Consider the following 133808-nt stretch of genomic DNA (forward strand, 5'->3'; position numbering starts at 1 on the left):
AACAAACCTCTGATGGTTTCTGTCCTTGCCCAGTGCTCACCCGTGCTCACCAGGAGTGACCAAGAGCAGGTGGGAAGACTTGTTTGTCCTGAGATGGCTGAGTCCATACAGCCTGTGCGGAAGGAACCCTAGACTCAGAGACTAGGGAAATTTGAGTGAAGTGGAAGGAATCCTAGGAAATGTGCTCCTGTAAGAGGACACTGAAGAAAACAAGTTTATGAAGACTGGACAGCACGGGAAGTGCTTCTCTCTAGTTTGAAAGGGACGGGCTAGCCAGCTCTACCGGACATCCCGTACCTTCCTGCAAAGTGGCCGGAGCGGTGATCTGATTTAGGCAGCCCAGAAATCTCCAACGATCAAGAAATGAGTTGAGGTGTCCGAAGCAGGACTTGCCGCAGCAGGAGCCTTGGGAAGATGGTGCTTTCCCAGGACAGCCAGACCCCATCTAGGAGGAGTCAGGCCATGGACTTGGGTGGAGACTACCACCTCCCAGAGATGGGATCGTGCTGCCAGGTCCCTGCAGGCAAGGAATCTTCTCTAGGATCTGTGAAATAAGGGTTCCCATGGGTTAGGCAAGAAGGGTGTGGTCCTCAGGGGTGTTCCTTGGTTGCCTTGCAGGTGGTTGTCCCAAGTTAGCCCAGGAGCTCGCTCGATCCATACTGGGCCAAAGTACTGTGAGGCCAAAGTACTGACTATTTGCCATGAAATATGCTTCCAGAGACATCATGCTGAGTTTACAGAAGAGAATGGCAACTCAGGGTCCTCAGCCTACAGCTGCTCCAGGCAGATGTCCTCTTTCACTTGTTACCAGGCCAGCTCTGCAAATATAGTTGGTAGAAAAACATGGAAGACGGGCACCTGAGTGGCTCAGTCTTTAAGCGTCTGCCTTCGGCTCAGGTCATGATCCCAGGGTCCTGGGATTGAGCCCTGCATCGGGCTCCCTGCTCAGCGGAAAGCCTGCTTCTCCCTCTCCCACTCCCCCTGCTTGTGTTCCCTCTCTCGCTGTCTGTCTCTCTCTCTCTCTGTCAAATAAATAAATAAATAAAATCTTTAAAAAAAAAAAAGAAAAACGAAAACCATGGAAGATAAATTGAGACCAGACTAATAAGAAGGTTGGGTATTTGAGGGTATTGGGCACTGGATTTCTGTTGGAGAAGGCAATCTCGCGAACATGACCTTGTGACTTTTGTAGCTCCACTCTCCACAAGGGTTTGTTCAAGGTGATGATGCTTTGAGGCAGGTGCTTCATGATTCGGAATACCAAGCTTATTTATGCTCCATACACACTAACAGTCCACTTTTGCAGACTCGCCTAGAGAGTAAGAAGCATCCCTGGAGCCAGGATGCCTCTCCCTTGTTTCAGGCAGGCCAGCCAGTGGCTGGGGATGGGGCTGAGAGAGGCAGGTAGATTAAGGCTTTTAACCTCTCAAGTGTGTAGTGCTACTCAGTTTCTCATATCTTTGTATGTCACTTGTATCTCCTTTCCTATTATGGATAAGAAATCATTTCTGGCCCTAGCAAAGTAGTAGAAGCAGAAGATACCACAAGAAAAGAAAACTACAAATCAATATTCTTTATAAATATAGATGCAAAAATCAACTAAGTACACAAACTGAATCCAGCAATATATATAAAGGATTATTCATTGTGACCAAACGAGATTCATCCGAGGAATGCAAGGTTGGTCTGAAATCCAAAAATTAATGAAATATCAATAAAACATCATAGAATAAAAAATAAAAACAACATGACCATCTCACCAGATGCAGAAAGAAACACTCGACAAAAAACAATGCACTTTCATGAAAAAACACAAGGAAGTAGGAATAAAGGAGAACTTCTTCAACCTGCTAATGGGCATCTATGAATAACCAATTGCTAATATCTCATTTAATGGTAAAAGTTTGAAAGTTTTTCTCCTAAGATCAGGAATAAGATAGTGAGGCCTACTTTCACTACTTCTATGCAACATCATACTGGAGGTTCTGGACTGAGCAATTTGGCAAAAAACAAAAAACAACAGCAACAACAACAAAAACCCAATAATAAAGGCATCTGATTAGAAAAGAATAAGTAAAACCATCTTTATTTGTAGATGGCATGATCTTATACATAGAAAACCCTAAAGTATAAAAAAAATATAGGAGAGCTAAGAAATGAGTATAAAAGATTACAGAAGATCAATGTACAAAAGTCAGTTGTGTTTCTAAACGCCAACAATGAATAAGCCAAAAATGAAATTAAGATATCAATTCCAATATTCCAGAAAATTAAAAGACTTAGGAATAAATTTAACCAAAGAAGTTCAAGATATGTACACTGAAAACTGTAAAACATTGCTTAAAGAAATTAAAGAAGACCTGGGGTGCCTGGGTGGCTCAGATGGTTAAGCGTCTGCCTTCAGCTCAGGTCATGATCCCAGGGTCCTGGGATCGAGCCCCACATCGGGCTCCTGGCTCAGCCGGGAGTCTGCTTCTCCCTCTCCCTCTGCCTCTCCCACTGCTCATGCTCTCTCTCTCTGTATCTCTGTGTCTCAAATGAATAAATAAAATCTTTAAAAAAAAAAAAAGAAATTAAAGAAGACCTTAATAAATAGAAAGATCCCATGTCCATGGGATCACTGGAACACTTATATTGTTAAGAAGTCAATACTCCTCAAACTTATTTAGAGATTTAACACAATTTCTATCAGAATTCCAGCTGGCTTCTTTGTAGGAATTAATGACCAGATCCTAAAATTCCATGAAAACTCAAGGCAGCCAGAATAGCCATAACAATGTTGCAAGGAGAATGAAGTTGGAGGACTCACGTGACACAATTTCAAAACCTACTATGAAACTACAGTAGTCAAGACAGTGTAGTAGAGTCCTAAAGACAGATGTATAGATCAATGGAATAGAATTGAAAGTCCAGAAATAAACCCATACAGCTATGGACAATTGATTTTTTTTTATTTAAAGATTTATTTATTTTTTTTAAAGATTTATTTATTTATTTGAGAGAGCGAGAATGAGAGAGAGAGAGAGAGTACATGAGTGGGGGAGGGTCAGAGGGAGAAGCAGGCTCCTCGCTGAGCCGGGAGCCCGATGCGGGACTCGATCCCGGGACTCCAAGATCATGACCTGAGCCGAAGGCAGTTGCTCAACCAACTGAGCCACCCAGGCGCCCTAAAGATTTATTTTTTAAAGTAATCTCTATACTTACTGGGGGGCTCAAATTCAGAACCTTGAGATCAAGAGTTGCATGCCCCAGAGACTGAACCAGCCAGGCACCCCCGGTCCATAGATTTTTGACAAAGGTACCAAGATAATGCAATGGGGAAAAAAACAATCTCTTCAACAAATGGTGCTGGAACAACTAGATATCCACATATAAAAGAATGAATTTGAACCACTACCTCATATCATATACAAAAATCAACAATTAATCGAAATGGGTCAAAGGCCTAAATGTAAGGGTTAAAACTATTAAACTCTTAGAAGAAAAACAGTTCTAAATCTTCATGGCCTTCAGTTAGGAAATGATTTTTAAGATACAACACCAAAAGCACAGGCAACAAAAGTGAAATGGATCCAAGGTCATTAGAGTTAAAAACTTTGTGCATCAAAAGACACTATCAAGAAAATGAGGGACACCTCGGCTCAGTTGGTTAAGTGCTCAGGTCATGATCCCGGGGTCCTGGGATGGAACCCCACATCAGGTTCCCTGCTTAGTGGGGAGTCTGCTTCTCCCTCTGCCTGCCGCTCCCCCCTGCTTGTGCTCTCTCTGTCTCTCTCTGAAAAATAAAATCTTAAAAAAAAAAAAAAAAGAAAATGAATGGATACACCACAGAATGGCACAAAATATTTTCAAATAATCTATCTGATGAGAGTTTGGTATCCAGAATATATAAAGTATTCATATAATTTAACAATAAAAAGACAACCCACTTAAAAATAGGTAAAGGATCTGAATAGACATTTCTCCAAAGAAGATACACAAATAGCAAGCAAATGAAAAGATACTCAACATCATTATTCATCAAGAAATGCAAATCAAAATTCTTGAGATCCACTTCACACTTATGAAGATAGTTATAATTTAAAACTGGAAAATAATAAGTGTTGGTGAGGATATAGAGAAATTGAAACCCTCACACATTGGCTGGTGGAAATGTAAAATGTGGAGATCAGTTTGGCTCTTCCTCAAAGGGTTAAAGATAGAGTTACTGTAAGACCCACATTCAGATACCCAAGAATTCAAAACAATGTTTCTACAAAAATTTGTAGATATATGTGTGGATGTTCATCACTGCATTATTCATATTAGCTAAAAGCAGAAACAATCCAAATGCCTACTAATTAATGCATGGATTAATAAGAAAAGTGCTATATCCCTTCAACAGAGTAGTTTTTTTTATTACTCATCAGAGTAAAAATGAATGAAGTAAACATACATGCTACAACATGGATGAATCTTGGAAACATTACACTAAGTGAAAGGTGAGAGGAGAGAGATCTCATTGAGAAAGTCTAATAATTCCACTGTTACCATTCCTTCATTCTTCTGATCCTGGATGAAGAGCTCATGCTGGGAATCTGAGTGATGTACTAGGTCCTATCTGTGAACTACAAATGCCGAGCATTGCCTCAACACCCTTTCTTGGCCCAGTTGGTCCATAGGCTTACGGACGAGTTATGTATCTGCCTACCCCCTTCACTGTAGCTGTCAAGATTGATTGGCCCAGGAATGAAAACCTGGTGTAGGGGAAATGAATCACAGTTTGGGTAGATCCAATCAAGTTCTCCAAACTTCACAACACTGGGGCTTGGAGGAACTCAATCCATCAATTCACGGGAATTGGCTGCATTTATGAAGCTGATTTTTAAGGCACACTCTGATGCAATGGTAGGGTGACCAACTCCTTCTGGTTTGCCTGCCTGAACTTTCCTGGTTTTAACACTGAACGTCTTGCATCACAAGCACCCCCACAGTTCCAGGAAAACTGGGTAGCTTGTCACCCTACAAGGGCGCCACTGTGGAGCAAGTGTACATATTCGTGCAGAAGAAGACAAAGGAAGCAGACATAGGTAAGCAGAGATGCAGAACTACAGAGCCAAACCTAGAATCAGGGGGAGCTGCTGTCTCTTCTGAATATTTTCCAGTTCCTTCCTCTACCCACCTATTCATCCATTTACTGGACCAAAGTTTATTGAACATTCACCTTGCTTTAGGCAATTTGGTAAGGACATAGATGGTCTTGAGGTCTGGGTTTACTTCCCACTCTTGGATTTTCCAAGATCCCCGAAACTCTTTCGATAAATTCCATTTTATATTCCTTGCAACCAAACTATCCTTAAAATACTTGTCCATTAAAATGATGGAGGGCACAGGGAAGAGGGCAGGAAGAGAATGTTTCAGCTTAAAAATTCCACAACTCTTTGCATCAGTGCATAAAGGACTCTCCTGTTTATGGTATATGTCAACTTGCGTCCTCCTGCGGGACCAAGTTTGGGAACAGTGACATCCATAGATCATAATGGCTGGGAACAGGAAGACTAAACAGACATTTTAGACATGTAACTTGGAAGAAGAAAATTTCCAGTGTTATTCTAAAAGGTCTCCAATGAATCCTGGGTGTTCTCACTAGACCAGTGGCTTTCAGGCTTTTTTACTTCTACCCCGAGAAAGATATACAGCAAATATGGTAGATATCACCATGGATTACTCTGTAACAATGAAAGCAATGGACCAGAGTATAGATAGTATCTTTTTAGTTTCATTTTATGTAAATTATAAAAAACATGAACCTAGAGTAAGGAATCTTTTACAAAAACATATATATAACAAAACAAGATAAAACATTTAACACATTATAATGGTTGCCTATGGGGGACAAGGAGGTAAATGAAAGTGGAGGATGGGGGATTAAGGGAAATAAAACAAGAGATGGAACTTCTGTTGACCGAGAAGATACGAAATGAACTAATTAGTGTAATTGTGATTTTTTAAAATGCTTTTTACCCTGCAACCCAGTACAAATATGCATATGTTTAGCTATAACAAGTGTTTCACAAATCACTATTTACCTTCAGTATGTTCAGTATTCTCTAGTTTTGTCTTATTTGATTTTTTTTAAGCATGAGTCACAACCCACTAAACTGTTTTCACATCTTCTAATGTGATAGGACCTGTAGTTGGCGAGCTGTACCAAACCTCAGTGGGAAGTACACGTACTCGGCAGCTCTCAATTTGTGGGACAAAGACTCCAAAACCATTTAAGCCCGGGCGTTTTTGCAAGGAGGGGAAACAGTTTGCCTCTCTTTCATTTTATACAGATACATTTTGGATTCATTTCTGCTTCTGATTGAAGTTCAGAACTACAATGTAGTTGGCACAAAATGGTCCCCCAGAGGTCCATGTCCTAATCTTAGGAAATTTTGAATTTGTTACCTTATATGGCAAAGGAGAATTAAGTTTGCAGGTAGCCTTAAGGTTGTCAGGAGCTGACGTTAAAATTGGGATACGATCCTGGGTTATCTAGTTGGGCCCAATGGAGTGGCAAGGGTCCTTAAACGTGGAAAAGGGAGATAGATCAGAACGATGCAATGTGAGCAGGACTCCACTCACTTTTGCTGCATTTGAAGATGGAGAAAGGGAGCCACCAGCCAAGGAATGTGGGTTGACTCTAGAAGCTGAGAAAAAAGCAAGGGAGTGGATCTTACCCAAAGCCTACAGAAAGGAACTCAGCCTTGCCAATGCTTAGATTTTAGCCTGTGAGACCTCTTTCAGACTTCTGGCCTACAGAACTGTCAGATAATAATTTTGTGTGTTTAAGCCACTGATGTTTGTACTAATTTATTACAGTAGCAAATGCAAAATAATTTATGAGTACAGTTAGAAAAGTTGCATCTTGGGGTGCCTGGGTTGCTCAGTCAGTTGAGTAGCCGACACTTGATTTTGGCTCAGGTCCTGATCTCAGGGTCCCGGGATCAAGCCCTGTGTTCGGCTCCACGCTCAGAGGGAAATCTGCTTGAGACTCTTTCTCTCCTTCTGTCTCTATCCCTCCCCCTGCCTCTCTAAAATAAACAAGCAAATCTTTAAAAAAAATAAGAAAAGTTGGATCTAATCAATTGCTAAGACACTGGTAACTATAAATCCCAGAATTCTGACCTCTGAGGAAGGAGGTCTAAGCTTCAGGACTAGCTTTACAAATGCAAGAAGAGTTACTTGGCAACCAGAAAAACAAACAGTTTCAGGGGCAGCCCGCTGGAGACTGGAATCGCCAACATCTTCCTGACTGTGTCTCTTGGTACAAACTTCTGCTTTTTATCTTTTTTTTTTTTTTTTTAACCAGGCTAACCCATCCCCCCACCCTACTTTTTATTTGTTTTTAACTACTTTTAGAAATCCAGGGAGTGATTCAGAAGACATGTATAAATCATTACTCATGATAACTTTCTCAAATATGGGAATTCATGGGGTGGTAAAAATTGAAGAGACAATGGCCCTTGGAGAGTCCTTGAGTAAAGATTGTAAGTGAAGCAGCAGCTACTAACGTCTTTTGAGTCACAGATTCACTTGAAATCCTTTCTAGAAGAATGTGCATATATACCTAGACACGATTTTGCATTGGGTTTTACTGATGTTACAGCCTCCTTACTGTTTATAAGCGCAAGTTTACAAACAGCTCATCTAAATAGGTACTGTGTTTGATTCTAGTGAGGGAGAAATTTCTTGGAAGACATTCATGGGACCGAGCCCAAATTAGCACACTAGAAGTAACATCTGTGTCCTAGTGAACTGTGAGGAACTAGATTTTCTTCAAAGGATTTATGCTTTTTGTTTTTGTCATCAGTAGGATCTACATCTAATACTTCATTGGGAAAGGATGTGGGCTCTGAAATGCTATAAATGTGAGTGCTGTGGGAGAGATTTTGTCAGCTGCAAGGCTCTGAGATATCACCTTCGACAGAAGCATTTTGGAAAAGTTCACTGCGAAGAATGTGGCCATGAAGTCCTGAGGGAGAGACTGCATGATCACAGTGAGGTACAAGTGGGGAAAACACCCCTGCTTTTTATTTGGTTTTTCATTCCCCTAATGGAGATTTATGGACAGGAGACTAAAAATCAGAACGGACCTCGTGGCCATAGGCCAGGTGGTGGGACGCAGCGGGGAAGCATGTGACTGTGTCTGGGAGCCCGCTAGCAAGGGTCCCCCTCCCGGGGCTGGCATTCCTTGGGAATGCTCGGCAGATTTCACGGGGTGCAAGTGTTGTACCACAGCAGCTGCTGTGGTCATAATCATTATTCCCAAATGCTTGTGACGTGATAGGAGTCTCACGGTCCCAGAATTTTTACTTTCAATGTAACCTTAGAGCTACCTGAATGTACCTCCCTTCCTCCTCCTCCCTCTTTCACACATGAGGGAGCAGAGACCCAATTAGGTGAAATGATTTGCCCAAAGCTTCCAAATAGTAAACGTCAGAAAAAGAGCCAGGATGTCATCCTTCTGATTTTATAAAACAAAACTAGTGCTTTTTATTTATTTATTTATTTTTGATGTAGTGTTCCATGATTCATTGTTTGCGTATAACACCCAGTGCTCCATGCAATACGTGCCCTCTTTAATACCCATCACCGGGCTAACCCATCCCCATTTAAAAAAAAAAAAAATGTGTCTTTTTTCCAGCACCGTGGTTCTCGTGGTTCATTTATTCATCTACCGCAGTGTTCTATCTATATCCAAAGAACGAATGGGCTTTGCTGTGTTTTGGAAACAGAATGAGAATCCCTCTGCTCACGATTGGGAGCATTTAGTGAGAAGCCAAATGAAGATGAGGAGACCTTTCAAATAGCTCTTGTAATTCCTATGTTATATGTTTACTTTTCTCAGTCTGTACAGGAGAGGTCAACCGTGGAGACACACAAGCTCAGCTGGGAAAATCTAGAAGAAAGGAATATTAGGCATATGGCTACAGAAATATCAAAAACCTGTAGGATGTGTTCAAGGCGCTTTGGAACAGTCCTTAGTCGGGAGAACCATGAAATACAAGAGCATCACTTCACAGCCAGTAAGAGAGGTAAAAAAGATGCCTGGCTCTTTCCCTCTGTGTATATTTATGCAACATAGAAACCATATTTTGGTTTTCCCTCAGTGCAAGGCTTTAGGGCTTGCTTCTGGGAACAGGAAATAGAGAATGGAGAGGATGGAACCAGGATGTGGCTCGGAACTACATGCTCTTGGGGTGGCAGGGACGGAGAATAATTTTGCAAAGCCAAATTTGAGGAACAAGCTGGGAAACCAAGGTATCATTCAAAGAGACAATACAACACAATTCTATGGGCTTGTAGTCAAAAGTGGAACCATGTCAGGAATTCAGGTGGGAGGCAGGTTATGGTCTGTCCATGTCAAAAATAACCACAAAACTAAGATCTTAGATCTTTTGCTCTCCTATGTGTGCTCTGTACTCTAACTGGTGACCGCTGTTCTATGAAAGTCTTATAAAAAATAAAAATTTTTCCAGGAAGTAATAATTGATTCTGGATACAGAGATGTCACTGAAAAGTAATCATTTTTTGATGAACTTTCCCTAAAAAGAGTAGTATATAAATTGGATATTATGTTTCAAGCAAAAGAATAAAAATGTCAAAAGAAAAAAAAACCCTGACAATCTGTTAACTTGGCTTAATTGATAAAGCTTACACAAGGGGCTCTGTATCCCTTGAGCGTTGATATAAAGTTTCTTGTTACTGATTAGTTCTCAGTATGTTCTGATTTCCATTATGATTTCTTCTGTGATCGGTGATTTATTTAAAGTCTGTGGTTCTTAAAATTTCTTGAAGTATGGAGTATTTTTAGTTATTTTATTACCGGCTTCTCATTTGATTGCACAGTGGCCAGAGAATGTAATCTGTGGGATATTAGTTCTCTGGCATGTGCTGAGTTTTATCGGTAGCTGAGTATATATATTCAATTCTTGTGAATGTTCCTTACATGCTTGAGGAGGAAGGTCCAGTCGAAAGTTCATTCCCAAAGAGTATTAGTGAATTCCTTAAGGCACTTGAGCTCTCCTCTCGCCAGAAGCTAATCTAAAATTAATTCTCAGTGCTAATATGAATTAGTTGTATAAAACTGAACGAGGGCCACTTTGTGATTGCAGATACTCAGGGATTTTTTTTCCCCTAGTCCATCCAATGCAGAAATTATGAAAGTTTCTTTGCTGTTGAAGGGGCTCAGCATATGCCACCCCAAATTATGCCAATTTGGTGTATTGATTATTTGGAGATGAGGCAGTTGGGACACAGTAAGTGAAACACTCTGCTCTCCCTGCCTAAAAGCAAGCCAGCAATTCTCCCTCTCCCCTGTACTGGGACCGGGAGAGTAGCCTTTATCACTGGAGACCTAGAGATGGCACATGAATCTTTATAAACAAACCTTAATAACCTTTACCCTCCATTAGTTCCTCCTGTATATTTCCTAGTCACTTTCCCACAATTTATTGGCCTTAGAAGCCCCAAACTCCCTTCCCTTTGTCTAGTCACTTGTCCACAATTTATTGTACTTTGTATAAGTGGTATACAAGCCCCCAGGTCTCACTGCTACTTTGAGTTTTCATTTCTTTTCTGTAAAGAACCCTGTGCATATTAAAAAAATGTTAACATCGGTAAAATGTGTATGCTTCTTCTCCTGTGAATCTGTCTATTGTCGGTTTAGTTCACATGCCCCTTTCACTGAACCTAGTTATTCAGTTATTCACTTCCTTCTTGTGAAGGGTGGGATCAGTCTTGTCAGCTCTTCCGGCTCAAAACAAACACACACCTATGATGTCCCTCTTTAAAAATAATGTACTATCTCCTGATTTCTAGATGTTGACTCAGTTTTTCCTTTTTGGAAACACCCTGCAGGCCAAACCAAACATTCTGTGGGCAGAATATGGCCTGTAGGCTGACAATTTCAGACTTTTAATAGATGGTTTAACTTGGAATTCTGTACCCTGGGATCATTATGTTGAAACTTGTTAACATATATGTTTTTCATTTAGAAACTTAAAGTGATTTAGTCAATTGGAGCAAAGATTTCTTTTTCCTCACATAAGAACGGCGGAATATTTTTTCTTAAAAAATTCAGCCATTTCTCTCTAGAGACCTAGGGTTAAATGTCAGCTAAGTCTAGAGGGACTTATCACAACTAGGTAGTCCTGGTGACTAACTAGACGTAATTTGCATATAAAATTAGATTCTTGCCTTAGCCACACATCTATTTCTGTGCAGTGTATATCAAATACTGATTATTTCTCTATGCAGCCCAAATGTCTATAGGATTTTCACCTCATAATATGTTGGAGTGTAAGAGTCCCCAAGAGCTACAGAGATTTGCAGATGAAAATATCCGCCCAGCCTCAGGTCTTCTGAGCTCTGCCTGTGTGGCTGAGATCAGGGCCCTGCTCACGCTGATCCAGGCTTGTTTTCCGGTGCCGGCCACCCGAGTGATCCAGGTAATCTGAGCCCCCGGCCCTATGGCCAGGCCACACAGCCCTACGGAAGCCATTCTTCTCTCATGGAGGTTACGCACATCAACCGGGCAAGGCCACATGTTCAAAGGCCAGCGTTGCCTCCTGCATGGGGTGACACGGCCTGCAAGGAGCCCTTTGAAATGCCAGGGTAGGCTTCAGGCTGATGGAACAGGCCCTCAACCATGCAACAGCTGGAGCCCATTAAGGTTGGCAGGTTTTGCGCAAGGGATGAAAGTGCCTTTACATTGGCAGGGCCAAGGAACTGGCTCACACTTGACCGATATTTGTAAATGCTTAAGGGGCTTTCAGGCAAAGGAGCTGAGCCTGTCCCCCAGAGCCCTCTTTCATGGCTGAGCAGTCTGCCTGTGGAAGTAATTAGGTGCTGCGCTGATGGGCTCCCTGACAACTTAAAGACAACTCCGTGTGTCCAGGAATGGCTGTCCGCAGAGCATGGAAAATTTCCTTGAAGAAAAATGGCTTGAACATAGGAAAGGGATCCCAATAACAAGGATGGTATGGTTTCCTCCCTATTGTTACTATTACTGGTAACATTAACACTATCAGTGCATACTCTCGAATCAGTGTTTAGAGAAAAAATATAGGGCAGTTCTGAGGGCCTTTTATTCATGATAATTTTCTACTCCTTCATTTAAAAATGCACACATAGGGGTGCCTGGCTGGCTCAGTAGTTGGAGTAGGAGCCTCTTAATCTCGGGGTCGTGAGTCTGAGCCCACAAAGGGTGTAGACATTACTTAAAAAAAATAAAAAAGAATTTTAAAAGATGCCCCCAAAATGCACATATAATTGTTATAAAATCATCTTTAAGCCATACATTTATTTAAAAGCAAAAGTGATTTTTTTAATGTAACTCAATAACAAATATGATTTATGAGAGTGATTAAATTCTTCTTTAAGATAGCTATGGCAAAACCCTGACTATGAAACAATGTATATTATTCTGTAGAGATAAGGTGCGGGCACAGAGCTGGAAATCGGGAGCCAGTGTTTGATTCGGGTCCTGCATGGTGCTTGCTCAAAACAAGAGCCGCTGATGGATTAAGTAGCAGAATTGTCGTGCCCTTTATTCCATTCTTGGAGATTGATGGTACACATTAGTGTATTGAGAACTCTCAGGTTAAGGCTGCTAAAAACTCCATTTCTCATATTCCCTTGTCACTGTGATTTCTAATGGGGAACAGGTTTCATAAATGAGTTGCACTAGTGAGAACTGTGTTAAGAATGGAGTTAGGGTGGGGGAGAGACAGTGTGGCACGGGGCACCCCTCTGAGCTAGTCCTCCTGACCAGCAGATACAGAAGGACTTTGGAGCCAAGCTTTGGAATGCTTTCTATCGTCGTGAAAGTGCATTGTCAGTGTGTGTCGCCGTCCACCTTTGACAGATTGCTTTTGCCTTATTTGGGACGTGATATTTCCCAAATCATAGGTAACAGGTTTTTTGTTTGTTTGTTTGTTTGTTTGTTTGTTTTAACTGACAAAGAGATTCTTTCGGGAACTGGCGACCTGAAGTTCTCCTTGAGTGCTAAAGAAGGCAACGATGTGCTGTTGATTACTTAACGTTTTGACTTTTATAAAATTACATTTAGCAAGAGATCTGAAGTAAATTCTCATTAACTCTAATTACAGAACACTTTATGGAAAATCATTCGAGATCTACTTAGAAGCATAGCAAACGACATCCGCCAGGAAGGGTAGTCACTTCTGGTTCGAACTCTCTCGGGTCCGGTGTGTGTTCCAGCACTTAGGCTGGAGCCGCCTGTCTGGGTGTTCACTGAGGACTGCCATTGTGAGCTGTGGGCTGTACAGTGGTGAATTTGATTCCTGCCCCTATAGATTCCTTCCAGGCCAGTGGCTTCTAAGCAGAAGAGTCTGAGAACTTTTGGCTGTAAATCTTCACAAGGATTTTCAGGCTTTTTGTGCAGAGTATACTGTCTTTTTCATAGGCGAGGCTCAGTTCTCAGTAGACCATGATAGATTACTTTCTCTTTCTCCCGTCTTTTTCTTTTTTCTGTCAAGTTGAACCAAGGGGTTCAACTGCACATATTTAAGCTATTCCACAATGTTAATTGACCCTAAAATGCTACGACTTGAAATCCATTCTTCCCTCAAGGTTAGTTTGGTTTCACCCACATTATATCCTTCATCTTCACAGGGTGGTTCTTATGTAAAGGGGACTGATACCCAAGGATGCTCTGAGATTGACATCGTGTTGTTCAGTGATGTGTTTACTAATGTGAACCATTGCAAGAAACAACTGAGAGAAGGGTTGGATGCTCTGAGAGAAAACTTGAAGCAAACTTCGCATGGAAACAGGTCTGGATGAAGGTGTTACTGTGAATTCTTTTATTCCACAGGTGGAAAAGTCAGCTAAGGGAAACTCTGAGCTTGGCACAAAAGGGCATTATTGAGTAATAATTATTTGTGTATGCTAACATTAAATTCTTGGGAGGAAATGGAGAGATTGCCCCAGAGGCATTTTTTTAAAGACTTCTAGCTAAACTTTCAATGAAAGTTCATGAATTTGAGAGCCTATGATTTAAGGACTAATTATGTCTTCTCCAATGCACCTTTATTTAATTTCCATCCCCTTAGCTGAAATCTGACTCTGAGGAATGCAAACAGGAAGGGGTGGGAAAGGTGCCTCCAAGTACCAAGAATCTTTGAGACACATTTGTCTGATAAACATTCCCTTCAGCGGTATCCCGGGGTCTCTTGCTGATGTGGCTTTGCTGACATTATACACAATGTCTCCTCTTTGCTCCAAATGTTGAACTAATCAGGCCTGGGTTGTGTGTGTGTGTGTGTGTGTGTGTGTGTGTGTTTTGGTAAGTTCCAAAAAGAGAAAAAGAAAGAAATGAAAAAGCCTTGACATGTTATTTATTTTTCTATTTCATTTTTACATCTCCTGTTATTTTTTTCAGTCTAGTGAATTGTGGATGAAGAAAAATGCAAATATCTGTGTTGTAAAACAAAGAAAACATTTTTTACTGAGAAAAATAGACCAAGCTAGGTGCCACTTGAATGTGAAAATAAGATCAATGTTTTAAAACAGGGTCCCAGGACTGTTTCTTAATTTAAATAATAGATTCATTACGAAGCCCTTGCTTCAACTGAGGACAGAGAAGTAGCTTGAATGTGTCTTTTATTGAAGAACACTACCTTCAGGAATACCAAACACCTACTAAATTGTGGTAGTTAGCAAAAGACGTCAGATGAATGGCATGATGGTGACTATAATGAAGTCCATTGGGTTGGAAAGGCAGAAAGGAAATGATGGAGTTTCACATTAGATTACACTTTGGATGGAGAAAGACCACCTTTAAGACAAAAGAAAACAAAAAGGAGAAAGGGGAGAATGTGTTTTTCATTTACCCATTACTTCTTCCAAGTTTTCCCCATTAAATTTGTAAACTATAGGGTACATTACACCATTGTTATTATTATTTATCAAAACAGAATGTTAATGTACTCTAAAGACACATTAAAAATAAGAGTTAAGCTATACCCTTCCCATGGTGACCTTATTTGGAATCAAAATATTTGTTTTTCATTGTTAGGTCCTTTTTCTATACTCCTTGCCCACCCAACTTCAAAGAACCTTATGGACGCACTCTCCCTAAAGCTTTTTCCCCTCCTCCATATCTCAGGTGCCCTTCCTCCTGGAGAAAAACAGTCCTTGAAGATCTTTACTTTTTGGATTTCCAGAATGAGTTTTGAAGTAAAACCCATGAAAAATAACAGCCCTGAAAACCTTAGTTCATTTGCTCTAATTGTTCCTGACTAAAACCAAGCAAACTCATTTTCTCATCTGTGTTCCTTCTATTCTTTCAATTCATTAAATAATTTAATTGAAACCCTTTAAAGTTGAACCGAATTCCCAGGTAACCACCGTCTTTCCTTTGCACCTGTTAAGTGCCTATTCATTTTCTCTTCCCCCGAGTGATTTTTCCAGGGACTAATTGTTTTAATTCAGCCCAGGATCTATTTTATCCCACATTTTGTTTTGCTGAATGGTTCCGGTGGCTGAAAAGGAGCATATTTGCTGAGGAATGAGTCTTTGAGGCAAACTGAGGAAGGAATGTGAAGGCAGGGAAGGAGGCAGGCTGTCCAAGGTGTTGTCCTGTGCCCAGATCTGTATGCAGCAGGCATTTTTGGGGGTTCTCTTCTGCACTACTCAGAGCAACCAAGACCATACCACAATTCATTTGAAGGGAAAATTAAATTAAACAGGAAAAGAAGCAGATACGCGGGTCTGACAGTTGGTTTTGACTCCCACCCACTGAGAGAGTTTATTGTTTCAGTTGATGCCTGGTTTTTGGTGATATATTGTTTGTTGCAGTTATTTTTAAAGCTATTCAGTTACTCTATTTTGAGAGATGGGTGTGAGGAAAAAAAAAAAAAACTCTTTTCCTTTGAAACTAGTCTATGCCTTAACCTACTGGTAACAACAACTGTTCTGTGTCAGTCATTTGCTGGGCCCTGCTTGTGAATGAAATCTCAGGAGACTTGCCCAATAAGCCCAAGGTACTGGAAATCATTTACATGCCAGAGGAACTGTACTCCTCTCTTTACACATCAGTGTGTTTATTATTAAAAAACCACAATAGGAAAACATACTCTCAGATTTTAAGGAGACACGGCTATAAAATATGTGTCATGCTTATAATGGTTATGGTTATAATGGGGACTTCTCCTCATTATCTCTTATTGCTTTGATTTAGAGGTCTTGAAAACAAGACTCTCTGTTTCATTTTATTATCCAGGCAGAGCATCTTAAGGCTTTTAGAGCCACATCACAGGACGTGGTAGTTGTCCTGATAAGACATGGACAAGACAAGACGTGTTCAGGGACTGGGCTGACAAGAACAGGAAGTGGCAAATAATATCACCTGAGGGCTCATGAGCAGGCACTGCTATGACCCACGCCTCATTTCTACTAATAATATTAGCAAAAATCTTTTGGGATACTCATTGGACTGTAAGGTGCATGCAGGGTAGCCTAAGATAGTACTGACATCCTCATTAACCTTGACCCATTCCAGAACTCTGAACTCCTCAGTAGATCTAATAATTCATTCAAACTCTCTGGTATTCACACGAGTAAGCTTCACATACCTATGGCCATGTCTCCCATAGCCCTGTCTCTTGGAATTTCTAGTGATTTTTAAAGATTAAAGCCAGGACACTGTGCATAAAAAAATCTTAGATGCTTTAGCCGATGTTATTTTTCCAAAGAGGGTTTACTCTTTCTTTCTTCACCAGATGGATAGAGTGAGAGCTGATTACCCACGTCACTCTTCATACCCATTAAAAAAACATGTGTGAAGGCGCGAGCATTGTTTTTTTTTTAAGGATCCCCAGGTGCTTCTAATGTGTGGCCAAGTTGATGGATCATTGTTACAACCTAGTATGTTCACCAGGGACTTCTCCCTAGTCCTTGTCTCCTCAGCCCTTGAGACTGAACCCTAATCCATGTTGTCTAACCCCGGCAAGGCGAGACTGTCAACAATCCCATTCAATTCTTCAAGAGGTCCTGCTTTGTTTCTTTAACCATACTTGTCTCAAGCATCTTCAGAATTCAGCAGATGTTTGGAGGGAAGAGGTCATATTTCAGGTTCAACTCTCCACCCTTCCCTTTTCATCAGGATTGTGGCCTCCAAGTCTCTTAACATTGTGTCAGCCCCATGAGCTTGGCAGGGTTCTGCTGGTTTCTTTAATCCCAGCAGCTTCTCTTTGCCCAAACAAAATCCATGTTTTCAGCCTCTTGTCTATTCCCCAAGTCAGTGTTATGTCCCCAGAAAGAAAGCAGCAGAGTATCTGTCCACCTCTCCATGATGTGCTGCCCCCACCCTCACGGGACCTCAGCCTCTCCAGCTTCATCAGCTCCCTGGTGCCTCTCAAATATGCTTACACATGTTTTTTAAAATCTAATCTTCTGGTTGTTCTTAATGAGCACCAGTCTTCTATAAACTACTCCATTATATCCAGAAGTAGAAGTCTGATTTCTTTTAAAATATTTTACTTCATCATATTCATGATTAGTAATATCTAGTCCCCCAATCCATATTCAGATGATAATTCATTTAATAGTTACTTGTTAATTACCTACTATGTGTCAGATACTAGGGACAGGGCAGTGAACAAAACATACACAGCTCCTGCCTTTGTTCAATTAACACCCCAGAGTGAGAGAAATAAGCAAGTAATATAATGCCAAGTGGTGACTAAATGCTATGAAGAAACATAAAGCAGGGGAAGGGGGCAGGGAACCGGGAGGGAGCTCTTGTTTTAAAGGGTGGTCAGGAAGGGCCAACTGGTGCAGCAGACACCTGAATAAAGCCAGGACTGGAGCCACAAGGATCATATTCAATGAGGTATACCTTCTAGGTATAGGAACAGCAATTGCAAAGACTCTGAGGAGGGACCATTTCTGGAATGTTCAAGAAATATCCAAGAGAGCAGCAGGGCTAGAGTAAGGGGAAGGATGATTGAACATCATCTTGTGTTTCCTTTCTCTGTTATTTCTCATGACATGTCATGTTCCTTTTTTAAGGATCCTAATGGGAAAGAGAGCACCCTTGTCTTTAAGATTCAATTTTGTATGTACTGAAGGTCTTCACAGGCATTCCTTTGAGATCATGGCCTACTGTGACATCCTGGGGCCTGCCCCCTCCACAGGTAAGATGTATTTTTCTTATTTCACAGGAAGCCTTAAAATGGCTGCTTCTTCAGGTTGTACTTATAGATGACTGACTGTATTTGGACGCAGTATTGAACAAGGCTTAGGGAACCAGATTGCTTGCAGTAGAACTGGAACATGGAGTGTTTTTAGGAGCCCTTTTTCTTTTCTATAGCACGTAAACACCGTGCATCTCTATGCCGCCAGTTTTTAATTTGAAAAGTGTGATCAAGGATTGACTATTTGTCCAGTATAATGGAGTAGAGAAAGAGCGCAGGAATCCCTACTTGAGCCTAAGTTGAGTTTGCACCAGGATTCAGCCACCATCTGGCGGACTCAAGAGGGTAAATGAGTCTCCTCCAGTGGGAAAGATGGGTTAGAAACACAACATGGACCCAAACTCAACAGATCAGTGTTGAAAAGAGAGGTGCTTAATATTCAGCACCAGTGGACGCATAGCCCTGTCTCTTGGAGAAAGATTTCCAAAAAGCGTGAGTGAAAAGCAGAAGAGCTGTTTCCTGGCTGTCTGCTGTGGCAGCCAGAGCTCAGGTCAGCCTGGCTTTGCAGCCTGGGTGGTAGAGTGCGGCTCTGGGGTTACTGTGTGAGCGGGGAAGGCGTCCAGAGGTGCCTGAGCAGCCGAGAAGCACCCTCACTCAGACTGAAGAGGAGGCAAGAACAGGCCTCTCTCCTTGATGCTCTTACTTTCCTGGTACTGGCAGAAGAAGTTGTGCCTTTGGCAAGCATGACCACCCCGATGGCATTACTGTTTTTGGTAGGACCATCAGTGCCTTCGGTAACAGCAGCTGCAGAAGACATGGAACTACACAGAAGATCGGGAGAAGGTGGTGATAGCAAATAGCATGCAGTATAGAAAGAAAGAGTCTGCAAGCACATGTGAGCTAGTCAATGGGCGCATCTTAGATGGGGGAGAAATCTGAGGGAACTCCTTCAAGAAATGGGAAATGAGAAGGGCAGAGTCATAGAGTGACATTGTTATGGCCATTGTGATGTTATTTTTATCCCTAAGATGTGATATCTGGAATGATATATGATGTATAAAATTTAGTCATACATATAAAGAGGGGGGATAAAGTATCTCCATTAGGCAAGAAGATGAAGGACCTGTTGTGGGCCCCTCCAGATTCACATGTCAAAGCCCTAACCCCCAGTGTGATGGTATTATGAGGAAAGGCCTTTGGGAGGTAATCAGATTTCGAAGAGTTCATGGGCTAGGGCCCCCTTGGTGGGATTAGTGCCCTGAGAAGAAGACAAGGAGACCCCAGAACTTCCTCTCTGGGCCATGTGACAGCAAGGAGGCAGCCAACTGCAAGCCACGAAGAGGTCTATCACCAGGAACCAAATCTACCGGCACCTTGACCTTGGACTTCTCAGCCTCCAGAACTGTGAAAAAGTACATTTCTGTTGTTTAAGCCATCTGGTCTATGGTATTTTGTTATAGTAGCCCAAGCAGAGCCCAAATGACTAAGTGATTTATGTAGATGTAAATACATTCTCCAGAGAACTTGGAAGTTGAATCTAGGCTTCTGCTTGACTTGAAACATATATATATATATATATATATTTTCTCTTTGCAGCGATAGGTGGATATGAAACTGCCATGAGCCAATACATGACCAGTGATCTTCCCGTAGCTTAGCAGGACGTATCAAACATTTTAATTGATCTACTCATTTATCTCATTGGACTATTATTTGTGGAATATCTACCATGTAAATACTTAAAATGGATTAGATAGGAGATCAAGCTTTTTGTTCTTTTGGAGCTCACATTTTGTAGAGGAGTTTCATGAGCCCAGTAATCCTGAAGTATCTGTTTTTCCCTAAAGCTCCACGCTCTCTCCTGTCTCTCTTTGCACAGTTTCCACTGATCCACTTTTTTTCTTTTTTTCCAGTTTATTTAAGTAAACTCTCTACCCAATGTTAGGCTCTCAAACTCACGACCCTGAGATCACGAGTCAAGACTCAAGAGCTCCCGACTGAGCCAGCCAGGCGCCCCCAATGATACATTTTTCTTAACCTGCCTCATCCTACACCCTGCCTTGAAGTTTCTGCTTACTTTCAAGACTCAGCTCAGTGTCAGCTCAGCTTCCTTCTCTAATCTTTCCTAGACCTGCCTCTTCTGCTTTTCTCCTTTCTCCTTGTATCACCGCCTCAGCACGATCCTCTTGTATTGTCACTGTGCACGGGTTTGGCTTCCCACAGCGCTTTGAGCTCTTTGAGCATAAGCTTTGTCTTTGTGCCTGGCACTTTATTATTCAATAACTGCTTATGGAATAAAGGGAATAAATAAGCATAACATTGGCCCTACTCTCAGCCAGACTCCAGAGGAACATGTTGACTTTCTTGATGTAGTTCTCTTACTTATCAGTACTGTTGGACAGTGTGCTGCTCATATTAAAATTCTCTTCTGTTGTGCTATAATTTGTTAATACACATATATTGCATGCTTGCCACCTTCTGGGGACTATTAGCACTGGGGACACAAACATGAATAAGCCGTGAGGGGGTTTATAGTCTGGAGGGGAAAACAGACACATAAAACGGTCATTTTAATATAACATCATCTGTAATAAGACAGAAGTATGGGGAACTCTGAAATAAGATAGGGTACTAGGAAAGGGAGTGTGGACTCTTAGGGTATCCTACAGTTCTAGTAAGTCCTCTTGGCTCTGTAATCTTGCTGATCCTGTGAGATTTTTTTTTTTTTTTTGAAATGCTGTGATGTATCCAGCACCCATTATATGCCATACATAATTCTCATTGCCCTAAAGTTAATCTGATTAAATGATCTCATTTGACTTGCAAAAAAAAAAAAAACCTAAAAGAAAGCTACTATCTCCAGTTTGAATATTTAAAAAATTGAGCCTTAGAAAATGTAAGTGATTTACCCACAGTTATGTAGCCAGTCCGTGCAAGGGCTGGGATGTAAGTCCAGGTCCTTCAGACTGTCTAGGACCTGTGTAGTCTGATACAACATCCAAGTTCTATAATGGAGAGAACACCCTGGGCTTGCAGCCAAATACGAGATCTATTTCATATTATCTATGAGACCTTGGGTAAGTCATGTAAAACTCTCAAGTCTCATTCTTTTCATCTATAAAACAGAGATAGTTGCCAGAATTAAAATATGAGATTTAATTTGAAATCATGTAGCAAAATGCTTGGTATAATGAATATTTATTTTTAAAAAAGATAATTCCATCTCCTTAAGTCTTACCATAGGCTCATAAAGCTCTCGTATTTGTGCAAATGCTTTCTTTCTCTTGTGTGCAGACTCCAAAAGCACAGTTGTTAGCCAACAGCAGCTCCTGGGTAATCGTCTTGAGGATTTGAGACTATATCAGTAGTTCTCAAGTGAAAATGTCTCCCAGAGGAGAAGAAGCATATTTTTACATTGGCTTCTAAGTCCCCTAAGTTCTTGAGCACAGCTGTGTGAAATGAACTGAAAAAGCCTGAAATTATTAGGTAGCCCTGCTTCTCTCCACGAGGATGGGGAGTGGGTTTTATAGGACAACAACAGTCCAGCAACTCAGACAAGTCCTAGGATTCCAAGGAATTTTAGTGGGCAACTATATGTTACTAATAATTGTCAGAGCAAGACTCAGATGATCACCTCAAATCTTCACAGGCATCTTGATGTTATTCCCTGCACATCTTACATATGTGCTAAACAAGTAATAGCATGGCCCGTGTGCCACAGTGCAGCCCAGAGCCCTGAGATCTGATAAGACCATGATTGATAACATTCCTGCTCCAGATAGGATTCTCAGATCCGTACTACTAGCGTCACTTGGGAACGTGCTAGAAATACAGAATTTGGGGCTCCATCCCAGACCTACTAAATGAGAAACTGCAAATCGAAAGATTCCCACATGATTCTTGTACTCATTAAAGTCTGAGAACCCCTGAATTAGCCGTTAGTTAGGAAGCATTTGGGCTCAGATCTAACCTGCAATAGAGGGCAGTAAGGTGACAACAGATGGCTTAACTTCCCAGCCATGCTGACTTTGGGCAGCCTACTACCTCTTGGAATCTACTTCCTCATTTGTAAGCTGGAGGGAATAGTAGTTCCTGTATCTCAGGGATGTCAAAGAGTAAATGTGTTAATAATGATAAAGCACTTAGAATAGTATTTGACTCAAAGCAAGGGAGCTAAGTATTCCTGTTTTACAAGTGATGGAGATGATATGATGGCGATAAAATAAAGACTCACCTAAGTCACACAGAGAAGAAACAAAAAATCATAAGCCTCAAAAATAAGTTAGAGACCCCTAACTTGGGTTCCTACCAGTGAAGAACCTGGAAGGAGGGGAAATGTTGATATAGTGGTGGCTTTGAGGAGATAATCCCTGACATTTTATCAGCTAGAGTAGGTCATCAAATACCTGACATACCTATTGGATACCAAAATTTGAGTTAAATTATTGTTTCTTTTATTTTTATCATCATAAATCTGAGTTTCTGTCTGAGTCTGATTGCTAAGAAAGGCAGAGAGCCTCCCAGTAAAACTGAAAGGTCTTTTTTTTTTTTTTTAATAGTTCTAATAACTGTTGCTTGGGAAGTTTGGGACTAGAATATGTTTGTTATAATATTTGCCATATATAACTCTATTCGCTTATGGAATTTGATTTTACTCTCTAATCTGTTGATAATCAACCTATTATATCTCTGATTTGACCCTCAACAGCTGGACCAGTATGAAAAGACTGTACAGATACGTTTGAAATTAGGAATCCAGATCAAGGCATATAAGTTTTATTTTTGTAAAATGTATTTTATAAGTAAAATAAAATTCCTGGCCCAAGTTAACTTTAAAATATGTATTGTAGATTTGAAATTTGCCACAATTAACAAGGGTGTCATTGTGTGACAATTTAGTTGGGCAGAAGGATAGGTAAATATAAGGGCTGTCCAAAATAAATTCATATTAGAACTTCTAATTGTGTTGAATTGGGAAAATTTAAATAGATTACGATCAAAGATACGAAACATTTATATTTCATACAAGTAGAATAAGCACAACCCGAGTTGTAGTATTAAGCTACAGATGATTATTTGATCATTCTTGCCATTTAATTTAGTTTTCCTCCCTCTTTAGTCTATCACTAACTGAAATGGATTATTTGTTTTAAATTTGACCTAAATACATCTTTAAAATCATCTCTACCTTTATAAATATAATAAATTCCCTCAAGAGTCCAGGTAGGAGAATCTCTTCTGCAAGTATGTATACAAATAGGGACAATTTAGATATTAAACAAGGCGGATTATATAGGTTATTGTTGAGAGAGCCTGATGACATTTAGCTTATATGTAGATTATATTTGCATAAGGTAATGAAATATGCTTCTGGGAAGTAAACTTCCTCTGCAAATAGACAGAAAATCTGCCTCATCAGAGTTGCTTGTACCAGAGTTTGCTCATTTGAACTGCTCTGGCATCATGATGTTGAAGCTTTCTCTTTTAATGACTTGGGTAAACCCAAACGACTTTCCTAAAAAGAAAAAAAACTGTTTAGTTTTGAATGACCACGGTCTAATTAATCAGAGTAACATAGCTCATTTGTATCAGGGGAAACCAGGAAAGGAGAGGAGGGAGCAAATACTCACAATGGTCTTTGTTCCTTGGTGTGAACAGGTTTAAAACTTCACCTTTACCGCAAACTGTACCTCTGTGACGACAGGGACGTGGCGCAGCTGTGTGCCTTGGCCCTCTTGCCAGACCAAGTGGATTTTGTCAAGGCGTCTGTGGCAAGGGTGAAGGAGCTCACTCGCTTAATGATACACTGGTTCAAGACATCATTTGCCAGGTCCATGGAGGAAAATAAGTATGTACCAGCACATGGGCACCAAGTGAGCCTTCCTCTTTTCATATCCCTTTCCTTTACACTTCCAGGCCCCACCTCTTTCCTTGGTAGGCAGAGGAGAGGGAATATATGGCGAGAGAGAGAGAGAGAGAGAGAAAGGGCTGTCCAGAATATGGAACATGTGTATTACATTATTCCAAAACAACATAATGGTTTGGTAGGAACCAAAGAACAGAAACAAAAATATTCAGTGGCATAACCAGATGGATTGGTGCAAAGAAGGAAGGCACAGGAAAAAGGAAAGGGAAACTACTAGCACAATTTGAATGGGGTGTTTACTCTTTGAAGCCTCAATTTTTCCTTCCTCTGTAGCTGGTTCTTGATAAGGCAGAGTTGTCTTTCAGAGAACTGGGGTCCTCAAGTTGCGGGTGCATGTTCTTGTATCTTCCCTTGCCTTTGGTAGGAACAGGCTCTAACTTATGATGAAGGGATGTGAGGGAGACTCAGTGACTCCTTTGAGGATTTTAAGATAAACTTTTGGTAAAGAAGTAGAAATGAATTCTCCATTTGGCAGAAATAGCAGAGACGGGATTTACTACAACATATTTATATACGGCACTTTCTACAAGGAATATGTCTTCTTTGTCTTTGCATGAAGTTGCTAATACTCTTGATTTGTTCATCTGAATCATATACTCTATTCTTTGTATATTTTTCTGTTTACCATTGAAAATACTAGTCACTTTGCAAAAACACGTATTACTTCTTTTCTTTTTTTTTTTTTTTTAGATTTTATTTATTTATTTGACAGAGAGAGAAATAGCGAGAGCAGGAACACAAGCAGGGGGAATGGGAGAGGGAGAAGCAGGCTTCCTGCCGAGCAGGGAGCCCCATGTGGGGCTCGATCCCAGGACCCTGGGATCATGACCTGAGCCGAAGGCAGACGCTTAACGACTGAGCCACCCAGGCGCCCAAACACGTATTATTTCTGTATAATTATCTCCTGTATCTAAATATCTCTACACATTCTATATGTTTTTTTCTCATTTGGTTGAGTAAAAATTTATTATTAAAGATAGAAGAACAAAGAAATAAAGCTTCTTGCCTAGGTAGATCCTTGGCAGATGACAGCCCTGGTTTTGAAATCTAACACTTATTATTAATTTTTTTAATGGAGAGCATTTATAGGTCTGGAAAAAGAAACTTATCTATTAATATAGCAGAACAATAATTCTAAGACTTAAAAAAGGGTGGTATTATGGGGAAATTGCATCACATATGTTATGATATGGTAATTGGTTTCCTATTTTGGGAAAGTAATCTGGTAATGTTGTATTAAATATTTATTATGTGTTAAGGATTTTAAAATATTCAAACTATTTGTCAAGGTAATTCCCTTATATTAAAAAAAAAGTGATAGTAAAAAGTAAAAAAAAAATGTTTACTTATTACTTGATTTCAAAAAAAAGAGTTGAGGCCATTTATATTAAAAATGTCATAAAAAAGAGTACTAAAAATAAAGGTGTAAAAAAAATTAAGAAATACCTAGAGAACCAACCTTGGAGAAAATAAATCACATTTAAAAAAAGGAATTCATGTAAATATGGTCAGAATTGTGCTGCCTAAGATAAGGAAAACTAGAAACAACAGAAATGCTCCTGAAGAGCAAACAAACTTGCACACAGATATGCTGAAATATTATTCAAGACAAATTTGGGAGCACGTAACACGTGGAAAGGGTTAAATGAAATGATGTCAAAGGGCTCAAATAGAACACAAGATAGTATGGACACGTGTCAGAGGTATGTAACTACCCATGTAAACATGCCGTAAAATGTCTTTCTCCCCCCTACATTTACTTTCATGGAATATGAAGAGCATCTCCTGCTTGAGTGGTTTTCAACCATGGCTTCTTTTGGCACATGGGAGTATTAGCTCGTTCAATTGGAGATGGATTTGAAGTCTGGTGTTTGTTGTTGTCAACCCCTAAGGGAGTATAGCAAGAACTGAATTATTGATCAGCTGAAATCTGGTTTGCTATTTCATTACCGGGACAAAAAATTTTTTCTACTTTTAGTTTTTCCTATTTCCTTTACTTAAGTAAAAACAAATGACCAATAGTGATAGTACAAAAATATTTTCATTCTGTTAGGGAAAAAACTGCTTGATTTTGCAACATATCCCCAAAGAGATTGCTATGGCTAATGAATGCCGAGGCAACAAAAATACATATTAGATATCAACCAACATGAAATCCTGAAACTATCTGATTTGGTTTATTTTTTCTCCCATGAGTTTGTTTTTAACCCTCAGCTTTAATTTTTATTTTATTTTTCCCTGATGTACATAAACTGCAATTTAAAAGATTAATGTATAAAAATTTTCCTTCTTTACCCCAAATTCCCACCTCCCTAACAATGTTTAGGACATATTTTGCCAAATTTGTTTTTTATGTATGCTTCGTTTTTAAAAAACAAAGAACAAATGGGCTTGCACTTTATGTATCACTATGAAAATTGTTTTTCATTTAATCTATATCTTTTTATATCTGTATCTAGAGGTCTTAGAGATCTACTTTCTTTTAACAACTGTACAGCACAGTGCAATCATTCAAGACAAATATAATGTGAGGTTCAAATACAAACCACATATGCTATTAGATATTCTGGTAGCAATATCTAGAAGGGTAAAATGTAATAGATGAAATTAATTTTAATAATATATTTAGCCCACTATGTCAAAAATGTTATCATTTCAACATGTAATCAATATAAAAATTATTAATGGATATTTTCCCTTTTTTAAAATATAAGTCTTCAAAATTCAGTGTGTGCTCAAGTCAGACTAGCCACATTCTCTACAGAAGGAATAGAAGTGGAAAATGCTGATGAAAGGGAAGGAACATATCAAATTTGTATAGAGTTGACTGTATTAATTTACAAAAAAGACTGTATTAATTTACCTTTTCACCAATAGACTGTGTCTATTTTCTCACAAACTCACCCATGTTGGATATTATAATTCTTTATATTTTGCCAATCTGAGGGGTGGAAAATTATTGTTTGATAAGTAGTAAGATTGAAAATAGAATTTCTTCTTCTGTAAATTGCCTGTTGGGCTGAAATTTTTCTCCTACCTGAATAAATCTGTCTTCATTTTCTGGGTTAAGGAAGTAGACAACACTTCATCCTGTGTGTATAGGTTCCGGAGACTTCCCTCCTCTTACACAGTGGAGCTCCTCACCATTCACATCTGGGAGCTGGCAGGAAAGCCGCTGCTCTTCAGCCTGGTGCAGGGAATGAGGGCAGTCCTCAAGCTTCTGGTTCGATATGCAGAAATCGATGTTGTTTGGCACAGACACTACCATCCCAAGTTCCCCATTTTTGTAAAGGTGAACCAGAAACACACAAGGTAACTATTTATCTTTTCCTATGCTCTTAGGATAGAGGAAGCATGTTTGCCATCCAGAAAGAAAAGTCTGGAGCAAAAACAGCTTGATTGTGATTCACTGTAAATGAGAAGGCCTTAATTAGCATAAAGTCAATTCCCTTTGATTACTTCTCACAGAACTTTAATTCTCAAGTGTGAATTATGAGTAATTTGAGTAGAATGAATCAACTGTGGATACACACGGCAAATGGGGAGGAAACTGAAGACAGGAAAGCAGGGAGAAAATGCCTCCGGAGGTGAAGAGGAAAAATGAGAGGGCATCGGAGTTGGGTTGTGGGGGGCGGGGGCAGAAGCAAGATGCTGTCTCCTGATGGGTATTAGCCTGCAGTGGACTTGCTTCCACCCTTCCAAGAGTCCTTTTCTTAACCACCTTCCTTCTTTAACTCTGACATCCCCTTTTCTCACTATACAACAAATCAAAACTGATTTCAGACGTGGATAGTTTTGTGTTTTGTTTTGTTTTGTTTTGTTTTAGGCCATTCATTTTAGACCCTGCCAATCCTACTGTCAACGTTTGTGACACCTGCAATGCCTGGGACGAAGTTGCCCTTGTGGCGAGACATAGCCTACTGAAGCCTCTTTTCAGCAGAGTGAGAGCTGAGCCCCCTTGGCTTTTCACAGATGACTGGTAAAATGGGCAAGGAGCTACTGTCCTTGGATTTCCATGAAGAAAATAAAAGGGATGCCAAACATATTCCCAGCTAGAGTGCTCTGGATGAAAGGCAGTATGATTGTCTTACTCTAATTCACGACGTTAATGACCTCATCTTAAACATATTGATATGAGTCATCATTGAAAATAAAAGAATCCATTTCAGCCTTTAGAAGAATTGAACTCTCCTCTCCCATTTTTTGGATTTATTTGCTTTGGTGGCGTCGTGGACAAAAAAAAGCCAAAAAACACTTTTAAAAATCTAAGTAGCCACAGTGAATAAATAAATAAGACAAAATTCCCAGGTCATTTGAGAGAAGATTAACTGAAAGGGTAAAATCACTCCCATTTTTTAGTTTTAGTTCATTATGGCTTCAGGTTGACTTTTCAACTCTCCTGGTGGTCTGGTATTTCATTGGGTCACCTGTGTTTTCAAGATTTCCCTACAAAAACCTGCCTGCACTAAGTACAGCCTGTTCACTTCCAGAAATAAACTAACAAATCACTACATGGAAACATGGGAATATCTGGAAGAAACACCATGGATTGCCTCAGAATAAACTGTTTCCAAAATCATTTTATGTCACAACTCATGGGTCAGCGTGGAGCCATTCTTAAGCTTGCAAGGTGCTCAGCCGTAAGTAAGGGCAAATAAAGTACCCAGGCTATGAACTGTCCAGTTTTGCCACAACTGTTTTCAATCGGTGGCATCAACTGTTTTCTGTTAAGTAGTGTTAGCAGCCACTGATAATGAAAGCTAGGGCCCACCAGAAATAGACTAGAGGAAATTTCCTAACTCACTTTCATAGCAACGATTCATCAACGCGGAAGATGTATGAAGTGTGACTGCAGATTAATGTGAGTGATTAGGCTTCTCCACATGACAGAACTCTTACATATAAATGAGCACTGGCCCCTTCAGCCGAGCCCTCAGAGAACTTGTATGCTTAGTCCAGTGACGTGATTGGTCTGGAAACAGTTTTAGACTTCCCCTCAGGGGAGAATGTTCTTTTGAACATCTGTAATGGTGACAAAATTTGTCCTTTGAGGATGGATTTGATTTTTGGAAATGGTACAATGTATTCATAGTGGACATCTGTTATTTTTTGTCTACCCTGATTCCTTTTCCCCAATTAATGGTTGGAGAGACTGCATTTCTTCTATTGTTCATTCTGTCTCTGAAGGCTCTTAAGGACAAATATTTTTTTTTTTAAAGATTTTATTTATTTATTTGAGAGAGAGAGTGAGAGAGAGAAAGAGCACAAGAGGGGGAAGTGGGAGAGGGAGAAGCAGACTCCCTGCTGAGCAGGTAGCCCGATGCGGGACTCGATCCAGGGACTCCAGGATCATGACCTGAGCCGAAGGCAGTCGCTTAACCAACTGAGCCACCCAGGCGCCCAAGGACAAATATTTTTCAAATGTCTTGGGAAATGGCCACATTTCCTCACTTGGGTAACTGAACCCATATTTACCTCAGGTGACTCCTCCTTCTCCACTAAGTCTACATTGTTTAGATGGGATGAATTGACCACTAGTTTTAGGGGGACAGACATGTGACTCAGGAATGGCACAGTGATTGATTGAACTAAAACACCACTATGCTCAGTTCTGGAATTTGGATTTGAACTGCGGGGAAGAGAATTTCTTCTGCTGTTATGAGGGAAGCATGAAACTGCTGGTCACCATCTTGCTGCTCCAAGGAGACAGCCTGCCTAAAAATGGAGCCAACACAAAAGAAAGCTGATTTGAGAAATGAGCAATGATACATATGTATGCACATATGTACACATCAATATCATGAGAGAGATCAAGTCCTGGTTTGTGTTTCTGGATACAAATGTACCTGGAACAAACATTCTTGTGTCACAAGCCAATAAACTCCCCCTTTGCTTAGCAGGCTCGCTTTGGGTTTCTACCTTACAACCATGTAAGTCCTGACTAGTTGAGTAGAACAAAGCCAGGTCTGATGAATGAATTAACTCATCATCAAGGAGTAAGGAAGGTACCAACACACTGATAACAAATTTCTACTGAAGAAACATTCATTGAGCACCTGCTAAGTATTTGATCTAATAGTCCAGATGCTAAGATAAACCAGTTGGTTCAGGATGGCACGGAGCTTTCAGCCAACAAGACACTGCTTTTCTTCTTCCTTTGCTCACATGAATTCAGAGGACCATTTCCAAAGACGAGTTCATGACTGGAATGTTTTTGGCAAAGATTGCATTCTTGAGCATTGTCAAAGCGTGTTATTAGTTACCTGAGGTAACTAATTTTTTAAGAAGACAACAGTTATTTGAGGTTATGAATTCTATCTTTTTAAAAATAGAGTTCTGTTTGCCTTCTGTGGTTATACCTCCAAAGAACATGAGAACACAGGAATTTCCATGTAGGGGAGCAAGGGCAGGATGATTAGCACATAATACATAAATTTATTTCAGAATTGGAAGGATTCCTGAACACTGTGAGAACTGACATTGGAATGGGAGGGGCAGTGAGTGGGGAAAAGTCAACTCTGTCACCAGCTTTAGATCTACTTTTCTCAGCAGCATTTTTATCACTTGAAAGGCTCTTCCTCATGTCGGGTTTTTGTTTTTTTTTCTTTTTTGGGGGGTTCTACTCGGAGGATAAAAAAAATCCAGAATAGGGCGCCTGGGTGGCTCAGTTGGTTAAGCGACTGCCTTCGGCTCAGGTCATGATCCTGGAGTCCCTGGATCGAGTCCCGCATCGGGCTCCCTGCTCGGCGGGGAGCCTGCTTCTCCCTCTCCCGCTCCCCCCTCTTGTGCTCTCTCTCTCTCTCTCACTCTCTCTCTCAAATAAATAAATAAAATCTTTAAAAAAAAAAAAAATCCAGAATAATATAGCGTGATTTTTTTTCCCTGAACGAGTAAGGTCCGATTTCTTTGGTCGCAAGGTATGTGATCCACTCAGATAAAAAATAAGAAAATTTACTGCAGGGCACTTGGGCCAGCAGCTCTTGTCATCCCCTCATGGGCTTCACGCTTTCACCTTCTCCTTGCGTCTCTGCCTCTCTCTGCATCTGCTCTCTGCACTAGTCAGCGTCTCCTCTTTCTACAGAGCAGCATCCTCTACTGACTCATGGTTCCTTCTTCCTCCTTACTTGTGCTTGCACAGACCACAACTCTCGTGAAGGTGACTCTTCCAGCTTCTTCTCCCAACTCAACCTGGCAAATTCCTTCCATGTTTCTTAGTTCACATTCCTGAGGAGAGAGACTGATCAGTCCAGTTTGGAGTTTTGAGCCAGGTTACCCAGAATCACTGGCTAGTTATGGGGCAACTGTGATCAGGATGGGGAAGTGTCACATGGAGCCCAATGAGAACACCAAAGAAGCAGGAAACCTTAGGAGTACGGGTGCATGGGACAGGTTCCGTGGCTACCCTGTTCAGTGTAGTCCTGCTTTGTGTGTCTGTGTCTTTCCTCACCAGCCCTGGTGAAAATAGTCTGCAGAGAAGCTTAGTAGCTGCCATTTGGATGTCACACAAATATTCCTGTTTCTCTAGTGATACCAACTCTTAGAAATTTTCAGAGTTTGTAAGAAGGCAGGAAAAAGTTACCTTTTCTTCAGTAAGTCAGCAAGTGGAAGAAACCTTGATCAGAAGAAGCAACAAGTGATGGCAGTGGGTGGGGTGTTGGCAAGGTAATCTATGGGGGGGGGGCAAAGAGAAAATAAAGAGACTGGAGAACCAGTTTGGGGCTGAGAAATACATCCCAGGAGGTTTTCAATATTATACCGTAGACCCACAGCTAACCTTGTTCTACCTTCCCCTGCCCACCCACAACCTAAGAATGTGTTAGGTTCCATAGATCAATATTTGAGGTGCCCTACTGCTTATGTAGGCTAGCTCAGGAAACTTGCCACCATTTATGACTTTGCTTTTATAGAAAAATGCACCCTCAGGGTTGAACATCTGACTTACAAATGTATTTGTGGTACATAATTGCTGCTACAATTGGGAACTGCTATAAATAGATATTATATATTATATAAATCTATATTATAAATAGATTATATATATATATATATATCGCAATTTTCCCTTGCAAACCACTAGAGAATCAACAGATCAACAGCTCTCAGGAAGAAGCTTCTGCTTGCCTTTCCCACAACTTACTTTGTTCCAAAGTACAAAGTGCTACCAGGGTTTAGTCAGGCTTAAAGAAGCGACTTTAACAGGAGCTAAAAAGAGATTTCCATGGTCTCTGGTAAAGGGATTAAAAGTAATAACAAATGTTAAGGCCAAAGTGATAAAAGAGTGGGAGCTGCTCTTTCAGTAGAAAAAAGGCAGCCATCTCTCTTTGCCCCTTCTGTTTTTCTCCAGCTTCCAGAAAGTGTAGAGGGGGCAACATTCCCTTCTCTCCTTTATTCCTTTCTGCACTTTACCCCAGGAGGCTGGTTACATCCAAAGGGGCAGAGCTGTGCTGCCCACTAAAGAACATGTTAGGTTGCTTTAGGCCAAAAGAGCTCAAATTTAAGTTTGATCAGAAACACCTGGTAAAGTGGTACGGTTTATCCAGACCTTCTCCAGTAATTTGGTCAGCAGGTCTGGGTGTGACCCAGGAACTTTTATTTTTAAATGAGTACCCCAGATGATTCTGGTATGGATATTTTATGTATCATATGTGAGAAAGAAAGCCTGAACCCTGGGGCAGAATCTGGCTGTACTGCTAAGATACAGTGTGTGTGTGTGTGTGTGTGTGTGTGTGTGTGTGTGCATGTGCTTGCCCTGCTTTAGTTCTGGGGTGCAGGAAAGCCTGTTGCTCAAACAGGTCCTACCTAGCTCAGAGGAGCTCAACATTTGAATTGGGGCCAAGGCCAAGTGGAGTAGTAGCTCCCACTAGTTAGGCCAAGGACCTTTGGGCCAGACCTTCCTGGATAGAGCAGTCATTCTCAAACCTTGTTGCACGTTGAAACGACCTGGGGAGTTTTAAAAAATACTGATGCCAGGGCCCCACTTCCAGAGAGTTTGATTTCATTGGTCTGGGTATAGTCTAGACATTTAGGATTTTTTAAAGCTCCTTAATTATTTCTAATGTGCAGCCAAAGTTGAGAACCACTGTGGTAGAGAAAATGATTTTCATGTTCCTAAGAGCCCTGGCTAAAAACGGTATTCACTCTTTAACACCATAGACGCCATAGAAGAAAACTTAATATTTGCATTTCTGCAAGGCAAAACAAAAAAGTATCAACAATATGTAAGTGATAATATCTTGAATAGTGTTTACCTGTAAACATAGTCAAGGATAATGAAAATATTCTTTGGCTTCTTTTGTCCTTTGGCGAGAAAGAAAGGCATGGCATGATATAACTCAGAATTCTCTAAAGCATTTCAGAGATAAAGTCAACTACACCAATACTGCTAGCTTCAAAAGTCTCCCCCAAAGAAACAGGGAAGTGTTAATCTTTATATGCTTTTTTCCTCTTTTCCCTGAGACATAAGTGATCAGATTCAAAGTTGATGTGGGTACAGCATTTCAAGAATATTTGTGATTTTATTCTTCTCCTTTTGCAGAGGTAAGTGAATGAATTTAACAGAAAACATATTAGTAGACTATAGCTTTTGAACAAATGGACAACCAAATTCTGATCATTAGAGGAACAATGACTTCATTAAATCGGTAATATTCTGATAGGTTCACACACATTTAGTGACTTGCTTTCAGCTGCTTTTTCATAACAATTTGGTATATTTGGATTTTGTGAAAATTAAACTATCTCTTGTCAAGATACAGTACAATTCTGTATGTAAGGAAAATGACATTTATCTTAGAAATAGGCTACATGGGGCTATGTCTGAACTAGCTTGGATCCCTGCTGAAAAGTTTAAGAGACAGTAAGTCTGTGCTCAAAATTAAGAGTTCTAAACTGGAGGTTCTTGGACAGAGCAATCCATGGACTTTGGAAAAGTCCACAAACTCTCTGAAACTGTGCAAATTTGAATGTATCTACCACACTCTGTTTTCCTACGAAGAGGTCCATGACTTTCATCCGATTCTCAAAGGGTTATAACCACAAAAGTTTAGGACCCAGAGCTCCATATATTTAAATAGAGAATCCTCCACTGCAATCCTCTTTAACACAGTATGTCACTGAGAACAAGATACAGAAAAGGAAAAATAGTAATAATCTACTTTGCTTTTCAACCTGGCTTTTATTGGGTCCAGAATTATAAATGTTTAAGTGATGTACTGACAAGTATTGACTGATGTACCTTATGTCTTAGCTGACATTGATTTGCTATAAATGAGCATCAAAGGGCTCAGCAACGGCAAAGATTCTGATTTTTGTTGCTTTTGCTGTAGGTTCCATGCCATTCCAGGAAGAGTGGGCAGTTTTGACCGGCTGGGGAAAAACTGCCTTTGGCCAAGGGAGAATCTCTGCTTTTAGTTTACAGAATGGTGCAATTTTCTGATTGTAAGGTGGAAAATAAGTTTACTATTTTCCCAGCTGATTCCAGTTCCTGCATCTAATTAGATGATGTCAACTTGAGGTGCACATTGTCAAAGTCTGCAAATGCTAGCAAAGATATACCTACCTTTAAATACACCCAACATGGGAAATTATGGCTCTTTGAAATGATAAAGACTAATGACTTTATGAAAAAATTACTTTAAATAGAATTTTCCTTAATTTTAAAATTTATTCAACTTACAAATATTAATTCTAATTCCTTTTTGGGATTATAAGGGAATACAGTTTTATTCTAGGTGACATTTAGCCTCACTATGGGGAGGAATATGACATTTGTTAAAATAATATTTTAAAATTAAATTTATCTAATATTATATAGTATTACCTTTCCACATTAGAGTAGGGCAGATATGAAGCTAAATTCTCCCCTGGTATGAGAAATATGACATATGAAATTAATTTTTTATTATCAAGGCTACTTCCAAAATACATGATCAATATACATAGTTTTCACAGAGACTTAAGGAGTGACAATTACGTCCGTACATATTTAGATATGAAGTTAAACTATCACACTTCTGTAAATTTTAATGTAAAAGTAGTGGTTTTAGCCTTCAGGAAACTTAGTTTGCATTTGCCTAAACATGAAGAAAAAGAAACCTTGTTTAACATTGAAAAAACTGTGTTCTTTATTTTGAAATTTTGGACTAAATGCAAGATAATCCTTTTCATGTTATAAATATGGGAATTCCTACAAATGTTTAAAATTGATACCACTGCCATTCTTAAACTTGAGCAACCAGAAACTATCCAAAAATTGGTCTGTATTTGCTTTTGGTTTTCTAATCAAGCCATTTTCAAAGAGAGATGCCTAATTAAAACCTAAAAATGACACTACGTTTGAGCTACTCATGGCTCATATTCTTGAACAACAACAAAAAGACAGCTAAAGACTCCTCTCTAATGCATGAGAAACTAATCAAACACAAGCACTGTTAAAAGCTAATGATTTTTCAAAATGCTTTAACCTTTAGAATGCCAGTAATTTTCTCCATTATAGATATATGACTCTGGTGGCAAAAATAAAAACAAATCAATTCAAGTAATCTATTTGAAAATTATAAATGAACATGACTGACTCCAGGACTCATAAAAATTAGATATTAATTCTTCTTGAGGAATACAAGTAAAGGTACTACTCTAGGTGACATCCCCAGATGGAAGAGTGTAGATTTAAAAAAATGATTATTACTGGCATTTTAAGGCAAATTAAATTTATCAAGTTATTTTCATACTATTATCACTTTATGATCTTTGATAGTAGGATGTCCAGATAAAATCCCCACTGTAATTTTGGATTATACCCAGTAGAGTATAAGTACCTCTTAGCTTATAAAGCTTAGGAAGAAACTCTGACCCATGGTATTTTTTATATCATTTATTTAACCCCAAGTATTTTTAAAAATTGCTATCATGCTGCTTTCACCAGTCTTGGCTGATGTTCTTTTGGGGGATGCTACACTGGCCCATTGTTTAAAACAACACATATAATCTAGCAAGGCACATGTCAACAGGGCTTTAAGTTGAAGCCAAACCTGGAAAATATTTTTCCAACAATCTTGTCTCCATCCTTTCAGTAAGAGGTGGAACTCTTGAAAACATGATGGGAAAATTGCATCGAGTGGAATGCTGGGTCCTGTAAAGGTCCTACTACTCTCAGATTCTGTGAATGGAATGGATGGGAAAAATTAGTACAGCCTTCAGGTAGTAGCTGTAGGTGCTAAAGCCTCTGATGACCTCCTTCACTGAGCTTCCTATAGAGTCCAGCCTCTGCCAACCTCGGAGCAGCCGGGACCTGGCCTTGCTAGTGGTAGCCACAGAGAGCTGTTAGGCTCAGCTGATCATCACTGGGTGAGGAGGTGTCAGGATCACTGTAGATCTGAGTCAGGGCTAAACTCAGGATTTCTTTCTTTTCTTTGTAAAACCGCAGTTCTTGTCCCGCTTTCCTGGCTTCCTCCAACTCCCTCAGGGCCATCCGTAGCTCTTGAGAGAGGATTCCTGGTGACTCCTTCTCCTTCATGATCCAGTCCAGGGCCATGTGACTGCGCATCTTTTCATCTAGAGAATACTGGGAATAGTAGGAGATGACTTCCTGGGAGCCAAGAGACAAAGTCCAGAGTGTCAGTGAAGAGCAACAAAGGCACCTGTGTTCATGGCCTTCCAAAACCTCATTTCCTCTGTCTCTGACACCCCCCACACCCACATCCACAGGGGTTTTGCCAACAACTGAACCTCTCTGATGTTCACAAATGGAAGCCAAATTTCAAGATACACTTCTTAAAGCAAATGAAGGACTAAGCTGGTCGGGCAAAGCAGGGTCACTTCAGGTTGTGTCAAAACACTACCACCAAGAATGACTCAATAATGTTCACAAACAGAACTCTGACCTTGCGAGAAAATGTCTTCCTTTGAAAATGCATCCCTTTATCCATGAATATTACTGCCTCCTTGATTCCTTGAACTCTTCTGCCCAGCATTATCTCCTTCAGCAAGGTTGAGAGACACAGACAATTATATGGAAGGATTAAGGCAGAATTGGGTTTGGTCACACCCATTGCAGAGAGCAGGAGGCTTAGAAACCAGGAGAGTCAACTTCCTAACTGCTGTGTTGTTAGCATAAGGAAGATAGATGGCAGTCCAAATGGCTCACAGAAACTACAGAAAGAACTTTAAGATTGTACTGTGGATTGTAGGCATTATCATTATTGATATCATAATGGTACCTTCATTCATGTACATCGTCTCTTCTGTAAATAATTCGAAATTAATCACTGTCAATTCTCATGTGAAAAATTTGCCAATACATTGTAACATCATGTATAGGTTTGATGGATACACTTTAAGAAGATCTTGTAGAGTGGATGCATTGCTTATTTTTATTTTCAAGAACATATGGTATTTATTTATGACCTTAACAAATTAAAAACAACCATGGAAAAGTGTTTATAACCAACCCAGTGAATTTCAAAGGCCTTTTATAAAATCAAAGGAAAAGAAAAAAATAGCCATAGCCATTGTCAACTACTCATTTCTTTTCCATCTTTGACATTTTGAAAGCCAGACTTTCTAACCAAAGAACAACTAAAAACTCCTGGGCTGCAGTGCATGGAAAACTCTTACATCCACCCACATCTAGCTGACTGGTAGAAGCTTTATTCCTCATACAAATTCCTGTTAGCAAATTCTCAAAAATAAACGGCCATCTTTCAAAGTCTACTCGTGCAAAAAGGAAGGATGACTCTTGGAGGATAGAAGGTGAAAACTGTTAAAGACACTGGAGGGAATCTGCTTTTGCTATTAAAAAAAGGGGGAACGGTGCTTCTCATAGGTAACAAAGAAATAGTGAGACCTCATTTCCAAAAAATAAAGAGGAAACTTCCAACCCCCAAAATTGAGGTGATTGAATACCAGCTTGCCCAAATTTATAATCATTTCTGTTGTCCTCTGGGGACTTTTGGTGGGGGTGAGAAAAATCCTCCTGCTACAACCAACTTTACCACTCTTCAGTGAGGAGGTTCAGAAGCAGTGCATTCTCAAATTTCTTTCTGCACTGGAGAGTAGAAGAGGGCACAAATTCTAAGGCAGGGCAGGTACATAGGGAGATTCAGCATTTGACTTAGAAACCAAGTCTGTTTTAATGATCCCTCCATTTTGGCATTTAGTACAGGTATCTAAATCAGTCCTATATGCAGGCAATGTTCTCCTTAGTGTGCATATTTGATCAGTCCCTGACTCAAGTGGACTGTTACATATATTTTTTCATATATCCTCTGCTCTTAATAGATAAAGTACCAGATTTAAACAGAGAAAAATCCAAATAAAGGAAATCTAGGAAGATGACAAGCCATCTGTTCAGTTCATACGACACAAACCCATTATTGACTGGAAAATCTCACCTGTCGGGAACACTTTGTTTCACGTAGGGCTTTTAGGCTTCCATTCCAGTGCAATAGTTGGAAAATGGTCATCAGCTCCTACAAAACCCAAACATCTGTCATTACTCTCAGAGCAGAAGTGTGAAAGAAAGTGTGAAAGCTGGGTAGGGCATAGCTCTGATCCCCAACTATCTCAGGGAAATAGAATATACAATATCATCGGAACACTTTGAGACTTTTCAAACACCAGAGTCCCCAAGCTTCTGGAGCATTCTTCCTTCCCTCCTCTGTTAATACATATTTGCACAATAAAATGACTAAGTAGTTGACAAATATCTTTCAACATTAAAAGTACATATGCTTGGGGTGCCTGGGTGGCTCAGTTAGTTAAGTGTCGTACTCTTGATTTTGGCTCAGGTCTTGATCTCAGGGTTGTGAGATTGAGCTCTGCGTTGGGCTTGCACTGGGCATGGATCCTGCTTAAGATTCTCTCTCTTCCTTCTTTTCCTCTAACTCCCCTCACCACTGTCCAAAAAAAAATTAATAAATAAATAAAAAGTAAAATAATACCAATACATATGCTCTAACAATTCTACACCCAAGAAGTTATCTAAAAATATCAGCACATCTCAGAATAATGTATAGGTAAAGTTATTCATTGTACTGTTTTTTTTTTTTTAATTGCCTGAGGCTGGAAATATTTTAAATGCTTATTTTTATTTTTTAAGGATTTATTTATTTAAATAGAAAATCCTCCACTGTAATCCTCTTTAACACAGTATGTCACTGAGAACAAGATACAGAAAAGGAAGAATAGTAATAATCTACTTTGCTTTTCAACCTGGCTTTTATTGGGTCTGGAATTATAAATGTTTAAGTGATGTACTGACAGGTATTGACTGATGTAACTTATGTCTTAGCTGACATTGATTTGCTATAAATGAGCATCAAAGGGCTCAGCAACAGCAAAGATTCTGATTTTTGTTGCTTTTGCTGTAGGTTCCATGCCATTCCAGGAAGAGTGGGCAGTTTTGACCGGCTGGGGAAAAACTGCCTTTGGCCAAAGGAGAATCTCTGCTTTTAGTTTACAGAATGGTGCAATTTCTGATTGTAGGGTGGAAAATAAATTTACTATTTTCCCAGCTGACTCCAGTTTCTGCATCTAATTAGATGGTGTCAACTTGAGGTAGACATTGTTAAAAAATTTTTTTAGGGGCACCTGGGTGGCTCAGTTGGTTAAGCATCTGCCTTTATTCATTAGAGAGTGTGTGTGAGTGGGGGGAGGGGCAGAGGGAGAGAATCTTCAAGCTGACTCCCCAGGGAGCACGGAGCCCAATGTAAGGCTCCACCTCACCACCCATGAGATCATGAACTGGGCCAAAAACTGAGTCAGATGCTTAGCTGACAGAGCTCACCCAGGCACTCCTTAAATGCTCATTTTTAAAGAAATAGTTTAAAAAAGGATGATACTGAAGAGTAGTAGAATTTGCTGTTTTTCCTTCCATTTGCTGTTTTCCAAGTGCTTACAGCTTAAAATAATTAATATACCAAAGTGGCATGTTTTTAGGGTGGCATGTCCTGAACTCATATTTTGGAGGCAGCAAATTCTATTTCTCTGAACTCCCCTTATCTGCCTAAAGACACATCTTCCAAAAGGAACCCAATTATGATAAATCCTTTCCTGAGGCATTTCATCAACTAGGGAAGATTGACTCTCATCACAGAAGAAGACACAGACTAACATACCTCCCATCTATTCTTCTAAGGGCCCATTCATCTTTCTTAAGAATCATTTCTATCCCCTAAGAGGCTTTCCCCCTCCCTCTTTCCCTATTATGAGGGTATTTGATCCTAAATTCCAAGCCACCTCAGAAAGATAATATTTTCCCCTGAGTCTCTCTCATGTATACCTGAGGTATATGTGTTAATAAAGTTCTGTTTTTCTCTTATTAATCTGTCTTTCATTACAGGGGTCTCAGCTAAGAACTCAGAAGCATAGAGGGAAAATTATTTTTCCTCCCCTACAATACATTCATACCACTGAATACTTTCATTCACAGAGAAGTATGAAAAGAGAAAGCTCTCTAGGTTCTTTTTTTTTTTTTTTTTAAGATTTTGTTTATTTGACAGAGAGATACACAGCGAGAGAGGGGAACACAAGCAGGGGGAGAGGGAGAGGGAGAAGCAGGCTTCCCACTGAACAGGGAGCCCGATGTGGGGCCCGATCCCAGGACCCTAGGATCATCACCTGAGCTGAAGGTAGATGCTTAACCATCTGAGCCACCCAGGCGTCCCCCTCTAGGTTCTAATATAAAGAATCTCTATGATGTGGTGTTAAAAGAAAAGCAAGGTGCACAACATATATACTGTGTGCTAGTATTTGATTAAAAAGGAAAAGAAAATCCCTCTAAATATTTGCTTGTAAATGCCTATGAGAGTTCTGGCAAGATACAAAAGAACTGGGTAACAAAGTTGTCCCTGGGGTTGGGAACAGGAATGCCTGTGGGGCAGGAGTGCGAGGGAGACCACCCACTGATATTCCTTTGTACCTTTGGAGTTTTGAATCATGTGACAATATTATATATTAAAGAAAACCATTTAAATTTTTAAAAATTTCAGCCAAAAAGTAAATATAGGTAACATATAATGGACAAACTACAGAAACTGTAAAATACTCCTATGTTTATAAATTCAGTCAGGAAAATGCCTGAAAATATGGATAATCAGGTTGAATTGACATTGAAACCAATCCCTAGTTTCCACATCCAATAGCCAGGGCTGAGCACGGCATTAAGCTTCTATCAGCATCCTTTCCCTTCATGATATCAAGGCAAGCTAAACTGTATAAATTCTGAAGACTATTTTCCTAATGTGATTAGAAGTGGCAGTCTTCCATTGAAGCTACCTGCATTTTTTTTTTTCTTTTTTCGTCAGAGAAACACCTATCGTGGCTTAACAGTACAAACCACATAGACACAATACAATTAAGGAAATTAAGGAAATTTTTGGTCATGACACTAGTTACGAAAACTAAACATTTAGACAGTTGTCCTACTGACCATTCAAAAAAACTGATTTTTATTGCCTTTCCCTCTGCTTGCTCAGGAAAAAGTTTAAATTATGAAAATGAGGAGACCTAAGGCATTCTGATATTTCAGACATCTTAAAATTATTAGGTAAATTTTAAAGCTATAAGATGATCAGAAGAGCAAATATCACCATTCTTATGTCTGAAATTGCCAGTAGAATGTAATGGGTTTTTTTTTTCTTCTTTTCAGTAGGGGATTTTGTCTATTTTCTACTGTACAGTAAGCACTTGAGAGCCCATAGAGACCTCAGTAAAAGCAAAACATGTGTTTCCATTAATTAAAATATGACATGGATACCAGGGGAATTACTCCTCCTGCCCCAAACTGAGATGCCACCATCTGCTTTGGGTCCTGAGCCCACTGCCCAGGGAAGCCGTCCCTCTCATGCCCTCTGTCCTCCACTTCTCTCTGCCCTGTCCAGATTTGCACTCTGTCACATCACTATGATAATCTGGAAAAGTGAGAGTGGTTAGTTCTATGGCCCAATCTTAAGTAATCTGCTTCTCACCCCTGTGCTTCTCATCAAAGTAACCCCAGTGACTGAGGAGGGTAAATCTGTGCTGCCTTTTTCACTGTACCTTTAACCTACTCACTAAAGACTTTTTAGCCAGAAAAATGAAAAGGAACACTTTTTATGTCCTGGATAGGGAACAGTCTGTGGTGTTACAGAATGGCCACTATTTCCAAATAAGACATTTCTTTTCGTTTAATGTTTTAAGACTCCACTTGAATTTTGCATTCGATTGTATATGTCCATTTTTAAAAATAATAAATACCACCTCCAGGCCTCCACCTTCCCCCAACCCAAGTTTATAATGGTTAAACTCGGTATAACCCAGAAAGATATACTGAGTTCTTGTGTGACTTTCAAAAGCCCTCTTGGTATTGTCCTTGTATCCTTGTGGCGCAGTTAGAGAAACAGCCTATAGGGCTCTTAATTCCCTCCTCTGACAATTAGTGCCTTGGTAACATATTCTTCCTCCAGTGTCTTCTAAGCTCTCATTCTTATTTATATACTAACCATTGCCCCCCTTCCAGATAAACTCCCATCATTCTACCCAGCAATCTTCCTAAGACTTTAGAACCCACAATTCTGCTGTGAACAGAGCCAGAAACCATTCCCGTGTCCCTTGGCAACCTACATCTCTCAAAAACTTCCCCACAGAGACTTGAACTGTTTTTGACTGCCTGAGAGTCGTCCCCCACACCTCTTCTGGTTTGCCTAAATTTCTATTCCATCCCCAAGGAGTTTTTGCTGTAACACAACTGCCTCTTCCTCAGTGTTGTTCTTGTTCCTAAAATCCCACAGGGAAAATGACCTTCTTTCTGCCTTCATACATTATGTCCCAATCTAGTTCTTGCCCTCCTCTGTAGAGATACTAATCTTACCATCACTATGTAACGTATATTGAAATATTTCCACATTCTTCCTGTCCCACTTCTTTATTTCCCGTCATAAGACCAAATTCAGTATCCTCAGATCTTCCCGAAGCTGTATGAGCCCATGAAATCCTTGTATGGCTCTCATTGATTCCATCGGAAATCCTTGCATTATTGTAGACTGGCAAGGAGAGGGTTGTGGACTTCAGTAAGGATTTCCTAGTTTCACCAAGATTCCTTGCTGCCTGGTTTTCACAGTTCTGTTTTCTGTCTGTCAAAGCTTATCACTTTAAAGGAAATCTGTTTGGTGAGCTATCTGTCCTGCTCCTCATTCAAGTCTTTGTGCTGTGTTATTTGTTATGTGGCTGATGTAGAACCCCAGGGAATTTTGGTAGGCTTGACAGATAAACAAGAAGCTGGCCTATAGGTTGGGTTGGGACTAGGGTGAGGTGCGTGAAGCAAGATTTAAGGTGAGTCATGAAAGTTCAGGTACTTTTATTTAAAATTCTGTCTTTAGGGGCGCCTGGCTGGCTCAGTCAGTTAGGCGTCTGCCTTCAGCTCAGGTCATGATCCCAGGGTCCTGGGATCGAGCCCCATGTCAGGCTCCCTGCTCAGTGGGGACCCTGCTTCTCCCTCTGCCCCTACACCCCACTTGTGCTCTGTCTCTCAAATAAATAAAATCTTTAAAAAAATTCTGTCTTTATTTAAAATTTTGATATTTTGTTTGTTACCAATTTTTTCACATTCATTTTGAGTTTTTAAAATAGTGCATTATAATATGTCTTGATCACTGAGTTTTTTAACACTCCTTTAAATTTTGTGCCTGAGGTTAAGGCCTAACTCTCCTTACCCTAGTCTGGTCCCTTCTGGTGAGTCTGTCTCAGGGACAATGCCGGCCTCATGAACTTGTGATGTGTGCAGTCACACAGGACCCCAAGCTTGATTTCATACTCCGCTGACTTGAAATTCTTAGTAATTTTTTCACAAAAGGCCCTGCATTTTCATTTTGTATGGGCCCCAAGAATTATGTGGCCAGTCCTGATCATAAAATAAATTTGAAATCAAATGGAGAAGCAAGCCCTGTGATTTCTGCAAGTTGTAGCTTTCATCCTACAGCTTTCCTGGTTCAATTTGTCATTCATTCAGTTTAAACCACCAACAGCTGGGCTCTGTCCTCACAGTGCTTCCTGGTGTTGCCTCCTATTAGGAATAATGTTTGCCCTTTCAGCTACTTCGTGGGGAGAAAATGCACTCTGCTTCTCTCTGGAACTTTGTCTGGGAGACTTGCTTGGTTCTGTGATTCATCAGAAATAAGAAAAACAAACACTGTAAATGGAGAACTTGAAAAACAGGTGGGCACCATCTCCCTACCCAAGAGAATGGATTTAAGAGGAAATCTGTTTATGGGATGAGGTTTTAAAAGGCGACCTGGAGAATTTAGCAAAGATGTAAATAAACAACTCGTCCTTGGACTGCATTAGTCTTCAGAATAAATATATTAACCAGCTTCAGTCAAAGTCCGTCTCAGATCTGACCTTGACAAGACCCAGTGGCTAGTGCTGTCGCCATCCCTCCCCCCCAAACATCAGGCAGTTTTCTGTATGGCAAGGCTACTCTGCTTCCCTCCCACGAAGTAAACGTAAGCAGAAGCCTATCATGTTTCCTCTGAGTGCTGCCTCCTTGACAGCCCCCCTGGAAAGCCTGCAGGCAGTCAGGAGACACCAGCCTTGTTTTTATATGGTATAGTCATCCGTAGCTAGATACAGACACAATCTATTACCCACCAGGGGTACTGAATTGCTGTGTCGGCTGCAAACAGCCCGGGTCTGTGGTCAATTCCCATTACATGCAGAAAAAAGCTGATGCTTTTAACCCTGGCCACCAAGGAATGTGCTGGGACCCAGCAGGCAACCTTGAACTGGCAGAAGGAAAAGGGATGTGCTCCATGGCCCTCCTCCTGGGTTGCCAGCATCCCTACTGGGGGAGTGAGTTTGGATTTTTCCTGCCCTCACATCTTCCTCTTTCTGTGTCCCTCATCCTGCTCCCAGCCTCTTTTATGAGAATTTATGAAGCATTTCCACAGTTTGATTCAAGTTATTATTTCACATATTTAAATACGACAGACCACACAGAAAACATACAGCCCATCACAAGGTAATTAAGAATTACTAAAAGATGGTTGAGTACAGCCATTCATAGTACTTGGACAAAATTTTAAGAATTGTTTTTTAATCTTGCCTTCCCCATCTTTGGCAGACTAACTCAATTGAATTCAAAATCATTCTTAATTTTCTGAAAATAGCTACTAAATCACATACAAGCTGCTATGTACCATGGCAGGCAACATTCATTTTATAATAAGAAAAGTACAATATTCTTTTGTTGGGGTTGAGAGGGGAGGAATTAAAATAAATGGGGTTCTTCCTTGGGGAAATTACTATACTAGATACTTTATAAATGTCATGTTATGTAAATTCCACAAAAATCCTACCCAATGGGCATTATGATTCTTATTTTACAGATGAGAAGACTGAGTCTCAGATAATTACATGCCCAGGCAGGAAGTGGTAGAGCAGGTTTCACACATAGTTCTGTTCAGTTTTTAAAAACTGGTCTTCTTTCCTTGTGTTATGCTCCTCCCTTTTGTTTTTTTCTGTTTGACTTTAGATCACTATGGGGGAAAAGCATGGACCCTTTATAGTTCCACTTTTTTATTCTACAGCAAGACCCCTGAAATGTTTGCAGGGAGTTGCCTTGCTCTCATTTGAAAACTTTAAGTTAGATAAAGTTGTCAAAGGAATCCATGCGGTAGTCTTTGGCATTTCAAGCGAAGCTGTCCTTCTGCAGAAGTATGTATAATAACAGCTGTCAGTCGTCAGTGAGTATTTACCATATGCCAGGAGCTGTTCTGGACTCTTTCAGTTACTGTCCCGTTTAATGCTCACACTGGCACTGGGAGGTGGCACCAGTGCTATTAGTCTCCCTAGTTTACATATCACGAGGAAACAGATGTAGAGGTGAAAAGTAGAGCCAAGCTAACCTGGACCAGCCCACTTCAGAGTCTGGGCTCAGAATCACTGAACTCATGCATGTCTCTGTTTATTCCAGAGGGTAGGCTTTAGGGATACCTGGTCTCTTCAAACCCAAGGCAATCAACATCAGAAGTCAGTGAGACCTGCCACTTAAAAGAAAACTCAATGACCAAATGAAGAGAGAGTATTTTTCTTTCAGTCAAACAAGGGACTAATGATTTGGGAAAATACTGATTTTTTAAAAAATGGACAGGAGGGATGTATCCACCTGCAAAGTGGCTGTATGCCATTGCAGTCCAGAAAACAGTTGGAAAGGTAGTTGAAAGCTGGTGGCTTCAGGGCTCAGATGAAAACAGTGTTGTAAATACACCGTGATGAACACTTTGGTCCATAAAACTATATCTCTGATGGCTTCTGGGAATTTAACCTAAAGCAATAGAAATACTGGGGGCAGAGTCTCTTCATTATAACACTGTGTATTGATTCCTACTAGCATTGTATAAATATGGATATTCAACATTCAAGGTTAGTTTTTTTAGAGGGCACACATTTCATGCCCAATCACTACTGAACTTTCATCTGCCCAGCCCATAAAAGATAACAGTTGGGGGTGTGAGCTCAGAAATCAGACTGTGTGGGTCTTGCTCTGCAACTGACTAAGCTATATGGCACACTTCCTACATGATGACGTGGGGATAGTAAACACTCATGTTTATCATGAGTGTTAAGCTATGATATTTGTTAAATGCTTAGCACAGCAAGCACAGTGTCAGCATCCAATCAGTGTCGGCTATTATTATTCTTATTGTTAATGTTATTAAGGTAGTTATTTAATTTGCAAATAATAGGTAGTGTAGTTCCTCAGCTCTATTAATATCGCTTGTCCGCAGTGGATGAAACTGGGTTACAGTTTGCTGAATGTTCTGATCTAGTTAACAATGGGTGGTGGCAGATCTTGTTTAATGGAAATACCAGAACTGCGGGGGGGGCATTGTTTAATATACATTACAGATAACTTCTTCTATGACTTTGGATAATTAAGAACCAAATGGTCACAACCAACACTTCAAACTGTTTAATTTGACTTAAAAGGGAACTTTGTACTGAAAAGCTGGTGAAATGTTACAGGTCTTCAGATGGTGGTGTTCCCCAGCTGTTTCTTAGACTTAAGCGTTTTACTCCACTTTAAGAAAGCAAAGACTGCCTTGTTTGTTTGTTTGTTTTAGTCTCCTGAGGTATGGCTTAGACAGAGCTATCATGCTGGATTCGAAGAGAGTTAAATTAAAATGACCAAAACAAAAAAAGACTAGATTATTGGGACAGGAGATGTTAATGATAAGAGTGGCATTCTCCCGGGTTTCTGAATTGTGTACCAAAATAAACACGTAGCAAGAAGTCAGGTACCTGAAATTCCAGCATGGTCTTCCCCATGTTTGACTCCAACATGTAGTGGTAGGCTCCAATGCTGGTGCTGGGGTCATCTGCATCATCCAAAGTGCCCTTGGGAAGAAAGCAGAAAAGGAAAATATGGATTTTTCCTTCTCCTTCTTTTGTGGCCACGAATTAATGCTGTGGCCCTACAGTAAAACTTCTATTATATTGAGCCTTCGGGTGTGCATTCTACAACCAAGGCTCCAGTTGGTTTGGGATAAAATTCTTAATCTCACCATGACTCAGAATAAAGAGGATTTTTGTAATCAATTTGAACATTCATTCAAATGTTAACTGATTATATATTTGCTAAAAGAATAATTTTCCCAAAGTAGAAATTTCTGTATCTTTGCACAAAGTTTTTGCTGTTAGATGGTGGTAATGTTTGAGTGGTTGCCCTCTGGAAGGTTGCCTTCAACTGTCATTTGAAATCCTAAAATGCTGACCTTGTTCTGATTTGATGGTAACCAGGCCAGATTATATCATTGACAGGGAAAGAATTCTCTGGTTGTTTGGGCCATTCATATTTTACTGCCCTGATTCTTTTTTTGTTTATTTTAATTTTTTTTATTATGATGTTATGTTAATCATACATTACATCATTAGTTTTTGATGTCGTGTTCCATGATTCATTGTTTGCGTATAACACCCAGTGCTCCATGCAGAACGTGCCCTCTTTAATACCCATCACCAGGCTAACCCATCCCCCCACCCCCCTCCCCTACTGCCCTGATTCTTAATGGGAGCTTTTTATAATATGCTGGTGTTTGACCTGGAGACATAGATCTTGGTGTGTGTTTTTTTCACTTCCAGACTACTTAATCTTTAGGAAACAAGGTGTGTGGGGTGATGAATAGAAATGAAATTGACCTTCAATTTGGTTAGGGGTAGTGGCAGTAAAAAAAAGCTAACACAAGTGCTGGACTGGCACTGGGGCCTACCCTGCAGGATCCCAGGGCCTCGGATTTCTGGGAAGGTGGGCAATGCCTTTGTGAGGCTGAACAAACAACTGCCAGCATCCGATAGCAGCCAATTTATAGCTTCTGAATGCAATAACATTAACATGCTGCTGCTGAAATATTTATGTTGCCTTTTTAAATATCCCAGAGGAAATCCATCCAGAAGCCTGCAAACCTTATATATTCTCTTTCCTTAGAAAGTTCCATGAAAAAATGATAAATTACATTTACACTGAGGGCCCCTCCTTGCTCCTGAGTAAATTCCACACATATAAATCAGGCATCATTTTCCTAACTTCTCTTCCTCAAAGGCCCTTGAAATTTACAAGTCACGAAAATAAAAGCTTCCTTTCATCCTGACAGCAGATACAGAACAGAGCTCCCCAATGTCTCCTCCCAGGTCAGCCTCTCTCTGTCCCCTGCCCCTTCTCTTAACTCTTCTGTGGGTGACAAGAAAAGGAACAAAAGGGTCACACTAGTGTGATAATGTGTCCTTCATTTTCAGCAGCTTCTCTAAAATGACAGAACCTTTATAATCAGATTAAGGTGATGAGAGAATGCAAATCTCAGATGGGGTTTATCTGTGCTAAAAGCAAAGCCAGGAGGTGGCTAATGCCCTCAATAATGCCAAGTTTCTGCCTTTGGAGGACACACAGGGAGATACCTGCCCCAGTGGGAAACCAAGGCTTCCTCCATCGTTTGTAGTCGGTATCAAGTATCAGATGTTCTAAATAATTCACGAGGCAAATTATCTACTCCTAGATTGCTGAGAAAATATTCTACCTAAATTTCTAAGACAAGAGTTTTTGCTCTTAAAGCACTTTGCATTAATTGTGTCCATTAACAGAAATTTTCTCTGAAAAAAAATTTTCAGCTCTCTGAAAGAATTAAAATTAAGTATGATAATTCTAAGAGCTAACAGATTTTGGGCATATGGCTTTTCCATGTCTAAGCAGTCACCCTTTCCTTAAAAATACAGACTGCTGGACCCCCACACTGGTTGGGGAATTGGCACTTGTAATAAGCACTTAGGATAATTTTTATGACTAGTCAAGTTTGGGGAAAAAATGAGCTAGTTTATCTCTAGATTAAAGCAGTATTCAATTACATGCATTCCCAGGCCCTAAAAGTATCAATACTTTTCAAACAGCAAACATTCAAATAAACAAATCAGGATGGATCAAATTATCTACTTTGATTTAAAATTTGATTAATGGTCATCCAGGGCAGCTAAAAAATATTTCTGAGATGTGGCATAGGGAACCAGCTCCAGTTTCTTGATTTCCAATCCAAGTGTTCATTTTGTTGAAAATCAATGATTTCATGGGTAAAAATTAAACCTGCACAATTCTTTTTTTTTTTTTTTAAAGTGAACTCTCTGCCCAGTGTGAGGCTGAAACTCACGACCAAGCCAGCCAGTCTTCCCAAACTTGCACAATCCTCAAAGAATTTGCTCACTCTAGTATTTCCCCAGATTCAACTGCCTTGGTGTCTCAGTGCATCCAGCTTTCTACCCTAGTGGGTACTCACACTGGTGGAGGCAACTGCTTCCTGCACACTCTCCATAATGAATTCCTTAGTGATCCTTCGAGAGGGCAGCTCATTGAAGAGGGAGTTGATTAGGGCCACTTTAGCTGCATCCCGTCTGGCTTCAGCTCTACTTAAGCAGCACTTGAGAAAGGAAGGAGAAAAGGAATCATTAGAGGATTCAGCATCTCACCATTTTTGTCACTGCCTCAATGGATTTCTGGACATTTTCATTCATACATTTACTCTGGACCTATTCTTTCTTACCCATTGCTAATCCCCTGAAGATCATGCAGATTTTCCTTCTGCCCTAGAGTTCATGCAAATGTCTTGGTTGGTTTTCAAATGATTTTTGTCTTATTTTATAGTCTTTGAATGTCTCCTCTGAACCAGAGACTTTGCATACTGTTAATAACTAATAATAAAAATAATAATAGCTACTATTATGAACTTGGTGAGTACATTCATTTTTAGGGCCTTCCTCAAATTCTTATCTCAGAGGGAAAAAATGTAAGGAAAGAAGGAAAATGGGAGATATCTTTAACACAGTAATTAAGAACACAGGTTCTGGAGTCAGACTGCTTAGATTCAGATCCCAGCTATGGTACTTGTTAGCTAAAAGACTGGGCAAGTTAACCTTTCTGTGTCTCAGTTTCCTCCTCTGTAAATGGGAATAATAGTAATGTTTATGTCATCGAGCTGAGGATAGACACAATTATTTAATATACATGAAGCACTGAGAATACCTGGCACATGGTAATACTCTATGGGACTATCCCACTCTTATATGTACTCACATGTCCAGGTCAGGACAAGGGAGCTGCTGTCAAAATCTACTGTTTTGGCTTTTCCAGCATTTATCTCCCCACTTTCCCTCTAATAACAGTTCCCTGATTTTCTTTTTCTTTTTTTTAATTTTACTTTATTACGTTATGTTAGTCACCATACAGTAGTACATCATTAGTTTTTGATGTAGTGTTCCATGATTCATTGTTTGCATATAACACCCAGTGCTCCATTCAATACATGCCCTCTTTAATACCCATCACCAGGCTAACCCAACCCCCCACTCCCTCCCCTCTAGAACCCTCAGTTTGTTTCTCAGAGTCCATAGTCTCTCATGGTTCATCCCCCCCTCTGATTTCCCCCTCTTCATTTTCCCCTTCTTGCTATCTTCTTCTTCTTTTTTTTTTAACATATAATGTATTATTTGTTTCAGGGGTACAGGTCTGTGATTCATCAGTCTTACACAATTCACAGTGCTCACCATAGCACATACCCTCCCTAATGTCCATCACCCAGCTACCCCATCCCCCCCAACCCCCACTACTCCAGCAACTGGAGGACCGCCATGTCCACCTTACACTCAGTCCACACAGTGGGTGGGACATGCTCCATTTGGCCTTTCTGAAGTTAGGAACCATAGGCAGACTATGATTAGCAACTCATTAAAAAAAATTCTCCTAAAAGTAATATTGCTCTCTATTCTACTAACCTGGATTTCCTGTGGCTCATATGGGTCTGCTCAATGTATCCTGATTCTTTTCTATCCTCTCTCTTTTATTACCAACTACAGCTCCTCTTATTCAAATTCTGGCTTGGTGTGGACTCCTGGGGGTCCAGATAGAGGGATGAAGCCCTATGAGAACTGCACTGTCCTTGGAGCCCACTCCTACTGGAGGGTGAGATGCTATTTCTCCTACAGGTTCCTGTGAACTATCAAGGGTCCCAGACCCTACTCGAAAACTACTGGTGGGAAACAAGCCCCAGGAAGAGAAGCTCAGGCTCAGGTCCTGGTCAACAGGGTGGACCAACACCCCTGGCTCTGCTACTTAGTGATTGTGAGACACAGGCCTCCTCAATTTCGGGACTTATTTCCTCACTGGACAAATGGGAAGGCCAGGCTCTCTGATCTCTAGGACTCCTACCACCTAAAATGCATGATTCTCAGAATCAGTAGTGTTTGGTGACTGATGTGAAAGAACAGGGCAGGTATCAAAGATCCCACTTTATTTTCACACTGGACTCAGTAACTCCACTGGGAAAAAGCCAAACCCCCTCAGTTTGCTTTCCACACATCCTCGCCTCTACCTCATCTGCCCCATACTGACCATCCCTGCACTGACCGAGGAATGCTCCAAACTCATGTTCTTGTATCCTCTAGAGGCTGGCCTCTCCTCTCCATCTCCACGAACCCTGTATGAGTCCCCTGAGGTCAGACCCCAGCCCCCTCTGATTTTCCTGCTTCGACCTCCCTCTTTGGACAGTGTGACTACTACTGTAATGATCCCTTCTTGACTACAGGTTACTTCTTCCTGCTCCTCTCCCACCTTCAGGCCTGGGAAGGGCCACTTATGTATTTCTTGAGCATCCTCCAGAGTGCCTACTCCCAGGGTCAGCCCTTGGAAATGCTCACATATGGTTAGTATTCAGATGAAGTAATGACAAGACTTCTAAAATAGGAACAGGACACCAAAAAGGATGGAAAAAGACACGTGTCGGTAGACTAACAAAAATAGCAATATACACAGCTATTTTAGTTTACAACACAAAGAGAGTTCCAATATCTCCTTTTAAATAAAGAATGGTGCAAAGGTTTTAAAAGTGGTTTGGGATTTTCCTCCTTAGAGTTGAATGACAAGTAAGAAGGCTTTGGGGTTGCTTCAGGCAGCAAAAGTCATCGAATATTTAGACCTCTCCTAAGGTTTAGGACACTTGTATTAAATTAGGTGGGTCTGGACAGATAGGTCGACTTTGCCTTATGGACTTGACTGGGAATTTATGGGACATTGAGTTCTGAGTTGGCAGGCTTGCAATGAAACTCAGGTGCCACGTCTTCCAGAAAGTTTTCCATGACCACTCCCAAGGCCAGGGTGGGAGAATCGCTGTCCAGGAGAGGCATTCACCACACTGCCATGAAATTATCTGCTAGTGCTCTGCCCCACAGCCCTAGGCTGTGAGCAACCTAAAGGCAGAGTCTGTGACTAAGTCATCTTTGTGTCTCTGTACTTGAAATATAGTTTGTTGGATGAATAACTGAATGAGGCCTGGAAAATTAAAACACAAGTCATTAAGGCACCTGACAAAATGTTCAAGAAATCCTCGTAAAGAAGAGAATTAAATATATATACTCATTATTTAAAAAAAAAAATCCCATTTCAATATACCCTATGTGGTATGTAAAATGCAGTAATATAAAAATATATTAATGTGTGAATTTCAGAGGGATAATTGGCCATTAAGTTCAGACAGTCTGAAATGACCATTTTTGCCTGAGTGTAGGATATGCTTATTATTCTTTGGAAAATCAGTTTCCTATCAAAAAGCAAACAAAGTTTTTGCAAATATTACCTGACATCTGTAGGAGTAGCCCATTTTAATAGGAATTTGCTTTATAAAATCTATAATAGAGCCATTGGGCTTTTAGAGTGTAGAGAACTACACTCAGATCTGGGCAATCCTAAGGAACTTTATATAACTTTCTATCTAAATAATGGCAATTTAAGCCATCTTTCATAGAGAGAGACCTAGTAAACACTACTTAGATGAAAGAAGGTATCTATTTTAAGTAAGACCAGCTAAGTAGTAGATCAAAGGCGCCACATACATTTACAACCAAATGGCACTGCTTCTGAGATCAAAGTACTGCTGGGCTGAGAACAGAAGAGCCTTTTCCCAGAAAGCATGAAAAAGGACTACGGAGACTTAACCAATATCAAGATTTTAAAGCAGACACATGTCTTTACTTATTGTTTCAATGTACAGAATCTTTGGTTAAAATGGGGGAGAAAGTGTACCAATTAATAAGTACATAAAATAAAATAAATTCTGAACCATCAAAAGGCTTTTCTTGCTATTGTTCTTTGCATTTCTGGAAGACAAGTACTTCAAAATGTCTGTAATGTTAACCAGCCGCTTTCTTCTAAAATTTGGAGCTACAAATCCAAGCCAGTAAAGGCTGCATATTTTTCTTTAGGGATCTTTAAATGAGATCTCTCAAACCATAAGGGCCTGCACTTGGGCAAGAAATTTAGCCAAAACCAATCTGCTTGGCAAATCTAAATCAGAGTGTGGATTCTGCTGTGAGAACAGGCACCATTAGAATTTCCATCAGTAGGAAATGCTGTAAGAAAATAAAATATGGTAAGTGACAGGACATTTTATTGATGTGTCCAAACTGGTCATCAAAGAAAAATCAGTTGGGGAGTGAATGAAGTATGATGTTATTTCAAAGCAATTTCCGGCTAGAATTAGACTTCCCAGGTTGTATGGTTTATTCTCGCTGTTTTTCAGCCAGACCCCAATCATAAACACAGATTTGTAAACCGTGCCTTATCCGCTAACCATTCTTACTTGTTAATATAGAGAGACAACTTCTGTCCTTTGCACTTTGTTAAAGTGCAGAGCTGCAATATTTAATAGTTGAGATTTTACTGAAGTCAGCTGTGCATTTCTTAGGCATATGGAGCCACATGCTTTTCAAGTGGCTAGTAGACCCCACTCAGACATTTATCTTGATGCTCAGATGCCTTTCATTTGCTGGTACATTATAAACCACTATGATCATTTCAAAGCCTCCTGGCTCTCATCTAAAATTAAAGCAAAAAAAATAAAAATAAAAATAAATAAAAAAGTGTCTGTGGCATTGCTGAGGAAAACTATTTGAAGGCAGAGGTACCCAGCCCTGAGACAGCTCCCTGTGATCTCTGCTCCTGGCATTCACGCCCTTATGCAGTCCCCTCCTACACTATACCATGGTTGGTCTATGTAACCAATAGAATATGACAGAAGTTATGGTATGTCACTTTCAATATAAGGTTATAAAAGACACTGTGGCATCTGTCTTGGTAACCCTTGCTTTCTCTCTTAGATAGCTTGCTCTGGGAAAGGTCTGCCATGTTGGAAGCAGTCCTACAGAAAAACACACATGGCAGGCAGATAATGCCTTCTGCCAACAGACATCTGAGTGAGATTGAAGCTGATCCTCTGGAACCGATCAAGACTTCATATGACTTCAGCTTCAACCAACAGCTTGACTACAAACTCCAGGAGACCCTGTGCCAGAACTACCCAGCTAAGCTGCTTCCAGATTCCTGATCCCCATAAACAATATGAGACAATGAATGTAAGTTTTGAGGTAATTTGTTATCAGGCCCAAAATCACTAATATAAAGGCATTTCTCTTTGTTGTTATCCTTATTTTGCAGATGAGGAAACAAGTCAGATCCCAAGGTCATACAACTTAAAAAGTAATGAAAAAAAGGCTCCTGGGTGGCTCTATCAGTTAAGACTTTGACTCTTGATTTCAGATCAGGTCATTATCTCAGGGTTGTGAGATCGAGCCCCACATTGGGCTCTGTGCTGAGCATGGAGCCTGCTTAAGATTCTCTCTCTCTCTTCCTCTGCCCCTCACCCCTAAAAAAAAAAGGTGACGAAAAAATAATTCATCCCCAGGTCTGCCTGACTTGAGAGCCCAATTTTTTAACTACTACACTATTCTGCTTATCACAGAAATGATCACTCACCTTGGAATAGGAGAATATATAATTTGGCTAAAATCTCACAGCACTTCCCTAATCAATATAGTTTTTTAGCCAAAGCTCCTACTTTGATATTCTGTGGCTCATTTTGACAAAAGACTTCAAGATTATCTCCCCCATCCCTGCATGTCAAACTCAACTTCATTCAGAACGAAAGGCCAAAGTGGAAGCAGCACACTGTGACAAGCAACTGTGCTCAATGAGGAAGGCAGTGTGCTGACAATTATTTTAATATCTGCTTCCCTTCTACTGTCCTTTCAATGCTTTCCTCTACCTGGACTGTAGGGAGGAGGAAAATGGAGAGAGGTGTCAGCTATGATTAGATAAGAAGATCAAATGCCCTGTAGGAAGTTTCTCATGCTGGCTCAAAGTGACCCCCTTTTTAAAAAAAAAATTAAATTCAACTAATTAACATATAATGTATTATTTGTTTCAGAGCTAGAGGTCTGTGATTCATCAGTCTTATATAACACCCAGTGCTCATTACATCACAGGCCCTCCTTAATGTCCATCACCCAGTTACCCCATCCCTCCACCCCTCCTCCCCTCCAGCAACCCATAGTTTGTTTCCTATGAGACTCTTGTCTCTTATGGTTTGTCTCCCTCTCTGGTTTCGTCTTGTTTTATTTTTTCCTCTCTTCCCCTATGGTTCTGTTTTGTTTCTTAAATTCCACATATGAGTGAGATCATATAATTGTCTTTCTCTGATTGACTTATTTCACTTAGCATAATACCCTCTATTTCCATCCATGTCATTGCAAATGGCAAGATTTCATTTTTTTTTTTGATGGCTGAGTAATATTCCATTGTATATATATACCACATCTTCTTTATCCATTCATCTGTTGATGGACATCTGGGCTCTTTCCATAGTTTGGCTATTGTGGACATTGCTGCTATAAATATTGGGGTGCAGGTGACCCTCTGGATCACTACATTTGTATCTTTGGGGTAAATACCCAGTAGTGCAATTGCTGCAGCATAGGATAGCTTAATTTTCAACTTTTTGAGGAACCTCCATACTGTTTTTCAGAGTGGCTGCACCAGCTTGCATTCCCACCAACAGTGTAGGAGGGTTCTCCTGAAAGTGACCCCTTGATTAAGTATGGGGCCAAGAGAATTTGGAATTTTACCACATAAGATTGCTCAATAATTTTAGGAAGTGTTTGCTAACTCTTCAAGAGCAAAAATCATTTAAATTAAACTTTCCCAGCTCCACTGGATAAGAAATTATCCCAAGACCAGCTCATTCTTATCTTATATTTTATTTTGCATTTTAGATCACCAACAAGCCACTAGGAGCCCATAGGGTATACTATGAAGATCATTGATAAGCCTAGGCCAGGAATTTGAACCAAGAGTTCAAAAACTTTAGTGTTCATAGTAAGATCACCTGGGGGAAATTGTTAAACAAGCACATTCCCAGGCCCCAATCTGACCTACTTAATCAGTTTCTTTAGATGGATTGCAGTGGCAGGGTGAGAGGGTAGTCTGCATTTTATCAAGCTTTCCAGGTGATTCTTAGGCAGGTGAACCCAGGACTATTTTCAGAGAAATACTGCTCTAGCTTCTGTCCCTTCTGTGTCCCATTTCTAAATGTCAGTGGCAGAACCAGGTTTTGTGGGGCCTGAAGTTTACATAATTTGGGGGACCCTGTTTAAGAAGAACAATATGAAATTTAAAAAACTGACATTGTGATTTGGAAGGAGCCTGAGCAGAAGCTTCACTGGCTTCATGGTTGAAAATGGTTAAGTCTCCCCTCTACTATACTATAACATTCTACACTTCTATACTCTGTTTACCAACACAACTAATTGCCTCACAAAAACTAATTCTATGACATCAGCTAGGTGTCCTACAATTTAACATAATTCTTAAACTAGCTACCTAGAGATAGCATCACATCCCACAGATTTATGGCTCTGTCCTACAAGACTGCCCCCACTTCAGACATCAATAGGAATTCCAGGTTGTCACTTGGGTTTCTGATCAACCAGTTAAAAATGAGTAATTCCCATGACCCCCTCCTCTGGTTCTATCGTTTGCTAGAAACTCACAGAACTCAGGAAAATGGTTCACTTATGAGCTTATTGGTTTATTCTAAAGGGATAGAATTCAGGAACAGCCAGAGGAAAAGATGGATAAGGCACAAGTGTGGGAAGGGGCTTGGAGCACCATGCCCTTCCCAGGTGCACCACCCTCTCAGAACTTCAATATGTACACCAACCTAGAAGCTCTCCGAGTTCCAACACAGGATTTTTATGGAGGTTTCATACATAGACATGATTGATTAAATCTTTGGCCATCAGCAATTAAGTCAATCTTTAGTCCCTCTCCTTTCCTAGGAGGTCAGATGCTAGGGCTGAAACTTTCAACCTTCTAATCATGTGATTGGTTCCCTTGGCAACCAGCCACCATCATTAGGGGCTTTTCAGAAACCACCTCATTAACATAAACTTAAGTGCGGTAGAAAGGGTTTTGTTATGAATAATAAAAGATACCTTTTTCATTCTTACCACTAGGAAATTCTAAGGGTTTTAGGAGCTCTGTGCCAGGGACCAGGATAAAGACCAAATATGTATTTCTTACTATAAATCACAATATCACAATGGTAAATCTACCTCTGCTAACATCAAAATGTTAATTTCTCACTAGTGAAATTGCCTCTACCCAAGAATCAAGGAAAGCAGTGTTCAGGTTGAAAAAAAATGTTCTTTATGACAGTTCTGAAATTAGGCCCTTAGGAAGTATATAAGCACTGCTGACTTAAGTAAGTGAGGTCTCAATTTTCCTTTTCTGCTCAGCAGTTTTTATTTCTTCCATGATAATTTTCCAAAGTGTGACACTGTACAATGGTAAATTAATCAACCAAGATTAATTCATGGGCCAAGTAGATTGTCTTGAAATAAAATAGTGACTTATCAACTTTTTAGGATGTACAGAAGTTCTTAAGTAAAATAAAATTTTGGTAGTCATGTATGTGTTATAAAAATAGAGATACCTACTAAGAAACTAGTTTTATTGTTATTTGTTAAATATTTTAAAATTATTGACAGTGTGTTACTTGTCCATAGAAACAGTTTCTAGCTAGGCTGACACAATTTATACTCTGAACGGTTACTTTCCTGGTAGCCTTCATTTGATTAATAATTTTCCCCATGTTTAGTATTAGAAAATAGGCAGGATACACGTGTTGAAACCTGTTTCTGGATGCCAAGATTCATTTAAGTAACTTTTCTCCATCTTAAAAGACTTCTAAAGATTTTTCATATTTGTATTTTAAGACATCAAAAAAAAAGTTTGTAGATCCAAAAATGTATAAAACCAAGTTAGGCACACTTTACTCAGTCACTACCAATGGTAGCCAAGGAGTTGAAAAATAGTCTATAAGGAATGTTCTTATTTTTGAATAAGAACAACAATAAAGTAGCAAATGTGACAGATTGAATGTACATATGAACTCAAAGCTGATGATGTTGTCCCCACTCCCCCAACCCCCGGCGGTCAAGGGCAGGTCAGTGTTATTTAGGTGGCATTCGCTCAATAGCACATTTACCCAAGGGATCTCCTGAGCTGGGACTTTGCAGGCGGCAAAACCAAATAAACTGACTCTGTGAGAGGTGAGAATTCTTGCCCACATCTTTTAGGCTGTCAAGTCTGTCATTCAAGTTGGTTGGGAACGTTTTGCTTTTGTGAGTCGGAGTTCAAGTCTCAGCAAGTGTCTTGCAGAGTTTGTGTGCATGGTCTGCCGGCTCTGGTCAGTGTCACCAACACCTCTGCTTCATCCTGATAGCAAGGCATCAGCACAAAGAATGCCGTAAGCCAGGCCTTGCAGCTAATCATCCCCTTCTCAGTTCCTCAAGACCTTGACTGCCCTAGTCTAAGCATGAACATTTGCATGTGTTCCAATTTATCTAATTGTGGATATATTAGCATTTCCCCCCTTCCAGATGGTGATGTGAAAAAGGGCAACCGTTGAAACTCAGTCACCCAAGTTAATATTATGTCTCTTTCTCCATAGGTCAGGCTGGCTGCAAATATGTTGGGAACAATTTGGAGCTCTGTGTGTGCTGGGAATGGGGGTCTTTGCTAGGTGTGGGGGAGGGGAGTGGTATGGGAGTCCAATTTTCAGAGAAAACTCACTAGTTTCTGTTAACTGAAAGAAACGTTTCATGCACATGGTAGGTCAGAATGTTATTTTTATAATATAAACCACCTGGCTTCCTCCTCGTTTACCTCTGCCACAAATGCTATTCTACACACATACCCTCTTAGAGCAAGGTCCCTGGTAACTAATACAAAACCATGTTGTGTTTTGCTCCTTGAGGTTTTTGCTTTTCCCTTTTTTTCTTTTCTTCTTATTCTTTTTTCAAGTTAAGGTGAAGACAAGATGAATTGATCAGGGCTCAAAGTTTTGGTTTATTTTTATAGTTGCTTTGATGTAAAAGGACTTGGCTCTGATTGCAATGAGAGGGATGGAGGAGGGGGTTGGGGAAAGATGGAGTCAGCTTTTCTTCCTCACTCAGCAACTCCTGGGATAGTTAGCATCTTCCTAAAGCTCATCAACTAGTTGTGATAGCTTCACAACTATCTTGTGAAGATAGTCCCAAGTCTATTTACCACGTGGATTCTCTTCCTAAGCATTCCTTTCACTGCACTCTGCTGTTCTCTTTGGAGGCCAAGCATCTCTATTCATTTTACTTGCTAAGAAAAGACACAGATTAAAGTTAGGGAATGGGACTGGGGAATAAATACAATGTCTCATTAAAACAATATGCACTCCCAGTTTCATGAGCAAGTCATTAAAGTCTTGACATATGACTTTGAAATGGGAAGGGGTTATAACTAACTTTCCTATCTTTGGGTCTCATTAGTTGCAAAACAGGATGCTTTCCCGTGGAGATTTCAACCAGGAAATGCCTCCTTTAGAAGTTAAGTTACATTGCATAGTGTGTTGTGCATTTGAGTCAAGGTATACAAGTCTAGAGACAGAGAAGAGGTCATGGATGATTTCAAATAGAAATACTTGGCATTAAAACAGCTTTAGTGCAGGGCAATAGTCTCAATTTTATGGCAGGAACCAAATCTCTATTTGAGACATAGAATGTTAAGGCTAGGCCTCATTTAATAAGCAGTGAAAAGAGCCTTATGATTCTAATTAGCCAAGTCTATGAATTAATAAAAATTTCTTTTAGTCCTTCTCTCCTGGTAAAAACTTAATTTTATAAACTAGTTTATTGTGATTTAAATATACTTTTAATTCCCTGGACTTTGAGAGGAATCATTCAATGCATGGAAGTATAAAACATATGTTTTATATCTGCTATTACAGGTGAAATGTGCTTACTGCCTCAAGTAACTAAACACAACAAAATCAAACAGTCCTATCTTTTAGACAGTACTCATCTTGGAAAAGTAATTTTTCTAGGTATCTTCATAGGCAAAGGTTTTGGTCTGAAAATTAAGAGGCATAAAAATGAAAAGGCCTTTTAGAGATAGAGCTTTGCTAGGAGCTCATCTGCTCTGAGTGTTCCTCTTATGTCTCCCAACTGTGCAGCTGTGTTTTGTAGCACAGAGCATTGGTTGAAAAAGAAAAAAAAAAAAAGATCGGGCGCCTGGGTGGCTCAGTTGGTTAAGCGATTGCCTTCGGCTCAGGTCATGATCCTGGAGTCCCAGGATCGAGTCCCACATCGGGCTCCCTGCTCGGCGGGGAGTCTGCTTCTCCCTCTGACCCTCTCATGCTCTATCTCATTCTCTGTCTCAAATAAATAAATAAAATCTTTAAAAAAAAAAAAAGATCAATAACAGCTTGCCTATGGTAATATTAAATGTCTCAGATCCATGGGTTGCTTGGCGATATTGGCAATATACAAACAGCCTAAATACCCAAACCGTATTTAACACCTATATTTATTTTCCATGAAGAAATTTTAACAACAAAAAATATTTACATGAAAAAGATATGATACCCAAATGAATTAGTATCCTACACTTCAAATAAATCGAGCTATCACATCGATGTTTTATCCAGAGGATACATTTTTTATTCAATCCTAACTTATGCACATAAATAATCGCGTGGTCTAGTACTACACTCAAAGGAATTTTTGGTTTTTATTCCAAATAAGAATGAAATTCATTAATCCAAATCACTCTAGCAGATGACATGGAAGGCCACATCACTGGCTGGAAAACAAAACTTGAATCACAAACCTTTTAATCAAAATATAAAATAAGATAAAATACTCAAGTTCTCCTTTTGCACTTGAAAACAAAAACAGCTGCTGAAGCAGTGAGTGGCTTTCCTTCTGAGTTCATCAAGAGGGGAGCCAGACGTTGATCTGATGGCCCTTGTGTTGCTTTTATTGTAAAAAATGGAAATTACTGCAAGCTTTCATGGTCATGATATGTGGCTAGGGAAGGATTAACTGCATAGATGAGAATGGCATAAAGAAAATAAGTCGAAAATGCATGAATTCCTACTGAATGCCTATAATATTAGAGGATGGTTTCTTTTAGAAAAGACACAATAAGAACTAATGTGTTTCAATATAATTTTCTAAAAGAAAAACAATATCAATAGATCATTTTATTTATTGTTTTGAAATTCAAAAATGCATCATATTTTCACTTCTCTTTTTCTAATACTGTAGTAACTTATGAAGACATACTTTAAACAAGATTATGACTGCTTTCTTTCCCTCTGGCTCTCTGTTTTTTGTGGGTTGTGGTGTCAAGACTAACTGAAAATTCTTTAATTAGTCTTCTTGGACAAACGCCTCCCATTTACTTCAGTGGGAGGTTTCTTTGCATAAAACCAGTGGTTTGTGTCTATCAGAGCCTTTGAATGCTTTCCTTTGATTAATCAGAAAACTAAAGCTCAGTCTGAATACCATTTTTCTAAAGAATGAATGGGCATAATCTCTTACAGCTTTCATGAAACCAGAAGGATTAATCCTTCAATCCAGTACCATACTCCACTTCAAGTATTTTCAATTACTTGGCACCATTGGAGGTGACGTCCATGGCTCAGTAAGAAGGCTACTGCTGGCATAATGGTTTCTCCACGTCTCAGCACATGGTCTTGGCATTAATAATCCATCGTGAAATGATTTGCAATGCACAAGGGTGACATTTGATTATGTGAAAGGCACTGCAGGAATGAGCATGTAGGCTCTTACTGGCCAACTGCTGGCAAAAACATGATGAAATGTTATATGGTGAAAATAGCATTTAAGATGGTTTCTGAACAAAGAAAAGTGTAAGGACATTGCTTTAGGAGAAATTTTCTCTCCTTTTTTAACTTCCTGATTTTCCTTTCTCAAATCATATTTTGGAGGGTCAAAGGGGTTAAGGGGCCAGATTTGTCAGCCAATCACCCAAACACATTTTCAAAACATTTGATTCAGGAAATTCTGCATCTTTTAAAGCAAGGATGTTAACAATCCTCCTGAGAACTTGAAAATATAATGATTTAAACATAAGGTAAAGGAGACCCTGAAATGATTAGAGAAATCACCAAGAGGCCTCCCTGGTGAAGAGTTCAGTTTTTTCATTTTGTCTTCTATTTTTCAAAGACCACAATGAGGATGTTGAATGTACTATCAAGGGGAAGTCCTATCATTTTGAGTAGAAATTTATGAGATGATTGGGAAATTCATAATTCTCAAGGTAGTGAAAGCAAAAACAAAAACAAGGAAATTTGAATTTCTTAAATTTATATCCTCTAGATCCATTCACTGCTCTGTCAAATATGTTACATTCTAGGAGATTATAATGAGTGCATTTATTACATATAGACAAACATAATGCACACTTGGGTGAGGGAATGGCCAAATCTTGCTTATTCTTGGTCATGGATATTGGGTAGAAGGAAAGTTACTATGCACAAATTAAATTCAGAGAGAATTAGATGTTTTTTTACATCAATATTTTTAAGTTAATCCACCTTTAAAACTTTAAACCACAGATATGAACATAATAATATTACCTGATTTTAATGTTCCTAACTTTTCTTTGCCAGCCCACCATCTTACAGTTAGGTAAAATATCTTATTTGATGTATTGTATATAATAGTACATACTATTTTGTACATCAATCAATAGTGATTATATACAATAATGGACAAATATAAACTCCATTGATTTTTGAGATTTGTTATTCATTCATTTAGCTATTCATTCAACAAAATTTATTGGGCACTTACTATATGCAAAGCACAGTGTTTGGAGTCATAGGTATATAAGGATATAGACCCTATCCTTGAGACATTTATGTTTTATTATAGAGACAGAACATGCACATAAGTAGCAGCTAGAAGAAGTAAAGGCATGAATGAGGAACAGTTAGGATGAAGCACTGAGTGTCAGAAGAGGAATTCAGGGAGATAAAGCTGAAAGAGTAAGGAATTTAGACTTTAATAAGAAGGTAATAGGGAGCCATTGAAGATTTTTTTTTAACTTTTAATTTTGAAATAATTTTAGACTTATGGAAGAGTTTCATAGATAAACACAAAGACTTCCCAAAAAGTAGTCAATTTCATCTCTGTTGTTTAATATAATTGTTTATGTAGTATTCTTTTTTTTTTTTTTTTTTTAATGAGAGACAGAGAGCATGAGAGGGAGGAGGGTCAGAGGGAGAAGCAGACTCCCCGCCGAGCAGGGAGCCCGATGCGGGACTCGATCCCGGGACTCCAGGATCATGACCTGAGCCGAAGGCAGTCGCTTAACCAACTGAGCCACCCAGGCGCCCCTGTTTATGTAGTATTCTTATAGCATACACCTATAACTGCATTCCTTTTATCATGATTAGTGTAGTATATGCTTTGCATTTTTTTCTTACTCAGAAATGCCAAAGATTTTTCTTTCTTATCTTTTCAAAAAAATAGTTTGGTTTTCTTGACTGGGTTTGCCAGTTTTCGCCCTATTACATCAGGTCCTCCAAAGCTATCTTACATAAAAATTCAATCTACATTAAAATAAAATTAAAAACTAAAAACCAAACCAGAGATCAATTATAAATCTAGTATCAAAAAAAGCACCTTCATCCATCTTTTAAGCAGAATGTTGTCCCTAAGTCCCATACAGCCATGGAGCTCTGTGATTCTTTCGTCATGATCCTGTTTGGAATACGGTAGCCATTTCAATATGAAAATTTATGCTTTTCTTTAACTCAAGAAAATTGTTTCTGTTGGGCTACCCGGGTGGCTCAGTTGGTTAATCATCCAACTCTTGGTTTCAGCTCAGGTCATGATCTCCGGGTTGTGAGACTGAGCCCCACCTGGGGCTCCGAGCTCAGTGGGGAGTCTGCTTGAGATTCTCTTCCTCACTCTCTGGCCCTCCCCTGCCGACTCATGCTCTCCTTTCCCCACCCCCTTAAATAAATAAATAAATAAATAAATAAATAAATAAATAAATAAATAAATATCTGGGGGGAGGGGGGGAAGAAAATTGCTCCTGCGATTTATTTCCTCCCCTCTGTTTCCTTTGTCTCTTTCTAGAACTCTTATTAATGTTTACCTCCAGGATTTATCTCCATGTCTCCTGTATTATTTTTTTTCCCATCTCTTTGTCTTTTTGCTCTTTGTTCTAAAAGATTTACTTTACTATTTATTTTTTATTTTGTCATCTCCACTAATTTGGCTGTGACCTATGTCCACTCATCTATTTGCTCTTCTTTTATTTATTTTTATTGTTCTAATTTGGCAGTCGTATTTTACATTTCTTGTTCCCTGCTTTCTCCTTTTTTCATAGCTGCTTTCGATAAATATCCTCCCCCAATTTTCTGAGGATACTCACTGGAATCCTCTCTTATGTCATCTGTGGCTTGAATTATTTATATTCTTTTGTTTGTTTGACTTGGCCTTTCTCTTTTGTTTTTGGTTTTCCTCAAATGTTTGGTGGTCTTTAGTCCATTGACATTCATGCACAAAGAGAGTCATTCAGTTGGCTGGCAAGACCTTGCTCTGTGGCTGAGTAGGTCTGTTTCCCCAGAGGGCCCCCCCCTGAATGGGAAGCCTGATGGCAGCTCTGTATGAGTAGGCCAGCTTCACCTTACAGTGCTTGATGATGGACCTGCAGGCTCACGTGGACTAGGAAACCCCTTCCTCGGTTGCTGCCTTTCTTCCCCGTCTCCTGCCCCTCATCCTTGTCTGTCTGTGGTTATATTAAGCTCAGTGGTTTTGTTTTCGTTTTTTGGCTTTTTTAAAAAAGGTTTTATTTATTTATTTATTTATTTATTTATTTGTTTGTTTGTTTATTTGAGAAAGAGACAAGTCATGAGCAGGGGAAGGGGCAGAAGGAGAGAGAGAGAATCTCAAGCAGACTCCCCATTGAGTGTAGAGCTGGATGCAGGGCTTGATCTCACAGTCCTGAGGTCATGACCTGAGCCAAAACCGAGTTGGCCACGCTTAACCAACTGAACCACCCAGGAGCCTGTATTAAGCTCTGTTTTGAGGCTTCTAGACCCACTTTCAAATCACCCTCATCAGGCAATTCACTGTTGTTAGTCAGAGGTCAAACAGAGGTCCATTGTTGATCAATGTTCAGAGTAGGAGAAAGCAAGACCTCAGTGGCTGGCTGGGCCAGAAGTTTTGAAAATAGTTCTTTAATTAGCCTTAAAATTAGCCCCATGCTACTGCTAGAATAATCTTTCTGAAACATATTTGAATACATCAGTCTCCTGCTCAGAATCCTTCAGGGGTTCTGATTTTATATAGAATAAAACCTATTCTCCTTTGCAGAGCATAAAGACCCATTATGGTTTGATATGTGGGCCTAACCCGTCATCTCCTACCACTTCCCTGCCATAGACGTACTCAGGCTTCCCAAATTCTGAAAGTGCTGGTGGTTTTCTCTTTCTGAGGCAGGCCTTTTCACATGCTGTTCCCTACGCTATAGGAAGGTCATGTCCCCTATACTGACTAGCAAAGATACCCTCAACTGCATATTTCAGCTTGTGCTTGCATTCCCCATAAATCCTTTGACTTATCTGAGTCAGACATAGGTTTGTAGGTCCATTTATTAAACTATATTCTCCCCTGACTTCATAAAGGTTTGAAATAACATGTAATAGATACACAGTAACAGGATAAAATAAATGAGTGAGGCACACTAGGTTCAAAGGGAGAGTAAAGGTAGAAATATAAATAATATCAAGTATGACATTAGTCCAAAAAATTACATGACATGAAGTTTTGTAGACTTACACTACCAAGACAACATAACTGAAAATTTGCTTCTGTTATCAAATCTATGAGGGACACTTGAATGCTTGTTGAGCATATTGTCCATAAAATATAAATAAGACATTTTTGCCAGTTATTGAAAATTGAGAGATAGCTTACTGCACTAAAGGACTACTTATAAACTGAGAAGTTTCTTCTTTATGCTTTCATTGACCCTCAAATATAACTCTATTTGATTACTCTAATTTTTTTGCACACTGATTTCCTCAAGATATGGACTATATTCTCATTACTTGGCCCAATGCTTGATATTTCCTAGTCACTGAATGAATATATGTCATATACACTGGACAATCAGATGTTGATGGTTAATATAGGCAATGTTTTTGTGTGAGTTGGTATACAACTAGAAATGTATCATCATTACCCTTATCATAGACATAATAAAGATTTAACCAACTAGAAGAGTCTTTATAATAATTATCAAAAAAAAATAATTGGAATACCTAGTACGTGCCAGATAAATACACTGCATATATATCTCATGACTTTCAACTAACACCATGGATATTATTCCCCATTTCAAAGTCAGGGAAATCAAGAAGTTAAATAAGTGTCCCAAGGATATACAGTTATTCAGAGATAGAACTTGGGCTTAGCATGGGTGCCTGAACCCAAAACCTGTGAGTCTCAACCTTTGCTGTTGGTTCATGCTTTGGTGTATAGTAGATTGATTAGGATTTGATTCAAAATTCAAGGAAGTGGAGACTTTCTACTGATGGAAGGGCCCTGATGGAAGACTTTATAGAAGTTTCCTTGTTCTTTATGGTTTATTTCAAAATATTTTGAGGGAAGGCAGCAACTATCAGGCAAATAAAGTGATATAAAATTAATTTTCCATAAAGAAATATCAGGGGACACTCTAATATAAAAACTTCCATTTTAATGGAATGCAACATAACTTTCTTTTCATTACAACCAAGAAAGCTTATAATGTTACCATTTTATAAAAAGACTTACTCTATTTTAACCCAGTTAACTTTTACTGACCAATTTATGGTTGTTTCTTACCTGAAAGTTGCCAAAACAGCTTCCCCCTGGGAGGGTCACATAACTCACAAAGGGAGGTCCTGGAGATGGCAGCGACTCATAGACCACCACGCCTTCACTTGGGAATGCAGCTCTCTGCTGCTGCTTGCTTTCCCAAAATTCCTGTAGCATTGACACAACATTCACTGAAAAACATAAAAAAACATAATCAGTTATTAAGGATGGATGTACTCTGGCAAAAACAAAATTTTATTTGCAGGCTGGATTGTGTAACATGTCATTTCTAGATTAAGCAGAACAGAGTATATATGTATATGGTGGGAGGGAGTGCTTTCAGTTGTGAAAGAAGCAAATCCTGTTTAACACAAATGTGTTTATTTCTTCATGAGTATGGTTCAAGTGGTTTGGTACCCTAATTCTAACAATATTGCAATATATTAAACTTACTTTATAAATTAATTTTTAATATCAAAAATTCAAAAATCTCACTCTTTCTTCTTTGAAAATTTGCCTCAGTAAAGTTTAGAGCTATGGTTTTCCATGGCCCCTGCTCCTGTTTCTCATATTCTTGAACCTGCCAAGTGAAAGCCAAATTTGGAGGTAAAAATATAAAGTGTAATTTTAATTGGGACCCACCTATTATAAGATTTAAGAAGAGAAAGGCAGAAAGAAGAAAACTCTTTCATGCTCTTCTCCATGTCAATCTAAAGGAGAATGAAAAGCAATTGTGTAATAAGCAGGAGGCTGGAAAAAGCCATAAGTGAAACTAATAACATGGAGATCTTGTTAAGGACCACGTCTGTTAGATGACTTCAGAAAACAGAGTAATGGCTACAGCCATGTGGTTTAGATTAAATGACCTATGATAGCCTGCAGAAGTTTCAGATCAAATTTGGTTGGTTTGTTTATCTTGTACTGCAAATTGAATTGTGGAAATTAACAAGGATAATAGAATTGTAGCGTCAAAAGAGACCTTTCAGATCATGCAGGCAAAGCTCTGCCTAATGTAGGAATTCTTTATACAACACTATTGACAGCTGCCTATATGGTTTATGCCTGAACAAATGGAAGGACCTGGTACTTGGCACACTTTGAGGCAGCCCATTTCAACTCCTAATGGTTCTACCTGTTGTGAAAAGATCCTTCTTGGGAGTAAGCTGAAATCTGCTTTCCTGTGAGGTTCATTCAAATGGTCTATTTCTCATTTCTGGGGCCTCACAGAAGTTTATACCCTTATCCACATGAGAGTCCACCGCGTGCACAAAGGCAATATAGGACATCTGCTGTTTTTGCCTGCCTGGGAACAGCACAAAGGTTTTCCTTAAACAATCATCTTTCCTTCAACCATGTCTTCTCCAGGGTTGAGGGATGGGGGTTTGACCAAAGCCAAGTCATTTAGAACCAATGAATGCATCCAGGACTTTTGTTGGAAATGTTTGAAGATGAGATTCTCCTTTTTCCCTAGGGTTGCTGGGGTAATAGGAGGTAAGTGTGGCACAGTCGAAGCAAGGGGGAAACTTGGCTGAGAAGAAATCCAACAGAGAGAAGGGTAGAACCAAGAGATGCAGAAAGAAAGACTAAGTTCTGATGGCATACTTTGAGCCCCTGAGCCAACACATCTGCTTTTTCCTTTAATCATTTTAACTGGTGTCTCTCACATGTATCTGAGAGTACACTAAAACAGACAACTCTCAGCCTTCCTCAAGTTCTAGATTGTTTTTGTTCTTCCAGTCTTTGCATAACATGGTGTCTATGCCCTTTGGCATCCTCCTAAAAACATTCCTAACTGTTCTTCAAAATGTTGGGCTTTAATATTTTTCAGGGTGTCAGGAAAGTCACAAGTTTGACCTGGAGGCAAAAACAATGCATAACCACTTTCTAAGCTGTTTACTAGAGCACCTGTCTCCTTTACCTCATTCCTAGGTCACGGATCAGCTTCACAGTGTATAGTTCAGGCAAATTCTCAAGACGCCTAAGGAATTAGATGCCTGTGTATATTTTAAAACTGTAGTGTTCAGTATTTAAGAAGTGTTTTGGAAAAAAAAAAAACTGGGAAAAGGTAAGACTATCAGGATAATTGAATTAACTAAAAAGTACATGTTGAAGTGGTCAAGGTGACATTGGTCATTACAGAGTTTTTCATTCATTCAAAAATATTTAATATTTTCTATCAGTTGACACATTTCAAAATAGAATTTTTATATCCTAAACTGTATTTCTGCTTCCCATCTTCCCCTGCTGCCCAACTCCAAGAAAACAAGGATTTTTGAGCTGGTTGACTTGCATTTCTACTTGGAGGTGATCTCCAGAATTCAGCAGGATGTCCTAAAGATTGAAACCTAAAACCAAAGCCGGCCTTTGCTCTGATAGTCAACAAGGTATATTAGCCTGCTATTTTAAGTTAGTTCATTGTTGAATGAATTTTAGCTGAGAACTGGCGTAGGGAGATGAAGACTCATGATTGTCTAGGTGAAATGAACATGAGATTTTTGACATATAAAGCTATGTGGATTAAAGAGTTCAAAGGTATGTACTAAGTAGACTTCTACATGAATAAAAGTAGCAGTTTTCAAATTTTTCATTCTGCAACCTTGGAAGACTTCTTTGATAGTCCTATGCATGTCATCACCTCTAAAGAGTACAATGTATGTACATGCACACACACAATCCATCTTTCTATCTCTATCTCCTCTTGTCGACTGGAAAACCAGATGAATGGAGTGCAGAGGGAAGAGGGCCAGCTTGCTATTTGGAATTCCAAAGATCAGTATATCAGAGGATGCTCTATTTAAAAAACACATGCTCCTTTATATTTTTGAAGTAGCAACAACAAGGTTCATGGACAATATCAAAGAAAATGCAAGCAGAAGCTCAAGTTCTGCTGAAGAAAAACACAAGTTTGAAGAGACGCCTCATTACACAATTTAGTCCTTAGGAGCAGTTGCACTTCAGTGCTCAGCCAGTGATCCTGCCTTCCTTATTTCAGAACAGATTTGGGCTACCAAGCATATGATATCCATCCCCACACCTAGTGACCCATCAGCACAAGTGCCCAGCTCCATATTATTTTTTCCAGTCTCAAATGGCATTGTTCTAGTAGTAATTCTCTTCATCTCCTATTTTATTCACACCTTCTCAGCAGCCAAAAGTATGCTTTAGATAAGGAATAAATGAATCAATCAATCCATCAATTAAATGAAATACCCACCCTTGGGACTATATTGGACTACTAGTTATTAATATTATCTTATTGTAGAGAAGCTGCTAGAAAAAATATTTTATATCACTATCTCTGCTTCCTTATCTTCCATTCGTTTTTAGCCCTCCACAATCTGACTTTCTTCTACACTTTATTCCACAGAAACTGCTCTGGCAAATATCACCAATTCCTAATTTTCAGTCTTTATGTATTTGACCTCTAACTGCATTTTTACACAGCTGATCAGTTTCTTCTAGAAACTCTCATATCCCTAGGCTTTTCTGACAGTATTTGTCCTGATTCTGCTTTTCTATTTCTAATTGTTTCCCCTCAAATTCTTGTGTGGGTTTCTCTTCCTCTGCTCACCGCTCATGTTGACTTGAATAAGAATTTTATCCTTGTTTTTTCTTGCTCTCTTTCTACCATTCTCCTTAAATGACGTAACTTATCTCCATTACTCCATCCACCATAATATAAGCTGACAGTTTCCACACCCTTCTCCTATAACTCCAACTTTGTTAATAGATACTTCGTTAGATGTGACACAAATTCAACATTTCCCAAGCTCAACTCATTTTCTTTCCCATAAACTCTTCTCTTCCTCCTGAATTACTTAGAAAGTAATATTATCACCTCCCAGTCACCTAAATCAGAAACCTGGCAGAAACCTTAAACTTCATGTCCTCTTTCCTTCCTAATAATTAATGCCCAAGTTTTATCAATTCTATATCTTGATGCCTCTCATAGTTCTCACTTCCTTTCAATTCATACTGCCATTGCTGCAGTGGTTCATATCTCACCAAATATACAACAATATCCTCCTGAATTCCATTATTCTCCTATCCAACCCAACCTCCAATTGTTTCCCAGGTAATCTAAATCTCGTAGCTCATCAAATCACTCATAAAATCCTTCTGTGAGTTCTTCATTACCTACAAGATAAATAACTCCTTGGCAACGCATAGAAGATCCTATGTCTTGATGCGCTTTCTCATTCCATATTTCTCTCCTCAGGTCACCTTCCAGGCTTCATATACTTCCATGATTTCTATGCTACTGGCAAGCCCTTTACTTCCATTCCTACACATAGAATGCCCTTTTCTCCACTGACTATTGTCTTCCTAGATGGCCTACTCATCTTTTAAGATTAACCTCCAGCATCAGCTACTTAAAAATAAAAACAGAAACAAAATAATCACTAAACCCTTGATACAGAAACTGCAGTGCTCGAAGAAGCAGCCTGGATATCAGCAGGGGACTTGTTAGAAATGTAGAATTTCAGGTCCCACCCCAGGCCTATTGAACCAGAATCTGCATTTTTAACAAGATTCTCAGGCAATCCGATGTGCATTGAAGTTTGAGAAGCCTTGTTGTAGGAACAAGTTGTTATTCTCATCTCCTTTATTATGTATCTATTATATTCCAGGCACTATGCATTTTCTCATTTAATTTTTACAATATCCCCTAGAAATGGGTATTATCATCCACAACTTACAGATTAGAAATTAAATATGCTCAAGGTATAATCACACAGCTACAAAGTCTTAGACCTGGGATTTTTAACCTACTGCTGTCTGAATGCACAGTCCATGCTCTTTGTTCATTCCAAGACATTCTCTAATTATGACAGAATTTAAGTTGTTTTCATGTGTGTCTACCTCTACTGGAGATGGTGCTCTTTAGAGGAAGAATTATATCATTTTTCCCACAGTATCTGGAACATGGTAGGAGCATAATAAATATTAGCGGAGTGTTTGAATATCATCAAAGTATAAGAAATGTGCTGCACTTGTGAGGCTGTTGGCAATATGAGGCTCTCCACAAGAATTACTTCACCTGTTTTCCCAGGGGCCATTTTTTTTTTGACACTTGTTCTTGACAAAGTCAAATAAAGCAAAGGTCAATATTTGTATATTTTCATACAAGTGATATGACATGTTTCCAGCTTGGAACTATCCCATTGAATGAGTGGTCTCTGTCCATGTGAACAGGTATACTGATAACCAATCTTCAGCCAACACTTTGCTCTGGTTTAAAGCAATGGTGTAAATGCCCACTGATTGTGTGCCTCAGAGAGGGCTGTGACTAGGCCTCCCACTCTGGTCCCTCTTTTAAAGTAAAGATGACTAGAGGAGAGAAATGAGAGGAACAAGAGGAACAAGAGGGAATGACAAAAGACTGAAGAGGGGCTTGGACTGGCTTTCTGGGCAGAGGGCCATAAGCAAAAGTAAAGGTCAAGTCTGTCTGCTTGATTGTGCCTTCCACCTTAATGTCAAGGAGCTATAGTCTGGAACATATCCTTTTTGGTTATGCATTAGTTCTCTCAAAGTTTAGTAAAGTTCTTTTTAAAAAAGTTTCTATTTTGTCTCAATGGACACTAAAGTAAAAGGGATTTATCCACAGCCAGGACAAGATAAATTGGTCATCCATAGTGAACCTGGACAAAACATGAGGGAGGTAATGCATCTGAAGCTGGAAACTGGGAGAAAGCAGGTGGCTAACAATTTGTCTGATGCTGGAGTTAGGACAAGCTGAACAGCCCTCCTAGTTCAAGGTTTAACACCCACAGGTGTTAACACCCACAGTTACCTTTATCAAGGTAACTGATGTTAAACTGGTAAAATTACTATAAAGAAGCAGAATATCAAATGTCTGAGACTAGGGATGTGGGAGGAAGTAGAAAGAGAATTGTTGGGGAGATCCTAAGAATAACAGCATGAAATCCAGTTCATTTTTGTGACTTCTATCAGTTTATAACATCTGGAGTAAAGAAAACAATTTAACCTCTGAATTTACTTTGCCCATCAAGCTTCTTAATCCATTGCATTGCCCCAAATTGCTTTCTCAGACACAAGTGATTGACTCTGATATGGACTAAATTTTTGTGCCTCCTACCTCTCCCCTCCGTCCCCTACCCCTCAATTCGTATGTTGAAGCCCTAACCCATAGGATGATGGTACTAGAAGGTGGGGTCTTTGGGAGGGAATTAGGTTTAGATGAGGTCATGGGGCTGGGGCTCCCATGATGGGATTAGTGCCCTTATAAGAACAGACAGAGACATCAGAGCTGCCTCTCTTGGCCATGTGAATATATAGCAAGAAGGCAGCCATTTGCAAGCCAGGAAGAGGTCTATCACCAGGAAGCTAATATGCTGACAACTTGAACTGGGACTTCCCTGCCTTCAGAACTGTGAGAAAATAAATTTCTGTTGTTTAAGCCACCCAGTCTACGGTATTTTGTTGCAGTAGCCTGAGCTGACTCACACAAACCTCTTTAGCAGTTTTGAATATTTTGTGTATCAACATGACAATTGCAAAGTAGTTTATAGGCATTAATGTAGTTACTTTCTTTGTCACTGTGTTTTGAAATTTCAATGTGAGAGAGTTTTGAGAGTGGTAATTCAATCCCCAAACAAATCTCTCCTGGATGAGGTTTTTGTTTTTCCCTATCTCAAGTTTTCTTTTTGATTATAAAAAGGTGAGCATTAAGGCTTTCACAAAAGGCAGTTGACCAGTGAAGACATCCAACAATGTGGAATACCTTGACCATCCAACCTTTGACCTTCTCAGAAATCCTCCATCAGCTTCAGCAAAGCAGTATCTTTACTTGTCCCTGAATATATACTTTTTTTTTTTTTTTTTAACCTGTACCTTGGTTCAAGTTCTCCCAGGAGTGTTATTTCTGCCCCTCCCCTCTATCCATCCAATTTACTCCCAAACTTCAGAGGAAATACCATCTATTCCATCATGCCTTACTCACTGGTTTGAGCCCACATGAATCTCCTTTTCTGAGCTCTCATTCCATTAGTGGTCCTGGGTCTTAGCACTTAATCTCCTCTAAACCATGCTAATGAAATGGATGTGGTGTTCCAGGCTAAACTGATCAAGTCAGACTTGGCTGGACTTCTTTCTGGCCAGAGGAAAGAAATGCCTTGTGATAACGACTCATCTTACAACATACAGTTTTCTATTACTTAACTCACAGCAGACTGTGAGAATCTGGAGGGCAGGGACTCTGGTTCTTTCTTCTCTCTAGCCTCCTTGGTACCCAGCACAGGGCCATTCACCTACAAGCAACTGTTGAATTCACTTGGAATATAAGAAAACCACATTTCTGAACCATTTGAGTGCAAATGAATGAATGTGTAGTAAGTGAAGTCATTATGATTCCTCCTATTGAGAGTTCCTTCTCGAATAGGAGGTTTCATGTATGAACTACTATGGTGCTCACACAACATGGGTGTGGTGGCGGCAGCCATGCCTCAGCTGGAGATGGAGTAGGTGCAGAAAGATCAAGCCTGGTCAGAGTAGACATGATTGTTTGTCACTTTCTAGCTAGGTCTTTATTTTCATAATACCTAGGGTTTAGGAAAATCCTGAATGGAGATGGTGAGTAATTTTATCTTGGAGTGCCAACCCTAATCCATTTATGTTGACTGCCAGGAACAGCATGTTGAAAAGGATGTGAAAGTAGCTTCTGGAATTAATGGAACAGAACACCATAATTAACCAGCATTGTGGCACTGGCATGGTTTATCTGTTGACCCTGACCTTGATGATATGAAGTAAAAAAAAAAAAACAAGTTCAAAACAGGCTTCTTCCCATAAACATTTACTGATTGCAGACATAATATATGCACAATATAATTAGTGAAGAAAATATTAGAGTGCTACATTATAGAACAGAGATGATTTTAAAGTAATATATAAAACCTAAAAATTTATGGCACAGTACTTAAATCAATACAGGGGGGAAAGCAAATGAATGTGGGCTGAAAAATTCAGGAAATATCTGCCCTGGAGGAAGGCCTAAGCTGAGCCACTTCAGAAGAATGATATCTAGACCATGATAAGAGAGAAGTTGTGCTCTCAAAAGGAGTAAGCATGGCTTGACAAAAAGAGTAAGAATACTAATAATGCAGGGGCATAGGAAAGGGGTATGATTTGACAGGAGACAGGATAAGGGGAGTTAGCCTCTTCTAGTAACTGGAAACCAAGCCCACTGTCCTAGTGCCCTAGCTTTACCTGAGTGGGTAAGAATGGCAGGAGCACAGAGTCCCTTGCCCTTTGTCTTTGCCTAAGGTGCTGTGCTGCTTGTGGTGGCTCCATCCAAGAGGCAGGGCCCAGACACTGGGAGAGAATGTATGGCTGCTCTTGTAGATCTGGGTGATCCCAAGTAGAAAGTTTCTGGGAGGAGTTTGGGCATAAAAATCTATGAAAAGTGGGTAGGGGGTGAGACAAGCAAGAGAAGGCTCACTTTGCAGCCTGGAAGGAGCACAAAGTCCCTTCAGACAAAATCATCAATATCTGGACACTCAGAGGGCTTTTATACTACAAATTCAGAGCTTGGCATTTTCATGGACTGGATGCGATAAAGATGCCAATAGGGACACATGATTTATGTTTTCATATGGGCATTCTGAGATGTATAGAATGTAAATGCCCCATGGATTATTGAGTATGTTATAGAAGAGTCCTCAAATAGAGTCACTGGTTCAAACACAGTAACATGTGAACCGCATCTTGTCTCTCTACCTTTTATCAACCAGCAGGCAATTTACTTAGTAGTTAAAAGCAAGGAATCTGGAGCCAGAATGCCTGGGTTTGAATCCTGTCTTTACCACTGAAAGATACCTACCTAACTGCTCCAGTTCTATCTGTAAAATGCAGTGCTTCCTATACAGAATTTCTGTAAGGCTTAAATGGAAAATGCTCAGAATAGAGCTTCACACATAGTAAGCATGAGAGTGTTAGCTATTATTTGTGGTTAAAGAAGGTGAAGGAAGAAAGGAAATGGCATGATTATATGCTTGCATATTGCATCTTTGAAACTGACTGTTCCTGGATTGGAAACCGTATCATTAAACATTCTAAAAAAGTCTACACATGTGAAAATTCTCTAATTTTACACATTGTGCTATTTACTTCCAAAATATGTAGAGTTCAGAGATGGAAAAGAGAAGGCTCTTTTGATATTATTCACTAATAAAGTCAAAGCTTCATAATAGCCAGAAAGTAAATGAATGAAATGCTACATCTCAAAATCTGGAAATAGGGATGTTTGTCCAAATTATTCACTTTCTAATGGATGCTAAAGGCAATAGAACTGCTCTTAGCAGAAACAATGAAAGGAACTAACTTTTATTTAAAATTAATGTTTAATGACTGCTTATGCTTCAGGAAAATAGAAACATAGTTCCTTGCCCAGTTCAATTACTTAATATGAGATTAGTCCTACATGAGAGAGTCATGCAAAAAGGGCTCTTAAAAGTATGTTATAAATCTATCCAGAAAAAAAGAACCACTTTGTTTTTGCCTTACAGAGAAAAAATTCTAGCTGTGTAAAATACCCCTTGCCAAAACAGTTAAAGACAAATTGGAAAGGTTACCATTTAAGGATAAATCATTAAAAGGCTTTCAAGATGATTAACATATTTTCACATTGATTCTCTGCCTCCAAACAGATGGATTTATGTTACGGAATATTTTAATATAATCTTTAATTAAATCAGCCTTAGCAGGTGATATTTTAAAAAAGTTAATTAGTATTTTCTATTCTAGCAATTCGATCATGTACAACTTATTCTTGTCAAATGTGATTTCCTATTTTTTTTTTTTTTGAGGAAAAATAGAAAAAGGACCCCCAAATAATTTAAGGGGCAAGCTAAAGGTGTCATGCCAATTTATGATTTGTGCCAAATGGGTTGTAAAATAGGGTATCTTTGGGTCTTGTGTTTGGCTTGGTAAACTCCAGGACACTGACCAAGACCTAGTTGTCTAATCATTTATAACCATCTTCGGGCCCTGCGAGGTTTTGATCAGGCTAATGGAATCTTGCTGACATGGCTTGCGTGTCAGGTCAGGTACAACTTGTAGGAATCTTGGGTCCCTTTTTCTTATGCGTAGATACTCTTTCAAAGATAGTTACAGCTACACTGCAGGACTGAGACAGCTTGGAGTCTTACTTTGTTCCCAGGAGAGGAACTTTCTTTTAGTAAAATGTTCCAGAGTCAGCACCTAGCTCTTCCAGCAGCTGGAAAGCTGGTTTTGTTTCTCCTTTCATTTGCTTTTTCTTTTCTTCTGCTCTGGTCCCACGCGCTTCCCTGAATACTTTTCTTGAGGGAATTATGATCCTTTGGGTTGTTTTACAAAGTTAACCTCCTGGGAGATTGTCCAAAATGTGCAAAAAGTATCTCATTCTTTTTGGTTTAATTTTCACCTTCAAAATTTAAAATTGCTGAACTGTAAATGATTTGGGGGGAAACTTAAGTGACATTTTTTAAGATTTTATTTATTTATTTGACAAAGAGAGACACAGTGAGAGAGGGAACACAAGCAGGGGGAGTGGGAGAAGGAGAAGCAGGCTTCCCGCCGAGCAGCGAGCCCGATGTGGGGCTCAAGCCCAGGACCCTGGGATCATGACCTGAGCCGAAGGCAGACGCTTAACAACTGAGCCACCCAGGCGCCCCAGTGACATTTCCTTTTTATATCTTTGGAAGTACTGGGTAATTTTTTTTTTTTTAGGAAGATAAAGGGGAGAGAATATGAAGGAGCAAGAAGGGATCACAACGACAAATTAAAATAAAAGATCATTAAGTGTACCAGAATTAAACAGCATCAACATGCCTCAGTTTTCATGTGTGGTTTATACATGCACCATGGTCAGATGATGTCATCCAATCACAAAAGCTACATGAAATAAAAACAGGATGTAATCTGTTTAACCAATCAGGAAGTATATATCTTTCCCATGTTCCATCAGGCACTGACATTACACTGTATTTAGGAGACTTTGTAGGACTGTTGATTTTAGATAACTAATCAAAGATTAAAAAAATAAAAGCAAACACTGGTTGCTTTGCTGACCAATTCTGTTTAGTTAAAATGATCAATCTGTGCAAATGTGCCTTTAGGCTTACAATGTACTCTCCCTAGGAAAAGTCATTATAAGAAAGCCCTTCACGACTCTGAAATAGCTATCTAACTAGGGTTTATGTACAAGTTCAAGGCATAGAGTTTTGCCCTAAAGAGCATGGTGCACGGCCTTTGGTGACCCACAGTTGAGGTTAGACCCTGAAGATGAATATAAGGACTGGCAATCTAAATTACTGTGCCAATGTGGTGTATAGAATGATTTAGCGTGCTCTACCATGGCCAACCCAAGACAGTGCTCTGGGCAAGTTGTCTGAGGTGGCTGTGTTAATTTCCGGAGCCCCTTCTTCCTCCACACTGTTTCATCTGGCTGTCAGTTTTACCTTGCATGCAATTAAGCTGTGATTAAGGTGTCAGTGGATTTTGTTTTAGAAGGTACAGTTTATTTTATAGTAAAGGAGAACACCTGACAATAGGAGAAATCTTCCTCCCTTCTTGAGAGGGAGAAAACCAACCAATCAGCAACCAAAAAATGTCTTTTGTGCACCTGCTAAGGAGGGCACATGGAAGAGCAAGATATGGCTTTGCCCTCCTGGGACTTCCAACTTAGGTGTGGACAAAAACATGCCAGCAAAGCTATAACTCATAATGCACAAGAGAAATGTAAACTACATAGTATAGGCTATGAGCGCCAAAGGAGTGGTGACTCAATGACCGGTTCCCACAGCTGCCTAACGGGATGAGATCAAAATAGGGATCAACTGATTATCATTGCAGTAGGAAAAAAAAAAAAAAGCAAAACCATAATTCAGACAGCATTCCATGGACAGCAGAGAAAGAATACAGAGAACTACGGGGAGTGTAATAATTGACTATTTTGTCAATATTAAACTTTCAATAAGAATTGGTTTTTTTTTTCCTTTTTCTTTTAAAATAAGACTGTTTTAACTACCTTGACAGACTAAACTTACATGAGCATTTGAACATAGACGAAAAGAAGTGAGAGCCTTTGGGGTTAAAACTTCAATATGAAATGTATTAAATACAGAAGATTCTTTTATGAAGGTCTTCTAAAGTTGTCTTACATTTCTTAAATCAATCTGTAGCACATAATCAGTAAAACCGTATCATTTAAACAGAAAAATCATGACTTAGAAACTCACCCTTGTGCAGCTGTATCCTATTATGGCTGTAACTTAACACATGAGTTTCAGAAGTTGTTAAAGTTGAGATCAGGCTAACAAATCTTAACTGTTAAAAAAAAAAGCCTACAGTGAGATGCAACAGCAGACCATGAAGGAGGACTAGATTTGATCACAGGTTGAATGTCGATCATAGTTTATTTTGATTTGTTAAATCTTACTTATATATTAAAAAATAAATGTATCAGGACAGATGGCCATTAAGTGATCAAGAGGCCACTTATTATTTTTTTTTTCCATTTCGAAAAATTTTCCTCTGGGGCTGAGACTTTCAGTATTTAAATCTATCAAATGTATATATACTGAAAAAAGGATTAGAGAACAGTGCTTTATGCCACTAATAGCTGAACTGAAATCTGCATTTGTCTCTTAGTATAATTAAAATAAAACTAATTGTATCCTGTAATAAAGTAAAACTAGCATTTGAATAGGCTTCAGTTCACAGTTTAGATGCTAAAATTATCAAAATTCAAATTATTGTAATTAAGATGCAGTTGTTAATCCAAAAAAAGCTAGTGAGCAGTGGAGGGTTTGTTTTATTTTTCCTTAACCATATATTTTTAGGCGCACTTTATGTGGTGGAATGCAATGCAATATGTGAAGAGATTTTACTGCACAAGTACCTTCAACCCTTACATCCTACTCCATTCCTTTCTGTGAAATGCAAAAACCATAAATGTATCATCAAATTTATAGATTTCAGATAACTACACTAAAAAGCATGGGATGGAGAAAATACTTTACTCCTGAGGATTTTTGCTCTCTTGGGTTGCATACAGCCAGATTCATGATTACTAAGATGTTTTTAACAGCTCTATAGTCTAGTCCAATTTTTCCAAAGGGTAAAAATATACTTTTTGAAGTAGTCACCTATCTGATATAAATAAAAACTTTCATGCAGAAAAATGTTTCCTAAATGGAAATTAATGCACCTCAAATACGTGAGAAATTTGCTTCTAATTGTACAATGTTTAGTAACGGTTTCTTCTCACTTTTTCATTATGAAATTTGGGCAAACATATTAATGAAATCCAACATCACTTTATCAAGTCAATGCTGGAAACCAACAGATTCTCAAGGCTTCAATGACAATGAAGATCATTTTTTTTAACAATCTGTTTTAGGAAAATTTGCCTTGATTTTGGCTTTCAGTTAGTCAAAGTGATTTCTCACTACAGGCATGTTTACATTCGCAAATTTTGCATCTTGTGTGAATGGGCAGGAGGACAAGAGGATTTCTGCTGTTGAAAAAGCTGCAATTCTTCCTAACTTAGTATCAGGAAGTGTACCTCCAACACATGTCAATATAATATTTTTCCCAATGCAACATAACTCCATAAACTTGCAGAAATAATCTAGCATCACTGTTAACGCCGATGGCTCCCTGTTGCCTGCACTTCTGCGTGATTCCACCTGCCTTTACAGCCTTGTCTCCACCTTCCCCAATGCACTGTTTTTGTATTGCCTGATAGGTCTTTGGACAAGCTCTTTTCTCCTCAAAAATGCCCGTCCCCTCCGACTCTCCTGTCACTGCTTTTAGGATAGTTCATCTTTGGTTGTGACACATGACAAATGAAAAGAAACTGGATGTTGAACAAAGCCAGGAATGGAAGGCAACATGGAGCTATGCCTTAATTTCCCTGCAAAGAGATTCTGTCTGGTGGTTTGGAGACTCCTAGAGCTTCTTGCTACAAATTTGAGACATTTAGGCAGTGGAGAAAAACAGTCCAGCGTCAGTTTAGATGAGCAAATTTCAAACTGAGAGCCCACCTTATTTAAAATGTCTTTCCATTATTTTTCATTTGAAATGTGAAATAGTTCTGGAAAAAAGCAAAAAATTGTTATAGAATTCATTTCCTTCCAGGAAAGAAAATAAAAAAACAAAGCGCAACTACTGCCAGATGAACACCTTGTCTAAAACAAATGAGAGATTTAATGCATTGCAAAATGCCACCTGGAGGGCCTCCTTGGCAGAGAAAAGCATCTAAATAACATCTCCTTAAATGAATGTAACTATCCCCATGTGTATCGGTCTCAGACTAGAAAACTCTCTGGGTGCTTTCCTTGACCAACTTGAAGAGAAAATTCAATTTACAATTGCTTGTTTTTAAATAAATCAAAAGCCACTGAAGGCAAAAAAAGTTAATCAAATGATCATTTACATCCCTTGTATCATGTGTTTCCAAAGAATGAAAAGAGAAAAAAACCTGCCCTTGCATTTATAGAAATTAAGAAAAGCATTTTGAGAGAGAGAGAGAGATTGAGAGAGAGAGAGAGAGAGAGAGAGAGTGTGTGTGTGTGTGTGTTAATGCTCCTTTGTTCAACTGTCCTGGGTTTTAAAAATTCTTGGATTGGCTTTTCAACTTGCAGGAAAGCAAGGTAGCAATTTTTCTTAAGGATTTGGTAGTGATGTACTCAAGTGCTTAGCTCTGTCCTCCTGGCAGGGAGACTGGATTGGGGTGGGGGAAAAGGGGCCACGAGTAACTAGGAGGAGAGGAGGCTGCTCAGAACCTGCTGTTCAGGGCTGATGGCAGCTTTTTACAAGCTGTGTAAAAGATGAGTGTGGTGGCAGCAGCTTATGGGTGTGCAAAGAAAATGAGTCCGTGTGCTAAACTCTGGCACATACACGACAGGCTGCCGAGGCATGGCATAACCCCCAGGCAGACTTTTGATGTCCTGCCCCAGAAAGTGAGTAAGCCTGTTACCATTTATTCCATGAGGATGGTGAGTGGTTGGATGTTTCAATGTTATAAAAAGTGCTGGTACAGAAATTTGCCATTTGGCTTACTTTCATTTAGTCATTTTTCATATTAGAAACACCTGAGTGGAGAGGATCAGCTGTTTAATACCTACACCTATTAAGCCAGGTAAGCAGTTGCAGAGTACAGCCCATTCCAGGGTAAGCACACAATGCTATCTGATCAAATTTAGGTTCTATGTTAATGAATGAAATATATGAAATAGGACACTTCCTTATCTTTCCATATAAAAGAGTTCCTGCAAAGGTCTGGATGACAGAACATAATGTATGTTTTATTTTAATCCCTTTTCTATTTTATTCTCTCTCCTAAACTGTAAACAATTGCTGGGGTTTAGTTAAGCTTAAAAAGTGGACCATATAATTTCAGATTAAACTTCTTAAATTCACAAGAAACTCAGTGAAAAATTGCTCCTTTATTTCTTTTTACTGCTTCTACTCTCCAAACCCGCAGCATAAGACCCCTGGTTCTATACAATTTATCCAAAGGTTTGAGCAGGTCAAGAGCCCTTTTACCCTTCACTAGTGAATTCAGTGCTATTGTAGGAGAAAGACATTCTTTTCTTCCCTTTTCACTTAAAGAAACACACTAAACCTGAATAGACTCCAGGCTAGTTTGGGAGAGGAGTGATTTTTATTTGTCTAGCATAGATATTGACATATGCTTGAAGACAATTTTCAAAAAGACAGAAAGAAGAAAGGAAGATAGCAAGGAAGAAAGGAAGGAAATAAAGTGCTTTAATATGCCATTAAAGGGCACATTGGTAACAATTTCTAAGAAGAAAATTTTATAGAATAAAATGGCCTAACATTTTTTTCTTCATCACACATATGAGAAATATAAACTAAAAGGACATCTGGAAACTAACATTATTCAGCAATCAGAGAGCAAAAATCCAAGCATTGATGTTTTGATGGAGACAAACATAACAAGATTCACAAAGAAAGCTGTAACTTATTGAAGAAAAAAAAATTCCATATGCATTTTACCTTTTGGGCAGTTCCATAGCAAAATTCTATTTCAGAAGCCCTTTGTAATATGAAACTCACTGTAGATAAGATACAACATGAAGATAGTCTGTTTTGCAGCAGCAGGAAATCAAATTGGTTCCAGAAACTAAGTTACATGACAAATGGTTTAATAGTATTGCTAGAACTGGAGAGCTTGACTGAATTATTTTTCATAATCATTAAAAAAAAGGATTTTGAAATAACTTTGCCATAGCTGTTTGGATTTTTTTTGCGGGGGTATGTTGCAGAGGTGGGAAGACTCTAATTTTATTGGCCTTTTAACTAAAATGTTATAATTTGTTACCAAAATTTAAGAGCTCACTGGTGATTTGTTGTTTGCTTGCAACAAAAATTTTCAGACACAACACTTGATTTAACACAGTTAATATACGTTATTGAGGATTAAACAGGTTAACAAATACAGAATATTTATTATCATATCTAAGTTATTTTTAGTTTTAATCTCAGTAGCAATCAGCCCTGCTTTATTTAAAAAAGCATCTGGAAGAGTTCATTAAGTCTTAGGGCAGTCTTGTATTTTAGGAAAGACTTCCAGTTAGTAAGATGTATCACTGACAAAATAACCCAGCGACTAATACCCGTAGGTGAAATGAAATCATTCTCCTGACTGAAGTCAGGAACAAGTTAAATTTCACTTAGACCACAGTTCACGACTAAAGAGATTTAGGAGAAATCACACTTAAATAGGATGTGACTAGACGTTTAGGACTATTTTCAGAAAACTTTTTCCCCTTCAGTACTTACAGTCTTTGAAGACGAGAGCCGGGTCTCTGTGAGGCAAGACTTGGGCAATGATGTGTCTCAGGGATTCCAAGGTTCTGTCCATCTTGGGTTTGCCTGTGTGAGCCTACTGCACAGTGTCCTCATGCCTGAATTCTTGCAGTCCTGGACTGAATTTGTGCAGCTCATTGATGCACAGGATTACCAAAGAATCCCTTTTAACATCTGCCAATCAGACATTTCCCAGAATCTAAAGACCCCTCAGGGGGCCCTCCTCCCAGGCTCACTTATCTTTGTTGTATGCTGAGCTAATTAGCTCTAAAGGCTGGCTGACAGGCGGGTTCCCATTGCTTCCTTCTGTTAAACACACCCACCTACAGGCCAGCTGGGGAAGCTCGCTAATCATGGGACCAGCTTTCCTCTCCAACCACATTTTGCCTGAATGGTGTACAGCTTTCTTTCTTTCTTTCTTTTTTTTTAAAGATTTTATTTATTTATTTGAGACAGAGAGAATGAGAGAGAGAGAGCACATGAGAGGGGTGAGGGTCAGAGGGAGAAGCAGGCTCCTGCTGAGCAGGGAGCCTGATGCGGGACTCGATCCCGGACTCCAGGATCATGACCTGAGCTGAAGGCAGTCGCTTAACCAACTGAGCCACCCAGGCGCCCGGTGTACAGCTTTCTGACTTGGGTATTTCTTTTGGTCCTCCACCTTCAAATGCACTGTCCCCAGTATAAAATCAAGAAGGTTATTTCTCAAGGAAATTACTTAGTAACAAAGGAATTTCCAGTTAAGAATTAGTACAATCTAAATTCTTCTTTGGTAAAGAAGTGCTATAAAGATTATGGGTTATGCTGAGTGAAGTAAGTCAATCAGAGAAAGACATGTATCATATGACCTCACTGATATGAGGAATTCTTAATCTCAGGAAACAAACTGAGGGTTGCTGGAGTGGTGGGGGTGGGAGGGATGGGGTGGCTGGGTGATAGACATTGGGAGGGTATGTGCAATGGTGAGTGCTGTGAATTGTGCAAGACTGTTGAATCACAGATCTGTACCTCTGAAACAAATAATACAATATATGTTAAAAAAAAAAAAGAAAAAGAAGATAGCAGGAGGGGAAGAATGAGGGGGGGAAATCGGAGGGGGAGATGAACCATGAGAGACGATGGACTCCGAGAAACAAACTGAGGGTTCTAGAGGGGAGGGGGTGGGAGGATGGGTTAGCCTGGTGATGGGTATTAAAGAGGGCACGTTCTGCATCGAGCACCGGGCAATGAATCATGGAATACTACATCAAAAACTAATGGTGTAATGCATGGTGATTAACATAACAATAAAAAAAAAGATTATGGATATCATCAGGGACCAGATTACACTTTCTACTTGAATTCAGGAGCATCTTTTTGGGAACCAAGTTTAAATTTTTTCCCTCTCACCCAAGTTATAGTAACTTCTGATGGGTAGTGGCAAGTAAAACTTTGTGCACTGTCTTTTGGCTTGCTTGGGAATGTTGGTTTTCCTATTTATCCTTCAAGGCAATCATTCTCAGGATTGAGTTTAGTGAAATCTGATACCACTCACTTCCTTTCAGTTCATGGTAACTCTTTCTATTAAAATTTTCAGGAGAAGCAAAAATATATTTTTCAAAAGAATATAGTTACTAAAATATCTTAACAGATTTTAATAGATTTCTCTATTTCCCATACCACTCACAAGATTAAATAGTTTTTCCACAGGAGACATAAATATAAGTCATGGGATTCCATTGTAGTAATTAAGATTTATACCAGATATAAAAGAACAGATCTTAATGGCTGTGATCTATGTTAGTTATTGAAGACTTATTGAGGACTACTCTACTTTTACTTATTTTTCCAGAGTAGGCACAAGAGAGTGCTCTCCAATGTTCTTTCCAATTTTGATTCCATAATTATGTTATATTACATGATTTACTGAAAACAGTTCTTTAGAGACAATATAAAAGTAAAATGTTTTGCATATGATAGGCTTCTTCAGCTAGTTGGTAGAAGGGTGGGCTTAATAAAAGGAAACAGAAGAAATGGGGCTGTAATAATTCTTATCATAATGACTATTACTTAGTAAATGCCCACAGGGAGTGTATGTTACACACAACAGAGACATGGGGCTGCCCCACTGTGCAAAGATACTATTAAAAAAAAAGAACTTGAAAGAAGTAGCACTTTATGTTAAGACACTTATTTAGGGTCCCAAAGTGTACTTTACATGGGCTGAGCCAAATAAGAGATCATCAGTATCCTTGCCATCCATGAGTTAAAAGAGAAACTAGATGGTTTGTAGACAAAAAGCCTATTACTATACAGTGATTGGACACAATGTATAAATGAATGCAAGTACTTTCAGTGTGATACTAAATTGGAAACCAGGATATTTAAGGTTCCCATTAGAGGAACAGGAATTCTCAAAGGAATGAGACTGATAATATAAAAATTGGTTGATGCTCAGATTTCAATCAATAAATGGACTTTTTATGGGCATAAATTTAATTCTAGCAGTACATAAAAATATTTTGGTTGTTTTGTGTGGTGGAACACTGAATTGAATATTAGTAAGATCTAGGATTTGATTTTTGTTACCTGTATAACTTTGAAGAAGTCACTCATCTCTGGTCTAACAGTTCTCATCTAGAAAATCTGGGGGCTGAGTAGGATGCTTTCTTTCAGATCTAACATCTATGATTCTGTGGCTATATTACAAATGACCACAAATATTATCACACATTTTCTAGCCTTTTAAAAAGTCATACACTTATTTCCTAAAAGCTGGACTGGTCTTCAAATAGATCACTTCTAATTCCACAGTAAACCTCATATCCTTTCAACAATATGAGAGACACAAATTATAGGGTGAATTCAAAGATACTCATCACTAATGCTAACTCAGAGTTTGTTAAGAAAATTAATCTCAAACTTCCCCAAGATTTTTCTAAAGAAGGCAAACTATAAGAGTCTGCTTAGAGAACCCCAAAACAGCTTTGCAAAGATAATTCTATAAAAGTATCACGATCTTTACTGAGTTATATTTTAAGAAATGAAAAAAGAATTCTAGAAAGGGGACTGTACAACATTCCAATTGGATAGTATAGTTTCTTCTTTCGGATCAGGTCCAAAGCTTCAGCAGAAATTTTCCAAATCCTCTGCTAAACGTTTCTTCCCCTTGTCCACCCATAAAGACTTCTCACCCTAGAGTTCTGATGTAAGACATAAAAAAACAACTCAGTGGTTTCTCACTATTCTCTTTGATGCAGAAAGTACCTGAAGGAGATAGAAAAGCTTAAGAAACCCCTATGCAATATGTCTATTTCATACAGATTCTATGGTTCACATGCTAGATTTCACTGTCAACCTCAACCATCTGTAGGCCCATGCCAAAAGAAAAATTCAAGTATTAAAACAAGGGTAGATGACTACAGTGAAAACCAAAATGTTGCTTTATACATCCTGTTAGAGTACTACCCAGAAGTGTGAGAAATGGCATCCAACTGACATATCTAGTATTCAAAACTTATTACCCAATGGTAAAAGAGGAAGGCTCAGGGCAACAGCACACTTACTAAGCTTCCAGGGAGTACAGAACTCCGAAAATGTAAGAAATCAAGGTGGTAGGGCGCCTGGGTGGCTCAGTCGTTCAGCGTCTGCCTTCGGCTCGGGTCATGATCCCAGGATCCTGGGATCGAGTCCCACATCGGGCTCCCTGCTCGGCGGGAAGCCTGCTTCTCCCTCCCCCACTCCCCGTGCTTATGTTCCTTCTCTCACTGTGTCTCTCTCTGTCAAATAAATAAAAAAAAAAAAAAAAAAGAAAGAAATCAAGGTGGTATATTTTGCACCATTTCATGAACAATGCAACAAAAAATCTATGGAAACAATAATTTTGCTGGCAAGGAAAAGAAAATTCATTCCTATCACTCCAGTAACATTTTTGTTATTAAGTGGCTCATTACAGGCACAAAAAGGGTAAGGAAGTGGGGGTCACCAATTGAAATAACATGCAGCATGTTAAAACACATAATAAATGCATCAAAGAATCATCTTTAGTTAAAAACAGGAGAGAACCTCCACTCTTCTCCTTGCCTCCCCACTTCATGATCTGCTCTGTCCCGGAGGAGGAGGCTGGAATAGGTAAACCAGGAGAATGGGCCTATAGGTGAGGCTGTAGTGAAGAGGATGAAATTCCAGGCATGCAGGCATGCAGACTCCCCAAAGAAGAGGCCTGCAGTAACTGAGCCTAAGCCAAGTCATGGCTACTCATCTCTAGGAACCAAGTGACTAAGGGATGGAGAAAACAGATTGAAATTTAGGAAGATTATCTTCCCTGAAACTATTTCTTCACTTACTTGCTAATGTTTTTTTAAAAATATACAATTTGAGATAAAATAAATAAAATGAAAAAGAATTAAAGTCATGTAGTTAAGTAGAGAGAGTTTACAAAACAAAACAAAAACAATGGGAAACGACTGATAGCAGCTCCTTCCAGATTTCAATGGGAGATAGGTGAAGGGAGCTAGAAGGGCCTAAGAGCTGGATTGGCAAAAGAGGGTCAGGGCTGTGAGCAGGACTGTTTCTAGGGGTATGTCGGAGGGTGAAGAAGGGCAAGGCCAGGAAGAAACTGACTTTGCAGAGGTGATGACTAGTGACTGTTTAGTGTCAGCTAAACAAAGCTGAAGAGATCAGTAGGAAGAATGAACGGCTGGTTAGCATCAACTCTGTTAACTCTCAACTGGGAAAGGACCAATGAGATGTTTGAATCAAGGTATTTATGAGAAGGTCAGTTAGAAAGGCAACTTCAGACAAATTAAATTCAAAAGACACAGGTAACATAAGATAACTTTATCTCAGACATTTTTACTTTGATATTTCACTACATTTAGGAAATCATCAACAAGTACTAATCTGTTTAACTACAGGAACAGATAATTAGAAAATTGATTAATATCCAATTTATAGGTTAAAAGAATGTACATCTCCTCATTTTCATACAATATTACAAAAAATGCTTTCTTAAAATAACATCCCTCCCCACCGGATAAAACTGCTAGTGAACTGCTCTTTATCCTTGTCAGGGTAGTCAGAATCATCACTCTTAACCAGAAAGCACAATGGAAGTATACCTGTTTATCTGAACCTTCTGTTATTATATATTATATATATTTGGGGGCCTGAATGAGCCCATGCCATCTTGACTGTTTTAAGTAAGCAATTACGCAGCCCTGTCTTGGTATTTGGTCTTGAAGAAAAGTAAAAATTGATTCTTTAAGAAATACTACAGAGGCCAAAGATCTCACCAGAGGAGGTTTTACTAGTTGACAGGTTAAATTTTCAGGATAAACTCAGAGATATTTAAAGGTAAGGGAATTTGAATGTTCATTTATAAGATTGGAGATAATGCCAAGCCCTTGGGTCATTAGATAGGTGTTCTGTGAAAACTGAACAGATTGCCTTAACTGTGGCTGGCTGACATCCAGCATAATATATATTTTGAAAAGAATAGTTTAACATGTTGGGGCGCCTGGGTGGCTCAGTCGTTAAGTGTCTGCCTTCGGCTCAGGTTATGATCCCAGGGTCCTGGGATCAAGCCCCACATCAGGCTCCCTGCTCCGCAGGAAGCCTGCTTCTCCCTCTCCCATTCTCCCTGTTTGTGTTCCCTCTCTCGCTGTGTCTCTCTCTGTCAAATAAATAAATAAAAATCTTAAAAAAAAAAAAAAAGAATAGTTTAACATGTTTTGTTTTTGGAGTGAATTTTTCCAGTGGCCTTTATAACAATATTTTCTTTCATATAAGTTTATCTAATTATTGGTTCCTCTCCTTCTCCTTGCATTTTCTCACAGGAACCATCCCCCTACGCCACCCCACCCTCACCTTCTGCTGTCTGGGACAGGAGTTTATTTTCCTGGGTGTTCAAGAAAAAACTTTATACAAGTTGTGGCTATAAAGTGATCAGACTGATCCTAAAAGAGGTGTCTGAAACTCCAGCTGAGTCTTTGAGCCTCTCCTCAAATGAAAAGAGTTGAGGTCTTGTATAAAGGAAGGGCATGCTGGGGGATGAGACACACGTTTACACAGGCCAACTGAAGCTACATGTTTCTGGAGGTATGAGTTCTTTCAGTGTTTAAATCTTTGCAACAGGGATGAGCAAAATAAAATGAAAACCTAGACTATGAAAAAAATTAATACTATTAGATTAAAACAAACCCAGGAAGAATGTTTATTGGTTGTAAATAAACGACTTAAACCTGAGATTAGTTGATGGATATGTTAGGTTCAAGCACAAGCTGGTAATTTCCTAGCTCCATATATTTTAGATGAAGGTTCCTGTAAAGATTGCATCATTAGGATACTCTTTTTTTTTTTTTTAAGATTTTATTTATTTATTTGACAGAGAGAGACACAGCGAGAGAGGGAACACAAGCAGGGGGAGCAGGAGAGGGAGAAGCAGGCTTCCCGCCAAGCAGGGAGCCCGATGCGGGGCTCGATCCCAGGACGCTGGGATCACGACCTGAGCCGAAGGCAGACGCTTAACGACTGAGCCACCCAGGCGCCCCTCATTAGGATACTCTTAATTCAATTCAGGCTATATTTATGGATATGCTTACATTAAGATAAAAGCCTTGTGTCCATCCATTTCACACTGTAAACTATAATTTCCATTTCACTTCCCATGCAGTAACTACCAGAGTACTGCACTTAGCATGCATCCTGTTGACACAGAAGAAATATTTCTTTTCAAAATTTGTTTAAAGGAAACAGAAAACTGTATAGAAAGGGGGCCTATTTTTCCACAAAATGAAAACTAGGGGAAGACCAAGTTAGAGAATATAATATATTCTTCTCATCCTCTCTAGGTACCTCAGTATTGTTGAGCTCAAGGAAAAAGTACTGCCCCCCACCCTAGCACCCTACTCCCCTCCCACCTCCCCATGAAAAACCAGAAGTGTTCCACTCAGGGCTTCAGTCTATTGACAAGGGTTTTCTTGGGCCTGTGAGAAAATGAAAGGTTTATCATGGAAAAAACAAACAAACAAACAACAACAAAAAACCTGTTTTCTAAAAAGGGAAGAAATTTTGTGGCGGATAGGACTCAAAACCTGGACCTGGTTGTAAGGACTGTCTCCTCTCATACCTCCACACCAGGAAGACAAGTCAAAGTTTTTGGACCTCGGTGACTTTGCAGAAGAAATCCCTGGGCTAGATACAAAGTTCCAAACCACTTGAGTACTCTGGTTTTTCTACCTTTTTGCCTTTCTGGTATGTATCAAAAATTCCATCTTTCTTCCCACTCACTCCCAATCCTATTTACTCCATGTGACTTTGGGCAAGTAATTTTACGTCTGAAAATACTTTCTCATCTCTAAAATAAAAATAAGGTAATCAAGAATCTCTATACCTCTAGTATAATAGGATTCTATCCCAGACTGTCTTAACCTTAATACCTAAAATGACTGTGCAACATTTTAGCTTCTGTTCAATTTCTTCCAAAAAATTGTCTAACGTTGACAAAGTTCCCTTAGCTCTCCCTCCCACCCCCTTTATTATTTTTAAATTTAAAAAAATTTTTAATTTTTAAAATAATGTCTACCCCCAACATGAGGCTTGAATTCATGAGTCCAAGATCAAGAGTCACATGATTGGGGCACCTGGGTAGCTCATTTAAATGTCTGCCTTTGGCTCAAGTCATGATGCCAGGGTCCTGGGATAGATCCAGGCCCTTGAAAGGTTCCCTGCTCAGTGAGGAGCCTGCTTCTCCCTCTCCCTCTGGCTCCCCCAACCCCGCCCCGCCTGCTCACACATGTGCGCATGTGTGTGTGTGCGCTCGCTCTCTCTCAAATAAATAAATATGTTAAAAAGTAAAAGTTGCATGATCTACCAAATGAGCCAGCCAGGCACCCTCCCAACACCTTTAAAATCAAATCACTATAGTGCTCAAAATCTACAATTGCTCCTTTTGCAATACATCGTTAATTCCAAAAAAATTTTCAAAATCATTTTAAGTTTGTTCCTTTGCTGCATAACACCCTTTTCCCAACTCTAGCATATTACATCCATCTTCTACATGATTTCCTCTTTGCAAGGTCATTTTCAGTCTCCTTATTCAACTAAATCCCTCTTCCCCACAACTCACCAAATTACTCTGGCCTTTCACTTAACCCACTGTCCTTGGAAGTTCCTCAGCATGAGATCAATGGTACCAGGCTCTTTAGTAGTCTACTTTGTACTATCATGTAATTGTTGCATGTTTATTCTTCTCTCCAAACATAGTGGAGGCTTTCAGTCAACAAAAATTTTATCTTAAAAATCTGTATGTTCCCCCAATATCTTTAGACAACATCAAGCATTTGCAAAACTTATCTGAACATTGTATTTTTTCCCTAATGTAAGCCAAACCTCTATCAACAGCAGTTAGAGTAAGCATTTTGTTTTTTGATTCATTCAAGTGGTTACTTTTTTTTAATGGAAGCATGTTATATTGTGACAAATATTCCAAGTAAAGTATTTTGTTATGAGGCACTCTTATTTATGAATTAAGCTATAATAATCTGATTCTAAATGTTATAAAAATGCTAATTTTAATATCATTATTTATAATATATATTATGTATATATATTATAAAAATATAATATGAAAATATTTAAAATATAACAGTATTAGTCACTCACTGCAAGTGGTGTAGATTTTGGAGTTATTCCCACACTCCCAGTTATTACACAACTGTGGAAGTCATGGTTATTCTGAACTTTACCTCATTCCCAGCCTTCTACAGTTGCATAGGATGGTTGAGACCTTCATACAGCAAATCAAGGTCAAACTAAGATATGGTCTGATGCTCTCTAGGGAGATGTTCTGAAGAGAGATGAAGAACAATGGAGATGGTGAGCCTTAGTCACTCAGAATATTGAATGTGACTTGAAAAAACCTACACCTCAGGGTAGTGCTTTCCCTGGGAACCTAATGAACGCATCCCACCACCTTGTGGAAGTGGCTGGTAAGATTCTAGGGCAGCAGGTTTACGTGGTAAGTTCTTTAATTAGGTAACTCTTTTTTTCTTAAAATTTGCTGAGTACGTGACTAAAAGAGTGATTATCTTCTGGTTAGTACCCTGTAAAGATCTATAGCATTCTGGAGAAAGCTCAAAGACAGCCAGCTATGCACCAAAGAACAGACCGATGGTTACCAATTATCACAGTTATTTAGCACAAGTATAAACTACATTATCTTGTAGGAAAAAGTTATTTAATAGGAGCAACAAGTAGAGGATGCAAGCCTACAAGCAAAGCATTTGTATGTCTAGATAAAAACGACAGTGAAAGGATCATGGTCAAAATATGAGTGACCTTGGAAATAGGAAAGATTCCTCATGAATCCTCCTTTTGGTAACCTGAAATCATTTGAGCAATACTTCCTAACACATAGCACATATCAGGCACTGTGCTAAGCTCCTTATAGGTGTTAATTTTTACAGTAACTCTAAGACAGGCACTGTTAAATGTCCTTATTTCACAAATCAAAAAAATGATGTTAGACAAGCTACAGAAAGCAACTGACGTTTGGGAAGTGATAGAACCAGGATTTACATTTGGAACTCCCAGACTCAAGTGTTTTATTAGCAATCAAAGTACACGCTTTGACTACATTAGTAGTACACTTATATTTTGTTTTTGCTCATTATTCACTATGGATGTTTTAAAATGCGAGGGTTACATGCTGTCTGATAGGGCAAACTGACTTCTAATTGATGGCTACTCAAAAACATGTTTTAGAAATTGCTGTGATTAGACACTGAGTAATTTGTTTAGATTTGTGCATTTGACTAATTTGTTCTGAAAACCACAGGAAATCTATTAAGAATAAGAACTATGTTTATTTGCCTTCAAAGTTCCTTAAGTAGCAGCATGTTTTTTATGTAGTAGGTACCAAAAGTAGACTCATCAACTCAGTAAAATTGAGGATGAAGTCATATAGTTTTATTCCCAGTTTACCTTTGACATTCCAAATATGTATTATAAGATACATATTCTGTGGTTCTATTAAGCTGTCTCCAATACCATTTTATGCTATTAAAATGCTTTAAAGTAGATTTATTTAGTAAATGCTTTAAAGACACATCTAAAATTCAAAGCTAGGTAAACACTTCCCAAATTAGTATAAGTTTATTTTCAGGGGAATTGAATTAGATATTTTCTTGCATCTCCATTATTAAAGGTAATTTATTAGATGATAGGTCTTGCAAACAGTAGAATGAATTTTACAAAGGTGAGAGGGAATCTGCGGTCTTTATCATTCTTGGAAATAAATCTGGTTTTTTTTTGGTAGATCATTATCACGGATGCAAGTAATTTTAGGACATTCTGTCTGGTGACCGTGGAGTGACTGCCATCTAGTGGCCATTTTCCACCATAGGCGATGCCCCTTTTGGCCCATTGGGCAATGCCGAGGGGACGAATTCATCATCAGGTACATACACTTTGGCACCCATCTTCACATCTCACTGGATTACACATGTGTCTTTGAGGGAGGAACCATGTCTTACATATTTTCTTTCTTTCCTGTACTAAAGTATTTGTTACTATCGAAGTGAAAACATGTTCTGGACCCACCCAGCTAAGAGAATTAAGAGATAAGTTTTCATTCCTCATCAATTCTACCTCCTCACACCCCTAACTCTTCTACTTCTGCTCAGGCCTGCATAAAAACTGGCAAATGTGGAAACTGTGGTGAGACCATAGCAACTCTCTGTTCCCATGACCGCATTACCAATTTAAAAAGCAGAAAATAAAATTATGCATTAGTGGCTGACCCTTAATACTGGAAACTAAAAAAACAGATGACAGTAGATTCTTTCAGTGGTTAAATAGAATGCAACCAAATCGTTAGAAAAGCAGAAAGATAAACATTACAATTATCATTCTAATAGCTACACTTTAAGGAATGTTTATGAAGTGCTGGGCGTTGTTCTAAGTGCTTTCTGTGCATTAACTTATGTAGTCCTCAAAACAACCCTACAATGTAGTTAGAACAAAAAGCAAAAAAACAGTGGTATTTTTTTTTAAATACCCAAATATTTCTAAAAAAGATTATTTTGAAAAACAGATTTTAGCGGATTCACCAGTCACCTAAAATACTTGGGAGAATTAGATTGCTTTAGCAGAATACTATAATTATTCTTTGGAAGACATGTACCAAATGAGTCAAATTAACAGATGAAAGAGAGTTTATTTATCTATTTATATATCTGTCTTGGTCTAGAAAAGACTAGGGGTGGCTTAAAAAGGGATTATAGTAACTTTTTGGAAAATGTTCAAGATCTTAAATATATTACTCTCCCCAAAAGTTGGCTGCTTCCAAGCTTGATTTAATATTTTGCATGTTCTCTCTCCGTTGTTTCGTAAATATATTTGCTTCTCCTTTTTGCAATCGACGTCTGACAGCTGATTTTTGCTGTTTTGTCAACTGACGTTTCACCTTCTGCTTCACCATTTCCTGGAAAGATTTCATGAATCAGTATTACTGATAATTGACCATTTTGATAAGGAGTAAATATTCAATAAAACAAAGATTTACATTGCTAATATTTTTTCAAATTTGTTAAGAGCATGAATTTCTTAAATTAAAAACACTGACAGTACTATGTGAACCAGCAATAAAATAAACAACAAACTAATGGTTACAAAATAGGAGAAAATAAATTCCTAACAGAAATATAGATTTTATAGCAAAAAGTACTACACAATTCTTTGAATAACAAATCGCCATAGTGCCACCTAGTGTCCATCAGGAAAACTGAAAACAAAAACCCCAAACCAAAAACCCAAGATAAAAACTGCTTGTTGCTCTGCTTTCGAGATAAAGTAGACATGGCTTTGTAGTAGAAAATTATGTTTAAAAGCATTCACAACTGGTCAAAATGTATCCAAGAGTGGGGCGCCTAGGTGGCTCAGCCGGTTAAGCATCTGCCTTCGGCTCAGGTCATGATCTTAGGGTCTTTGCATCGAGCCCCACATGGGGTTGCCTGCTCATCAGGGAGCCTGCTCCTCCCTCCCACTGTGCTCTCACTCACTATCTTTCTCTCTCTCAAATAAATAAATAAAATCTTTACAAAAAAATGTATCCAAGAGTGCCTTCATAACTTCAGGTGTAGAGATGATCTGATGGCAGCAGTTACATGGAAAAGTCTTTATACAATTTCTGGGAGATGTAGAATGCTTTCTCAGTATAAATTCAAATTATTCTTATTAAGAGCCAGGCTGCCAATGTCACTTACAAGATGAATAAAAAGTTTGAATATTCTGTTCCTAATAACCTTTTCTTCATCTGAAGCACTACAGCCTGATATTTAATTGTATATAACGTTGTATCATCCAACTTATTTCCTAAAAACAAGGTAAACACTGCAAAGGTTGAACCAAGGGTCTCTTTTTTTTTCAAGATTTTATTTATTTGACAGAGACACAGCGAGAGAGGGAACACAAGCAGAGGGAGTGGGAGAGGGAGAAGCAGGCTGCCTGCCGAGCAGGGAGCCCGATGTGGGGCTCGATCCCAGGACCCTGGGATCATGACCTGAGCCGAAGGCAGATGCCTAACGACTGAGCCACCCAGGCGCCCCGAACCAAGGGTCTCTTGTTAATATGCCCCACCCTATGCTAGGCACAAAGAAGCATTTATTAAAAACCTGTCAAGTTAAAAAATTAAAGAATAACGGATCTGAGGTAAAAAGGGGCTAGAAGAATTAGTCTGCCTAACACACTGTTTCTTGGGTTGTATATGTGTACTATAAAACTTTGGTCCAGGTAAGTTAAATGGAGACTTTGCATCATTTAACACAGTTAAGGAAACTACATTCAATTAACAGGTTTTAAAAAGTTTTCCTTCTTAATTTTAGTCTTAATGATTCTCAATGGGAAAAAAGGTAAGAGAACAGAGAGTGGAAACAGATGGAAGAATCAGAATTCAAGTCCCTGCAGAGGCTGATACCCCATGAGATGTAGTCACCCAAACCCAGTAAAGGCAGGAGACTTAGAAGGAACTGGTATCCCAGAAGTTTCAGAACTGAAAGCTCTAGGATTGGCTGAAAGTTTAGAATAAATGTAATTGGCCCCCAGGACTCTTCCCTACCCTAGGAAGACCAGCAAAACTATCATAGCCTCCTCACCCCAACGGGAGACCAAAATTCTGAATTAGAAAAGCACATCTTCTTAACTACAACAAAGACAAAAGAGCAATACTTTCAGAATTCTGAAGGAAAATTATTTCCAAACCACAACTCGAACACTTAAACTCCCAATCAAGTGTGAGAACAGGTTAAGACATTTTTAGAAATAAATAAGTACCGACCCTCCCATTCACTCATATAATTACTGGAATCTGTATGGCGAAGTAAAGATGTAAACTAGGTAAGAGAAAGAGATGGAACTAGGAAAGAAGGCAACAATAAACAGGAGAGGAAAAGTCCCAGGAAGACAACAGTAGAACGTGCACCATAGAGGCCTCTAGAATGCTGCCAAGAAAAAAATTAATTATTTTCTAAATGTTCTGCTTGATAATCATACCAAGAAGCTGGAGAAAATAAGGAGACAACAGATTACTATGCATGCACCTCCTCCTAATCCAGAACAATTTATGAATCCTACAAGGTTAATTTTTTCATGTTAAAATAAGAGGGAGAAAAATTTCGTTTAGTATATATTTCTTAAAATGATGAAACACGAAATAAAATACTTGTGATTATTACAGTACATAAAAAAATTAACAAAAATCATGCATTTTGTTGATTCCATTGTTGTTTTTGTTGACATGTACATTTATTAAAAAGCAATATACCTTAAGTTTAATTAGAATTTGTTACATTTTACATATTAGGAAGAACAGGGTTGGTAAGTGGCAACTTTGCTAATAGAGAACTATAAAAGCATTTACATGAAGAAAACAGATGTTACAATTACAGTTCCAAAGAACACAGAGAAAATCTTTTACCAGACAGTAAAACAATAATCAAATTAAGAGGTTAACAAAATAGTTTTCTCCTAACCTTTTAACAAAATAATGTGACCTCAAGGAAAACAGTGTGACCAAATTTCCAAAAGAATGTAGAATTAAGATGATCAATTTGTTTCCAATGATTACAGGGAAACCTTTTTGATCAAGCGAGGCGTAAGAGATCTTTTTTTCTCTTTAGAAGGCAAATTTGTATTTTTTTTAATTTTATTTATTTTTTATTTATTTTTTAAAGATTTTATTTATTTAGTTGAGAGAGAATGAGAAAGAGAGAGCACATGAGAGGGGGGAGAGTCAGAGGGAGAAGCAGACTCCCTGCTGAGCAGGGAGCCTGATGCAGGACTCGATCCTGGGACTCCAGGATCATGATCTGAGCCGAAGGCAGTCACCCAACCAACTGAGCCACCCAGGTGCCTGCAAATTTGTATTTTATAATGCAGTTCATTATAGGTTTGACCCCATTTTAAACTTTAAGTTCCTGTTAGCTATAAAGGAAATGGGATAAAGTCAAGAGCTAAAGACAATGTCAGTGTCATCATCTTTATATACAGAAGACAGCATAACTTAGAATTTAAGGAAGTAGCATTAATTAGTAATCTAAACTTTATATTCAAGTGCCGATTTTACACCACTGTAATTACATAAAAGCACTTACGTTTTGAATCTAAGAAGTAAAAAAAAAAAAAAAATGGGTAAATAAAACTCATTAAGTATAGAAAATATAAAAGCCAAGGGTGGACAGGCAATTAAAGAGCAGGAGAAATTCTTTTTTATTTTTTTAGATTTATTTATTTATTTGAGAGAAAGACAGAGAGAGGGGAGGGGCAGAGGGAGTGGGAGAGTCTTAAGCATGAGACTGAGCAAGAGCCTGACACGGGGCCTGGGGCTTGATCACAGGACTCTGAGATCAAGACCTGAGCCAAAAACAAGGGTCAGACACTCAACTGACTGCACCACCTAGGCACCCCTAAAAAGTGTGAGAAATTCTTAATAAAAACAGGTTGATAATACTTAAAGGGAGACTTTTATCTTTTAATATATTAGATGTTTCAAAAATCCCATAGATTTAAATTTTACATCCAGAAAATCAGATAAATTATAAGGCCAACAGTAAAAAGTATAAAAAAAAATTTATACATTTACAGAATTTCACACTTTTATTTTGGTCTGACAAACTCTAAATATTTCTATTATCAAGTAAAGTTCCTAGAACCATTAAAAGTGTGCTATATTATAAAATACAGTATGTTATTTTTAGCTTGTCTTTGATAATTCTGATTTAATTTTGTAAATATCCCATATTATATCCATAGAACATATATTTTAGCTTACTGACAATACATATGAACTTGGAAATCAGAAGTTCAGTAAAAACAAAGTTCTTTTCTTTAGTTTGAATTCACATTCCACATAATTTTATTTCCTCCTTTCTAACTTCTAAATTGATTTTCTTTTGTTCATTTTAAGTGAAGTTACCACTAAAAACTGGTTTCAGTGGTATTTAACTTAATGCCTTTAAGCAGAAGGAAAACACCCAATACACCAATGATGTAATTTTATCCTTTCCCTTAAAAATTTACAAAGGAAATAAACTGATTATTTCTATTGGGTACTCTGCAGAGAAGGATGGCAGGCAGTAAAGCTCCTCAGGAGCTGCCTTATTTGTGTTCACTATCCTGCACAGAAAATGTTCCTTAAGAAATTCTTTTGAACATTGCTGCTACATGTCTAACAAAAACTTAAGATACCCAAATTTTTAAATCACCTATTTTTCTCCCTCAAAATTAAAGAACTAGCTAGTGAAACTGGTACACCTTTGCACTTCAGCTGCAGTGCTGTCACTGGGTAACCTTGAGCAAAGTCACATAACCTATCTGGGCCTCAATTTCTTCATTGTTAAACGTCAGGGACTAGACCATATATGAGCGTCTATAATCTGTCCATGGTAATGACCTAATCAACATTTGGAAAATGCTGAATAGTTACCGGAGGAATTGTTGAACAGCTTAAAACACTGCCCGCAGAAGTAACACTCAGAGTTCTTGTTCTGTACTGTTTAATATCTTCTGTATTTTCTTCATCTCTAAAGGTAAAAGAAAATCACAAATTATCCAGTTAATTTTAGTTAATTATGTGTGATTAATTTATATTATTCCTACATGATAGTAAAACTTAAAAAACATAACATACAGGCCGGAAAGATCATTATATTTAAAATTTCTGTGAAGGCAAAACTACCCACAATTCAGCCCAATATATTAACACTTTTCATTTTACAGCATTCGAATAATCACTATCAAAATTGCAAAATGGTAGAATGTTTCAGCCACCAAATTTGTTATCACATCCCCACAATTCATATCTTTCCCACTAATCCTCTCCTTTTCTTTCACTGAACTTTACACATCTGCCTCTTACAATATAAATCCTTGGAACACTTCCCTGCCATCTCCCAAACAACAACAGATGCAAGAGAGAGTACTCTTACTCTATACAATCTGCTCTGCGAAGGCAGAAAAAATGATGGAAACTAATTTGTTTTACACATTGCTCAAATTTTTAATGTATACAAGGTATAAGAAACTCAGACCATATTAACCCTTTACAGTCAATATTTTTCATCAAAATGTTATCATTGTTTCTACTCTGAATAATAAAAAATTTTGCCCAACATGTGTTCAAAGAGAACAAATCATTCCATGCTAAAACTATTTAGCCTATGTATATTTTCTTCTATTACTTACTGAAACTCCTCAGCCACTGCCACCCTTGATTTTAATTTAACTTTATAAGCTTATTATTTGAGTGGTAATAGCCCTGAGACTTCAGATATGGTTATACAAAAAAGGCACAACAGGGCGCCTGGGTGGCTCAGTTGGTTAAGCGACTGCCTTCGGCTCAGGTCATGATCCTGGAGTCCCGGGATCGAGTCCCGCATCGGGCTCCCTGCTCGGCAGGGAGTCTGCTTCTCCCTCTGACCCTCCTCCCTCTCATGCTCTCTGTCTCTCATTCTCTCTTTTTCAAAAAAAAAAAAAAAATCTTTAAAAAAAAAAAAAAAAAAAAAGGCACAACATTTCTGTGTTTTGCTTCATAATAAAACTCTAAAGATTAAGATAGCCCTAGGATATAAGCCTGAACATGTACTGAGGAATGCCTAATAAATGTACTATTGATTTAATTTTGTCATATTACTATTTTGAATAAAACTCCATTAAACTATAATTGATTCTGGCTAAACTATCCCAAATCTAAAAATTAAATTTTTTATATCTTTTGCTAATATTAATATTTGCAAGAAAGAAACTCTTACAAGAAAAATAACATAGTAACATTACATAGATAGAGGGTTCAAAGTACCAGAGAAAATTCACTATAAATAGATATTTTACGAAGAGAGCACATTTACTGCATGTTTATTGGACTACGTATAAATCAAACATACATTAGATGTAAAATTACAAAAATATATGAACATTCATCCATCTACAACTTGGTCAATTTATCAAGATCAATTTATCAATTATTTGTAAATAATTCTTTTAAAGTAACTGGTTTGCATTTTTAAGGCAGAACTGCTTAAAACTAACAAAATGGTTTGTAAAGGGTAATGTGAATTTTAACACAAAAGGTTATTTGCTTTCATTTTTTACACATAATGGGGCAGAATATAGCTCTGTTATATCATTTGGGAAAAAACAAACAAACACACTCATTCACCAGACTTGAAGAAAGTATAGGTCTCCACATTAAAGTAAAAAAATCAATCAACAGACATCTATACCTGAAAGGCCTGGTTTCTTTGTTTAACGATGACAAGGCAATCAGATGAGGGCATGCATCTTCATACTCTTCAGAGCCCATGGGGATTCCTCCTTGACCTGCTTTACCATCTTGCCTGGTGTCATTTTCAGTTTTGTTTTTCTCCTCAGAACACTCAGTTACAGAACTGTTGTCAACATCCTGCCCTTCTATTTCTTCTAAAGCTCGAATGAATTCAGGTATTTCAAAATTGTGTGCATCAGCACTCTCCTCTGACAAATCATCTTCCTTTATTTGCTCAAGATCTCCAGATGATATGCAACAGCAGTCAGCTGTTTCATCTGTAGAGTTTCGATCACTCTGATTTTCTAAACTACAAACCTTTGCTTTCTCTGACATCTCTTCATCAGAATGTGAGAATTCAGACCTGTCTTCTGTTTCAATATTTTTATCATCTGGACCTACTGGATGAAGCAGTTCACCATCTGCCTCCATTTCCTTTGTGTAGCCACTGGCAGAAACCTCTACATCAAGAGAGTCCTCCCTCCTAGGAAAAAAGAATGATAAACAAATACTTACCTGACATGGGTTAAGTGTTTATTATTCTGATAAATTACAATCCTCAAATGAGTTTGGTAGTTTATATATTTTAAAGATTTTTCTTTGCCTAAAATCTAATAGTTAAGTATAAAATGTAAAAGATATAGGCTTGTTGTCACTTAAGAATAAAGTGACTATGAAAAGCAACAAATCCTAGTAAAAGGTTAAACTTCAGCTGATATTGATTTAATAAATTCACTTTCTTTTTTTTTTTTTTTTTTAAAGATTTTATTTATTTATTTGAGAGAGAGAATGAGAGACAGAGAGCATGAGAGGGAGGAGGGTCAGAGGGAGAAGCAGACTCCCTGCCGAGCAGGGAGCCCGATGCGGGACTCGATCCCGGGACTCCAGGATCATGACCTGAGCCGAAGGCAGTCGCTTACTTAACCAACTGAGCCACCCAGGCGCCCCAATAAATTCACTTTCAAAGGGGGCTAAAGATTTCTTCTTTTAAGTTATGTCAATCATCCCAAATCAGAAAACAGTATCTTAACTAAGTATATAAAATAAATGGGAAATTTTTGCTTTGAGGATTTATATTTAATTATGTTCCATGAATCAATTAAACATAGCTTCTCTTATGAACGAAGGAAAACATAAATTCCAATGAACCCTTGACTTGCTTCCTTAAAAAAATGGGTTATTCACATATTAAACTGCACTTTGCAGTAAAAGTTTGTGAATTTATAAGAAACTATGTATGTTCCTCCCCTAAATTCAGTAACATTGCCTTAACAGACCAAAGGCAGGAATTTTCTAGTTTTTAAGTTTCATTTATACATTAGACAGCAATGATACTCAACAATGATTTAATGTGCTGAAGGTCACTATTTGGAAATTTTTAAGATGAAACTAACTGTTAAAACTCTTAGAATTAAATAAATCAGGTTATTTAAACAGTTTTATCATTTTAAACAAAGCAGAGTACAAACCTGATATCACTAAAAGTTGGATAAAGCTCACTTTCATAGCCGAAACGTTTCATGAAGAAATCTCTAATGCATTTAACATCCCTGTCAAAATACCTGTAAAAGCAAGAATCATTTTTGATATAGCCTGTGTTGCTTACATTTTTCCTTCTTAGTCAATGACAATATCCTTATTAATGACACTCCTAATCACTGTATGAAAAAGGATGTTACTCATAAGAAAAAAATACAAGAAACAAATCAGTTGCCAGTGTGTCTGAAAAACTAAAACTAAAAGCAGAGAAACTAAGAGGAAATATAAGCTGTAAAAGGCATAGTCCCTACAGTTAGAAAACTTGAGGTCTTCCCATACTGTAACAGACATACTAAGAGAAGATAAGATGTATATGAATCTCAGAAAAGAAGACTGGATTTGCGGTGTGGGGCAGGTTTCCACTTTTCCTCTTTTGTTTCCAGTCTGGCTGGTTATACTCATCAGCTATACCCACTAGAACCCAGTCAACGGCAAAAGCTAAAGATAAAATAGGTTAGTGATGCCTAAGAAAAAGTTTGGGGACTATTAAATTATGTTATTATCCATTAGTTAATTTGCAAGAACAGCCAAAAGAGATAAACAATGCTGTGGCTTATAAATAATGATCTGAAGACATGTTAATCTGGACCAGGGTAGAAGGACCTGTGAATATCAGGTTGCTTTTTCGGCCACCATAAAGCAGTGAGAACAGATTAAATTCTCTAGGTTTCTAGACAAAGGAGAATTAAGAAACAGGGTGATGTGGAATTGACTACCTGCTTGAATATTAATATTTTAGAGAAATATAAAGTCTGGAAACAAAGATAATGCCACTCTTCTTTCCTTTTAGGGCACCCTGGGAAAAACCTCAATAAATTATTTTAAAATTATCTTTTTACATATGTCTATGTTTCATCTAACTAGATAAAATCTCAAAATCTTCAAAAGCAGAGATAGGTCTTATTTATAATTATTAATTTATATCTTAATTTCTGGTGCTTAGCACAACTCCTTTACCCCAGTACCTGCCCATTAAATATCAAGTTAAATCACACTGTTTCCCTACAGAATAATGCAGCCTACACTTCAAATGTCATGATTTGTCATCGTTTCCTTCTCTAACTCTGGTGGTTCCCGGATGTTCCTTCATTGTGTGACTATGTTACCTCATATAATAAAAATGGTGATTAGTTACCATCCAAAGATATATTAACCACCCAAGCACCTAATAATCTATTAATAATTGTTTGGTTGGAAATATTCTTAAATATATTTAACGGACATTTCTTTTTCTAGAGTAAGTATAGACATTTTCTAATGAGAATCAGGAGGAAGAAAATCTTGACTGAACACAAACTGGTTTGAGCTCCCACTTTCGAAGAATTCATTATTTCTATTATGTAAGTGATAGCGGTTGTTATCTTCAGGAAAAAAGAGAAGTTTCTCATATTGTAACTTGGAACAGGAGGAGAAAAAATATTCAACTTTAATTTGATTACAATCAGTTGCATCATGAAATACAAGGGAAAATATTCTGTCATATTTCACAGCTTGGCTAGCTTACATGGTTAAGTAATGTGAGGAATGAGCTTATCATTCCCTGCCCTGCATGAGGGATGAGGTTTTATATGAATTCTTTTCTAATAATAAAATAAAAGCTAAAAATGACAGGAGAGATATTCTTGATCTGGCAACTGAGTCCCCTCCAAAATTACAATTTTTATTAAGGCCATCACAATTATCAAATTATGCTTTGGTGTAACACTCTTGGAGGCAACCATGGAGCAAAGAGAAAGGGGAAAGGCAGAGAGGATGGGGTTCTAGGGTCTCCTTCTCTTTGTCCCTACTTTTTCTTAGCAGGCTTTTGTTTTAAAAACTGGGCTTTTACGTAAAAGTTTGAATAAAGGGTCGTTTGGCTAAGAAAGGTTGACTTTCGAAAGTCTGTCAGATTACACAAGTAACTCAAATTCTTTTCATGGTTTATAAAGCAGGCAGTTTCTTCAGATTTCCCATATACAGCATAAACTTAATGACTATTGGTTTTAAAAACTGGATCAAAGTGCATTTTCCCCCCCCTTTAAAACACTGAAGAATAAGAAAGAATTCTCTTACAGGGGATTATCCTAGTTTGACATCCTTTAATAAAAAACAAATTTCAGAGGCACCTGGGTGGTTCAGTCAATTAAGCATCCGACTCCTGATTTTGGCTCAAGTCATGATCTCAGGGTCCTGGGATTGAGCCCCATGTCAGGCTCCATGCTCATTGGGGAATCTGCTCAAGGATTCTCCCCCTCTCCTATTGCCCCTCCTTCTGCGCACGCTCTCTCAAATAAATCTTTAAAAAACCCACCAAATTTTTAGACCATTAACATCAGCCACTTCAAACCAGTTATTGACCCAAATGACAGTATGACAAAGTTGAAAAATTAAGAAAAAAATTATTACATCACACATAAACACACCCATAACCAGAAACACTTTTAGCATATACCATTCAGCATTGTGATGAGAAGTTGAAACCATCTGTGGAAAGTCAATCATGGTGATGTGGTCATCTTTATCCAAAATGAGATTAAATTCATTAAAATCTCCATGAATCAGTCCATGATTTGCAAGTTTGACAATTAGTTCCATAGCTTCATCATACACTGATGCAGGATCTTCAACATGGTGTATCTGACATCTGAAAATATGAAAATAGGTTATTTGTATTCATTTGTAATTTTCATGAAAGCAAACGTGTCTGTATTATTATTTCCATTCCTTAATTCCCTAACAACTTTCTCATTTCTATCAGCATACAGACATGATATAACAGCTCCTACCTATTTAAAAAAAAAAGAAGCCATGACCTGTCTCAATTCTGTATCCTCTTTCTACTATAGACTTTCTGTGATAATTACAGCTAAACTCCTCTACATGCACTTTCTTCATTTTTTCTCACCCATTCTAATGAACGCATTTCAAACATTTTCATCCACCTTGTTCCAAAGAAATAGGTCTGGTCAAAGCTACCAATGACTTCCATGTTGTTAAATCCAGTAGTCATTATTTGTTCTGTCAGTTAACCTCTTCACCATTGTTGAAACATTCCTTCACTTTACTCTTGGTACACAAACTCTTAAGGCTGTCCTCTTTCCATATTTATCATTCCTTCTTAGTCTTTTTTTTACTAGTTCTTCATCTTTCCTTGACTTTTAGATTTTGGAGCTCCTCAAAGGTTATTGCTAGGAGCCTTTATTTACAGTTATTCTTGGTGATCTCATTCAGGCTCATGGCTTTAAACACTATATATACACTGACCTCAATTTAGACTTCTCTGAACTCTAAGGCATCTCAAACTTAACCGTGTCCCACACTGAACCTCTGATTCTATTTCACCCTCTAACTCCAAGCTGCTCTTTCTATAGTCTTTCCCATTTCTGTAGAAACACCTTTGTACCTCCACTTAATTTGTTATTCAGGCCCAAAACCTTGGTGTTATCCTTGACATTCCTCTTACTTCATATCAATATCCAATCCCAAACAAATCATGTTGGCTCTACCTAAAAAATATATCCAGAATCTGACCACTTTTTATCACCTTCAAATCTACAACTCTGATCTAAACAACCATCATCTCTTGTCTGGATTATTACAATAATCGCCTAATTTGTCTTCCTAATTCTGTCCTTGTCTCCTTTCAGTCTATTCTCAAAACAACAGCCACAGTAATCCTATTAAAACAGTCACATCACATCTCTTCTCCAAAATCCTCCATAGCTTCCTATCCCAATCAAAATAAAAAAGCCCTTGTGCTAACTATTGCTACATTGGCAATGACATTGCAATACATAAATGTATGAAATCAACATGTTGCACACTTTAAATTTATATATCAAATGTATTAAAAAAATTAAAAATTCCTTGCAATGACCTATAAAGCCTAAATGATCTAGTTCCCTGCTGCCTCTCTGATGTTATCACTTATAATCTTTGCCCTCACTCACTCAACTCCAAGTACACCAGCGTCCTCATTGGTCCCTGAACATTTAGGCATGTTCCCATCTCTGGACTTATGTACTTGCTGCTCCCTCTGTCTGGATCTCTTAGATAGCTGCATGGTTTTCTCTCTCATTTCTTTTAGGACTGTGCTCAAAAAATACCTTATCAGTGAGACTCGGTTCCCGACCATTTATGTAAAAACAGCAGCTTCTTCCACCTACCTCAGTACTTCCTCTCCCCTTACCTGTTTTATTTTTATCCACTGCATTTTCTACCATCTGATAATCATACATTTCTTTCTTTAGCTATTTATTGCATGTCTCCTTCCAACAGAATGTAAGCTCTATGAAGGGAGAGATTTTGTTTTGTTCACTGCTGAGCTTTGGTATATACTAGAACAGTGCTTGGTATATACTAGATTGTTAATAAATCACAGAGATTACAAAATCCATACTGTCAGAATGAAACTGAATTTTTAGTTTGCATGAGACTACAGCCTTCTATTAATTTATCTCCTTGAAGCAATATTCTATTTAATCAAAAAATTTTTTTTGAAAACTAAACCTCACATTTATTTATTAGGATCCATAGTTTCAAGAATAACAAATACTTACAGAGGATAGCCATTTATGAGTTCCATGACCACTGCATGGCGATTATAATCAATTGGTTTTGGTACTGGGAATTTCCTCTCATACAATGCCTAAAACATAGCAAAACAGGTATAAACTAATAAAGAGGTCATTAATTTTTAGGGAAAAATAAAGCAAATGTACCTGCCCACAACCAGAAGAAAAAACATACAAGCCTTTACAAAATTACAGTTAACACATGCTTATTTATGTATGGCTATTCACAGCACAAAATAAGGTATACATAAAACAAAATTTTAAACCAGTTTACTTAATTCACCTTTTCACCAAGCCTTAATTTACTGAACATTTACTAAATATTATACATGGTGCTAGGGTTATAGAAATGAATGCTAAAAAGTCTGTCCCCAAGAAGCTTATAGTCTCTTGGATATATCTTCTTCTTATTTTGTTAAGTTTCTGCCATTAATTGGGAGTGTGCTTAAAAATTCACATGGAGGGCGCCTGGGTGGCTCAGTCGGTTAAGCATCTGCCTCTGGCTCAGTTTGTGATCTCAGGTTCCTGGGATGGAGTCCCACATCAAGCTCTTGGCTCGGCAGGGAGTCTGCTTCTCCCTTTCACTCTCCCTTTGTGCTCTCTTTCTCTCAAATAAATAAAATCTTTAAAAAAAATTCACATGGAAATAAGTTGTGATTTGGGAAATACTCTTGTCTTCTGGCAGATTAGGAAATAAAATACCCAGTAGATCAGGCATTTTAGTTTATAGAGCACTGACCACAATATAAAATATAAATAAATTGATTATGTGACAAATATATACACAGTAGTGGTCTGAGTCAGATGTTACTTCAGATCAACCATAAATCCATTCTTTCCCCATATGCTTTACTTTTCCTATCCTATTGCTTACAAAGTCCAAATCTCTTAGATTTATGCCCTCTACAATTTAGAATGCTACCATTTCAAAGTAGGCCTTTGTTATTTATACCTGTTTGCTCCAACAGTGGTTCTAGCTCTTGCCACCATATCTAACCTTTATTCTGTGTACCAATACCCAACTAAAATACTTACGTCAATGCTCCATTTTAAAAAAAAGCTACAATGTTTCTAAGTATTGATCTCAGTCTGGAAAACTTTTCCTAGTTTTTAAAACTCTCTTTAATCTACTTATCCAGTCCTAATTTTCCCAATACTCTTTTTAATAAGCACTCTGGAGTACACACAGGGCTTACATTCATATTCATGTCTTTGCCCACAGTGGCTCCTCTGCAAAGTACAGTACACTGTCTGACTATCTTCTCCTTAGAGACAAATTACATGCATGCTTCATGACTCTACTCAACTCCTACTCATTTTATGAAACGTCCTTCATCAACTATTCTAGTCTACAGAAGTTTCCCTAAATGTAACAAATAATTTAATTTTTAAACTATTCTTTGTATATATTTGTGTTGTATTCCCAACTTTAAGACATTGACTGCATTACTTATTCCTTTGGTATCCACACCTTCACCCCACTGTATGCCAGGTACTTAATACAGTGGTAGGCATACAAATAATATTCAGCATGTATCTATTAACAGGGTCAGTTTTATAAAGCTGTTTACTTCCTACCTTCTTTGTTAGAGGAACTGAATTACCTTCCATTCCCCAAAGGTTTTTGTTTGTTTGGCTTTAAAGATTTTTTTTTTTTCAGTGCAAGTACTTTTGAACATGCCTTGGCAGCTCAACAGCATATAATAACCTTAAATATTGTCATAGTGGTCTAGCCCTTGCAATATGGCTTAATTCTTAAGCTATTGCCTAATCTTATTTTACTCTCTAGGAAAAAAGAGAAAAATTTAAGCAGCATATTTATGCACAACCAGGTTCTATCCTAGTACCGTCATATAAACATCTGAGAAAACACCTAATGCAGTTTTGGGAAAATGTGTAACAATCCCTACCAAACCGCCTACTTACTGATTATCTATCATAGGTTACAAATCGTTAGTATAAGACAAGAAACATCATGTTATGGTATCAACATCACTTACATTGTTTGAGAATTCTTTCCCCATCATTACTAAAAATTTAAGCACATGAATTAAAATAACCTACTCAAAAAACACCAAACTGAAACTCCTAAGAGTTTCATATACTGGCCATATACTAGAGTGACTTCTTTTTTTTTAAATGTATGTATGTATTTTTAGTAATCTCTATACCTAACGTGGGAGTCAAACTCACAACCCCCAGATCAAGAGTTGCATGCTCTTTCAACTGAGCCAGCCCGGTGCCCCTAGTGTGACTTTTAATAAATCAAAATTTTAAAAAGTGATGATAAGTAGTAACAAACACTATTATTATTGGAGAATAGTAATAACACAATACTATTTTCTGTTTAATTAAATGTTATTGAAAATATTTAATTTGGTTATTAAAGATATTTAACAAATCTTGGGGCATCTGGGTGGCTCAGCCAGTTAAGCATCTGACTTCAGCTAAGGTCATGATCCCAGGGTCCTGGGATTGGGCCCCATGTCAGGCTCTCTGCTTGGCGGGAGCCTGCTTCTCCCTCTCCGTCTGACACTCCCCCTGCTTGTGCTCTCTCACTCTCCCAAATAAATAAAATCTTAAAAAAAAAAAAAAAAAGATACTTAACCAATCTACCCTGAACTTAATTTTGAAGTTGAAAGGTTAAAGGCTAAAGATTTTTACCATTCCTAATTTGCATGCTGTAAATCAACATTTCTTCTCCATTACATGAAGGAAAAATACTAGTCAACTTATCTGAGACACTAAGGTTTCTACAGATAACTACTATAGGTAACTCCCTGGGGTTTTCAATTAGAGACAAACATATGCGTATTTATGTATATTGAATACATACACACTCACACATTTGTGAGGCAATTACATCATTATTTAAGGCTACTTGTTAATATTGCAGAATATTACCTCATATTATAAAATAGTATCTTATTAACACTGTAGAACACATGTTGCCTTAATTTGCATTAGTAACAATGAAAAATGCCTTCACATAGAAAAAAAGTCACCAGAAAAGCAAATAACAGAAACAATCATTAGTTAAAAGTAAGTGAAAGAATTAGGACTGGGGTAGAGAGATGTGGGGGCAAAAGACTGATAACTGTCACTATATCTTTTCAACTACATGTACTATTTTGTTAAGAAATACAAAATTATTTACCAAATACCTTCATATAGGCAAATTCTTTCATGGCAGAGAGACGAGATAAATAAAGCCAAGACATGTTATGCCTGTGTTTATGATAATCACGTTTGTTTTTCAGATTTCGAAAGGAGGTTCTTCCCAATCTGTGAAGCTTTAATGCAAATTGCTGCCCTTCTTCATTTGCAACAATGTAAATATCTAGAGCCAAGATTTAGAAAAGATCATTATTATACTATCATTCCAAAAAGTTCAATTGTAATTTCTGAATTTTGATTTTATTTGTATCAAATTTTCTTTACTAATAACCAGGAATATTTATTACTCAGCAAAATTCTTTATTTTAAATACAATCCAAAATAAGATAACATGTATTAATATCTACTACAAAAGAAAACAGGGATGTAGCGTGTCAAAGGTTATTGCTCCCAAAGGTGCTCAATACTCAGTTCAATTTAGTGGCAAATTGTCTTACATGTCCTACATGTATGAGAAGTGATTTAATATCTTCTTTTTCAACAATATGAAGTTCAATTCTTCAACTGCTTCAATAAATAATATTCAGCTGTTAGGGGCTATAGGGGTGCCTAGGTGGCTCAGTCGATTAGGTGTCTGCCTTTGGCTCGGGTCGTGATCCCCAGGGTCCTGGGATTGATCCCTGCATTGGGCTCCCTGCTCAGTGGAGCCTGCTTCTCCCTCTCCCTCTCCTGCTCCCCCTGCTTGTGCTCTCTGTTAAATAAATAAATAAAATCTTTAAAAAAAAAAGAATATAATCCTATAGTAAACAGAATGGAGATCTTCCCCTAAGTATTCCAATGATCAAAAAAAGTTGCTATTTGAAATACTGACATTTAAAACATGTCCTAATTATTCATGAGAAATTTTAATTATTACACATCAAGAAACTCACATTGGTGGAATTACAAATTAGTGTAAACTTTTGAAAGGAAATTTGGTACTACCAAATTTTAAATGTACATAACTTTTGCACTAATAATTCCTAAGGCTGTATTTACGAATTTATTTGCACATTTGCACAGAGATATGTGCACAAGGATGTCTACCATGTCATTACTTACAAAAGAAAAGATGAAGTAACATAAATGCCCCTAACAACTGGGACTGGTAAATCAATTACTGAGCACTAATACTATGTAAAACTCTGCAACTATGAAAAAGACCTATCTGTTAACATGAAATGATATCAGAAATGCATCAAGAGGCACCTGGCTGGCACCTAGCGCATGGGACTCTTGATCATGGGGTTGTAAGTTGGAGCCCCAGGTTGGGTGTAGAGATTACTTAAAAATAAAATCTTAAAAAAAAAAAAAAAAAGCATCAGGTGGAAAAAATCAAGGTGTAAAATAGTTAAGTAATGTTTACTTTCACCTGTGATTAAAAAGATGTGAATGCATATACATACATTTTTGGTACATTATATACTAGTATTAACATAAAATATTTCTAAAAGGATATATAAGATACCAATCAACAGTAACAATTTTGGGAAGTAATAACAGCAGATTGAGACCTGGGTTAGAAGTAAGATTTATTTTTATTGTACTTTCTTTTGTACTATTTATCAATTCCATGCAGTGAAGTTCTTAAAAAAAAGCCATTATTTTTTTAAGTAAAAAAAAATCAGACATAAAAAAGTTAAGAGGCACATATCTAAAAGAAAAGGTGTTTCATTACCTCATTTTATACATTTCTCACACACACACACACACACACACACACACAGTGCTATATTTAGCACTCCCGCAATACTTATTTGCTCAATGCTATTTTAGAAAGCTTCTTTCTGTGTTCTACACATACCTAACTTTGTCCTATTTCTATGATGGAAAAGTGTGTTTGTGGCTTTTCGATATTCACTGTCTTCTAATAATCCCTTGTGCATATTTTAACTATTACAAATATCCATTTACCATACATAAAATAAGAGTAAATAAAATATTTGCCAAAGATGTCAGTTATTAGAAGAAAATTAATTCTTGCTATAATTGAATTGTCAGTGAGACTTACAAAAAACAATAACCTACTAAATTAAGGGTAATTTCATCATCTATATTGTTTCCAACCAACTTTTCAATTTACTGCTCAGTTGGAAAAAATGGAAAAATTAAAAGATAATGCTTTCGCAGGGAGAAATATAAATAGAAACTAGAGCGAAGAAAATGAGTTCAGTAGTACTGTTAGCACTTACCAGATTCTTTGCCAACACCCATCTGGTTTCCAACAGACTCAACCACCTGTCTAGAAGAAAGTGTTTTCAAAGCTAGGTAATCATAGCCTGCATTTGTCAGCCGGTAGCCCTGGACAGCTAGACAAAATAAAACGAAAAAGACTGTATTTTACTTACATTGTACAATCAAGTCACATTAGTTCAAGTCATGAGAAGAGTTCAAACATAAGAAATCTTAGTTGGAATGATTAGCTTACCCAGTCTTAGGAGTCTGGCATTTCTTCCTATAATTTGTATTTTTTTCTCTAGAGCAGTGTTACTCAAAGTGTGACTCTCAGACTCACACCAGTCTCTAAATATTTGTTACCAGTCTGAAACGAAGTGGTTACCTTAAGAAATTTTTATATCACTTTGACAAATTTATTTTATGTCTTCAATTCTAATAAGGAATTTGTGCCTGTATTTTATCAATTTTTAAATTTCATTTTTCTAGCAATTACTTTTTTATTGTTATTTTATAAAAGCATGGATCCATAATAGGTGGAGAAAAAGAAACTCATCCCTCACCACAGATGGTTTGAGAATTAATGCTTTAGAGTAGTGCAGTAGAACATTATTTGTCAAAGATAGTGGCAATAATTATCCCTATCCTACTTGCTCTTCTGCCATCTGGAACTTGTTAATCCCCTCTCAGGAGATGGAGGCTATTTCTCTCCTCTCTTTGATCTGGGTGGGCCCTGTGAAAGCTCTAATAGAACATGGTAAATGTATGCAGTTTTCAGGTCTAGAAAGAGTACTTTGCTGGTCTGGCAACTTTCATTTTCCACCTTTCGAAATGCCTGCTCTGGGGGAAGCCAGTTACATGAAAAATCACAAATGGTGCCATAAATACTTACTTTTGGTACGCTCCCAAGCTATGAGTTTATGTTTCACTAAATCTCTTAAAACTTTATTACAGCCACCATGTTTAAGGCTGGCTATAGAAGCAACTAAACTGCAGGGAACTATTTCATGGTTCTTCATGCCCATTTCAACCTGAAATTAAAGGAATCATATGTAATCATAATCAACAGAGCTGTTGTCTATCAAAATCTTGCTAAGAAATTAACTTCTTCAAATTTCTCTGACCATGCAGTTCCCCAGCCAATTCTGAGATGTAAGTACTACCTTCTCTGGACATATTTCTAATCATAATTTGATTATATAATCACAGATACTCATATTCTGCCTCTCTACTAAACTCTAAAGGTAAAAATTGCAAATAATTAACACTTACTGACATGTGGCAAATACTAAGATATTTATTGACATCTAAATATTTATCTTTAAAAACTATAGGTATTTCAGGGGTGCCTTAGTGGCTCAGTCATTAAGCAACTGCCTTCTCTCAGGTCATGATCCCAGGGTCCTGGGATCAAGCCCTGTATCGGGCTCCTTGCTGAGCGGGGAGCCTGCTTCTCCCTCTCCCTCTCCCCCTGCTTATGTTCCCTCTCTTGCTATCTGTCAAATAAATAAAATCTTAAAAAAAAAAAAAAAACCTATAGTTATTTCAGATATTCATTAAGAAGGTATTTAATATGAAAGTATCATATGCAGGCATGATGGAAGATTAAAAAATATATAGAAATACTCTACCCCTCAAGAATTTATTATCTAATTGTGGAAATAAGAACCTACACATCTAACTTTATTAGAAGACAAGAAATGGTAAGTGCTAAAGAAGAAGTGCTCAGGGCTGAACAAAAATAATTCTAGCTGAGGGATCAGTTTCAAAGAAGTGGCACCTGAGGTGTACTTTGAGATGAAGGAAAACCGAAAAAAACACACAAGGGAATATCAGAGAAAGCAAAAGATTTGGACATGGCACATACGCAAGCAAATACAGAGCACAGCAACAGCTAGTACAGTGGTAGCTCAGGTGCGATGGCAAATAGAATTCATGAAAAGGTGGATGGAAAACGCTTTTGAGAAAGGTATGGAAGGCCTTGAAATGTAGACCAAGGAGTTTAGATTTCTTGTTGAGGAAAACTGAAAACCCTTGAAGGTGTTTACACACGGTAGATACATGAACAGAGATGTTTTAAGGACATTAATCACAACTCAAAGTTCTGGAAGGTCTTTCAAATGAAGCTGTTTAAGGTAATTTGGAAAGATGTATCTATACTCAGGAATGAAGTCATAATTAAAGGGTAAAACTGTCAGTTATTTGACAGAGGTAACAGATAAAGCCGTGAAGTGGATGTGATCATCAAACAAGAGATAATGGAAGACAAAGGAGGGTTGAGGGACAGAATTTTGGGGGAAGTTCACATTAAAAGGTAAGGGCAGCCAGTCAAAGTATGATTACTGATGTAGGAGGGGTCTGAGAAGTAAAGGAAAGAGAGTCAAGGAAAGGTGGCTGCTGATACCAAGGATGGTTAAGACTCAACAGAGACTGAAATATTATATTTAACAAGTAGGTCATTTGTTGGTGAGCTTCAGAAAAGAACTTAAATATTGCAGAGATGAAGTTCTGGAAGATAAAACTGGCAATGTTTTGATATCCCAACCAAAATCTCACACCTTAACTCATTTCCCTTGTTAGCCTCTAACATTCTTTCTTGACTCCCTTGTTTCTGTTGGGCATTAAGGAATAAATCAATGTGCTGAGGAAGCAGAGAAGGAAGGTATCTTTCAGAAGTGACAGTAGGTGTTTAGACAAAGTGCAGATGAATTAAGTGCCTTCCAAATTTCATACTGAATTTGCATTTGATACTTTAATCTTTAAGTATTGCCTATTTAAGCAAAAGATAATAGCTTCTAAAAAATTTATTGTTTTATTCTGGAAATGCCTAACCTATGTGTTGTTGATCTTTGTGCTGTAAGACTACTACCATTGAAATCAGTTTTTGTCACTTCCCTGCTTAAAACAGTGGCGGTGCCTCTATATCTAGAATATATTCCAAATTCTTTACCAAGCCTGCACATGATCTGTCTCACCTTGTCCAATTACATCTCCAACCAGTCAACCAAACTTGCTCACTATGCTCCAGCCACACTGGCCTTTCTTCAAAAACTTTCTAGTTCAGAAGCTTTTTACTTAGCACAGCTGTTTCCCCCGGTCTCCAGCTCTTTCCAAGAAGTTCACTGGACCACCTCCTTCTCATTTAGCTCCTATTATTTCCCCCTCTCCCCTGCCAGTCTTTCTTTTACTTGGCAAATATTTATTCAGTACCTACCAAACGCCAGGAACATTTTCAAAAGGCCTTAACACTTCGGTTACAACAGTAAACAGACAAGATTCTTTCACTCGGCAGTCTTCTCTGACTACACAATTTAAAGATGGCATTCATGCTCCCCACCCCAAACGTGCAGTTTCTATTCTATTATCCTCTTTATCATCTTCACAGCACTTATTATCTGATAGTCTTCCTTTATCTACTGGTTTACTCAATGATCTGTCATCCTTGTCTTGTACCCCTCTGAATTCCCTAGATTTGTCACTAAAAACCAGACAAATAAGTGTTGATTGAATGAAACTGAATAAATGCTATGTAAGTGCATCTGTGAGTGAGGAATTCAGTGCTAACAATTCTCAAGAGTCTTAAACCCTTCTCCGGGGGTCGGAAGCCCAGGGTCAGAGAAGCTTTCCAGGCCACAGAGATGCAAGTATAGCTCTGGAACATAATAAGTAGGGGAGCAGAAAGGAAGGAAATGATTAGAAGAGGGGACTTTGCTCTGTTTCGGGGGAAGACAAAAGCTTCCGAACAAAGGCTTTTGAAAAATCTGACTGTCGGGTCTTCTCTTCCTCATTCGGAGCCTGGGTCTCTTAAGAGGGCCTACAGTACGCTCAGCTCTCAGCCGAGTCTCCGGAACAGGAAAACGCGCGGTGGGAAAGGACTGCGGGCAGGGAGAAACGGCGAACTTCTTACCGCGGTCAGGACCCTGAAGTCATCTCGGCTCATGTAACGTAACTTGGCCACATTCACTTTCCCCATGGCGGCTCAGGATCAAGCCAGGATACTCCTTCACAACAGCTGAAGAGCACAAGGTAAACCTGTACACTAACCTCTCCGGCGCCTCACAGCCGTCGGGTGGCTTGCGCGTGCGCGGCTCCTCACTGCAGGTCCTTGTTGATAAATAGAAGAACGATTCTGTCCGGCGTGGGAAAATGAAACGTCTTCTGGGTTTTATGATGCGCGTAGCATGGAACAACGCAGACTTTTTTTTGTAAGGGGATTTTTGTCATGTAAGTTAACGGACTTTGAGTGTCTACAATATGTCATTTTGTTTTTCATATCTGTCAGGACTGGCTGCCCAAAGGACGTGAGCTGCCTGTGAGAGCAGAATGGTAACAGAACCCGAGGAGCAAATTTCATCCCCGACCAGCAACTCCTACTTTAGGCAAAGTGAATTCCAACAAGAGAAGGGGGTGAAATGAACCCAAGAGCGTCCAGACACACAAAGCAGTTAAAAATAAAAACAATAGTAAACAGCGCCTGCTTAGAAAAGAGGAAGGCGTGGCTAAAGATTGCTCTCTTGCGCTTGCTCAGTATTGGCTTTGGGTTGGTTCGCGAGACTCGGGAGTGCGCCTGCGCCTGCGCCTGGTGGGGGTGGGGTTTAGGCTGTGTGGAAGGCGTACTGTCGTGATTGCATCTCCCGCTCATTTCCAGAGAAAGTGGGCGATTTTTGACGAGTTGGAACGAAGCTATGGGCATTGTTTGTCAAAGGCCAAGACGTGATTTCAGGGCTTTAGGAGAGCTACCCACACTGAACCTGGAACTCCTCTCTACGTCAACAAAAATGGTAACGAGCAAGACCTTAAACAACTTGCTCCTCAGAGGGTGGCTACTCTACCTTCCCTACAAAAGCAACAAGGGTAACAAAACTTGTGTGATAATGTTTGTGTTTCTCTCTTGTTTCATGAACTACGTTTTAAACCTTTAAAAGACAATTACCTATTTTGGTACACCCTCACACCTTAGGTGTGGATACTACATATGGTCACGGACTTCAGCTTTGACTTCATTTCCAGCCACTGCTCTCTAGCCTGTCTCTGGGTTGAGTCTCAAAACTTTGAAGTGTAAACTTTGGAGTTCATTATTTACAGAGTCCATTTGTTTCCTACTGGGGTTCTACTGGCCGATGTGCCCATTTTCCAACTCTCCAGGGCCTTACTGAGTATGTTGCTTTGTCCAAACACAGAGTTAGTTTTTTCATAAAACCTGGCTGCAGTTCCAAGGCAAGCAATTAGATATGCCCTTTCTTTCCAAGTCAGAATAGTTAATACTCTGAAACCATAGACTACAGGTAGCAGAACAATCTTCTGTCACTTCTACACTATAACCTTTGGCTTCATTTTTTACACTTGAATGCAGTAAGCCTTTGATTAACCATGTTCAACTTTTGGAAACCTCTACTGAAATGGACTTTTTCTTTCTATACTTCACATAAGAAATAAAAATGAAAAGCTTTTATGGAGCAAGAATGAGATGGGAAACAAGTCATTTGGCTGTTTCCTAATCCAACATTCTAGCAGACATTGCTAATCTGTTAAAGCACAAACCTTATGTTACTTCTAAGCTCTGCTCCAGACAACCACTACTAATTGATTGGATTTGGCTACAGTTGTCCTGTTTCTGGAGCATTCCAGAATCCAGAATCACACTGAGCCCAAATCTCTTCTACTTTTAATATTTATATATATTTTTAATACAATCATCTTAATCAGACCTTTGAAGAGTAAAAGTGATTCAGTTATTGTTCAATATTCTGATTTACTTTTCCTACCATGCTTAGTAATGACAAAAAATACACAGTATTTTTTATTCACTCATTTACTATTTATCAAACATATATGCCAGATTTTTTGCTTGGTCCTGGGGAAAGAATCCTAACCCTTAAGTCTTGAGGTGGAAGGAGATGAATAGAAAATAAGAGAATAATATGACAGAGGTGTGCAAAGGATTTAGCACATCATTATTACCTACTCCCAGACCCCCATCTCACACACACACACACACAGACACACACACACACAGTTTGTCCTCACAAGTTGCAGAGGATCTTGACTGTCTATAGATGAAAGTTCAAACTTTTCTTAGGTTAAATTAAACTTCTTAGGCTGGCATTCAGGATCTTCAATAATCTGTATCATTGCTTACTTTCAAGTAACATATGCTCTTGCTTAATTGAACTACAATTCAATCAAATACAGTTCCCTTGATTTCCTGTATTACTGCCATTTCCCTTCATCTGTAATGCTTACCTTCCCACCTCCTTTTTTCCCCTTCTTTCTAGTCACCACATATGTTAAGTCTTACCTACCACTCATAAAACACTATGCATCCCATAAAACTTTTCTTTATTATCCCTATGTTATTTTCCTAGGGTTGCTGTAACAAATATCCACAAACTTGGTGGTTTAAAACCATAGAAATTTAGTCTTTTACAGTTATGGACCATGCTCCCTCCAGAGGCTCTAAGGGACAATCTGTTTCTTTCCTCTTTCAGCTTCTGTGAGCATTTGGTGACTACTGGCATTTCTTGGCTTGTGGTTGTATCCTGCCTCTGTAGTCACATTGCCTTCTCCATTTTGTGTGTGTCTCCCTCTGTTTCTGTCTTATAAAAATACATGTTATTGCATTTAGTAGCACAAGAATTGGACTATAGTGGACACTGTGATGTACCACCAGCTGTCCCCCTCCAGGAATGAAGGACTTACTCCCCCCAGCTCCTGGAAGTGCTGCCAGCAGAAAATGCTCAGTAGTCAGCCTCCACTTGGATTGCCTAGGTTGAAGGAGCTACCTCACTGAAGGTCATACTTCCTTTCCGGGTTTGCCTGGATCCAGTGACTGATTGACATAGACGTCAAAGGCTCAGATTCTTTGCACCAGCTCAGCATAACTCAACATAACTCCAAAGGGTCATGCAATCTTTAGAACTCCTTGTAGAGTCAACTGCAGCCTCCCTTGGTACTGCATCATAGTTCAACCTCTTCCTTTGCTTACTCCTGCTCTTTCCCCGTTCTCTTCCAGGGGTTGATCATAAGAGCACTTCTTATTAATACCGTAATACAGTACAGGTCTATTCCTGAGGAACTTAACCTTTACCATCGTTTTTCTGGGCCCTCAGCTTAGTGTTAATAGGACACTGCTATAAAAATGGGATAGGCAGGATAAGACCCCCAACTGAGGCTTAATTCTGCCACTAACTAGCTTTTTGAGCTTGGCTACACTCTAAATTCTCTTATTCATACAAGTTTTTATTTTGAATGTTTATTATATGACATATTTTGGTAAACAAAACTCAGTTCCTTTCCTCAAGGAGCTTAAAGGTCTAATGATTCTTAGGTTGTTTATATTATGAAAGGACTGAACTTGAATTGTATTTCTAAACTTTTTGTTAATTTAAGTCCCCATCTCAAGCTACATAGTCTCCATTCCATTCAGGTTGAGAATCACTCTAGGAACCAAGAATATTTGGTTAAGATTTATTTTATGAAAATAAGATTCTTTCATTTTGCAAACAGAAAATTATATAATGTGATAATAGATATGCCTTTTCAAACTGTACCTCTCAAGCCTTAGTGATTTTGATAGCACCCGAGGAACTACTGGACAGTCTCTTTGAGTTCAGTCAGGACAGAAACCATATTAGTTATTTAAACATAGAAGTTAATATTAAGAATCATGAATTTGGCATAAAGCTAAATAGAAAACTGAAAATGGGAAAGGAGAATACTAAGGCACTACAACTGCCACTACTAAGGCTCGAGCAACTAAAATAAAATTGAAGTGACTTAGAAGCTTAGGGAAGAGGTCCCATGGACCTGAGACCCAGACTTCTGAGGAGGGGTACTGCCAGGTTGGTGATAATAGTTCTGGAGCAGGAAGACTTCATAAGACTGGTTTGGCAAGTTTGGAACAACTGCAAACTAGATTCAGATGTTGCTATGGAAAGATGCTGCTGGGCTGAGTAAGTATTAGGACAATGCTAACAAAAATGGCATACCTAGGAAGCGTGGAGGAAGCAAACAGGAAGCAGAGGAACAAATTAATTCTTCTTCCCTTAGGATTACTTTTCAGCAGAGTCCAATGTGGAGCCACCTGGCAACGCAGAAATGTGGTTTACAAGGTTCCAACCTTAGCATCAGAAAGTGGGGTTAGAAGTCTTGGTTTTGGGGGTGCCTGGGTGGCTCAGTCGTTAAGCATCGGCCTTCGGCTCAGGTCATGATCCCAGGGTCCTGGTATGGAGCCCCGCATCAGGCTCCCTGCTCTGTGGGAAGCCTGCTTCTCCTTCCCCCACTCCCCCTGCTTGTGTTTCCTCTCTCGCTGTGTCTCTCTCTGTCAAATAAATAAAATCTTAAAAAAAATAGAAGTCTGGGTTTTGGAGCTTAGAGACAATAGCTTGATAACTGGCACAATCTCTAAAAGATTTTTGAGATTTAATATTCTACTTGTGTGCTTGTAGACCTGCAAAGACCTGTAGACCTGTAATTATCAAGTAAGAATCTTTATGGTTTGTCTTTTTTTTTTGGTGTGTTTTCTTTTTATGTACCTTGATTCAGAGAATAAATAACTTGTTTCAGATTTTTGGTCTTCTACTTTATTGCTTTACTTGAATTGATGGATGTACCAATTTTAGTCCTGTTGTTGTGTTGTTGTGATTTTGTTGCTTATAAGAATTAAAAATAATCCCATTATTCTGTTAGATATTTTTAATAAATAAGGGCTCCTGGGTTCCCTAAAATAGTGTAATTGTTTTGATTACAAGTTAGAGCACTTGGCCTATTATTCCAAGTTACTCTTCCAAATTTTAAGTGTTTCCACACACTAAATTTTATTTAGTTTTATGATTTTTTTCTTTGTATAGTGAATCTGGGTTTTAAAAACATTTTTCACACTATGGAGCATTTAACTGGTCTTCTGTTAGAATAGCTTTTTTAAGGCTAAGCTACTGCTTGAATTCCAAACTTGGTTAAACATTCTTATTATTCCCGTTTTAACATGGTTTAATATACTACTCTTTAATGTGAAAACATTATTTCTCACAAGGAGTTCTCATGAAAGTAGACTTTATATAAAATGTGGTATTAAACTTATAGTAGGAAATGATCAAATAAATAGAAAATATTAAAAATGAGGTTCAAAAGTGGAATGGTGGTTTAATTAGCTGAAGAGTACTTAAAAATGTCTGTTGACATTAACAAACATATGAAAATTAGTTATTTAGTCACTTCTGTTTATCAGTTGAAACTTTATTTTAAAGAATAATCAATGAAAACACTTTTATTTTCTATATAAAATATATGTGATGGTCCAAAAATACTCATTCTCTAAGATCCAAATTGTGAAAATGGGTTCTAGTTAAACTTAATGAAAGGTAGTACTCATGCCAGACCCCCAAATACTGCAAATTCTTTTCCATAGGTAAATTTATAAATACCTCAACATGCTTGCTGAAAGTCCACCCTGAACAGGCAGTTCATATATGGTTTCTTTAATTCTCATTTTGGGAAATCTCTGTTCTTAAGACATGTTCAAATGGTTCTACTTTATTACTGCAGGTGTCCTCTTTCAAACAGGACTTCCAAGGATAAGATTGTTTTGTTCTCTTAGAATTCTCAGCTCAGATACTCCAAACTCATTTATTAACCTACTAGAGAGTTCCTGTCAAGGAAGTCAGAACTTGGCTTTAACTGATCTGGTTGCCACCTGATTATTAGTTCATGTTGAACTGATTTGTTTTTCTGAACATATCTAACATATGTTAAGCTGTATGGAATAAAGCTCACACAGTGTAGCTTAGCCAAAAATAACCTATTGGCTGGTAATTTTTAGAACTTTCACTATTTTTATAAATAGTAGAAGCAATGTATTCTAGTATTTAATATGTGGCCTCTTTATAGTCACTGAAGGGATTATTTTAGTTTGTGAATAAACTGAAGCCCTGTCTTGGGTTTTTCCTTTTTGTTCCTGCTCTAGACATTTTTCCCACCTTTTTAACTCAGGGTAGGTGGATAAAAGTGAGGCGAAACAAACACTATGCTATTTTTATTGTTGTTTTTATTTTATTGGCTCAGATAAAATATTTCTTAAGAGTTTGAAGGCATTACTTTGAAGGTCCTGGCTTATCTAAGGATTTTTTTTTCACTATTTTCCACTATTTCTTTAGATCACTGAAAGTAGATCTCAATGATCTCAACATTAGTTTCTTAAATGTCAAGATAGATTATAATTTATGCATGTTTGAGGTATTTTAGGACTAAATTTTTAAAGAAAAGCATTTTCATTTTTAAAAGTATATTCTGAATGTAGCATTTCATGTTAAACTTTTTCAGTAATTTCTGTTTCAATATTTATTTTTAATTTTGAACTTATTTATAAGACTTGTTAGCAGAGTCTGCTAATTATCCCCAATGCCCATTCTTCCCTTTTCCCTTTTAGCAATAGAAGCTGCTGATTTCTAGCTGGGCACATGGCCCTAAGCTAGAGATGATGTTTCCCAACCTTGTTAGAACTAGATGTGGTTACACGTCTAAATTTTTACCTATGGTGTGTGAATAGAAATTATAAATGTACCTTCTGAGTCTTGCCTTTAAAAAATTGGGTATGTAGATCCCTCTTTTATTCCATTCTTCTATAGACTGGACCTTAACTGTCGTGATAGTGAGCCAGCTTCAACCATGCAGATAAAGGCAGTACTCTGAGGGGAAAAACAATGTGGAAGGGCCCTGGTCCCTGGGTGACATCAAGGAGCAGTGTGCCTTCCAATTTCACTCCACTAGCCTAGCTCTGAATGTTACATGGAAGAGCAACAAACTTCTACTTTATTTGAGCTACTGTATTTGGGGGTCTTTTGTTACAGAAGATTAGTTCTTAACATAATAGTACAGACAGGATTTTAAGTAAATATTTTTCTGATGACTTGGAGTTTCAGAGGAGACTCTAGAGGTCAAGGCTTTATAGACTTGGTAAAGGTGAATTGTCTATCCATTTCTTAGCCACCTATTTTGAAATTTCCTTATGGTATGAATGGCTCTGCTAACGGTGAAGAACCAAATGTTGAAGATATATGTGAAAAGTTTGAATAAAATTGTTTCATCAAGCTCTAAATGGAACAAAGCAGTATTTCTAGATTTCTATGTAATCTTATATGTGATTTAAGTATATAACTAAATTTAATGAATTTCATATTATTAATAGGTATCTGGTGATTCCATATATATACATAAAAGTTTATATATTCATTTTGAAAAAAAACCTTTTTAATTGGATTTGCCATTGAGAAAATAGGACATCACTTTATATCCAGGGTAGCCTTATATCTAGCTATATATGATGGCACATAAATGTGTCATAAACCATAGCTTACTTAGGTAAGGAGGCATAAATCAACATTTTTCTCTCCTTTTGATATTTAAATATACCAAATAATACGAAATTGAGGTCTCTACCTCTATTTTTCAAACCTCTGATATAGAATGTGTATCACAAAAATATGGTTAACATTTTAACAGTTCTTATCCCTTGAATTTCTTCCTAATGGTGGATTATGTATTTCTGGGATTTAAATAGCTGGCATTTAAACTTAATTTTGATGGAGTACTTTTTGTTTTTGGATATTGCATGGTTGATAATAGTTGATTAGCTTTTAAAATATCTTTTGAATAATGATCTTTCTAATTTAACTTGTAATGAGACACATTAGCTTACTAACCTGAATCTTTCATCATTTTTTACTTTAATTTTATCTTTAAGAATTTTAATAATAATAATTTAGAAATAAATGAAAATGCTTATTAATACAGTTATCTTACTGACTGAAATATTGTAAATGTGTGTGTCTGTCTACCTATCTTTCTAGAATTTCTAATTGAATCTTTTAAAAATAGTTTCTCTTTCTCTGTAGGACTTCCCCATATGTTTACTTATCATGTCTTTTTTTTAAGTATTTGAACATATTTATAACAGCCTCTTTAATGTCTTTTTTGCTACTTCCAACATCTGGGACATTTTGAGACCTTTTTCTATTGACTCCTTTTTATCTTAATATGGGTCAGGTTTTAATTTTCTTAAATGTAACATTTTTTAAATTTTATACTGGACATTGTGGATGGTAGGTTGTAGGGATTCTGTATTATATTGTCTTCCTTTGGGTGTTGAGTGTCTTTCCTCTGGCAAATAAATTTGCTAGTTAAATTAGTAGAAGATCCTTTTACTTGTTAGAACTAGAATTTTGGTTTGTTAGTGTAGGTCTATTTCATTCTTGTCCTTAGTCCTAGGATTTGTCTCTTCTTTAAGGTTGTGGTTCTTACTGTTAAGGAATACCCGTTTGGGTATGGCAGAGTTGCATTTGAGCACCTGAGGAACTCTGCAAAATCTTTTCATTCCCTTTGGTCTGAATACAACATTTTCCAGGTTTGTGCAACTTCTCTTTTTTTCCATTCAACTATTAGCAGCTACTGTCTGTTGACCTCATGGAGTCTCAGTTTGAAATGCATGATTTGCATGTTGGCCAAAGCCCTGAGGAAACTCCTATTCATACTTTTGTGTAACCCCTCATCACAACTTTGTCCTTCATGAATCCTGCCCCGTAAATTCCAGTTGCTTCAATACCTCAACCTCCAATATTTGCCTGTCAGCTCAGTGAGGCCGATACTTTCTACTGGAGCTCTTCCTCACGGCACTGTGGTACAGAAAGAGCCCCAAAGCTCCCCTGATATGTTTCTTCTTTGTACTACTGGCAGTCCAATTTATAAAAGCAGTAAATCATATATTTTTCCAAATAGATTTATGTAAAATCTCATGAAGCTTTTTTTTAAATTTGCTCTTCTTTTACAAAAGGTAGAAGAGGAGGAAAAACTTTCCAAATCATTTTATGAAACCAGTTATTACTCTGACACCAAAACCAGATAAAGATATTGCAAGGAAACTACAGACTGATACCTTTGTGAATGTGAAGCCCCAAATTCTTCCACAACATGAATTCAGCAAACATATAAAAAAGGATTATACACTGTGATTAAGTGGGGTTTATTCCAGGAATGCAAGGGTGATTAGCATACGAAAGCCAATCAGTATAATAGACCATATTAATAAAATAAACATAAAGACCTGTGATCACCTCAAAAGATACAGAAAAAGCATTTAAAGAAAATTGAGCACCTTTTCATGATAAAAATACTCAACATACTAGAAATAACAGGAAATGTCTTCAACTTTGTAAAGGGCATCTATGAAAAATACAAGGCTAACATTTCACTTAAGTAATCACTTAAAGTGAAAGTGATAATTTTACTCCTAAGATTAACAAGCAATGTCTACTCTATTCATTTCTATTCACCATTGTACTGAAGGAACAAGCTAGGACAATTAGATGAGAAAAAGAAATATAAGTCATACAGATTGGAAAGGAAGAAATAAAACTACCTGTATTCACAGATGACATGACGTTGTATATAGAAAATCCTAAGGAATGCACACACATACAAATTATCAGAATAAATGAGTTCAGCAAGGATGCAGTGTACATGATCAGTATGCAAAACTCTATTCTGTATCTGTTCATTTAGCAATAAATAATCCAAAAATGAAATTAAGACAACTTTATTTATTGTAACATAAAAAAAGATAAAATATTTAGGAATAAATTTAATAAAAGAAGTGTGAGACTTATACACTGAAAACTATAAAACATCACTGAAAAAATAAAAAAAGACCTAAATAAATAGAAATACATGAATTGGAAGACTTAATATTGTTTTTTTGTTTTTTTTTTTAAAGATTTTATTTGAGAGAGTGAGAGAGAGAAAGAGCATAAGAGCGGGGAGTGGGAGAGGGAGAAGCAGACTCCCTGCTGAGCAGGTAGCCCGATGCGGGACTCAATCCCGGGACTCCAGGATCATGACCTGAGCCGAAGGCAGTCGCTTAACCAACTAAGCCACCCAGGCGCCCAAGACTTAATATTGTTAAGATGGAAATCCTTTCTAAATTGATCAAGAGAGTGATGTAATCCCTTTTAAAATACAAAGTGCCTTTTTTGCTAGAATTGACAGGACAGTCTTCAAATTCATATGGAAAGAAAAGGGACCCAGAGTAGTGAAACAATGTTGAAAAAGAACAAAGAGCAGAGACACTTCTTAATTTCAAAATTTACCTCAAAGTAATAGTACTCAAAACTGTGTGAGACTATATGAAGATTGACATACAGATCAGTGAGAGTCCAGAAATGTGCTGGGACAAGTAGATATCTATATGCATAAAAATGAAGTTGGACCCCCTACCTTATATACAAAAATTTAACTCCAAAATGTATCAAAGACCTGGATGTAAGAGCTCAAACTATGAAACTGTTATAAGAAAACATAGACATAAACCTTTGAGACCTTGGATTAGGTAATTGTTTCCTAGGGTTGACACTAAAAGCACAAGTATAAAGGAAAAAGATACATAAATTGGATTTCATTAAAATTTTACACTAATATTCATAGTAGCATTTCTTATAATAGCCAAAAGGTGGACACATTCCAAATGTTCATCACCTGAAGATTGGATAAATGAAATGCGTTATATCCATAGTATGGAATAATTTTTTGCCAAAAAAAAAGGAAGTACTGATTGTGCTATAACATGGATGAACCTTGAAAACATACTAAATGAAAGAAGCAGACATAATAGAGTACATATTGCATGATTCCTTTTGTCAGAAATGTCCAAAATATGCAAATCCATGGAAACCAAATGTAGATTAGTGGTTGCCAGAGGAGGGGGAATGTGGAATGACTTCTCATTGATACTGGTTTTTGTGGTATAATAAAAAATAAATATTTGCTGTTTGTCCTGTGTTCCTAGCAGAGAACTCCTAAAAGTCTTGGAATTTACTCTTATTAAAAGAAAATTCAGAGCTTTACTTGATATGAGTATTGTATTGGGTGAGAAACACACTCTTTGTAAACAAGGAGACCTCAAACTCAAAAGTGGTATGAAGCTCAGAGGCATGACATTACAGGATGGCTTATAAAGTGAAAATGAGGAAGTTGTTTAACCTTTACAATAATTGATTATTACAATGGAGATTTTCGGATGGCAGGGATTGGTTAAAAGTGATTATCTTATACTATTTTAGGAAGATGACTTAAGTTTTATTTATGATTATCTGAGGCATTTACAAGAAATAATCTAAATTAAGTTTTGCTTACATTCATGAAATAAGCTAGATTAAGTTTTGCTTACAGGATTTTGTCTGCTGCCTGAGGGAATCTTCAACCTGGTCTCCATTTTATTTTATTTTGACACTGTCTTTTGTATGGTAATGAAATGATTCCTAGGGGAATCCTAGAGTTGGTTGCCAGAGGGTTAGAACTTTCAGCCTCACCCACTGACTTCCCAGGGAAAGGAGAGGGGTAGAGATTGAATTCAGTGAACAATGGCCAATGATTTAATCAGCACTGCCTACAATATAAAATACCATTACAAATCGCTGAATAGAGTTCTGAGAGTTTCTAGTTTGGTAAACACATTGATGTGCTGGGAATGTGGCATCCCTGAGAGTGCATGGAAACTTTGTGCCAGCCCTCTCCCCCATACCTTGTTCTGTGTATTCCATTTGGCTGTTCCTGGGTTGTATCCTTTATAATAAACCAGAATATGTAAGTAAAGTGTTTTTTTGAGTTCTGTGAGCTATTTTAGTGAATTACTGAACATGATAGGTGATGGGAACTTCTGAATTTGTAGTTGGCTAGGCAGAAGTGTGGAATAGCCTGAGCACCCCATTTGCACCCAGCATCTGAAGTAGACAGTATTGTGGGACTGAGCTCATAACCTGTGGGGTCTGTTGGACACCCACTTGGTGTTGGAGAATTTGTTGGTGTGGAGAAAACTCTACATAGTTGGTGTCAGAAGAAAGAACCACACGTTTCATTTTGGGATGGTGAAAATGTTCTGGAATTAGATAGAGGTGACCATTGTACAACTTTGAGAATATACTAAAAGGCACTGAACTGTACACTTAAAATTACTCTGCTTTATCATTCACAACACAGTCCATGGTGTATAGGGCACTTACCAACCCACCTGATCCCTTCATGTCCTCTTGTTCTAAGGAACTGTAAGGACGAGTTGACACCTAGCCTGGCTGTTCCCAGGCCCTGGGTTCTGTGACCAAGCCAAATACTTCTAGCTCTTGTGTGTGAGATGAGGCAGTGGTATAATTTCCACCTGGCCCTGTGGGAGTGGTGCTGTGTACCCATCCTTTCCTCTTTCTTGACATCCAAAAAAAGAAATAAAAATTTCTCTGCTTTGAGGATGCAGGAGCCAACCTGAAAGAACCAATAGTCAAAGATGGAATAATTTGAGCAACAAAATAAATAGCAATAGTATTGAGTTATAGCCCATAGAATAAAATAGATATTTGTGAGTCAATACTGATACAAATAAATAATTGAATAAATAAATGAAGGACAAAAGACATATATTTTTTTACAAAACAATTCCAAATAATAAATGTAAAAATAATGAGGGAAATAGAAAATCATAGCACAGCACAGTAATGATTCATGTACTGATGAATGCTAAAATTAGGGGGCAACACTGTAAGGAGAAACAGGATATTTGCATAGCCTGTATCTCTTCCCAAGTATTTATTAATTATTCTGGTGACTTAACATATGTGTACAAATGCTTTGATACTCCTCTCTCTGAGGTTGAGTTTAATTCTCCCCCCTTCAGGGTGATCAGGATTTTAGGGACTTCTAATAAATAGAATGGAAAGGGGAAAATAGTAATTTTATCATTAAAAAACTGGCTGACATTACTTTAATCAAATGATTAAGTTTACCATCACTAGGTAAGTAATGTTGATATACCTTGTGATATCATGTGATGATAACCTCTATAGTAGTCACAAGAATTCCTAACCCTGATGTAGTCATGAGAAAAAAATCAAGCAAGCCCAAATTGAGGAACATTCTACAAAATACCATACTGGTACCTTACAAACGTATCAAAGTCATGAAAAACAAAGAAAGACTAAGGAATTCACAGATATTGGAGGAGACTAAGTAGACATCAAGACTATCTTGATATCCTGGTTTGGATCCTGGAACAAAAAAAGAGCATTACTAAAAAAACTGATGAAATCTGAATTTTAGTTAATAGTGTTGCACCCATTTTGACTTCCTAGTTTTGATAAATTTATCATGTTTATGTAGATGTTAAGATTGGGAGGTTAAAGGAAGTTTTACCTTCTATATAATATTTTTGTAAATATAAACTTTTTTCAAAATAAAGTTTTAAATATTACTATAATTTGTATGCTCTAAATTGCCTCTTTTTCTTTATCAGGTACATCCCTCAGAAAGAATCCTCTTAAAAATAATACATGACCAGGGCCATCTGGGTGGTTCACCCACATTGGGGTCCCTGCTCAGTGGGGAGCCTGTTTCTCCCTCTCCCTCTGCTCCCCTGCTCCTGCTCTCTCTCAATCGCTCTCTATCTCAAATAAATAAATAAAATCTTAAAAAAAAATTATGTGACTAAAAAAAAAAAATACATGGTCAACCCTGAATTCTATGGGCTATTTATTTTTGTTATGTAAAAGAAAGTCTTTACAACCCTCATCAAACTAATTATTATATTTTAAAACCTGTAACAATGTATTTGTTTCCATGATTCCCCAAGTTTGAAAATTTGAGTGTTACAGAGTTCTTGTTCTATTAAATAATTTGAACATATATTTAAATTCAGGTGTCATATTTCAATTTTTTTTTTAAAGGTTTTATTTATTTATTTGAGAGAGAGCACAAGTGATCACAGAGGAAGAGGGAAAAGACTCACTGCTGAGTGGAGAGCCCCATGCGGGGCTGGATCCCAGGACCCTGAAATCATGACCTGAGCTGAAGGCAGATGCTTAACCGGCTGAGCCACCCAGGTACCCCTCAATTTATTTTAATTTAAAATATAATGTAGATTATTTTGCCTTTCAATGATAAAAATCAGATTAAACTAATGTTATGCTATTAAGAGTTAATATTTATTTACATTTTGTAGTCTACCAGTTTCCAAAAGTTTCTTGAATTAGGTTAGAGTAAAAACACACACATAGTTATTTAAAAGCCATGTTTGAGAAAAATATTTAAAGACATGGAAAGGTAGTTGTTACATTAAAAATAGTTACATCGTTTCTATAATATTTTCATAGTTTTGTTAGAATAAATACATAACCTGGAAGAACATATACCAAAGTTTTAACAGGAGTAATCATCTTCGAGTTGTGGTATTTAAAATTTTTCTTTTCCCTTTCTGCATTTTCTAAAGTATGTACAATGGGGGCTCCTGGGTGGCTCAGTCGGTTAAGCGGCTGCCTTCGGCTCAGGTCATGATCCCAGGGTCCTGGGATCGAGCCCTACATTGGGCTCCTTGCTCAGCGGGGAGCCTGCTTCTCCCTCTCCCTCTGCTTGCCTCTCTGCCTACTTGTTCTCTCTCTCTATCTCTCTGTCAAATAAAAAAATAAAATCTTAAAAAAAAAAATTATGTACAACGTATGTCATTACTTTTGCAATCAGAAAAACATAATAAATCTTAAAAACATGCCTGTATACATATAATAGGATAGGTAATGACATTGGAACACAGAGAAAAAGTAAATACATTTTGTTCTCCTGAATAAATGAACCTAAAATTTACAAGTTTGTTCACTTCCTGTGGCTCATAAAACAGCTACAAATTGTTCATGCTTAGTGTTTAAATTTACACATACATGTTCAAACACAGATGCAATCTCACAAATGTCTACATTAACACAATAGATTCATGCCCTATATTTAGGGCAATGAGTTCCTCAAGTTCTCAAAGAAATTATACTGAATATTTTAATATATGACTGGCCATTATATTATACAGTAACACCCCATTTAGGCAGTGTTTTAGAGATAGTATAGAATTTTAAAAATAACTAGGCTTAATTCTATAAATATCAAAGCTTTTGGTTTAGTTTTTTAGAATGAGAATATTTGTGTAATGCTTGATTGGCTCCCCTTACTTAAATCCTATTTAAATCTCAAATATTGACTTAAACTGTGATGCATTGACACATTGTTGAGTATATTGTGTTATCATTCATTAAAATTGAATGCCTTCAGATTGTTTAGGAAACCCAAAAAGAAAACAAAATCTGGTCTACTCTTTCTAAATGGTCTACCAGCTTTTACTTCTCACTGGCTATTGGGTTCACATATAATACCATGATATGGTTGACTTAATTGTTGGAGTCTACATGTAATTCTGCTTGTCCTGTCATATAACGTTCATGGATTTCATGATAGGCCTTTCAGACTTTTTTTTTTAATTTTATTTCATTATGTTACGTTAATCACCATACATTACATCATTAGTTTTTGATGTAGTGTTCCATGATTCATTGTTTGCGTATAACACCCAGTGCTCCATGCAGTATGTGCCCTCTTTAATACCCATCACCAGGCTAACCCATCCCCCCACACCCCTCCCCTCTAGAAACCTCAGTTTGTTTCTCAGAGTCCATAGTCTCTTATGGTTCGTCTCCCCCTCCAAATACCTCCCCCCTTCATTTTTCCCTTCCTACTATCTTCTTTTTTTTTTTTTTTTTTTTACATATAATGTATTATTTGTTTCAGAGGTACAGGTCTGTGATTCAACAGTCTTACACAATTCACAGCGCTCACCATAGCGCATACCCTCCCCAGTGTCTATCACCCAGTCACCCCATCCCTTCCACCCCCCACCACTCCAACATCTCTCAGTTTGTTTCCTGAGATTAAGAATTCCTCATATCAGTTAGGTCATATGATACATGTCTTTCTCTTATTGACTTATTTCGCTCAGCATAATATCCTCTAGTTCTATCTATATTGTTGCAAATGGCAAGATTTCGTTTTTTTTTGATGGCTGCATAATAGTCCATTGTATATATATATATACCACATCTTCTTTATCCATTCACCTGTTGATGGATATCTTGGCTCTTTGCATAGTTTGGCTATTGTGGACATTGCTGCTATAAACACTGGGGTGCACGTACCCCTTCGGATCACTACATTTCAGACTTTTTTTTTTTTTTTTTTTT

At 38.1% G+C, this 133808-nt stretch overlaps 2 protein-coding genes across 7 annotated transcripts; both read right to left on the minus strand.

The window, feature by feature from the left end:
* Nucleotides 1–33730: 33730 nt before the first annotated feature.
* LIX1 (limb and CNS expressed 1) lies at nt 33731–93261 on the minus strand. Of its 3 annotated transcripts, none has more exons than XM_021701631.1 (6): nt 84487–84844; nt 67702–67865; nt 49908–50048; nt 47392–47487; nt 38508–38585; nt 33731–36703 (listed from the first exon to the last, which is right to left on the minus strand). In XM_021701631.1, exons 1-6 carry the CDS (start codon nt 84566–84568, stop codon nt 36416–36418), a joined length of 849 nt encoding a protein of 282 aa, XP_021557306.1. In that variant the 5' UTR covers nt 84569–84844; the 3' UTR covers nt 33731–36415. The 3 variants fall into 3 exon arrangements, with proteins under 3 accessions (XP_021557306.1, XP_021557309.1, XP_044772708.1); XM_021701634.1 differs by lacking the exon at nt 84487–84844 and adding an exon at nt 93237–93261 and having other exon boundaries at nt 36345–36703; XM_044916773.1 differs by lacking the exon at nt 84487–84844 and adding an exon at nt 78481–78520 and having other exon boundaries at nt 36345–36703.
* Nucleotides 93262–93296: 35 nt separating this feature from the next.
* Nucleotides 93297–117810, minus strand: RIOK2 (RIO kinase 2). Of its 4 annotated transcripts, XM_044917031.1 has the most exons (11): nt 117638–117810; nt 114623–114761; nt 113748–113864; nt 111564–111739; nt 108385–108473; nt 106278–106469; nt 103777–103869; nt 102267–102791; nt 100472–100568; nt 95814–95974; nt 93297–93337 (listed from the first exon to the last, which is right to left on the minus strand). In XM_044917031.1, exons 1-11 carry the CDS (start codon nt 117701–117703, stop codon nt 93325–93327), a joined length of 1668 nt encoding a protein of 555 aa, XP_044772966.1. In that variant the 5' UTR covers nt 117704–117810; the 3' UTR covers nt 93297–93324. The 4 variants fall into 4 exon arrangements, with proteins under 4 accessions (XP_044772966.1, XP_021554880.1, XP_021554885.1 ...); XM_021699205.2 differs by lacking the exon at nt 93297–93337 and having other exon boundaries at nt 95635–95974; nt 117638–117792; XM_021699210.2 differs by lacking the exons at nt 93297–93337; nt 103777–103869 and having other exon boundaries at nt 95635–95974; nt 117638–117792.
* Between the last annotated feature and the right edge of the window lie 15998 nt (nt 117811–133808).

This window comes from Neomonachus schauinslandi, chromosome 7, assembly GCF_002201575.2.
Source record: "Neomonachus schauinslandi chromosome 7, ASM220157v2, whole genome shotgun sequence".
Taxonomy (NCBI): Eukaryota; Metazoa; Chordata; class Mammalia; order Carnivora; family Phocidae; genus Neomonachus; species Neomonachus schauinslandi.

Excerpts from the sequence above, each read along its gene's own strand:
- LIX1 (XM_021701631.1), bottom strand. The coding sequence starts at position 84,568 with ATGGACAGAACCTTGGAATCCCTGAGACACATCATTGCCCAAGTCTTG. Across the intron at positions 47,488-49,907 it reads AAGCAGTTGCCTCCACCAGT|GGCACTTTGGATGATGCAGA; the intron begins GTGAGTACCCAC and ends TTTCTTCCCAAG. Across the intron at positions 36,704-38,507 it reads AAACAAAGTGTTCCCGACAG|GAAGTCATCTCCTACTATTC; the intron begins GTGAGATTTTCC and ends CTTGGCTCCCAG.
- RIOK2 (XM_044917031.1), bottom strand. The coding sequence starts at position 117,703 with ATGGGGAAAGTGAATGTGGCCAAGTTACGTTACATGAGCCGAGATGAC. Across the intron at positions 111,740-113,747 it reads GGGTGTTGGCAAAGAATCTG|ATATTTACATTGTTGCAAAT; the intron begins GTAAGTGCTAAC and ends TCTTGGCTCTAG. Across the intron at positions 102,792-103,776 it reads CCAACTTTTAGTGATATCAG|GAGGGAGGACTCTCTTGATG; the intron begins GTTTGTACTCTG and ends CTTTTTTCCTAG.